At 30.5% G+C, this 128,558-nt stretch overlaps 3 protein-coding genes across 5 annotated transcripts; 1 reads left to right on the top strand and 2 right to left on the bottom strand.

Annotated features, from left to right (window-relative positions):
* Positions 1–17,414: 17,414 nt before the first annotated feature.
* Positions 17,415–80,095, bottom strand: LOC142333833 (phospholipase DDHD1-like). Of its 2 annotated transcripts, none has more exons than XM_075381384.1 (11): positions 79,384–80,095; positions 61,713–61,871; positions 57,449–57,583; positions 50,787–50,931; positions 37,445–37,551; positions 34,794–35,047; positions 27,487–27,564; positions 26,078–26,226; positions 21,359–21,567; positions 19,593–19,682; positions 17,415–17,946 (listed from the first exon to the last, which is right to left on the bottom strand). In XM_075381384.1, the coding sequence occupies exons 1-11, from the start codon at positions 79,958–79,960 to the stop codon at positions 17,597–17,599; spliced, it is 2,253 nt and encodes a 750-aa protein (XP_075237499.1). In that variant the 5' UTR covers positions 79,961–80,095; the 3' UTR covers positions 17,415–17,596. The 2 variants fall into 2 exon arrangements, with proteins under 2 accessions (XP_075237499.1, XP_075237498.1); XM_075381383.1 differs by having other exon boundaries at positions 34,791–35,047.
* Positions 80,096–80,314: 219 nt separating this feature from the next.
* Positions 80,315–86,431, top strand: LOC142333786 (coenzyme Q-binding protein COQ10 homolog B, mitochondrial). Its single transcript, XM_075381300.1, has 3 exons — positions 80,315–80,472; positions 82,578–82,778; positions 85,703–86,431. The coding sequence occupies exons 1-3, from the start codon at positions 80,387–80,389 to the stop codon at positions 86,196–86,198; spliced, it is 783 nt and encodes a 260-aa protein (XP_075237415.1). The 5' UTR covers positions 80,315–80,386; the 3' UTR covers positions 86,199–86,431.
* Positions 86,432–92,979: 6,548 nt separating this feature from the next.
* rswl (tRNA methyltransferase roswell) lies at positions 92,980–118,916 on the bottom strand. 2 transcript variants are annotated; one of them, XR_012758647.1, is made up of 5 exons: positions 117,682–118,916; positions 107,627–107,790; positions 105,418–105,643; positions 99,768–99,860; positions 92,980–93,427 (listed from the first exon to the last, which is right to left on the bottom strand). XR_012758647.1 is itself a non-coding variant. In XM_075380981.1 (4 exons), the coding sequence occupies exons 1-4, from the start codon at positions 118,700–118,702 to the stop codon at positions 99,844–99,846; spliced, it is 1,428 nt and encodes a 475-aa protein (XP_075237096.1). In that variant the 5' UTR covers positions 118,703–118,916; the 3' UTR covers positions 99,634–99,843. The 2 variants fall into 2 exon arrangements, 1 of the variants encoding a protein (XP_075237096.1); XM_075380981.1 differs by lacking the exon at positions 92,980–93,427 and having other exon boundaries at positions 99,634–99,860.
* Positions 118,917–128,558: the final 9,642 nt, after the last annotated feature.

A 128,558-nucleotide genomic window follows, 5' to 3' on the forward strand; every position in this document is an offset into this window, starting at 1 on the left:
CCATGATAAATATACCATAAACAGTATAAAGTTATAAAAAATTACTGTAAACTATTTTTTTTTAATGTATATTTTAATTTATTAATAAAATAAACGGAAATACATTTTTAAGCACCAGAATTTTACACAAGGTGGACCAGAAAAATGGGAAATTTTGAGGCACACAGTGGCAGCACTGTTGAAGCAGGAACAACTTTCCCATTTAGTAACAATGGATCAGTTTAAAACACATTTGCCATGAAGATGTATTACAAAAACAGTGACAGTTTAAATGTTGCTTGCAGGGAATTTCACTGTCACTACAATATACAACATCATGATTACATTCCATCTTGCCATGCGGTCAAAACATGGGTTGAGAATTATGAAGAGATGAATTCTGCTTTAAAGGAGCTCCATGAACTCAGGAAACTTCCAGAGAATAATGAAGCTGTTTGGGCTTCATTCAAAAGAAGTCTTCTATGTTCTGCTTCTAGATCCACATCCGCTTTGCGCATTACCCGAACCACCATTCAATTAATAATCCACCAGGAATTATAATTCCATTCATACAAAATGCAAATTATGCAGAAGTTAAAACCAACGAATCATCTGGTGGAGTGAAAAAAATTATTAAATGCCAATGAATATCCTGGTTTCTTTGAAAACTTTTGGATGTCAGAAGAAGCGCATTTCTATATTAATGGAAATACAGTTAAAGAAAATTAATATGTGAACTTTTAAAGGCATTTAGTATAATTTTAATATTCAATAACTTGTAAAAGTTTTTATCGTTCGTGACAATTATTTCAAAATTTCCATTTTCCTGTTACACCTTACATAAAAAAATTTAAACATGAAGAAATGAAATAGCAAAAATCTGATATACAATATAATTAGATTTGTGGTATATCAACTCATATATAAGTTCATTTTTAAAAAACTAGTTTACATAAATCTAATTTATATTGCGTGCACATCATATTTAGTGGTAAAAATATTACTCTTAAACAAAAATAAAAAATTGTATCATACAATTTGATTCAGGAAGAGCACTGGAAACAGTTTTTTTAAAAAGAAAATACTTTTTTTTTGTTTTTTAAATACAGAAGTTAAACTTTAAGCGTGAAACTTAAAAAAAATAAATTCATTTATGACATTTTTTGACAGAAACTAAAAAATTAATAGTTAATACTGATTTATTGTAAGGAGAAAAATTCCATTTGAAAATAAATAAAACAAAAGTAATTTTAAACATATAAAAGCAAGGTAATAAGTATACATTTATGATAAAATAAATCAGAGTAGAGATAGATCGCCACAGATGGGCAAAATTTACAAATGATCCAAAGTTTTTTATTTTTAATTACTAAAAGTCAGTTTTCAATTAATAACATTAACATATAGTTAGTAAAAAAATTTCCTTAATATTATTTTTGCTACAAGAAAATTTCATTTGACAGCCATACTGTGCATAAAGATTTAAATATTATATTATTCAAACACATTGGTTGCATTTATTACAATTTCAAGTCATTTATTAAAAAATATGCTATACAAGTTAATATCATCTGGTTAATATCTTATGCTAATACAAGTAATTCCAAGTACTTCTACAAACTGTATTAGCAATTGTGGCTTGAAAGAAGGGTTGTTTAAAAAAATGAAGGGATGAGTTAGGAATGATTGCTAGGGAAATGAAGGCGGTGTCTTATTACATTATTCATAAGAAAATATTATTATATACAGGGCGTGTCAGTGAAGTGCAAAATTTAAAAGTTTGGTTGTTCATTTGAAGTAAGAGTGCTGAACTTTATATATTATCAGTCTTTTAATACCATTAGTAAACATGGAACAGTGGTCAGGTGCACATCATGCTTTCTACGTTAAATAATTTGATAAAAAATGGTGATTCTGTAAAAATTGTATAATGGTTATTTCACAATCAGTTCAATATTCCACATTACAGGCAGGTACTGTCTGTTCATATGATTAACTTACGGGTTAAAAAATTTAAGGAGACTGGCACCATATTAAATTTAAAACATAAAAAAGTATTAAAACGCTAAAAAACAATGAGTTTTCAAATTGCCATAACATGCAGTCCAAAATGTTCTATCATTAAACATGCATTAGCAATGAGAATATCTATGAACCATTGTTCCATCAAATCTTACAAAGGATTTAAGTTTTCATCCCTATATAAATCAAATTATTAAAAGATGGCTTGTTTGCATGAATTTTTGTCAAGAAATTTTTCAATGTTTGGATAGCAAAAAAAAACTTAATCCACCATATACTTATGCAAGAAGAAACACATTTTCACCTGAATGGTATGTAAATAAACAGTATAGTAGATATTGGAGTGCTGAAAATCTACTTCAGTTACTTAAAAAATTGTTGTGTAGTCTGAAGGTCACAGTGTGGTGTACACTTTCATCACCATTATTGGACCTCCTTTTTTCAAGACTATCAAAGAAACACTACAACCATTGTTGCAGTGCATTACACAAGCATAGTTCCAATATTTTTGAGGCAAGAATTAATTTGATTTTAAAAAATTACATGGTTTCAGTAAGATGATACTACTCAGTAAGAATCATACTACTGCTTAATGAAATAACTCAGCATCCACTTTTTTTGACAAAATAATTCATCGTTATGAATAGTTTTATTCTGTTTTTTTAAGTTGCTGCAATGTATGCGAGTCTACTTCCATTTTTACTCTAATTTAACAGTGAAGCGCTAGTAGCATATTGGTTCTCTATTATATATATCTTGTTTCGTATCCTTCTGAACAGCTGTAACCACGTATTTGTTTTCATTGTTTTGATCATTCCTTATTTTTTATTATTTCTTTGTGTTGTTTATTGTTTTCTTTAACAGTTTTCATAGTTTTACTACTATTTTTGTGTAATTTTCACTCATATTTTTATTTCCAATTGTTTATCTGTGGATGTGATCGTACGTAAGAAATAAAAGAGAGGTTTACTATAACCTAACTTTAGTAATTTTTTATGTGAGTAAACGATCTTCGTGTTATTATTTGAATTACTTACTAGTGTTTTACAATATTATTGATATGACAATTAGGTATTGTAAATGATATTTATTAGTACAAAATGGCCTGTTCATCACGTGTAAATGATACTGATATAACTGAACTTTTAAATATTTTTTACATTGCGTAATAAGAAACATATATAAATAGGTCCTTAAATTATTTTTTTGTTATATTTCATTGCATAAATCAAAAATATATTTAAAAAAAATGGGCAAAATAACAAAGGTTTAGTGAAAACAAAAGGGCCATAATAATATGATTTTCCGCTAAAATAAACAACCATTAAATGATTAAGAGGACTCTTTCTGAACCACATACAACCAAAAATGGGGATATTGTTTGGCCGGCTAATCTCCTGATTTGTCTGCATGGTACTTTTTCTTTGGGATTTGCTCAAGAGAAAGGTGTACGTCAAGCAACTGGAAAATGAAATTAAAAATTCAAAAAGTTGCACGCATTACACCGGCTAGTTATAGAAAAGTCTATAAGAGTGCATAGATCGTAATTATGGCTACCTGTTACGCGATATTTAAAAAAAAATAAAATGGTATGTCTAATTTAACAAAAAATTATAGAAACATTTATGTTAAAATATAAACTTATTTAAATACAGAAGTTTTAAATTTTCCTGCTTCACTGATGTACCTGTATCTTTATATACAATACATACATACACATATACACAGAAATCAATACAGTAATTTTGTTGTTCATAGAATAAAATACAAAGCAATAATTACTATTAGTATAGAGTTGTACTTTAATATAAAAAATTGCATTTTCAGTTCTTCATATTACTAATTCAATATATAAATATTTTTCCAAGCACTTTGGCATTTTATGATAATTTTATCACACATATTTAAAGTACTTATTAATATTACTAAATAAAAATAAAAAAATTGTATATAGTTAAACTATAAATTTAGATAAAATATTTGAATGATATAGTGAAGAATGGCATCATGACTTATTTTAGTGAAGAATTGCTTCACTGAAATTATGAAATAAATACACAGACTGACTATACTACTTAAATGTAAAGAATATGTTACGCTTAGATGTGATAAACTTATGAACAGAAATATATTCTTCATTATTATAGAATTTTTTTATGATTAACAATTATTATTAAGAAATATCTACCTTTGGCACAATAAATAAAGTAAATGATTAATTAAAAAAACGTGCACCTTTAAAAAACATGAATAGATAGAATATAGTTAATGAACTTTAAATTATTATTCATAAAAGTTTACAGATAGAATATCTTTTTTTTATATTAGGATATTTATATATAGATGTGTTTGTGTGTTAAATTTAATAATAAAATTCATATTAAGGATATCTGTAAACTCAATAAAGATTTTGTTTTCATACAGGAAGAAAATGTCATTAATTTTTTTATTTTTAGACACTACATTGTATATTTTAAAATGTTTTCATATACTAAAGAAGTTTTTTTAAATTCTTTTATACAGTTGATCATTTTAAAAGACATTACGATTTAGATATTTCATACCGTAAGGTTTTATAATTTTAAAAAAATTGAGATTTTCTGCTCAAAAGTAGCATGGTGAAGAATTATTCTATTAAGTACTTTCTTTACTGTTGGGACTTAAGACATGCCAGAGCATATGATATTCCAGTGCCCATGGTGGGACAAGGAATGCTGCGACTGTACTGACATAACTGGGCATCTTGAGGTAGGGACCGTCGTTGGAACAATGTTACAGTCTGGTGGACTTCGACATTGCAATAGGTTTTGTGTCGGAGATACTTCAAATGAAATATTGGAAAGCGAGGAGGTGAGGGATAGCTCCGGATGGAACTGTCATTCGCCCATGTTTGCAAGGGTGGGTGGTGGTAATGTAGTGTGGGGACTTTCGAACCTCTCAGTTAAAAGACTCCCAGCAGGGTTGTCCCTTCGAGGGAGTTTGTATTAGAAGTGAAGCACAAAGGACCAAGTCCCAGTTGCTGGGTGAGGAGGTTGTGAATGACACAGCCAGTCCTGGCATTTCCCTCATCTTGTGGCTAGAGGCGAAGGCACCTCCAAAAACCATAGGCACCTCCAAAAACCGTGTCATGGTTAATTGGGGGGTCTGGTTCTGGGAAAAAAAAGCACTTTCTTTAGTATAACTAAGGAACCATTTACCACTGTTAAGCTTAACTGCATTTATTTGCAATTCACATTTCTGAATTAATATTTGCTGTGTTTTACAACTGTTAACACTGTTAATTTGAAGAAATACAAATTTTTATTAAATTCTGTTTTAAACTCAGGACAAAAGCAATGGAGACAAACTAATATTAAAATAAGCTTGTATTAAGCTGTATTGAATCTTAACTCATATCTCCACGAGTCAAGATTCTAAAACCTGTAATCAGTTTAACCGTTTTAAAAAACAACAAAACATCCATTGAAGAAGATTAACATTTTGGATTCCTTGTAATTAAAATCACTCAATACAGACACTGCCTAACTTCATGGGCAAACATATCATAGTGTTCATAAAGCTGTTTGTTTATCATAAAGTTCTTGCCACCAGATTTTTAAGAATAAAAAAAATTATCAAGTTCAAATAAACATGGCTATCATTCCCCAGTCTCACCTATATATATGACTTACCTAATCTCAGGAGACATTTTCTATACTCAAAAATTAAAATGAAGCTCCATGATTTAAAAACATTAAAGAGTTATTTAAAAAGAAATGAAAAAGAAAGAAGAAGATGATAAACAGGTTAATACGAAATAATTTTTGGCAGATTCCAAGTATTAAAACAATGCTGAGATCTATTATGACATAAAGCAGATGAATGCTTTATAGTTGGTAAAATTAATTTTTTTTTTGTAGGATTATTAAATTTAACAAATATATATATATATTTTTTAAATCTCTTGAATAGACTTCAAAATGATTTTTTTCTAATTAAAAATTTTATCCTGTAATTAAATAAAAACTTCTCTGTGCATGCGTGTATGTGTCTGTAGGTGACAAATTTGCTAAAAAAATAAAACATTCTTATTTAAAAACAGAAAAATTTACTTCCATTTTCTTTCTTCTTCTTTAACTGAATATGTTTTTTTTTTCTAAAACAACTTCCTTTTAAATCATTAATGATGGGATCATCAAAATAATCTATAAAGTATTCTATTAATACAAAATTTTACCATGAGTTTTATATACTTATATAAACAAGATCATTATTATTTAAATTATATATAATTAATTTTTTTCCTAATATAAAAATTTTTTTTCAGACATAAAGATATTACTTTACAGTAATAAATATATATAAAAAAAAACTTTAAAAAAAGGAGAATCCAAAATTAGAAAATTTTAGTTCATAAAAATTTGTTCTTTGGTAAAAAAAAAATGGAGTGACGATTTTATAAAATTTGATAGCTTTAAAAAAAAGCTAACATATATCATTCATAAATTAACTCCCGCATTTAAAAATAAACTGTAGATGTAATTGTTAAGTATTTTTAGTAATAGAAAATGTTTCTCATACTTAAGTGGAAGCTTTTTACAAAACAATTAACAATTAAAAAAAAAACATTAAGTTGCACTAATAATAATAAATTAATATTATACAAATACATCCAGATCTTTTTGAAGTTTTAAAATGTCTACTCGAGTACCAATATAAAAAAAAAAGTTCTTATATAAATATTAAAATATGTATACATAGAAAACGAAAATTCTGAATATTTTTTTTGTGTACAAGATGTGTTTAAAAAAGTAACGAGAATTTTGAAATTTTATGGATTGTATTAGTTCAATTCTAAGGATTTTTTTGTTGTATTGGTAAACATCTCTGAAAAATGTATGTACATTTTTAGCCATATTGGTTGTTTAATGTGTTGTCAGTTGTCAAAAGGGTAACAAGTGTTTTGGTGATCGGCGAGTTTTTATTTGTATAAATAATGGATCCGAGAATTTGTATTAAATTTTGCTATAAGAATGGAATAAAGTGTAGCAATATTTTTAAAAAAATGTTAAATATTGCTTTCAGTGAGTCTGCTATGACTAAAGCAAGGGTTTATGAGTGGTATAAGCGGTTCCAAGAAGGTCATGAAGACAATGAAGATAACAAGCACCCCAGGACACCCCAATGAAAACGTGGAAAAAGTAAAAGAAATGATAATGAATGATTGCTGAATCACAATCAAGTCGCTGATGATGTTGGGATATCAATTGGCTCATGCCATGAAATTTCTTTGGATGTTTGACATGCAAACATGTGACAGCAAAATTTGTTCTAAAATAGTTGAATTTAAAAAAAAACAATTGCAAATGGAAGTTACTTAGGAGTTGCTAAATGAAGTTAACAATGACGCAGAACTACTGAAACGTGTCATAACAGATGATGAAACATGGGTTTACGAATACGATGTTGAAACTAAGGCTCAATTTTCCCAGTGGAGGCATTCTGGATCACCAAGACAAAAAAAAGCTAGACAAGTACAGTCAAATGTGAAGGTTATGCTCACCATGTTCATCGATTTTAACGGCATAATGAATCATTAGTTCTTGCCACAAGGTCAAATGATCAAAAAGGAGTATTACCTACAAGTTCAATGATCAATGATGTTTGCGTGAAGCAATCTGAAAAAAAACGCCTGGATATGTGGCGTAACAATTCATGGCTTTTGCATCACAATAATATGCCTGCTCACATTTCATTGCTTGTTCATCAATTTTTAGTTAAAAACAACACTGTAATGATACCCCAGCCGCGATATTCGCCAGACATGGCCCTGTTTGACTTTTTTCTATTCCTAAAAATAAAGAGAACTTTAAAAGGCCGTTGTTTTATAAGCATAGATGATATTAAAAGCAAATAGCTGAAAGAACTAAACACTATTCCAAAGATCGAGTTCCAGAAGTGTTTCGGAGATTGGAAAAAGGGCTAGCATAGGTGAATAATATCTAATAGGGACTATTTTGAAGGGGATAACATTAATGTAGATGAATAAATAAAATTCTTTCCAAATAACAAAAATTCTTGTTATTTTTTTAACACACCTCGTGTTATTAACAAGTTTCAATGTACAAATATATAAAATTAAAATTTTTAAATATTTAATTACTGTATAAAATTTATATTTTATAAAATAAAATACTGTATTATCATAAAAAAGGCAGTTTGGCTTTTAAAAAATCAATTCAGGAGTTTTAAAAGTAAAAAAAAATATTAACTTATTTACTAAAGCAGCAAACAATCTTATTATTCAGATTGAATTTAATTACGTGTATAAAAATAAAATAATAATGAGTTACAAACAACAAAATATATATTTTGTAACATTTATTAAAAAAATAAAAACAAAAAACGCATAATGGTAACTTTAAAAAAAAAAGAAGAAATATGTATATAAAAAAATATAAATAAACACATAATACTTGCAACACATTAATACTTTCAAGAAAAACAAATAAATCTTCAAGTAAATTCTGCAGCATAATATTTAAACTTTTATTTTAAATTCTACAAATGATTTATTTTTTTTTTAAATTTTATAATTAATTACCTTCCTTCCCCATGTATATACAGAAAATTCACACAAAAACAGATGAAACAAATATGTGCATGGTTCAAAAGTAAGGGTTGATGAGTTATAAATAGTAATTGTCAGCACCGATTGGTTATGCATGAGCTTTAAGTGGTCTGTTGTGCATGTAACTGCAACAATGCTGTCAGTTCACTGTTGTTTGCCTTTGTAAGACAGTATGTTAGAATGAGTGCAGTAATGGCAAATCATGCCAGTTGTAAAGCTTGATCAGCAATTAGATTTCTTAACGCAAGAGGACATAATGCTATTGAAATCCACCAACTGTGTCAAATATATGGGCCTATCACAATAAATGAAGGTAAAATGAGACAATGGTGTCTATGAGTTTAAGGAAGGCCATTCAAATGTTCACAACAAACAGAGAAGTGGCAGGCCTAGTGTCCGAACATGTGAATGCAAAAGCGAAAGAAAATTGTCACTTTACAATTAGTAATCTTCTTCTATAATTTTCAGAAGTTTCAAAGGCAACATTGTTGAGAATCATGACACACTCTAGGATATTGAAATCTGTGTGCATGATGGATGCAGAAAATGTTGACAAGTGATCACAAATATCACACAGAATAACATCTGTATGTGCTTTTCTCGACTGCTTTAACTATGAGGGAGATGATTTTTTTCCTGTATTGTCACTGGTGACCAAACTTGGATTTTGTACGTCAATGCCGAGAAATAACAACAATCCATGCCGTGCCGTCATTCTGGTCGACCAAAAAAATTCAAATAAGCCGTCTCAAATAGCAACCGTATTCTGCGACCAAAATGTTATGTTTTTGATCGATTTAATGGAACCTGAAACATCCATCATATTACAAGTCTACTGTGTAACACCTTCAAAACTGCATTGTGCCATTCCAAAACCAACAATAGGAATGCTGAATCAGAAATTGTTCTTCTTCACGATAATGCATGTCCATACATTGTTGCATTCACAACAGAAAAAATTCAAATAGGAGATTTTTTATCGTCCCTGTTATAATCCTGGTCTTGTGACCAGTGACTACCATCTCTTTCTATACCTCAAAAACTGGCTTGCATCTCAATGATTTGAGGAAAGTGGAGAGTTGAAAATCTTGGTAAAAAAGTGGCTACAATCATCCTAGGTAGTGGAATTTTATGCAGTGGGTTTGAAGAAGCTTGATTCACGATATCAAAAGTGTTTGGAATGAAATGGTCATTATGTAGAAAAATATGTAAATATTTGAAAACATTAATATATTTTTCATTTTTTCAACTGTTCTTATTTTGTTACCCTTACTTCTAAACTGCACCTCATACATACACTCTGACAATTAAACAAATTAAGCGGCATATTTATTAACTAAGATTAAAATTCCATCTATAAAATGTAGCATGCAATCCCTGTACATTAAATGTATTATTTAATCTTTACTTTGGCAGCAGAGCACAACCGTATGCTAAGCATATTAGAAAATATGATTATATATTATGTAGGTAAGAGAAAAACTATGTCATACAGGTGTTAAGAATTATCTTTTAAAGAATGGAAAATTACATCAGAAGCTTGATGAGATAAATTTAAGAGGATACATCTTTAATTTCATGTATAAATATTCAAGTTTTTCATACAGTTAAAAAGTCGTATGAGAACTAAAGACGAAAATATTATACTAAACAATTAATTTGGTGACAGAGATTTAAAAAAAAAAAATATTATGATACAGTGAGAATGATGTTTAGTTATCAGAGACAAAATAGTAAATCTTAAGATTTGCTAAAGAAGATGTTCCCACCTCATTCAGCCACATTAAATGAGAAAAGAGATTATCAGTGTAGAAAGATATCCTTCAAACTACTCTAGTCAGATAGTGGTGCTTTTTTCTAAGATAATACAATATTAAGTTTAAGCTACATTATCATTAATTGAAATAATGTCAAAAAGAGAAAATGCTCAGATCTGAATTAAAAAAAAAGATTACTTTTCTGCTTTTATTAAACTAAACTCAAACTATTGAATATAAATTAATATTATTATTAATGAAATCCAAGAAAAACACTTTTTTTTCACTCAAGACAATTAGATATTTCTATGATAGTAAAGCAGCAATCTCAACTTGTGGTCTGTAATGATGGGACAAATGGTTCACAGACAGACATTAAATTGAAAACTATCCAAAAGAAAAAAACAACAAATAATTAAAATAGTAAGTAAAAACTGAAATAAAATAAATGGATACTGAAAAATAACCAAACTTTCTAATTTCCATGAGTAGACAAAAATCCGATATTTACTGGGTATAAAGGAGGAGTGACTGCATTATCATTAACATCAAAGGATAGGGTTGCACTGGTAATTGATAGTTGATTCTGATTTTCTTAAAAGCATTTGTAACCACCTCAAAACTGTGTAAAACCAATTTAAAACATGTTTTTCAAGTAATTTTTATAATTTTCTATACGTTCACAATCCATTTCAGATTTACAATAGAAAAAACAAACCATCATTAATGAAAAAAGAGTAGTTAACTGTGCTTTCAATGACAGTGGATTTAAAATAAAATTCCATGATCTTGGTTTCGCCCAATTTTGGAATTCATGGTAATGAGAGTTAAATTAATCGAATTATCTGAAGCATCGAAAATCGTTACGCAGTTTTCTACAATCTATCTTTGTTTACGCTCCTTCAAATGAAAACAAAATACAGAAATTATCTTAATGTAACAGCTAATTTTCGATAAAAGTCTATCAATATTGAGCCATATATCCAGGAATTCTACAAGGACCAACAATCTCAACCATTTCATTAAAAGTAACATAATTAAATCATATGATTTATTTGTTTATTAAAGATAAAATCTTTTTTCAATGACAATTCACTTTTAATAGTTTACTTCCAATTTAATTATTTTCATTTGTATGAAAATCATGGTTTTAAATTTATTACATCACTCTCCATAAAAAAAGATGGTGTGTGGGTTTGTTTCTTTATTGTATATGTTCATATTTTAATTTTAGCTTCTATTGGTGCAGAATGACCAATGGTGGTGTACCAGGTGGCTGCGCGCAGCGCACGAACGATTCATTCATTCAAACAATTTATACTTCTCGAACAATTCACTTGTTTGTATTATTTATACTTCTTGATATGAACAATTTATCTAAAATTATATTTGTGTTTTGAGGGTAAAAAAGAAAACACTGCTTAGAGCTGTGGTAAAGAATTACAACTCAAAAAATAGCTAAAAATGTTCAGGATTTTGAAGCCTTCGTTGTAAAGGTTTTGGTTGTTAGTATGTTAAATTCATGAATGTTATTTAGTTCCAATTGTCAAAAGCACATGACAAAATCATGTGTAATAAAACATAAACCACATAACATTTTTGCAGCGAGCTGTAGGTCTGCCTTTTTTCTGGTTATAAATGTCACAATATGTCCCAGTTGGTGATAATAACCACATACGTTAAAAATTGAGGGCTATATAACTTAATGGTCTAAAAGTTTTGAATATTTTACTGGATTTTGGGCTTAAAAAGATTAAGAAACACTGCAATGAAGCATTCATCACTTTTGAAGTGAGCTGTAAAAAATTAATTTTAACTAATATGAAAACATTACATAATGTTGAAATAAAATTTTTTAAATAATATTTAATAACAAATAAAATTTCAGATAAAATATTATAGCTATTAGTAATTCAGAAGGTTGTGTCCAAATCACAATCAGGCTGTAAGTGATTCACACGACATAAAATTAATTTCTTAATACCGTAAAGGAGGTAGAAGAATTTTGTTATTTGGGAAGTAGAATTACTAAAAATGGACGAAGCAGGAGCGATATAAAATGCCGAATAGCACAGGCGAAACAAGTCTTCAGTCAGAAATATAATTTGTTTACATCAAAGATTAATTTAAATGGTGGAAAAGATTTTTGAAAGTATATGTTTGGAGCGTTGCTTTATATGGAAGTGAAACTTGGACGATCGGAGTACCGAAAAAGAAAAGATTAGAAGCTTTTGAAATGTGGTGCTATAGAATGTTAAAAATCAGACGGGTGGATAAAGTGACAAATAAAGAGGTGTTGTGGCAAATCGATGAAGAAAGAAGCATTTGGAAAAATATAGCTAAAAGAAGAGACAGACTTATAGGCCACATATTAAGGCATCCTGGAATAGTCGCTTTAATATTGGAAGGACAGGTAGAAGAAAAATATTCTGTAGGCAGGCAACGTTTGGAATATGTAAAACAAATTGATAGGGATGTAGGATGTAGGGGGTATACCGAAATGAAACGACTAGCACTAGATAGGGAATCTTGGAGAGCTGCATCAAACCAGTCAAATGACTGAAGATAAAAAAAAAATTACCATAAACTGTAATTTCATATCAGTCTGTTGTTATTATAAGAAAAAATTAAACATTTTGTAAACTATCAAAAGAATTATCTTTCTTTGTTATGTATTAACCCACATATTAATTTTCAAACAGTTAATTTGATCTGCATTCTAAACCAAGTGTTGAGATGACACGTTGTTATGGGAAAAACAGCAGCAACGTAATTCCCATTATAATTTAATCTGGTATTTCATTTTAAACAAAAAAAGTAAATAGTACCAACTCTACATTGACAACTTAATTTTGGCGTATTTTCATCTTTTAGAAATTTACAACTGTAGTCTTCTTCATCTTAGGAAAAGTAATGTAAGAGAGTCAGAAACAGTTTCCTCTTCATTTGCTTCCAATTTATTACTACTTAGCAAAATAATATTTAGTTAACATTAAGTTAATGACTAATCAAGCCCCTCTTTTCATAAACAATGCAATTCAAAAATTGGTTTTCCTTTCCGTTAGTATATAAGAAGAGAGATACGAACAATCATTTAGTTTTTTCTGGATAAGAATAATAATTGAGATTCATAACTACCTTACAGCTATTTATGACCTGAACATAAATTACACATGAGTTAAAAAATTAGTATTAGTTGAATTTCAGGAATATAAAGTGAGAAAACTTTCCACATTATCAGATCTTCAGATATACCCAACTGTATAAACAGTAATATTAATAATACTATAGATTGTGCTTGTGGATTTAATATGATCCATTTTATAATACACAAAAAACTGTATTTTTAATGGGATTTATAACTGAGATTTTCTGGATAAAAGGTGATAGTAGTATCACACAACATATAGGATGATAACTCTAAGAAAGTTTAAGATGAACAGACTTATTCTAAGTCATATTATAATTAAAAATTTCCTTGTTCATCTATAAAAATCCATCATGTAGTCTTTTATCAATTTTAATTTTTATAAGTCAATAAAAGTGTAATTGGGACATACATTTATGCAATTAAATTGTATGATCAGATGGTATTTGTGGTCACCTACAAATCATATTACTATAATTGAAGTGAATTAAATCCTCTTAATGTAATGATCAATTTTAATGACTATAAAGAGATTCTTAACACTTTGCACTCTGATGTGTTCTTTATAAAATGTCTTTTGGGGTCGAGTGGCCAGTAGTACTGGAAACCACCATTTCTCTGTCAACTGGGAATTATTTGCACAGGTACGATTCTCCTGGCTCGGATGGCCAGTAGGACTTAACAAAAGAAATGTTTCTCTTTATTCTATTTCAATCAATTTAATTTTTTCTGGATTGTGCTGAATCATATCAGCCAACTCTTGAACTAAGTAGACACATTAGTTTCTTGCCTGTTATGTCTTGTCGAGTCATTACTTGGCTTTACAACCTTTATCGTAGTTCATGTTTGCATTTCGCTGGTCTTATCTAAAGTACTGTAACGTACAAAGAGTGTATGTAATACAACAAACTTTACTTGTTCATTTAATGTTTTATTATTTTTTAATCTGTTGTAATGGGTGATTGTGAGAATTTAGGATCAGATGACATTAGAGAACTGTTGTATGAAGTGGACAAGTATGATACTGAAAGTGACTCAAATCATGAAAGTAATGTAGATTCCAATTTGGGAAAACTTTTTAAAAATATTGTTATTGAAGAAGCTGGCTACGAGGAAAATAATAATGCAAATTTTGAAGAGGAATCAAGTGGTGGGCAAGGAAAGTGTAAATGAGGAAGCAGTAAGTAAAGGTGTCAGGAATGAAAATGGTTGGCAAGAATGGTCGGTAAACAAAATTTTTTTTAAAAATTTAAATGGTTAAATAATAGTGATTATAAACTGCCAGCCAGTCAAAATTGCACAACACCCATTGATTATTTTCAGTTTTTTTTCAAAGATGAACTATTGACAGAAATAATTAAAAAACTAATATATTAGAGAGGAAAAAAAAACACTCCCTTAAGGAAGAAATCTATGTGGTGGATGTGGAAACACATATTACTCCCTGAATCCAAAGATTTTGTGAGAATATTAATTATAATATGGATATGAATGATAAACTCAAGATAAATGACTATTTTTCCATCGACTGGGTAGATTATTGTCCATTTCTTTGTAAAATGTGAAATAATCTATCCCCGTTTTGCATAAGGAAAGATTTCAAAAGATTTTTTGGAATCTACACATAAGTCCTTCCCAATTGGACCAATTGTAGGGACATTATCTTGCTCTGGAAAAGTAAGAAATGTTCTTTTGTACCTTGATAAAAAAAATTTAGACAGTTTTATTTATTTAATAAAAAAGTGAGTGTCGATGAAAGCACAGTGGACTTTAAAGGTAATGTTTTGTTAAAATTATGCAATAAGGACAAGCCAATTAAATTAAGGATAAAAATATTTGTACTTTCTGAAGCTAGCACAGGGTACATTTGTGCCTTAGAATTGTAGTTTGCGAAGGAGATTACAGATCATATGGAACACCAAGACTTAGGTATCACAACCTGTGTACTTTTGCATCTTGTAAATAAATTAAAGCAAACATATGGTGACATAGAGGGACTTCATGCGTTCACTGATCAATGGTACACCAATTTAGATCTGATTACGGTACTTCATGATACGAAAGTACACTTAACTAGAACGATGAGAAATAAAGGGCTTACCAGATCAGGTACGACCAAAGAGGACAAATAATAAAAATGGACAAGGTAAGAAGATAAACGTTAATGTAGTCAAATTATAAAAAGGTGAGATTAACACATTTAGGAAAAAAAACAAATATTCCCTTTTGTTATAGAAAGACTCTAATGACGTCACAATGTTGAGTACGCTTTACAACAACACAACCAAAACACTTAGACGGATGATTAAAAATGGAGTAATACATAATGTAGAAAAACCAACAGTGGTATGTAAATATAACAAATTGATTGGAGGAATTTTCATTTCTGACCATTATATTTCAAGATGCGCATTTATCAGAAAATCACTGAAATGGCAGAGGTAAGATTTTCTGGTTATTAGAAACTGGAATTGTGATGCATTTCTCTTTACAATTTGAATCAAGGCAAAGGAAAAGGGCAACAATGTATATTTAGAAAATAATTAATAAAACAACTGGTTGGTAATTTCAGAAATTTAAACAAACGAAGGCGACCATGGTAATCAGAAGAAGATGAAAGGTTAAATAGGAAACTGCACCTACCATATCCACTGGAAGGAGGAAAAGCAAAAGACTGCATCCATTGACAGGAGCGCTGGTGGAGTGAAAAAACTATGTGAATTTTACTGTAAAACTTACAAAAACAATCCTGGGTTTCATATAGGACAATGTTTTGAAAAGTATCGGTAAAGAAATTTAAACCTAACTAAAATTTAAAGAACTATGTATGTCAAGTTAAAAGTAATGTTTCATTTTTCAGTCTAACAAATATAACTATTATTTTTCAGCTAATCAAAAAAAAAAAATTAATTAAAAAATATCTTTACTTTTTAGTGTGACAATAAATAAGTGTTTGTAAAGTTGTTAATTTCTTTATTTTTTAAAATTAAAACGCTCGATAAAAATATTTCAGGTTATACTGAAAAACAATTGCAAGCTGGTGATACACAGCTATTATAATGGCGGCTAAGGCAGCATAAGAATGTAAATGACCAGCCAGGCTGGCCATCCAAGCTGTGTGTAAGTTCAGTGCGGTTGTAACAAGGAACTAACTGGGAGTGGCGTATGACTGGCAGGACTGGCCATCTGAGTGCAAAGGTGTAAAAATAAAAAATAAAAATAAGCTTTTTATCAGAAAAATTTCATATATTAGCAAAAAGAATGCTGCTGCTGCATTCATTTAAAAGCCGATATTGGGAAATTTTTTAGAACTTGCTTGTATTCATCTTTAAATTTTATTTGTTTCTAGTGGTAAAAAAAAAATCTCTTTCATAGCAAATAATTTTAATCATGAGAAATGCCTACATTAAAAAGATTCAACCTCTAACAGATATGGGTTTTGATTCTTATATTTCCTGAGTAGATAATTATTAAAAGAGATTTGTCAATTATACTGAAAAATAAAAAAAAAAAATTATTATCTATAACCATTTAAAATTTAAAGATTGCACGAATTGGGAACCTTATTTTCCAATTTCTCTAATAGATTCCAGGACTTTTGATAAATGAAACTTACATAACATTACAATAATATTCCAGAATTTTACATTTTTTTTTTTTTTTTTTTTTTTAGTTTGTTTCATTATAGTATATATTTCTAAAATACTGAAGTAATATTTTAATATAATAAATCAATAATTATGATGTTAAAAAATATTCAACAGAGCATAGTTTTTTACAACTGAGAGATGGAAATTAAATGTAAATATTAAAAACAGGCTGTTGAGCTGTTTAGAACAAAGTAATAATCTTTTTCAATATCAACATATATAAATTACACAAAAAAAAATTAAGCAAATTTTACATTACACAAAAACCTATATTATAACAATAACAGTTAAACATCAATATACATACAAATTTTACATACATTTGTTTAAAAAAATATATCATTTAATCTGTATACAATGAAACAGTAATGTTACATTCCTTTTATATGTATATAGATAACAAAATCATCATTGTAATAACAAAATATTATCATGCAGACATATCAATTTTATTAAATTTATCATCATCAGTTGGTGAAATAACATTATTCGAACTTGTATTGGATAGATTAGTAGTACTATTTGTCGGCAAATTATTAACACCAGATATATTAGGTCCACCTGAATTGTTACTATTAGCTGAAACAGAATTATATGTATTAGATGAACAATTAGCACCGCACAATTCAATATTTTCTTCTAAATCTGGAAATATCTGAGTTAATATAAAATAAGCAACATCTGGATTACTCCAATAACCGGTATGACTTGTCATCGCACTCCAATATGATATACCGACTGATGATGACCGTAATACATAATCTAAACGATGTTCCAGGCCTGTAAATAAAAAAATAAATAAACATTATATCAAAGAAATAAATAAACAGTATAAGTGTAAATCATGACAAATATCAAATTATTGACAAAAAAATCAATAGGGAATAAATATGGAAAAATAAATGTCACCAACCACTTTAATTTCCAACGACAGATTATAAGCAAACCAGGAATAAACAAAGCATCAATTAAGAATAGAATATTAAAACAGCAAAAGTTTAGATTTATCACCAAAGATATATACAATAAGAAGAATCTCTACAAGATCATGAAATTAAGACATTATACAACAGCAGAAAGACCAATAATCTCGTATGGCATGGAAATCACCTAACCAATATTGAACAATTGCTGAAGATCAAAAGAAATTTACTAAGGAAAATTCATGATCTAAAGATAACAAAGGAAGGATACAGTATGAAATCTAACAAACCAAAATAAAGGATATCTAGAAACAGTGATAAGGAAAAGAGGTTAAATTTCTTGGAGCATACAAACAGGATGGACTCGAACAGATAAAATAAATAATTCTTTGACAAGTTGTGGAACATGAGAACAGATTAAATTTCCTGAAACAGACGGAAAAGGATCTACAAAGGATAAGCTTGAAAGAAAAGGACTGTTGCGATAGAGATAACTACCGAAGAATAATTTACAATATAAAAACATTCTTGTGGCAGAAATAAGGACAGGAAGAAAATGAACAATTACAAAAAAACGAAGCCGTGATAAAATAATGAGAAAAAATGGAACAAAAGAAGATAAGCTAGAAATTATATTTGCATGGTCCTAAGTTAGCCATTTTGCATAAAAAAATATTTTGATCTTAAACAAGAATCAATTAAGAAAATAGGAAAATGGTTACATTCATTGTTTCTTTAGGTTGAAAGTAGAGATAAATTATAAAAAAGAATAAACAACTGCAATTCATTGTGGTATAAGGGGCAGGTGAAGTGTAATGAGAGAAAAAAAGTTATACAAAGTTACAGGACCTGCCATCTTGTAGTTTTATTACATATTTATCGTATTACTAACATTCCAAAACTCATTCAGTCACCGTCTTTCACTTTCTGCCAGTCACCCGCCATTGAGTTGAGTACTCCCTATGTCAACATGTCTTAAAACATGTAATGACTGAATTTTTAACAGTGAAAAAGTGAACACTATTGACAATCTTCATCACATATGGAGAATAAACTATTGATCCCAAAAAATGTGAATATGTAGTCAATAAAATTTTTGTATCAGATGCGGTAAAACGAATACTGAAGAAGAATCTTATAATAGTCAACCCGTTTCTGTGGCTACTGAGATCCACTGAAAGGAGGTGAAAAAATTTCTTTTGTTGCTTCTAAAACACGTTAAAACATTTTAGGAGATATTTGCGTCATGTTCAACAATCCACAGAGCCGATAATCCTCTAACATGATAATGCATGGCCACACACATTGCGTATAACCACCTAGGCTCTTGTGAAGTTGAAATTTGAATCTATTCCAAATCGTTCATAATCACCATAGTCTGAAAGAATAGATGTAGGTTCAAGAATTGAATATTATAAAATCCATTTTCTCTAACCTCTATATTAGAACATAATCTAAAATAATTCCATTATTTCATGAAACATTCTGTATAATACAACTTACCTTGTGTAGGTGAATCCATTTGCTGTGGAGAACTTGTTCCTTCTTGGTTTTTATGACCACGTACAAGGCTCCATATGCTCCAACCACGTTCTATATTAAAAAAAAAGGAAGAACAAATCAAAATCTGTACTTAAAACAAAAACTTATTATTATAATAATCTGTATAATTTAATATTTGCAACCAAATAATAGGTAATCTAAAAAGTATTGAGTTTTTCGCACACAGGATAGCATTAGCGTATTCTGGAAAAAACTGAGGAAGGTCAATCATGACATTGCTAATGACCTAAACATCTGTCACCAAACACTGTTAAGCTGTTTTGAGAAAGCTGGATACAAAAATAAGCTCAAAGTTTGGGTGCTACATGATCTGATTCAGAAAAATTTACTCGATCGAATTTCTTAGTTGGTCTCGAATGATGAAAAGTGTATAACCTACAACAACAATGTGTGAAAAAGATCACAGTTGAAGTGAGGAGAAGCTCTACAGTCTACGGCAAAGCCCACACTGACACCCAGGAAGGTTACGCTGTACATTTGGTGGGATAGGAAGGGCATTATGCATCACAAGCTGCTACCACCAGGCAAAATGATAAACTCAGACCTATACTGTTGACGATTAGCGTGATTACACCTAACAAAAGAAAAGACCTACACTGGTCAATAGAAAGGGCGTCATATACTGCGCTGACAACACCAAACCGCATAAATCATTATATTTTTTTTTTTAACTTTGGGACCACCGTTATGTATTGCTTCAGAGAATGAGATGAATGAAATGTAGAGTGTGAAAATGGAAAATGTCATGCGTAACCGGGATTTGAACCCAGGACCTCCGGATGAAAGATCGAGACACTACCACTCGTGCCACGGAGTCCGGAAAATCTTTAAAACCTGTCAGAGATTAAAAGAACTTAATCGGGAGGTTTTAATGCATCCACCGTATAGCCCAGACTTAGCATTCTCGGAGTATTATTTGTTTCAGTCTTTGAAGAATTCCTGGAATGGTGTTAAGTAGTTTCAGAAGAGGCCTGTGAAAATCACATGACAATTTTTTGATCGAAAACCACAGTAGTTCTACAATTATGATTTTGCCAGAAAAATGGCAGTCATCGCAAAAAATGGTGCATATGCGGTCTCACAATGTTATTTTCCAATAACCATAAATGTGTTCTCAATTTTGACCTCCAAAGGCTCAATATATTTTTTAGACAATCTAATATTAATAAATTTATTACCACAATCTTATTAATTCAACTATGAAATAGTTCAGGATGTCTAATAAACAACCATCTGGTGTTTTTACATGAGTTTTTGTTATCATCCATCAAGGTGAAAAATGTTAAAACTGAATCAAAACCTAACATTACACTACAATCAATATACATTTTTAAGTATCATGTGACATAAAAATGCATAAATTCACATATGAACAATAAAAACTAAAACCATAATAAAAGTAAATAAATTTTTTAAAAAATTGGTTCTTTTCAGTTACTTATCAAAATTTCATTTTTCATAACAATCACCATAATGAATTTGATAAAAAGTTGCTTAGTTTTATCGATCATTAAAAGTCCAAAAAAAATATACAGCTCAATAACATTTCTTTGTGATGATCATAAGTACTAACCACTTACTGACTGTCCAAAAAAGATAACATCAGAAATCCTAAAAAAAAAAATATATCCATGACAATTATTTTGAAGATCATTGAAAAATGTATAAGAAATTGCTGAATTGTGGACATCTCAACTTAACTTTACCTCTGATAGGCGTATCAGTTGGCGATACAGATGATTCATCTTTTGGTGTTGGAGCTGGAGTTGAACCGGCTGACGTATCTTTCTCCTTATCTTGCTGAACAATTAATTCTAAAGGCATTTCACTGTATGGTGTACGTTGCAGTGCATTATGTGCTCGTATTTGTAGTGGAGCAATTTTACAATATTCTCTTACAACAAGTGGTTCTAACCTAATTTACAACAAAAAAAACTATGGTAAAAGATTATTATTATTATTATTATAAATAATAAATATAGCTCAATTTTTTAAGCACCAATGTATGTAATGGCTGGTTATTATTATTTTTTTTAATATAAACAATGCAACATATCCATGTTAAAAGGTGTATATATATATATACATAAATATGAGTATACAGAATGTCCCTGGACGTATTCCCTGAACTTCAGATACTGATTCAGGACACCAAAATGAGCAAAAAATTTCATATCAGTCCTATTTTGCTGTTTTCCTTCTAGATGCCATTTTGTGATTTTTAACAAAAAAAATTATTTCTCAGGATCAGGTAAACCTATTTTAATTAAATTTGGCAAATTTAATACTAGTGTCTTATTCTACAAAATAAAAAATTGTGAAAACGTCACCAAAAATTTCAAAAAGGCAGTGATCTAAATTTTTTAATTTTCAAGTGTGGTTATTTGTTCGATTAAATTTTTACTTATTAAAAAATGTATTAAGCATTTTATTTGAATAAAATGACACCTCATTTGTAAAAATTTGTTGACAAAGAATGAAATTATTGCAGAAAATGAACCTTTTCTTTCTTTTTCCTGTTTAGCCTCTGGGAATTAGCGTTCAGATAATACTTCAGAGGATGATATGTATGTATGTACTTTAGTAACATCTAGTTGTGCACCTCCTCTTTTGAATGCAATTGACTGAACCAAAAGTGTCCAAAAAAGCCCAAAATTAAAAAAAAATCTATATATATATATATATATATATATACACACACACACACACACGAGTTTTTTTTTTGTCTTCAGTCATTTGACTGGTTTGATGCAGCTCTCCAAGATTCCCTATCTAGTGCTAGTCGTTTCATTTCAGTATACCCTCTACATCCTACATCCCTAACAATTTGTTTTACATATTCCAAACGTGGCCTGCCTACACAATTTTTCCCTTCTACCTGTCCTTCCAATATCAAAGTGACTATTCCAGGATGCCTTAGTATGTGGCCTATAAGTCTGTCTCTTCTTTTAACTATATTTTTCCAAATGCTTCTTTCTTCATCTATTTGCCGCAATACCTCTTCATTTATTACTTTATCCACCCGTCTGATTTTTAACATTCTCTTATATCACCACATTTCAAAAGCTTCTAATCTTTTCTTCTCAGATACTCTGATTGTCCAAGTTTCACTTCCATATAAAGCGACACTCCAAACATACACTTTCAAAAATCTTATCCTGACATTTAAATTAATTTTTGATGTAAACAAATTATATTTCTTACTGAAGGCTCGTTTAGCTTGTGCTATTTGGCATTTTATATCGCTCCTGCTTCGTCCATCTTTAGTAATTCTACCTCCCAAATAACAAAATTCTTCTACCTCCATAATCTTTTCTCCTCCTATTTTCACATTCAGTGGTCCATCTTTGTTATTTCTACTACATTTCATTACTTTTGTTTTGTTCTTGTTTATTTTCATGCTATAGTTCTTGCGTAGGACTTCATCTATGCCGTTCATTGTTTCTTCTAAATCCTTTTTACTCTCAGCTAGAATTACTATATCATCAGCAAATCGTAGCGTCTTTATCTTTTCACCTTGTACTGTTACTCCGAATCTAAACTGTTCTTTAACATCATTAACTGCTAGTTCCATATAAAGATTAAAAAGTAACGGAGATAGGGAACATCCTTGTCGGACTCCCTTTCTTATTACGGCTTCTTTCTTATGTTCTTCAATTGTTACTGTTGCTGTTTGGTTCCTGTACATGTCAGCAATTGTTCTTCTATCTCTGTATTTGAACCCTAATTTTTTTTAAATGCTGAACATTTTATTCCAGTCTACGTTATCGATTGCCTTTTCTAGGTCTATAAACGCCAAGTATGCCGGTTTGTTTTTCTTTAATCTTACTTCTACTATTAATCTGAGGCCTAAAATTGCTTCCCTTGTCCCTATACTTTTCCTGAAACCAAATTGGTCTTCTCCTAACACTTCCTCCACTCTCCTCTCAATTCTTCTGTATAGAATTCTAGTTAAGATTTTTGATGCATGACTAGTTAAACTAATTGTTCTGTATTCTTCACATTTATCTACCCCTGCTTTCTTTGGTATCATTACTATAACACTTTTTTTGAAGTCTGATGGAAATTCCCCTTTTTCATAAATATTACACACCAGTTTGTATAATACGTATATACGAATATAGGTTAAATTTTAATCTTCAATATCTTTGTAATTATTTGCCTAAATTTTATAATCTTTTGCCTGGTTTTATTTCCTCCACTTAGTTTAATAAAAATTATTAATAATAAATAATAATAGTAAATTAATACAAATTATTAGCTTGCATTACGGTGCACAAACATACTGCAGGTTAATTGTCTGTGACCCACCGGGTTGGTCTAGTAGTGAACATGTCTTCCCAAATCAGCTGATTTGGAAGTCGGGAGTTCCAGCATTCAAGCCCTAGTAAAGTCAACTATTTTTAAATGGATTACTAGATTGCAAATACTGGTGTTCTTTGGTGGTTGGGTTTCAATTAGCCACACCTCTCAGGAATGGTCAAACTGAGGTTGTACAAGACTACACTTCATTTATACTCATACATATCATAGCCAAATTAGAGCATCTTATATTTTCAAATTACTTATCTAATTCAGGCACAATCTTTTAATTAGTTACAGTTAATCTTCTATCATTCCAATACATAACGTTCTTCTGGACAGGTAAGAGTCCCAGTGAGAGATGAACAAGAAAGGCAGATGGATGTAAGTTAATAAAAGTGTAATGTTATGGGTCAACAGGGGCTTTGACGATTCATCATTGCAAATCAACTGCTTTGAAGTCGAGAGTTCCAAGGTTCATATCCTAGTAAAGGCAGTTACTTTTATACGGATTTGAAAATACCAGATCATGAATATCAGTGTTCTTTGGTGGTTGGGTTTCAATTAACTACACATCTCAGGAATGGTTGACCTGAGACTGTACAAGACTACACTTCATTTACATTCGTACGTATCATCCATATTCACCCTCTTAAATAATACCTTACAATGGTTCTGGAAGCTAAAGAAAGAAGAGGTTTTGGAGAGGTCAATTATTGGCTGACTGAATTCCTGTTGAGCCATGGTTGTTTCAGATTGTATCTGTACCCCTAGAGGTTAAAGTGATGATGACCTATGTCCTTTGTTGTGGTGTGTGTTAGACAATGCCAAGCAGATCATCTTCCATTGTAAAAGTGGACAGATCAAAGGAAGTGATGTGTATCAGTAACAGGACTGGTTGGACACAGATAACATAATTAGTGTTATGCTGTCAAACACAGTAAAATGGCATGGAGCATCAGAAATGGAGAGAAGCATTAACGGAGGTGGAAGAGTAGGTTAGGTGGACAGCCTGCAGGAGTAGATGCCACACATCTTTGTCTCAGTTCGTAGATGTATATCATCCAATTATGTCTGTGGAGTTTCTTTCTACACTTTCGATAAGGACATTTCTTCAATAGCCACTGGATATTCAGTGTTAAGCTTACAGCAGATCTGGTTATCCATGTGTTACTGACAAGTGATGTCTGAAAGAGATTTCCCCTACTCTGACAAGAAAAAAGCTCTTAATATACAATATAGCACGTCCCTAAAAGAATCATCCAATTTTAAAGTTTCATAACTATTTAGCTTTTAATCCGTTTTGTTCAAGCAAAATATTGTTAGAAAGAGGAAACTCCCAAGTTTGATTTTCCAGCAAGATGAAGCACAACCTTACTGAAGTAAGTTCTTGAACAAATCAAGAACTTTTAAAAGATAGGACTCCTCAACAAGGGCCATATTGGACCAAACGATTCAGTTTTACATCATTGGCCTCCAAGATCGCTAGACTTCACTGTGTGTGTTTTTTACTTGTGGGGTTTTGTAAAAGATTCTGTCTATGAGCCTCCCTTTCTAGCTACAGCGGTCAAACTATGGAACCGCACAACAGCAGCCATGGCAGCAGTGAATAGAGAAACGGTTACTAAGGTGTGAGACAAATTTCACTACTGTGAGGACATGTGCTGTGCATCCCAAAGAGGGCATATTAAGAACCTATGACTTGGTATGTAAGAAAACTTCATGAATAAACCTTTAATACAAAATTAATCTTAAGTTTTTATAATCAATACTTTTCAAAATATATACAATTCATATTGGATAATTCTTTTTGGGACATACCGTACTTGGACCTCTTAATATGTTCATAAATTTATTCCATTAGACATGGCTCAGTAGGACTCATAAATCTTCTAAGTCCCGTAAGTCTTAGAATTACACATTTAAAATAAAAAAAATCTTATGACTGATTTTCCTATTATTTTTTTTTTAAATCTTTCTAAATTAACAATATTTTAACAAAATCATACATTTTTTCTCTATCTATAAAAATATGTAATATTAATTTCTATTATAATTCTCTTCTATTATCTTTATAATTGCCTAATTGCAAAGATAAAATAATAATAATAATGAAAGATTACCTATAAGCAACTGGATCAGAAAGATGGAATATATTATACAAGCGATTACAAAGAGATGGAGGAAACAAATGATAACCATGTTGACCGCGTGGAAACCTCAGCGCTAAAAAAACTGATAAAGGTGAACCGAGACAAAAGAAATTATCAACCTGGAAAAAAAATACAAGTACTTACATGAAAAATGTAATAAGACATCCATTTAAAAACTAACAATAGAATTCTAGATAATTTTAAGTGCTATAATTATTTTCCTGAATTTTTTTTTAATCATCTTAAAATGCTAAATCATAAAAAAACTAGTTTCATTAAGAAAAGGGCTAAATCGTAGATTAAAATTTAAAAACTATATACCCAAAATAAAAAAAAAACCCAAATATAAACTAAATTGCAGGAAATTATCAGCTTTAACAAGTTCAACATTAATATATTGAAGGAAGTATGCTACACGAAAATCAATTTAGTTTAGCAAAAAGATAGGAAAACAAAAATAAATTATAGCCTTCAGATGAATTTAGAAGGCGAGTTGAGTAAAGCAATACCAAATAGATGGCATTAGTAATTGTGGAAATGAATCGAAAACATAAGAGTGGAATAGAATAGAATCTTTAGAGTTTTAAGAAAAACATGTAAGTGATGTGTTTCAAAAATAAAAGCTAGAAAGTGGAAAACAAAAAAAAAAAATATGAGAATAAAAATTTATTAACTTTATATATTTAGATATACATATTTTACCGCTGTTTTCTAAGCATTTCTGATATCTAGAAACAAGCTTTTTCAACACTCATTAGAGTGTTGAAAAAGATAGAAGATTTTCATGAATTATCATGAAAATCTTCTATCTGAGATTTTAATTAGTTCAACCTTTGCTGTTTTTAACTTGTATTTTTTTAAGAATAAGGGGTTATTTGTTAAAAAAAATTTTGCACGTTCATAAATATAAAGACAAGGGTAAGTTAATATTTTTAATTTTCTAATTATCGATCTAAACAAATCATTGTTACGGGCACCAAACAATCTGACATCCAGACCCCCACAGGATCCTAGAAACTAGAAAAAATGCACTGGATTCAACTTTATCATCCTCCCTACAGCCTGGAGCTATTGCCCTACAATTTTCATTTGTTTGGGGTGCTTAAAAAAGCTCTAGGAGGGCAATGATTTGAAGATGACGAGGATATCGAAGGATACGTGCACAGTTGGCTCCTGATGAAACCAACTTCATTCTACGATGCTGTGATAAAAAACCTTCCTTCTTGCTGGGAAAATATATTTCTAAAGCAGGAAACTATGTAGAAAAATAAATTATACTTGCCTTTTTCAATAAATAAATTTAAAAAAAATAAAATCCCGTTTATATCTTATTTACCCTTGTATAATTAATAATAAACCAAAAAACAAAACATGCTTACATTAAATTTTAATCTTGATTTTCCAGAAATTACATCAGTATCTCTTCTTGCAGCAGTATTTTGATCTATATGTGAACCCTGAAAAAAATATATAGGAAGATAAGAACATCCTATTAAAAGTTTATAATACTGTGACAATAAAATTATCATGATTAATATTTCCTTACAATCTATTTTTATAACTTTATGTACATAATACTTTAATTTACACTAAATTAAAGGGCAAATCACAGCTTTTTTTTCTATCCTTCCTGGTAAACTGATGCACCTTCAATTTATTGCTTTGTAGACATCCAAATTACAGACCAGTTCTGACTAAATACAACTAACAATATCACATGTGGATGACTCAACAAATGTATTTCTTGAATTTAAATACTCGATATTGTTTCAATAAACAAGAAATAAAAATTCTGAAGACATGAGATAAAGACCAAAAATGATAACCATGCCTTCCATGCATTATTTATTTAAACCAAAGCTTGTGCTATAAAAATGACAAATCCAGCAAAAGAATTATTATCTTATTCCAATATAGCAGTTTTACCAATAATAAAGGTCACTGCACATAATTTCAATACATACAGACAAAAATACGACATTACAACAGATACTAAAAAAAACTTAGACCTTTATGTAACTTTAGCATATGTGGTGATACACCACATATTCATGGGGACTGTACGTTCATTAGTTCAAATAATGTTAATATACCAATAAACATGTCCATATGTTTAAAACATTGTCCCATCATTAAAAAACCTTGTTTAAAATGGCATTGTTATTTTCTACTTCACTGAATACATTTGTGGCAAAAATATACCTTTGGGATTATTGCCTGAATGAAGTGTATACAACAATTAACTTTGTAACCCATAAAATAATTTTTTTTTTAAGAGGGATGAACAAAAAGTAAACACTCCCTCTATGAAACAAACATATTTATAAGACAATTTCTTTTTTTTTTACTGAATAAAAACTACATATTTTTATCTATTTTTCGACATAATCACCAAGTTTTTCTAAACACTTTTCATACCTTGTGACAAGTTTTTCAATTCCACTCTAATAAAAATTTCATCCAATTTCCTTCAACTATTTAAGGACCGCTTCCTTAAGTACATCATCATTAGCGAAACACTCCCTTTCCAGGTCTCGCTTGAGAGGACCAAACAGGTGGTAGTCACAGGGTTCTAGGTCAGGACTATAAGGAAGATGAGACCACACTTACCACTTGAATTTTTGCAGTAACTCCTTTGTCACATGAGGCTGAATGAGGAGTAACATTGTCATGAAGAAAAACGACCCCATCGCTCAATCATCCGGGTCTTCGATCTTTAATGGCTTTATAGAATTTTTTTAAAGTCTCACAGTAAGATTCGGCATTGATTGTTGCTCCTTAGGGCATAAGTTCATTGTAAACAACTTCCTCAAATCCGAAAGACTGTCAGTATAACCTTTCGAACATGTGGGAATGTTTTCATTTTTTTGGCTGCGGTAAATTTTTATGTCTCCATTCATGTGATGCTCGTTTAGTCTCATGAGTGTAATGAAGCACCCGGCTTTCATCCCATGTGATGATTTGTTTCAAAAACTGTGGACCAGTCCTGAAGTAACGTTGAAGAAAAGAAAGAGCAGACGCAAAACATTGATGTTTGTGGTTGTGTCAACAGATGTGGCACCTATTGTGCACATATGCTTATAGTAATCAAGCTGATTGTGAATAATCGCGAACACACTAACATAACTGATGTTAAGTTCACTTGAGATATCAAGTGAACTTAGGTTTTTTGGCCTAGTTTTTGAATGCAACATCAATTTATTTGTACTCTTTAAAATCCTGCCTTCCAAATACCTTAAATTAAATTATCATTATTACATGGCCTATCAGAAAATTCTGCATCTAACAAACTACCAGGTTCTTTAAACTGATGATAATAGTAAATATTATTTTCAAATGATGGCTCTTCATAAAATACATGATCAAACAACAATCAATTAACAAAATTTGACAACCCAAAGAATGACTGAACTGAAATTAACATGAAGGATACTAAAAAAGGAGCTTTTAATAATCTTTGGTGCCCCCTTTCAGTCTTAGCTGAAGAAGCGTGATTGCATGCAGAATGAGCTGAATGTGTTATAGTTATTTCAGCAGGCATATGAAAGATACTATCTAAAGGTTGTTTGCAGGATAGTGTTTTAAGACCCTGCTCTGGGTTGTTGAACTGATTCTTTGATGTGGATCTACTGGTTACCCAGTAGATGATGCCATGTTATCGCTTATGCAGATGATAATCTTCTTTAAACGGGCTTTTCTCGTTTAAAGAAGATTTGGTGAGATCAAATTCAGGGCAGAACAGGCTTGCAATATATTTCAGTTATGGAGTTTGTAATATAAGACTGAATTTATTCCAGACAAAACAACGATGGCATTGTTTAAGGGCAGACTGGCTATTACACACAATCTGATATCAATGGCATTTCATCAAATTGCATATATCGCACTGCAGGATAGATACATCCTTTCTTTGATGTTCGGAGAGCAGTTCACTGCAATTGGGGGGGTTTAATTTCAGAACCACATGTGTTCTACATAACGACGTTGCAAAGATATAATGTATGCTGCACCTGTGTATGCCCATCAAATGAGATACAAATGTTATAGGAATATTTTACTGAGAGCCGAGCCCAGTGTATCCTATTGTAATCTGTGATTGGTACTTATTGGGCTATCTCTTGAGACGATCCTTGTTATTTCTGGTATTAAGCCCATTGATAACCTTGCAACTGAACACCGATTACTTTACGATGCCACGAAGGTAGGCCAACTTACCTCTGGGCGCATAAAAGAAATAGATGTCCAAGGTTTCCACTTATGCCAGGTCAGGTGGACTGAATCGTTTGATGGTTGCTACACAGATGATATTTTTCCTGATATGAGAAGTATGTAGGTTGTTAAGTGGATTTCCACTAATCGGCATATTACACAGTTTCTTTCTAGACATGGTGCTTTTCGAGATAGGTTGGCCAGATCTGGTATGATTAATTCACATTTGTGTCTGGAGTGAGTGGATTGATGATGTGCATCATGACTTATATGTCTGCCTCAGGTGTGAAGTTTAACATACCAAAGTAGTTAGAGAGCTTGCAAGGATCAATTCTGGTTTTGATCTGCAAGTTAATTAGTAAACCAAAAGAGCATGGAACATAGTTGTATAATGCCTTGTGTTATAATAATTGATTAGGTATAAATAAATCTGAAACCCCGTCAACAATTTCAAAACTCTTCTTCCATTTGCTTTTTAAATGATGTGTATTTCAGGAATCTGAAACCCTGCTACGACTTTACAGGTAAACGTAGAAAGATATGTTTTTAAGTTATGAAGAAAACTGGAAACATCTTTTTAAACATACATGCAACTATCACACGTATTATAAGTAAAGTTAAAAAAAATAGCAAAAATAGATCATAATAATTATTTTTACTAATAATTACTTTATATTTATAAGTAAGTAATTTTTGTTGTAAGTAATTTCTGGTTTTGTTTTAAATTAAAATATTATGGTAAGCTGCAACAATAAGCCATAATATTTTATCAATCCTAAAGTATTTATTGATAAGATAATAAATTATATATATGCTCATACTACATAGAGTGTAACAAAAAAATATATACTTGGCTATTCATTTTCAGACTTTAAGTATTAGAACGAACAAAATATTTTGTACAGAAAGATCGTCTTTTCACTTTTGTTTTCCTTCTGTCCTGAAATCTGAGAACATGTTTACACCATAACTTTCTATTTATTGGAGAAAATTGGTGAAAACATATGTACCAAAATAGTTCCTCAAATTGAACTTCAAATGAAATTTTTCTTTAAAAAGCACAAAAAATAAAAGGAAAATGGGTGCTTTTTCATAGAAAACTTTGTGCTCGTTTTGATACACACATGGACCACGTATCGGATCCATGCATATACAGATACGTACATAAAATTAGAGATAAATGGCAACAGCAGAAAAAGTATTTAATAAAACAAACTGAAACTGTTGAACATTTAAGTTGGCATTTTGACTTTTTTTTTCTTTCTTTAGCCTCTGGAACCACCATCAGGATTACTTCAGAGGATGAATGAGGATGATATGTATGAATATATATGAAGTGTAGTCTTGTACAGTCTCAGGTCGACCATTCCTGAGATGTGTGGTTAATTGAAACTCAACCAACAAAGAACACCGGTATCCATGATCTAATATTCAAATCCGTACAAAAGACTTTACTAGAATTTGAACCTTAGAACTCTCGATTCAAAATCAACTGATTTGTAAAGACATGTTCACCAGCAGACTAACCCAACGGGTTTGGCATCTCTGACTTAGAAAACATCAGCCGTTTGAAAAGAATTTTCATTATTATAACCTCGTGCTTATTTCAAGATTTTTACTACATTATAAATATGTACCACAGAAGTACAACATCCTACAAAAAAAAAAAAAATTATTTTCTAAAGAAGTAAAATTGGCTGAAATTCACTTGCAGAAGTTAAAACAGTATAGTAAAAAGTGCGCAAATTTTTAAAAAAAGGATTGAATAGTTTAAACTGGACAGAACAATTGTAATCAATTTTGCAAGGAAAGATGCATAAAAATTTGGAAAATTGCTGAAATTTATAGTGAGATTATCAGACACTGATCAATCCATTATCCATGATAAGCTGAATTACTTACTGTAAGACATTCTCAAGGTGAGTAGTGAGACAGCCAACTCAAAATCACCAAACCTGAATTTACATTTATATGAAACTTAAACAAACATTTTTAGTAGAAGGTAATACTTTTTAGATTGAACAATAACTCATAATGAAACTCAGATTCATCATGATTGAGCTGGAATCTAAACATCACACAGTAAGGACTAGAAACATTAAAGTTCAACCGCCAGGGAAAAAATTCAAAATCTACAAGCCAGTAAAGTGATGCTAACAGTGATTTAAGAACCAATTTTTCATAATTATTTAGACAAGAAACATACAAACAGTAAGAACTATTGTGACATGTTAGAAAATAAAATGAGTCTTGCAAGGAGGAAACATCTTGGTTTTCTCTCAAGACATACTTCTTCTGTGAAATAACATCTGCCCTCAAACTGCTCAAATGATATGGGATATTCGTCGGAACAGAAGGTAATGTCACATCCATCTTACAGTCTCAATCTTTCACCATCAATTTTTTTTTTGTTCAATCCTTTTAAAGATTATTTTACATGCAACTGAGTTCAGCAACAATGAAAGAATACAAGAATAACTCAGACGAGGCAAACAATTCTTTAATATTGAAATAAGAAAGATCACGAAAAGATGGGACAAGAAACTAATTTTAGCTGTTAATTATATTGAAAAACAGTGTTAATTTTGTTATAAAATTAATAAATTATTATTTATCTATTTAATTATTTGTCATTTATCTATTTAATTATCGATTTAAATAACTGAACACCCCTTGCAAAATCTGAAAATGAATAGACTTGGGACACTTTTTGTTACACTTTGTATAAACGAGGTCTGTTCAAAAAATAACCAAACTTTATTTTTTTAATTTTTATTATTAATTTTACACATTATTGGACCTTGTTCCCTTCAAAATACTCTCCTCCACTACTCACACACTTTTCCCAGCAGTGTTTCCACTTTGCAAAGCAGTCCTGGATAGCTTCATTTGAAACGGCCTTTAAGGACCGTGATGAATTTGCTTTAATGTCATCAACAGTCTCAAAATGGCGTTCTTTCATCACTGATTTTAGTTTTGAAAATAAGAAAAAATCGCAAGGAGTCAAGTCTGGCAAGAAGGGAAGCTGAGGAAGGACAGTCATCTGATTTTTGGCACAACTGACGAATTGACAAAGCTGAGTTCGCAGGCACATTGACATGGTGAAGGAACCATGAGTTGTCTTGTCACAATTCCGGTCTCTTTTTGTAGATTTGTTCACATAACAGTTGTAAAACGCCTTGATAGCATGCAGAGATCACTGTTTCACTTTGAGGCATCAATTTAAAATGCATTTTAAATGCATCATTAAAATAAAAAAAAGAAACAGAGAGCATTACTTTGACATTGGATTGAGACTGACGTGCTTTCTTGGTGCACGAAGATCCTTTGCCAATCCATTGTGATGACTGAACTTTTGTCTCGATGTCGTAACTGTAAACCCAGCTTTCATCTCTCACTACAATCATTTGCACGAATGTTTCAACATCATCTGCTTGATCAAGAAGTTGCCGACAAACGACCAGTCGATGTTCTTTCTGCTGTTTTCACTCATCAAACGAGAAACAAACTTTGATGCAACTTGATGAATGTCCAATTTTTCAGTCAAAATGTCACGGCATGATCCAATCGAGATGCTAACCTCTTCTGTAAGTTCTCTGACAGTCACTAGGTGATTTGCACGCACCAGATCGTTGATTTTCTGTACGTGGGTGTCATCAGTTGAAGTCAAAGACCTTCCTGGTCGTGGGTCATCTTCGATTGACTGACAACCACTTTTAAATCGTGATAACCATTCGTAAGATTGCGCATGACCCGGCGTATCAACTCTGTAAGCTTGTTTCAAAAGTTAAAACATTTCTAGTTTTCCCCAGTTTTATTTAAAATTTTACATTGCATCATTGCTCCTGAGTATCACACATTACAAAAATCGCTACTAACACAAACATGTTGTGCTTAAATAAGAATAACACGAAAACTAAATGAGATATCAACAATCCAAGAACATCTGGTTTCAGAAGAGGTTATGTGGAACATAATCAACCGCACCAACCGCACATCACTAAATATCTACATTGGTGTGTAATTAAAAATGTTCAGTTATTTTCTGAACAAACGTCGTACACAGATTTTTTTAGAATTAATCAGATGCTTATATTAGATTAAACATGGTTAATCTTTTTGCAAATAAAATTAATCACATTTTTTCATAAGAATTTATCAAACTAACATAATACACAAAAACTTTACACTATAGATAACACAAATTTTATTATTATCATCATAAATGGATATAATGTGCTTACAATTATCTACTTGAGAAGCACGATCTAACAGTACATCTGTATTTATAATTAAATAATTACAATACATTCAATAAATCATATTTTGTTGATTGTTAATATAGAATTTTCTATTGCTGTTAAACTTCAAAAAAAATATTACACAAAATTTTAGTTCATAAATCAAATGATATTAATAATTCAAAATAAAATATAACTTGATATAAATAAATAAATAATAATAAAAACACAACTACCTGCGGTAACCATCCAGTTATTATATCATAAACTATAACACACCCTAACGAATGAGCGACAACAGAAACCTTAGTATTAGTATTTGGATTTCTTTCAATAAATAACGAATATAATCTATTCAATTCATTAATAACACCCTGTTGTATTTCTGCACTATATATAGGACTAGTATAGTACATAATATCCATCGCAGACGAGTTTAAAAAGTTACGTAACGGCACTACATTCATTGGCGTTATTGCTTCAACCAAGCCTGAAACAAATACAGATCAAGAATCAACATAAACTTATACACTACATTGATGATCTCACAATAATAATAGATAAAATAAAAATATTACAAAAATAAAATGAGAAATAAGTCAAAAAGCAATGCTAATATGAATAAGTTAATAATAATTATACTTCAAAATCACCCACAGGATACCGACACTCACAGAGCTATTTTAACCAAAGTATTAAAAAGTTGTTCTTCAATAGCAGTGAAACAATTTATCTTTTATAATTATGTTTAACGCACTGGGTTACTATATCAATTTGTTACTATACTCAATTTGTAAGTACAGGAAAAAATATAGGAATGTGCGATGACAATACAGAAGTGAAAAATAGTTCACCGTTACCATGTTGTGAAATTTAATTACATTAATAACAAAAATATGATCCAATGTAATTTAAAAATATAAAAACAAGAAATAATGAAAATCTATAAAAAATTATAATATAACAAATTATAAAAGTAGACTAAAATAACCACTGCATATGATAAGAGAAACCTACAATTACTAACTTATAACCAGTTACTTGAATAAAAAAAAACCAATCACCCCCTCTTGGTATTCATTAGGTAACATTAAGAACCGTGTAAAATACTTTTCTACCAATATGATGGGCAGGCAACCAGCTAAAACTATAATTTTTTTCCTGGCATCACAACTCTAGAGCTATGCTACAAGAAGGAAAGTATGGTGATCAGTTAAAAAATGGTAATGAGTTTTTGTTTTTTGCATTTTTCAACATTTCATGAACCAGGAATCCACCAAAAAAAAGGAGTAATGTTCATACATACATGTTGGCACGTCTGAAGATTAATAACTTTTGATTGGATAAACGGTTTTTTAATGAAATTTTGTACAGCTTGTGTATACGAGGCAATTTGTTGGTAAAATTTTGGAGTCAAATCTACACAGGTTGGATGGTTTTTGAGATCAACTTTCTCAAAAATATGCAAACATAACTCCACTTTATATTAAGCTCATATATGCGTGCACACTTATCTTACCAATCAAAAAAAGATTTTGATGCAAAATTCCGCTTCCATATCTTTTTATTTAATTAATATTTTTCAACTGACCTTTTTTTAAATGACTTCCTAGGCATAATAGTAATGTAAGCAACCCAAAAAAGGAAATACTTTGGGGGCAATATTGGGAGTCGGGGAGCTGATCAAAATTTAAAAATAAAATTTTTTGAATTTTTCTCATTTTTTTGGTTTATTTAAACTTTAGTTTAAATACTTAACTTTTAATAATAATATGACATAATTTCATCATAATTCACCTCCACTCCCAAAAAAGGCATCTTAGGTAATGTTGTACATTTTTTAGAGGAATTTTTTTAGTTTCTTCCATTTAATGTAGTAAACATAGAAAAATCAAAGACTTTTCTCGGAAGGTGATTTTGGAAATGGAAAGCAGAAAAGAACAAATTTTTTGAATTTTTAAAACTTTTTTGTTTTAAGTAATGATAATTTTACATAAAACTTCATCAGACAAATATCATAGTCATTTGGATATACTTCAATTTCTATGTCAGGCTGAGAACTTTCTCATTCTTAGTATACGGTAAGAATGTAGAATATAAAGCATGATGGCATGGCAATTTGCTATCCTCGTGGAAATGTATTAGTTATCTTTTCTACAATTAATAACTGATTTAACCATATTTTCTATTTCTGAATGATTATAAAAGTTTTTAAGGTATAAAAACCTATACTCTTCAACTTACTGTGTCAATACGTTAAGCGCTGTTGATGTCACGTATACAACAGGAATGATTAAGATGCTGTACAGGTTACAGCACATAGAAATATTTTTCTATGCACAAGGTGGTAAGCGTATTGGTATGAAAATGTATATAATAAGTTTCTGAGCAATTAAAACTTGTGCATGATAATGCAATAGTGTAGCAAAACTTAAAAAAAAACTGACTCGGGACAATCAAACTCTTATGATGTTCTCCCAATGAGGCAAGGAAACAAGTAATAAAAAAAAAAATTCTTTTACCAAGAAACTTAGATATAATCAAATTGGATGTCAACAAACCATTCAAGCAAACTGACAAATATTCCACAAAAAGTCTGAGTGCAGTCAACCTTAACTTGTTCCTATCACTTCTCATTATGTCAGTTTATAACAGTAAAAGTACAAAAAGACAAAACATTAAATACTTTACTGCAATTCATACATTTAGTTATACTAGGGAGAATCTCTACCAAATAACTCCATAACATAGAATTAGTCAATGGTGGCAAAAGATGTGCCATAAGAGTCTCTCTCTCTCTCTCTTTCCTAAAGTACGATGACAAGCATCATAAGTAAAATTATTTTACTACAGAACGTTTTATTTATTAATAATGAAAATTACTTACCACCATCTAATGTTAAAGACATCCTCCATTCTACAGGAAAAAATTCAGCCCTTTCGGTCGACATCGGAAAAAATTTCTCTTGTAATGAAGCAACTGTTTGACGGATTCTATAAATATAGAAATAATTACTAAAATGTTTATTTTAAATACAAAACCGAAGAAACAAAGACAAAATTTATAGTTTTAGAAAAAATGGATCAGTAACTATATAGATATTGGGCATGTATTGATCATGAATTTTCATTAACTATTAAAAAAAATTGTTTACATCCTAAATATAGATAAATGTAATCACTGCACTTTGAATTATATTGTAATTTCATATATTCTAAATTTATATCTTCAGATAAAAAGGTTCAAGTACAAAATAAAAAATAAAAAAATTTTAATTTAAACAAGGATGTTGTTATGAATAAATGAAAATAAGAAAATTATATTGCAGTAAAATAAAATTTATTGAAAAATTCATGAAAAGTGTAATTTAAAATAATCTCCAAAAATAAAAAAAATAATATTTTTTTTGCATAATTTAAAACAATTTCTTGTTAGTTTGATATGGACAGTTTCTTTACTAATTTTCTTTCAACAATATTAAATATTGTAGGTAAAATGCATCAATTGCAGAACGTAGTCAAAAAGTTGATAATATCCAATAAGAACAATTTAAATCCGGAGTAACAGCGCCAGGTGAAAAGATAAAGATGCTACAATTTGCTGATAATATAGTAATTCTAACAGAGAGTAAAAAAGATTAAAGAAACAATGAACGGTATGGATGAAATCCTACGCAAGAACTACCGTGTAAAAATAAACAAGAACAAAACAAAATGAAATATAGTAGAAATAAAGTAGATGGACCACTGAATATAAAAATAGGACAAGTAAAGACTATAGAGGTTGAAGAATTTTGTTACTTGGAAAGTAGAATTACTAAAGATGGATGAAGCAGGAGCGATATAAAATGCCGCATAACACAGACGAAACAAGCTTTCAGTCAAGAATATGATTTGCTTATATCAAAAATTAATTTAAATGCCAGGAAAAGATTTTTGAAAGTATATGTTAGGAGCATAGCTTTATATGTAAGATAAACTTGGACAATCGAAGTACCTGAGAAGAAAAGATTAGAAGCTTTTAAAATGCGATGTTATAGGAGAATGTTAAAATTCAGACGGGTGGATAAAGTGACAAATGAAGAGGTGTTGCGGCAAATTGATGACGAAAGAAGCATTTGGAAAAATATAATTAAAAGAAGAGACAGACTTATAGACTACGTATTAAGGTATCCTGGAATATTCGCTTTGATGTTGGAGGGACAGGTTGATGGGAAAAAATTGTGCAGGCAGGCAACATTTGGAATATTTAAAACAAATTGCTAGGAATGTAGGAGGTATACTGAAAATTAAATGACTGGCATTAGATAGGGAATCTTGGAAAGCTGTAACAAACAGTCAAATGACTCCAGACAAAAGAAATTTTGATTCTAAATCATTTACTGTAATCTTAATTTATTAATTTATGCTAAACTTAAATAGTCAATTCATATAATATGGAATTATGTTCAAAATTTTATTTTTTCATCACATGTTAGTAACAGTCCATTGCAATAAAATTATACAGACTAAGCCAGGTTATATGTTACATGGTTTTATCTTATCCGTTTTATGTTGTAATTTTCATATTTTTATTTATAAATTAGTATAATATTAAATTGACGATTCCAGTGATATGCTTAGTGAAATACATTCTGAATAAGATGATGAAAATTGTTTTGCCTTTTGATAGTACTGGTAACTGTACTGAAACATAAATTTAAAAAAAATATGATTTCAGGCAAGGAATGAGTCAATTGTCCCCTAAAAATTTCCTTTTATCGGTAATTCAGTTATGAGATGAAGGTAAAAAATATATTAACAATTCTTACCAACATTTTAAAACCTTCATTAAAAACAGTATACGAAACATATATTTAAAGTAAGTTTTGTTTTGAAAAACTGAAAATTATTAACAAACTACATTATTTACACATAAAGAATACATTTATTAACTAGTTTTCTACATAGCAACCTTCAACTTCAACGCATTTTTCATAGCGTTTCACTAGCTTCTTCATTCCCTCTTCGTGAAATTCTGCTGCCGGTGATTTAAATCACCCAGTAATATCATTTTACAATTTGTTGTCATCATCAAACCTTTGTGATGCAAGCCACTTTTTATGGTAAAGAAAAAGAAAAAATCGGTGGGGACTAAGTCAGGACTATAAGGTGAATGATTAAAGATAATCAAACAAAATTTTTCCAGTCAGCACATCATCTGATTTGCCATATTACCCAGGCATTGTCATGCATGAAAAAAAATCCCATAGTATCCCACATTGTTTTTCTAAGATCTTTAACATTTCACAATATTTATTGGCATTCACAGTAGTTACATGATAACTATTTTATCGCTATTTTACCAAATATTCTTGTTTCAACTTCTTTAATCTAAGAGGTAATGCCGCTTTGTCATGATTGTCTAACAGGAAATCTGTGTCTCATCTCTGGTTAAGAATGTGATCAAACAATTCATCACCTTCATTTTTATAATGCCACAAAAATTCACGTGATGTGGAAGACATTTTTTTTTTGCACGTGTGTATTCACATGTGTGTGTGTCGATTAACATTTTTGCCATACATCAGGCAGACAAATTTTTATAGGTAAATTTTTCAGTCAAAACTTCATACATAAAAAATCATGAAACATCAAAGACGATTGTGACATGGTAAAGTGCTAGTTTTCTCAAATTTTTTCATTAACTTTTCATCAAATCATCTGTTATCACTATCTTTGCTACGTTTATCATGAATGTTTATTCACTCTTCTCAAAATGAACGGCACTACTGCCTTACTTTAACATCATTCATTTTAGTCACCCTGTAAATGTCACACAAATTTACCTCTGAATTTCAGCCGCAGAATGCTTTGTTCCAATCAAAAATCGAATTACTTCTCATAGTTCATACTTGGTGGGATAATAAATTGTAGCACTAAGAGGATGAATGTAAACAACTAACTACAAAATGATAAACTATTTTTGCTAAAGCTGACTATTGATTGAAATAACAGCTATGCAAGCATCATCTATTTGTTCAGCATATATAGGCAGCAAATTCAAAACAGACCTTACTTTAAAAACATGGCTTGTAATTGCTAAAATAATTCTCTCATTTTATATGCTGAATAATATTTAGCATTTACATTTTTTCAAAATTATTTTTGTTTAAAAATAATATAAGCCTATTACAGGCAATGAAATGAAAATTTAATCCTACACTATTACTGAATTAATAAAGAAGTTATTTTAATAGTTTATGAAATTATATAAAATCAATATAACAAAGAAATTAGATCAATGGAAATCAAAGAAATTTTAGGAATTTAAAGACTGCTATTTTAATATTACAACATCTTATGTATTATGAGAACTTTTTCATTTCATAGCAAAAAGTAATAAAATTCATAAAAAATACTAAGAAAAAAAAATAATAAAAGCTGTTTCAAGGAGTCAAAATATTCCAGGACTGGCTACAAAGAACCGTATATTCTTCCTATGATGAATAAAATCTAACTATTGTTCACATGGATGAACATCACCTATACTTTAACATAACATAGATGATATAACATGCTAACATTAAGTTGTTTACAAGTTTATTCAGCACAGTAAAGAAGGCAATAAGAAATTACTTCTCCCTTTTTCTACAAAGCTAGTATGGGATGCTTTGTTTTGAATACGACTGTGTTGTTTAGGACCTACAAGAGTCATTCAAAAAGTCCTTAGCCTGATAAAGAAAATACAAAAGCTATTCAGAGATTAACTTCCAGTCCTCAGTGTTGCATGGTATTGTGCATGGAGGTAATGATTCTATCTTTGCAGAGATAAATATACTGGTTCAGTAAAGTTCTAGTCTTATTACTGAAAATATCGCTAACTTGATTTTTTCCTCTCATTCGAAAAAAACTCTCATTCGAAATGGCTGTTGTCATAGAAAATCCCACCAGTGTGAAGTCTGTGCTGTCATCTGTTCCCTTCACACAAAAAAAACTTATTAGTTCTGAAATATATTATGAACACTGTGCAGTATATAGAGGAAATATCATGACTGACAGTGCGGTAAGACAATAGTGAACTGCATCTTTTGGATAGGTTGAACAAACATTCACGATAATGAAAGAAGTGATTGACCCTCAATTGTCACAGGTGAACTTGTTGCAAGTGTTGATGTGAAAATTCAAGAAAATCATCAATTCATAAGAAAATTGTTGAAAAAATATCCAAATTTTTTCCTCACATTATCACAAACAGTGCTGCATGAAATCGTAACCAATAGGTTAGGCTTCCACAAATTTGAAAATAATGAGGAGTTGAAAAAAGGTGTTATTACCTGGTTTAAATCACAGGCAACAAAGTTTTATGACGAGAGTATTCAAAAACTTGTTCACAGATATGAAAAGTACCTAAATTTGGATGGCAATTATGTAAACAAGTATTTAAAAGATTTAGACCAACAACTTTACAACTTTCTAATATACTCATTATAACGTGATTTACTTAATTCTAAAAAAGAAACGGTTCATTCAGTTTTACTCATCAGATGAAGTAAATTATTGTCCAGCAAGTCATTTTTTTTCAGGTTTGGAAAGAGCAGATAATCACCAGCAGCCAAATCTAGTAAATATGCCACATGTGGAAGCACTTTAAAACATCAATCATGAAGACGTATATGCAGGTGCATTATTATGGTGAAAGAGCAAAATCTTTTTGACCAGTTTAGACCGGATAGCAGCCTTCAATTGGTCCAGTAATGAAGTATAATATTCCCCAGTGATGGCCCAATCTTTTTCCAGGTTGTCTACATGGACAGTAAAATGAGAATAAAAAAAAAAAGGCCAAAACTTTTCCTGCAAGTGAAACCATTTTTGCTTTCACTGACCCAGCATCAACCACTGTTTGGTCCTAGCATGTAATGGTAAACCATGCTTCAACTACTCTTATAAAACATCAAAGAAACACAGAGGAATAGTGTTTAATTAAGTCTGAACAGACCTAAGTAAAAGTGTTCAGTAGAAAGTGTTTTTGGTTGACTGTTAACATGTGCACCTATCAATTCAGGGCATTATGGCAGAAGTTACCAGATCCCCTCATAAATCTTTGCAGAGATTAATCAGGAAAAGAACGTATCACTAGGTTCAGCCCCCAATGTAGTGAGGATAATGCTGAAATATTATCCATATCAAACACAGGTTTTCCACAAGTTAATTAATGCTGATTATGCTAAAAGGGTTCACTGCTGTCAATGGTTCAAGAACTTCATTAGAGGCAACATTTGGCATTTTAGATCAAAGGTCTATTACAGATGAAGCATGGTTTCACCTAGGTTTTACACATTTTCTTTGAATTTCTCATACACCCACAAATAATAGACGTAATGTGTGCTGTTTCAAGGCAACAAAATAATAGGATCATTGTGTTTTGAAAAACTATGGATACTGCCATCGACTAAGAAATGATCCAACAAGTTCTTAGCCTTACTGCAAGAAAATGAGTGACTGCTGGTAGCAACAGGAAGCCACATGCCAAACAGCTGATTTATGGTCAAATAGCTTCTATGGAGATGCTACAAGATTTTTTTTTTGGAAGACTCATTTCTAAAGAATTGTGGTCATCAAGATCCCCTGAACTGTCTAGTCCAGACTTCATTCTGTGGGGCTACATACAAGAAATTTTTTATTGGAGCAATCCACACATCTTGCAGAAATTGAAGAGAAACATTACCAATGCCATCCAGGAAAAAGGGTACAGCTAACAAGAGCAGCCAGGAAGTGGATGGACATAATTTTCAACACTGTCTGTAAATTACTATTTAAGTGTTTGCCAGTAAACTATTATTTATAGACTAAACTAAATGATGGGGCCAATCTAAGTTTAACACCCTGAATAATGATGGTTCAGCTAATTAAAATAAAATTTCATTAAACTTTGAATAGTTGATGTATACAAATATGATAAATAATACAGTACTTCATCATAAAGTAATAATGATTTGGACATGAATCGAATGACTTCATTAACTGCTGTGTTCTAAACAACTAGCATATACATTTCATTTAATAAATAAAAATTATTTAAAGGTAAGATTTGCCCAGATCACCTACAATCATGACAGTTATAATAAATAATAAACAAAATAGTATACGAGGGTTATTTTTTTCAAGGTCCGATCGGTCGTGAAATAAAAACCCGCGCAAAAATCGGATGAACCTTTGTGCATATGTGTCCTAGCATGGATACATCACTTTGTTTAGTTCTGAACACGCAGCTAGCACGTAAACATGTCTACAACAATAGCATCTCCTGCCAAGTGTGAAGTGCATGTGGTAATTCGATTTCTTCAGGCTGAATGCGGCTATGGTGTAATGCGACTGAAATTCATCGACGAATAAGTAATGTGTACGATGAAACTTCAATGAGTGACAGCAAAGTGCGACAATGATGCAAGAACTTTAAAACAGACGTACAGATGTTCATGATGCAGGCGATCAGGGAAGGAAGCGAGTGTCAACCGATGATCTCGTTGAGCGAGTGGATGAAGCAATTCGAGAAAATCGTCAGTTCACAATTTCTGTATTGAGTGATTCATTCCTGAAATTTCAAGATCAGCTCTCTACACCATTGTGAGTGAGAGACTTCAGTACCGCAAACTGCGTGCATAGAAACAGCTGAAAACACAGGCAGCTCCATTCTATGACGAGGGTATTGGAAAGTTGGTACCACGCTACGACAAATGTCTAAATCGGGGTGGCGACTATGTAGAGAAATAGCATAACTATGTAAGTACTTGTTACAAATAACAAATTTTTTACTTTCACTGTGGTTTTAATTTTGTGACCGATCGGATCTTGAGAAAAAAATAACCCTCGTATTTTGATTACCAAAAGCAAAATATCTTAATTATTTTTTTAAAATAATAGCACATATACAGCATTAAAAAAATTCTTTATATATAATTTCATTTTTTATACAGAAAAAAAACCTTAAATCAGAATTTTTATGAGTCAAAAACAAAAATTTTGAGTAATTAATATAAAAAAAACTTTTTATTTTCTGTTGAATTTCAGATAAATGGTAACCCAATTAGAAAAAAATCACTAATATTTTATAATCTAGGTGCCAAAAAGTTGAATAAAATTCAGATCTAACTGTCTCAAGTTATCTGTTAAGGCACAGAAAGCAAAATTCAAGAGATGTTGAAAAAAATTGTAAAAAGAAATTAGATTATTTTACAGCTGTAGAATGTATTAATACATCAGGATAAATAGAGGTACTTAAAAAGTAAACCACAATAACAATCTTTTTATTTAAACAGTCCTGAAACTTTTTCGACTTCATTGATTACAATAAAATTAAAATTTTAATATATATTAATACCTACAACAAGAAGTATGATTACTTTTTCCAAAGATCCAATCACGCACATATTTCCTAATTTCAACATATTTCAACAAACCTATACTGAAACATCATAAAAATGTTTTTTTAACAATAATAATAATACTACTATTTAAAAAACAAAATTATTATAGGAAGATATTTAATATAATTTAATTACACTGGGAAACAAAAAAGAATTTTTTTTGTCTCGGGAAGAAAAACATGCGATTCTAATCGTATTTTTCTCCTGAATTGAAATATGATATCAGTTTTTCCCCATCATGCAAGGTTTCCGAGGGACAGGTATTTATAATTTTAAACATTTAAATACTTTCTGCATCCTAACTACACTATATTCAAACATTTGACTCGCCTAGAAAGTAAGAAATGAAAATTTTCTGCTCTATTTTCCCTGAGAAGCATCCCTCTTGATGATCCAACAATAATCGGCCAGCATATTAGGATTCTATTTGCCTTGATACCTCTTTTCCATAGGTGAAATCTCATGATGAAAGTGTTCCCCATGCTCATCGCACCAAGATTTTCCGAGAAGAAATCTAGATGCAAGTGCACGAAGTGAACTTTTACAGACATATTACAACCCAAATTTTTATAATATATTATAATATTGTTGACAATATCATGGTAATTTTCCACCTTTCAATTTCCCAAAAAAATCTGAGTAACATTTTTGAATGCTTGCCAAACTGCTTTCTCCAGTGGATTCAATTGTTCCTCAAACTTTTCATCAAGCTTTAGTGATTGTATTTGTGGACCTAAATAGTCCTTTAATTTTTGCATCACTAATTTTAGGAAAGTTATGTTTTAAGTACATGAAACGAGGAGTATTGTCCAGGGCCTTGACGAAATTCTTCATTAATTCTAGTTTGATATGTAACAAAGGTAGGTACACATTTTTAGGTTTACAAAATGGGTCATGTTTCACATTTTTCTGTTCAGAAATGAGCGATTCCCATTTAGGCCTTACTTTTATAATGAAATGTTTTTTTTCTGTACCTATTATCCCATTCACACAAAACAGTACTTTGTGTAACCAAGCTGCAGACCAAGAAGAAGTGCAATTGCCTCAAATCGCCACAAATAGTCCATTCATACACTGCATATTGAAGCTTTAAAGTTTTCATATGTTTCTTTCATACTAGCATACTAGCAAAGTGAGCCAAAGGTACTGATGGGAATTTATTGTCATTATGCAGAAGCACAGCTTTTAAACTAACTTTAGAGGAATTGATGAACAAGCACCATTCTGTTGGGTTATGTTCATTACAAAGTGTCTCCATAAGAAAAGAAATGTCATTACAAAACACTCAGCTATTTTCTCCAGAAAAATGTTCTTTAAATTCAGAATGAGATTACAATAAGTATGTATCTTTGTATGCTTTTTAAGAAGATTCGGTGCTTTTAGCAGGGAAGCAAGCATTTCAGACAGTTTTTTGATAACTAAATCTTCATAGATAACTAAAGATTTTCTTGAGTCAGTAAATGAGGCTCAGATATACTTCTTTTTTCAAAAGTTGTATCAACAGAATCTGTTTCTTTTTCTTCCTTACTTCCATCAGACTCTGAGCTCTCTTCATCTAATGTCACATATTCTGGAGGCTTTGGTATGGGCAATTCTTTGTAGTGTGGAACTGGTCTCATTGCAAATTGAAAGTTAAGGTATACCACTGTATGTTTTGATTTTGATGTAAACCCTTTAATGTTTGTTAAGCACAAATAACAGTTGAAGAGTGATCTTTGGGTTCCCTCCAGATCATAGGGATAGCAATTGGCACGTGGCGTGTGCCACTTTTCCATGCAATGAGAAGCCTAGAGCACAATAAACAACGGATATGAGGGGTCCAGGCCCTTGTTAGATCCCCGATTTTGCACCCAAAATAATGTTCATAACACTTTTTTAGTAATGGAGTAAGATTTCACCTTTGGGACTTAAGCGTCACTTCACCACATACATAACAAAAATTGTTAGGATGATTTAAATAAACTCTAGGCATTTTGTAACTAATGACTAATTAAAATAAATAAAGTTGTAAAAATGTAACACAAAATAATTCAGACACACAAAGCACTCACAATGAGTGTTTACTGATTCACTACTATCTCACAACTGGCATTGCTCTGATGAATGTGTGCTACACTAGATTAGGTTTATACATCTCTATACATGTCTCAACCTGCACAACAGTAGCCACGCTACCCTTTGGGTTAGCTCATTTGGTTCCATCATATTTACAATGCTCTAGGAGCTTTTACTTGACAATGGGCAAATGGATGAAAAAAGTTATAAAATATATTAATATAACAAAAAAACTGTGGGTGAAGGAGAAATTCCGAATACATATTTGAAAACAGGATAAAAGACTGCATTAAGTACACCTGTTGGTACTCAAACGAGACAAAAATCATGTTGACCAGTGTTATCACAAATAAATCCGTTAACAAATTAGGGTTAATGAGAGATACTTTAAAAAGCTTCTAAATATTTTTATTTTAAGCAATAAAAAGTTTTACGTTTACTTCTAGCACTGCTGTAGCATTGGGATTGCAACTCTGAGCATGCGCATAACATTCTCTCATTTGTTGGCTTTTGACAGTCACCATTACAAACACAGAAATGTTTGTTTACATTTGATTAAACATTGTTTAAAATATAAGTCAATCAAGAATCTCACTGATTGTGAAATCAGGGCAGTTGTATGATTTTTAAACAGGATAATTTCCCTTTTTAAGTGGGTATGGCAGTTCCATGAGGGATACAGTAATGAGTATGAAGACCAAAGGAGTGCGCATCCGTCCATCTTGAATAATGATTTAATGAGAATGGATGAAAAAATTAAAGAATAAATGGTTTACAATTTCTTCATTATTATTGAGTTCTCTCAAATTTCACAAACAGTTGTAAATAAAATCATAACACAAAACTTAGGCTATCACAAATTCTGCTCTCATTGGGTGCCGAAAATGTTGATGGATGTTCACAAAACCAAGCAATTAGACTTACTTCTTCTTTTTTCTGTTTAGCCTCCAGTAACTACCATTCAGATAATACTTCAGAGGATGATATGTATGAGTGTAAATGAAGTGTAGTCTTGTACAGTCTCAATTCGACCATTCCTGAGATGTGTGGTTAATTGAAACCCAACCACCAAAGAACACCGGTATCCACGATCTAGTATTCAAATCCGTGTAAAAATAACTGGCCTTACTAGGACTTGAAGGCTGGAACTCTCGACTTCCAAATCAGCTGATTTGGGAAGACGCGTTCACCACTAGACCAACCCGGTGGGTTAAGCAATTAGACTTGGGTCAGTCTTTTCTTACCAGATAAGAAAATGAAGGTGACAATTTTTTGGGCCAAATAACTGGTGACAAGATTTGGGTCTCTCACACTATTTCTGAATCCAAACAGCAATCCATAGTATAGCGACTTGTAACATCTCCAAAAAAAGAAAAGTCCAAAACCATCATTTCAACAAAAAAAAATATGTGCACTGTCTTCTGAGATAAGGAAACGGTTTTGTTGGTTGACTTTTTGCAAGAGAAGAGACTATAAATACTTTGTTATGATACTTTCAAGAAACTGTAACGTGCAATCCAAACAAGAAAGCAGGCGTGCTCAGTCATGGGGTTTTTTGCTTGACAATGCTTGTTCGCAAGATACCGATGAAACTCAAATCTGATTGATCCTTATCACCTAGGGCAGACACCAAACCTATACTAGTTGGGACAAGCTCTATCTCCTCGGACCAATTTCACTAAAAACGCCCTCTATCTTGTGTCTTCACAGGCCATACCTGTATTCCCCTGTCATATAGTAGGTGGTCCAGACTGGACAATGCTTCTCTGGTGGTTGCTCATCAATAGACAATAGTATCTCATAGAGTAAATCAACTAGAGCCAAATGACTGCTTAAAAGTAGTACTGACAATAGATGAAATCTACTGTGGACAGTGGAAGCAAAAATCCTTGCTCTCAGCACAACTCAATCAGATCCAGGAAGTTTTAAGTTACAGTCCTTCAGATAGGCATGTTAAATGCATAACATACATTAATCTATTACTTAGAATGCCAATGACTAAATAGCACAAAATCTTGTTCTGCAATGCAATGATTTGTAAGTAACAGTAAGATAACATGTGGCCTACTGAAGTGACATAAGGTACTGCAAACATCGTAATACTTCTATGGAGGAGGGAGCAATGATAGTACATAACTTGGTAGATACAGGTCACTAATTGTTCATATCTCTTAATGATGCAAAATCGAGTACATCACTGATGGTCAAATATTTTATAAAAAGCAATAATTGATGATTATTAATAAATGGCTAAATATGTTAAAAAAATTGTTAATGAGCCATAATTCAACTAAGTATGCAATGGCATAAAAATTAATGTCAACACAGGGAATTTTTTGTTTACATATATTTTTAGTGTGGCTACACTGCTTGGCAATACCTATTCTTTGTGTAATTTGAGGTTATTCTTTGGTTATTTAGCAATTTTCATGTTATAAACAAAATTTTATGAAAGTTTATTTCAGTTTTTATTAAAAAATCATATTTTTGTATTTTTTTTTCTGTGGGTCTTGAATATATAATAACTGACATAACTCCAAGAAAATGTTCAAAAATCATTTCTCTTTTTAAGTATAATAGTATGACACAATGATAAATAACTTTTGAATGTGGTGTTGAACTACGGACGGTAAATGCTATTTCAAAATAATTTAAAAAACTGGTTCCTTTTCACGTCAAAGGAAAGGCAAATGTGGCTGTAAAAGAAAAATTTCTCCTACACAGGATCAAAGTGAGAAAAAGTAAACTTGATTCAAATTTATCTGCTGTGGACTTAAATCGATAATTAGCAGCCAGAGGAACAGATTTACTCATGATACCCTGTTAAGACGCCAACTTTAATAAGCCAACTGTTAAGACGCTGGCTGGATGAAAAGTCATCAGCCAGCTAAAAACTAGCTTTTAACACCAGCAATGTACAAAAAAGCAAGGCTCTTGTGGTTCAAAGCATATGCTAACTGAACCGAAGAAGACTGGAAAAATTTTGTTTTCAGAGTCACATTTCTATTTTCAGCAGCAAAGGGTTCCTGCTGCTGATATGCTAATATGTTAGAAAATACATCATTAGTTCATATCCAACAATCAGTTAAATATCCTCAGAAAAAATTTTTTGTTTCACATTTGAAGGCCTTTGTTCATTACTTCTGGTAGATGCTATGTTGAAAAGTGATTGATATATCAGGATTCTCAAGGAAAGAGTTGTGACAAAACTTCAAAACAAATTCCCACAAGGCAAAGGAATGTTCCAACAAGATTTAGTGCCACGCCATACTGCCAAAGAAGTGGACAAATATTTTGAAGAACAAAACGCTTAAGCACTCCATGGCCAGGCAACTCCCCAGAGTTAAACCCAATTAGAAATCTTTGGGCAAGAGTAAAAAAACAAGTGTAAAAAATTAATTGTATACAAAAACTGAACTTTAAAACAATCCCATTGGCCTGGTTTCATAATGTAGAAATCAAAAAGTGTGTAGTACACTTGCTGAATTGATGGCAAATCATGTACGTGATGTGATTAACAACAAAAACGGACATATTAATTACTAGACATTCACAAATTGTACGAGAATGCTTTTTTTCTAAATAAAGTTCTTTTTATTGAATAACATCTGTGTTGGGATTAATTTGCATGCTGCTGTAAATTGCTGAATGCCATCCAAATGGTAATATATGCAAACACTGAACCACTCCATAGCTGCCCATTGTATAAAATATAAATAAATGTACTTTACACATAAAATTGATAATTTTTGGAACTTAATAACTTACAGTGATGTATTGTGTAATATCCGTCCACCAATATCCATTTTCTGACCGATTCCATGAACAACAAAAACTAAATGTGTAATATCTCTAGGACGGTCTATATCAGTCGCAATCTCTTTATACCCACGTAGTAATTTTGATCCTGTACCTAGTTTAAACAATAAAAAATAAATAAATATTTTGTAACTTGCAAACAAGAATTAATATCTTGCACACAAGATATATTTTGCATTATACAGTGTTACAACACATCTAGACCTATAAGAAAGGTCCCTTACACTTCTATTCTATTGATAACTTTTACTTAATTAAATCTTAAAATTCTCAAAGCAACTTTTAAAAAATTATATCTTAAAATACAACGCAAAGGTTTGCTACATAAATTAATTAAAACCCAGAAGCAGCAACCTTGTGATTCAAGGGAATATGAAAATTTTGTAGAATACAAAAGATGACTGGGATTTGAACCCAGTACCTCCAGATGAAAAGCTGAAACGCTACCACTCCATCATGAAGATCAGTAATCTCTTTTTAAAAAACAATTTTAATTGATGTATTTTTAATTATTACTAAATATGTAAACGTGAAATTGTAGCGAACAACTGTTTATATTACAACAGTTGTTATACAAGGTCTGTTCACAAAATAACCGAACATCTTTAATTGCATGCCAATAGAGATATTCAGTGATATACAGTTGGCAGCAATGTGTTCCACACGACCTCCTCTGTAACCACATTTTCTTGGATTGTTGATATATCATTAAGTTTTTGTGTTATTGTTATTTGAGTAAAACGTTTTTAAGCCCGTTAAGATCCTTTGCATGAATGTTTCATCGTCATCGGCTTGTTTAAGAAGTTGCCAATAAACATCCACTCAAATATTCTTTCTGCCGTTCAGTCATCAAACGAAGAAAAAACTTTGCTGCAACTCGATGCAGGTTCAATTTTTCAATCTATATGTCATGGCATGATTCAATTGAGATGCTAACCTCATCTTCAAGTTCTCTGACAGTTGATCAACTATTTGCATGCACCAGATCGTTAATTTTCTGAACACAGGAGTCATCAGTTGAGTCGAAGGCCTCCCTGATCCAGAGTCATCTTCAATTGACTGACGACCACTTTTAGATCATAAAAACCATTGGTTACATTGCATACAACCCAAACATCATCTCTGTAAGCTGTTTCAAAAGTTGGAATGTTTCTGTGAAAGTTTTCCCCAGTTTCATGCAAAATTTTACGTTGCATTGTTACTTCTGAAAATTGCACATTATAAAAATCGCTACTAATACTTAAACAAGTTGCACTCATATAATAAAACAAAAAATAAACGATATTACAATCCAAGAACATGTGGTTACAGAGGAGGTTATGCAGAACACAATCCTGCCAACTGCATAATACTAAATATCTCCATTGACATGAAATTAAAAATGTTCGGTTATTTTCTGAACAGACCTTATAAATTTATAAGTACTGTTGTTGATTTATAAATTAATATTTTTGTTACTATACATATATATATATATATATATATTTTATATTATTTATTTAATTATACATACTATTCCCCAGTGTTTACTGACAGTAATTGTTTAACAACTAAAATGTGAAACTAGATTTAATTTAAACAATATTATTTTTAAAAATAATATTGTTTCCAATTTACATACACGAATAAAATGGCAGCTATAATTTATTTTTTTTAAAAATTCATCTGTACAAATATTTTATTGGTTATAGTTTATATTAAATCAACCGTACATCATAGCTACTGATAGCACAGAAAATGTTTCTTATCTTTTTACACGTATTTGGATTAGTAGAATAAGAATTAAAAATTAGTGCACTTTTTTCTCTTTTTTAATTACGTTAAATGAATGTTTTTTTACTTGAATGATGTTTTTTAGCAAATCAGAAATCTATGACACATCTTTTTTATTGATGATTGTTTAATTTATGTTCTAGAATATCATTGTTATAAGTTATAAAACGAGGTCATGAATGCAAAATGAAATTGATTTATCAACTTAATTATTATTTATAGAACCCATAAAATTATAATTAACAGGCATTTAATTAGAATGAGTAATAATTTTTAAAAAATATACACTATTATTATTTTTATTGTTCACTAAAAAATTATTTTTAATATTCACGTTCACAATTTTTTTTAATTCATTAGTTATTTTGCAAAAAAAATTTTTGTTGTATTAGTTAATTATAGAATTAATTTCAAAATTTTTTTTTTTTACAGTGTATTAGCAATAAATATGTTAACAACAACTTCAAAAAAATTCCCTTAACATTATGAACTATCAAAAAAAAAATCCTTTTTTATTAATATTTTACAGCACGTTACATTTGGTTAATTAAGCAAAATTATCAACTATTTTCATTCACTTCTCATGAAAAAAAAAGCTTCCTACTAACTGCTATGACAAAAATAAATAAATACATAAAATACCATATTTTTAGCCTAAAATAAAAATTAGAAATTTTTCTTAAATTTATTCCAATAAAAGATAAAAAAATACTGTATGTTTCTAAAGGTATTAGATGTTATTTATTACTTGGCACTCTCAATCAAAGTTCAAAAATACATTACACACAAAAAACTGCAATCATACATACCAAAGTTTAAAAACCTACTGTATATATGAATCCACAACTAAACTAATACATAATATATTATAATCACAAATGAAAGTGAGAGAAAAGCATGATTAACTTTTAACTAATAAAAAAAATTTTAAAAAGGAGGTTCTAGTAAAGTTATCAATGATGTAGTACATGACCAAATTCTGAACACATTATAAATCAAGACAACCATGCTTCCCTTTCTGATAATTCATTTATATTTTGATAAAATGTACTGTGTATAAAAAAATATTGGGATTTTAATTTGTTATATTATTTTTGGATGAAGTATGTAGTATTGATTTAAAGCTAAAATCTAAGACCAATAAAGAGTTTTAGTTCTCGTGGGCATGGCCACGGAAGATTGGTTTCCTATCTTCTGATTGACAGCGCCACTAGCAAATATGACGACTTCTGAACAGAAATCTTCTGTGTTTTGCAGTTTAGTAAATGTGTCTGTAGTTATGGTTTAACAAATATTCCTTAGAAAGTCAAGTGTGAACCTCCAACTGAATTTTATTTAGGAATAAGATAGTGCACCTTCTCACTGGCATAACTCTATACAGGATCAGTTGAATAATATTTTCTACAACCACTAGATTGATTGGCACAAAAACTGCAAGAATTACTTTTTCATTTTATTTATGATTCATTAATGAAAGCCAAAGTTAAAAGATATTAAACAGCTTTAAAACCCCGATAGTCTATACATCCTCTACTTTATGATCAAATTGAATGGAAAAGTTATTTCAACATAAATAAGAAATCAAAATAATAGCTCTTGAATAAAATAACAGTAAAAAACATTGTCCAAGAAGCAAGTCAAGAGCTGCCATTAAATAACACTGATAGACAAAAAAATATTTTTTTAATGTTTCTCTAAATATGATACCATTTCTTCAATTGCTTTTTTGTGTACATTTCAGATCTGTAGATACAATTTTTCTATCACCCTTAGTTTTAAATAAATTACGCTTCAAAAAAATTAAGGGAAAATATAGTTCAAATCTGTAAAATTTATAATTTTGTGTGGCCATACCTGTGTTAGAGTGACTTCACTGATGCTTTTCTTTTATAAATAGTCTCAGGCACATCCTGAATTAATATCCAATAGTAATCAGCTAGCATGTTAGTATTCCATTTCCCTTAATAGCGGCTTTCCATCACCTAAATGTCTTGGTGGAAACGTGTCACTTACATCTCCAAGGTTGTCCGGGAAAAAATCAAGATGCGAGTGGAGGAAATGTATTTTCAAAGACAAATTACATCCCACAGCTCTGTATGACGTAAGAAGCTGATTAACAATATTGTGGTAATTGTTGGATTTTATTTGCCAAAAAAATTTTTGCAAACATCTTTAAATGAAGCCCAAGCTGCAATTTCTACATTATTTAACATTGTGTTAAATACATCATCTTTGACCAACTCTCTTATTTGACGACCATCAAATATTCTTCTTTAATTTTTCCTTCACTTACATTCGGATATTTCTGCCTGATGTACAAAACTCCGGGGCTATCCTTCTTCATTGCTTTTATAAAACTTTTCATTAGTCCTAGTGTTTACGCCAATGCGTAAAGTAGCTTTAATTCATTCCATCAACATATATAAATATATGCTCAGCTGATTTTCATTTATGCTTTCTGTATTGTGATTGATTACTTTTATGTAACTTTATATTATTTCATGTGTTTACATCTTAAATAATTAAGAATAATAGAAACTTATAATTGTTAAAAAAACATTTGATTCATAATTTTACTAGTTGTTGTTAAGCAGCCATTGTGTAAACATCGGTTAGTGATCATTTCGTTTTGTTTATCCATGTAACTTTGTAGCTTTTCTCAACACCTAGGTTGATATTGAGAGCGGGTAAAAGTATTTTTTTGGATTCAACTAAGGGCTCATGAATAATATTTTTCCCATTTAGAGTTAAGTTGTCTCGTTTCTTCCACTCTTTGGTAACATAATGTTTATCCCTAGCTCGGCTGTCCCATTTGCAAAGAAAACACATGTACTTAACATGCCTAACAAAACAGCTATAACATTCAAATCACCACATATGTTCCAGCTATGTTTTTCATAATTTATTTTTTCAAGAACATCTTTCATCACATCATATGTCTCTTTCAAATTAACACCATAAGCGATTGGTATCAGAGGATATGTGTTACCGTTGTGTAGTAGAACCACCTTTAAAATATACTTGGATGAATCTATAAAAAGGAGCCAGTCTTCAAATTTATGAACTTGTTCTTTGTGCAACATAAACTCATCAATATTTGTGCAATAAATCAAATTATTTTCATCAATAAAGTACTAAGAAAGTTCTTTTTGTCGGCTTAAAAAGCCCTAAATTTTTATATATTTTTTGAAGTAAATTTCAACCTTGCAGTCTTGATCCTAACAGTTCAGCCTGATTTTTTGATAAATTTAATTCCCAAACAAAGTCACTTAATTCACCTTGTGATACAAGATGTGGTTTATTGGGCGATAATTCAAAATAAAAATCATTGTTATATTCTTCAGTACTGCCTGATTCTTTGTCTAATATTGTTTACTTATAGCTTACAAATTACGTTAACAAAGTTAAACAATAAAAAATGAGCTAAAAAAAATACAATATAGGAGCTTAACTGTATGTTGAAAAATAAAAAAAATCCGTTAATTAAAATTTAAAATTTTTTCAAAAATGGTGGATAATAGAAAAATTCTAAGTTCATATTCGTTTTCAGCATCAAAAATCATGTACCACAAGTTAGAAAACAAAAATCATGTTTATCAATGTATTAATGCTTTTATGAGATCTTCCAATTTCATTGGTCCTGTATAGATAAGTTAATTAATGATTTCAGATTTAACCTCAAATATAATACACGTAAAAAAAATTTTTTATAGTGACCAGGACCATAATAATAATAATAATACATTATGTAAATCACATCAGGAATGGGTAGATGTGACACCTATATGGAAAAAAAGAAACTGTCCTGGTATTTGCCTGGATGGATATGTGATGAAACCTTGATTAAAGCATCATTATATAGTAACCAATTAGTTATAAAATAAAAAAATTAAATATGATTAAATCCATTTAAATTATAATACACAAAACATTTAACCTTGCTTTCTGCTTCCTTTATGAAATTGAACCATGTTAAAATTCTTGGGGTACAAATCGAGGAGTAAATTTGGTGCTTCCTTATGGTTTTTGATCTAAGAAATTGAATAAAAGTGGTCCCAGATCTCCATTTTACTTAGGTTTTAAGAACAGGGTAAAACACGAAAAACTTTTTGTTGGAAAATATACTTTTTTAGATTTGGAATAGATTTGTTAATTTACCAATAAACAAATAAAAATTTCTAGTTAACTTTGTAGAGAATTTAATTCTGAGAAAATTGATTTAAATAACATTATTAGAATTAAACAAAAATTTGAGAAGTTTTAGCACTCGATACAAAAAAGTAGTTTTGATAATGGAGGTATTCCAAAATGCATCATCTAAAATGTTAAGAGTGACAATGTAAGGAATAACAGAAAATAACATTTAAATCAATCATGATAATCCTAGCAGAAGGAAATAAAAATATTGTAAAAAAAGAAAGTAGTTAATCTCCTCATAAGATTAAATGTTGCTACCTTACAAAGAAATTCCCAAAGTGCATCCTACTAAATAGAACATTGATTAAAATAGAACAAACTAAATAATAATATAATTTACAAAAAAAAAAACCATGTAAGAAATAAAATACTAGTTTGTTGATTCAAGTGGGTCACAAGTTTACAAAGCTAAAATTTAGATCATAAACAGTTTAGTAAAATCAACAACTGTTCTGGCTGCCATATAATTATTACATATGGTCAAACTCAAGGACGGTTGATAACCAAATAGTAACTTACTATTGTCTATTACTGGTTATCTGATAACTTCAGATAAACAGTTATCTGATAACTTCACTTTTATATGTCCCTTTTAAATGAGAAACAGTGCATAAGAAAATATATTTTATTTTTTTACTTACTCTTTTGAAAATAACCACCAAGCTTTTGCGTAAAAGATCTAACAATTTTTGTTGGTGTTGCTTTACTATACAGATAAACTTCATGCGGTGCATACCAATCAACATTGTAATCAACAAACATTTCAGTATGTAATGCTGAAACATAAAAAACAGTTACAGAACAATAAGATACTAATTATGTAATATCACAATACGAAGAAATTTCATCTAACTTTGTATTGTTTAGGTATAATCTTGTTATAAAATTGTATATAAACTGTAGTAAAAAATTTGAAACTAAAAATAGGTCAAATTCTTTTGACTAACAGCATTTGATTGGTTTGATACCTTCTACGTTACCTTATTCTTACATTGTACTTCATTCATACTATACTTCTATTTCTAATTCCACATTTCTTTTTTCTCATTATAGAACAGATAAATTACCACCACATAAACACACAGTTTGTCATTACTGAGTGTACATTTTCAGAAATGCATGAAAAATGTCAAACCTAGATAGATTCAAACAAACGAGTTTCCAAATGTGAGGTTGAGATTCTACTACTCCACCATAGAAGTATGCGTTTTAAAATGGATTAAGAGATCCAGATTTCCCTAATATAGAAGTTATGTATAAAACTAATAATTGGACATATAAACAAACAAGTTCTGATTTTACTGATATACGAACATTCTGATGTACCGGACAAGTAGTATTACATCCAGAACCCCTCCGCCCCATTTACCTGGTAGAAAATATTGACAATACAATGCTCTATAGATCTCAGCACTGGATCTTAACCGAGAACAAACCATTCCTATAGAATTCAAAATGTGGATATGGGATTAAGAAAATAAAAAAGAGAAAAAATGATAACGGATGATTTAACAACTGAAATACAAAACAACTACTCAAGAGATAAGATTCAAGGGTATCCTCCATTGTATGGACCTATCCTGTTCTAAACTACTCAACTGATTGAAATTATTTTAACCCAGAATGAAAGCAGAAAATTTATTGACGAACAAAGAGAATCTGATCATAAAATTCCCACCAAATCCTTCCCACTTTAGCTCAGGAAAAACAAAAATAAAATTAAAGGAAGTTCAAAGAAACCAAAATATTTATATTATTGTATTAACTACAGGAATATAGGAAAAGAAATTGGCTGGGACATTGTATGAGAAAAAGGCGTTTATTAGTGGATGCAATAGAAGGTTTTGTGAATGGAAGAAAAGAAATAGGAAGAAAGAGAATTTAAATGACGGATAGGATTATGGAAATTGTAAAATATATGGAAATAAAGAGGTTAGCAAAAGGTAGAACATGTTGGAGAGCAGCAGTTGTAACAGAACCTGCTCTATGGCAGAACACTATAAATGAATGAATTAATGAACATTAACTATTAGGAGAAGGGATTAGAAGCCCAATCTTTACGTAACTGTCATCTCAGTCATTAGACTTATTATGCAGCCATCAGACAGGAAACAGAAACAGAAAAATGTAGGGTTTGATCTGTGTACTCAAAGAATCAATAATGGAAAAAAACTCTTGTCCTTATCAAGGATACGGAAAAGGAGTGGATGATAAAAAAGAATGATCTACCCTGATGGTTAGATCAAGGTAATTTATTTTGTCTTGTCCAGGACGAGTAGCTGATAAGTACCTTATCAGTTACAAATTACTACAGTTGTTCACTGTTTACTGAACTTCAGTTTAACTGTATGTTTAATTTATTTTAATAAAAAAATAAATTATTCATTTATTTGATTGATAACATTATTTTTTTAACAATTTTTAAATAATATATTTACTTTAAGACGATTATAAATTAATAATTATACAACTATTTACACTGAACAAATTTTGTATTATATAAACATACATTTGTCAGGCCAAACAAAAATAATAAAAATATATTAAATAATCAAAAAATAAATTACACAACAAAATATTAACAAATAAGTTCATTAGGAAATAATGAAATATATATAATAATAATGTTTATACTGTGATATCTAATAAATAAATGTGTGGAAAAGTTTTTTCACACACAGAAAATAATCATATTTTAACATAGTTTAAACTTGCCTCCAACTTCCTATTATTCATAAATCATAATTTTTTTTTAAAAATTAAAGCAGAATTTTAAAACATCTAAAATTAAAAGCAATATTTTCTCAAATTTTAAAGTATATGTTAAATTGTAAATAACTAACAAACTCTTCAATAACCTTTAACTTGTTAACTTTTTTAACTTGTTTAGCTTCAACAAAAGTCTATATTTACTAGATATGAATACTTATTTTGTTATGAAATCAGAACGGAGAGTAAGAAGAAATTATTTAACAAGCGTATTATACAAAGTGGACACACAGGTGACAATATAATATTATAAAACTTGGAGATTTTTAAAAGCGAGCAAAAAATAAAGCATAAAATGATAAAAAAAAAAGAAGATTAATTGACAAATCAGTATGATATCTTATTCAGTTAGCTTATAGAGTTCAAGTAAACAAACTGCAATTACGAGAATTCAGACAACTGATTCACAGTCATCTCCTGTAAATCCTGATGAATATAAAAGAAATTATATGACGTTAATATTCAGTAACCACGAGCTATTCAATTTTTAATTATTACATACGTATATTTTAAATCTAAATAAATTAAGGCAGTTTTTTAAGTTATGAAATTGTCCATAAACAGCAAAAGTTCACTAATATTTTAGATTAAATTTCTATGATAATAAACAAATAATAAATTCAATTCAATTTTCGTCATCTGATTGCAAGAGATCTGTGGTGCTGTCAGTATTAAGAGATACAATCGGAGGCTCAATTTTGTTTTCTATTATATTATCGAATTCCCAATAGTTTGGTTCAATAGTATCTGTTATATGTTTTATACAGTTTTTCGATTCCTACTGGCCTGTTTGATAGATTTTTTTTAAATATAAATTTTCAACATCAAATATTTTAAAAGCAGTAATGCTATGTAACTTTTGATTTGTCCCCAAATTAACTCAATCAGTTAGAGTACAAAGCAACAGGGAATTAATCGAAACACAGTTTTGCACTTTATCTTGTTAACTCATCAATTTTATACACATTAAAATTACTTTAATATGCGAAAACCTTTGCAATAACTGGACCTTAAATTTAGTTTATCTTCTTCAAAAATCATTCCTTTTGAACTCGGCCACATTTTTATATCATTCTTTTTCCAGGACGTAGCTCTTTCTGTTTTACATGAATGATAAGGGGTGTTGTCTAAGACAATAATTGAATTATCTTCCATAGGAGATAACACATCACTAAACCATTTCACAATAAATAAAATTTATGTACATTTTTCAAATCATAATTTTATTGGAATCGTCACTTTTTTTCTATTGACCTGCACGGTTTTTTTTTTTTAGAAAACTGTAATTCATTAGTAGATTTATACTCAAGAATCACATAGTATACTGAAGCAGCACAACTTCCATTTATGTTAACAGTTATTAATCTCAACCGAAATCAACTCCGTTGGATTACTCTGTAATTTGCTTTTGCAAGCAGTTAAAATGATGTGTTTTCTGTATGAACAGTGTAATTCAAGTCGTACAGACACAAATCTTGTAATATGCTACACTCACATTCCAGTACACGTAAAAAAAAATTTCATTATATTAACTTTATATAACATTAGAGTAAATAAATAAGTAACTGAAACACAAAAATTGAACACACGAACAAAAGCGTGATCGTATGAAAAGATCGTGGGTTTTAATAAAATTGAGAAGACATAACGTTTTATAAATTTTTGATTACATTCACTACTGCATTACAAATTAATTATACAGTGACTATAATTATTACTAAGAGTAATAATTATAGTGCTGTGTATAGATATAGCTGCATTGTTAATCAGCACTGATGTAAGGGATGTGACTCAGCAGAATCATGATGAACTCACACAAAAGCAACATTTATTTATTCTTCACCCTATAAGCTAACTGAATACAGTATAGGAATTCACGTTAGGATGAAGATTACATACACACACATAAATATATATACACATCATTACCATCATTATTTATTTACACAACAACAGGCTGTAAACCAGTTATAGTTAGTTACTGATGGATGATAATGATATTTGTAGTACGTGAAAAACACCACACCTGACTGGGATTCAAACCCAGGATGAAAGGCCGAGATGCTACCACTCTGCCACGGAGATTAGCATTATGTTAATAACAGCTTCATAAAAGTAATAAATAATAATAATTACCATTCTTTGGTGATTTTGTATCGACCACATATTCAGAATTTCTTTTGCCACGAAACAAAGTCATATGAGCTCGATCAAGTGTTTCACACGTCTCCAAATCGAGCGGTTGCCAATTTGTTTCGTAAAACCATGTACCTCTAGTTATGACACTCTCTTCTCCTGCAAAGACAATACAATAAAATTCATTAATAATATCGCTAAAAAATTTTATAGTCCTAATAAAAATGATAAAACTGCCATTTTTTACTAAAATATTCTCTGCAATTTGATATTAAGCTCTCAGGTTTTTTTGTTAATTTTAATAATCTACCCGTTTAGATTATTGCGGCAAATAGATGAAGAAAGAAGCATTTGGAAAAATATAGTTAAAAGAAGAGACAGACTTATAGGCCACATACTAAGGCATCCTGGAATAGTCGCTTTAATATTGGAAGGACAGGTAGAAGGAAAAAATTGTGTAGGCAGGCCACGTTTGGAATATGTAAAACAAATTGTTAGGGATGTAGGATGTAGAGGGTATACTGAAATGACGACTAGCACTAGATAGGGAATCTTGGAGAGCTGCATCAAACCAGTCAAATGACTGAAGACACAAAAAAACCAGTTTAGAATTTTTTGACCAAAATTTAAATTTATGGGTAAGTTTTGTAAAATCAATATAATAAAGGAAACCTTCCATGATTGAAAACTGATAAAATAAAAAAAAGCTTAAAAAAAAATAAAACAGACTTCAAAATAAAAGATACACTAGAAAATAATACTTTTTCAATTCTTTAAATTTTCATTCTGATTTTGGCATCAAATTAAAAACTACTAACATCGTATTATAATATGGACAATGAAAGGAAACATTTAAGTTTCAACCGTTAAAAGAAAATATAAATTTTTAATTATAATTTACAGGTGAATAATATAAAAGGCGGAATATCTATTATAAGAAAACCAATTCGGTATCAGAAACAGCATAGTTACATTCTGGATTACGAAAACTATTCTGGCTATCAGACTAATTTTAAAGGACAGACTTAAGAAAGAAAAAAGCTATTTAAACATCATCTATATATCTGAAGACAGCTTTTGATAATGTAAAATGAAATAAAATATTTAAAATTTAAAGTGTTGCACAGAAATATTGGGAAAGAATAGTTATTTCCTAAATTGTAGAAAAATTAGTTATATGAGCAAAAGATCAAGAAAGCTGAAGTCCAATTCAGAAACCAGTGAAACAAGCATGTAATAGACTACTATTATTTTTTCTACTTGCACTCGGGAAAGGTAATATAGTAACTGAAGAACAAATCTGATAACGGAGTAACTATCTAAAGAAAAAGATGTTAAAGATTCACTGATGAAATTTTTTTGAGAAATACATGCTGTCATGTATGTGTAAGAAATATTAAACGGCCTTGATTTATAACTAGGAAAAAAATTCGGTTTGAAATAAATAGACTAAAACAAATAATTAAATATAGCGATACAGAACACAATAATACACTAATAATAATAAAGTAATGACTAAACATAAAGTATTTCATCTTGCATATATTTAAACCGGTTGAATAAAAATATCAAACTTGAATGAAATAATATTTGATGTGAAATGTACTGCACATCCAAAATAGTAAAGTAGTTACTCAGAGATTAGGTATTAGCTTGTTTTAGCTTTTCCCTGATCAAGTGGTTCTCACCAGACAAACTCTCATTTAATATTCTCATCGCATCGGTTAAATTCTGTTCTGAACAGTTCATGTTAAGAAGTCAAGCGAAGATGTCAGAATCAAAGAAAGTTTGACAGGGATTTATTTTTTAAAGATTATTGTATACATAGAGTTGTTTAAAAGTCTAAAATATCTTTTAAATGCTAAAAAGCAAGCTTAGAAAAGAATTACAGAGTATTATTTTGATGTCTTTGAGAAAACAGTCACCGTTCTTCAATTAACAAAATGCTGAATGATATAAGAAGAGTACTGTAAAGAAGAAATATTATTGTAATTTTTAACAGGAAATAGATATGTTAATTTGAAAGGTCGGGAAAAAAATATTTTCTAAAGCTATTAAAAACAAAAAAAAATTAGTTTTTTGAAAGTCTTTTGACAGTGCATCGAAAATTCACTGAGTAACAAAGCAATAATGTATGACTAACAAAATGTATGAGTAACAAAGTAATAATATTCTGACAGAGGGGGACCGATATGGTCATAACAGAAATTAATGCTGAGAAGTAAAAATTATAAAAAAATTTCATATTTTGAAAGTGATGAAAATGTAAAAAGATTTAAAGATTTTTCAGTTTCAAAGAATGTTTGTATTATAGCAGATTGAGTTAAATAAATTACAATTTAAAAAAGAAATAATCTATTGGATCTTTGAATGGAGTGAAATAACATACCCTGAATCTCCCAGTAAACATGTTGCCCTGTCGTGAATTATCTACAAATTCTGGCATTTTAGACCATTCAGTAGAGATGCTAATAAACAAAATAATCGGAAACTATTTATTCTTTTTCACAGCTAATTTCAAAATTGTCTACAATAACTCTTAAATCACTTCTCAATAATGAAACACTAATAAAAAAAATTTAGTAAATGCTCTGACTAAAAAATTATCTATTTTTTAACTATGAGCCCATTAAAAGTGGGGGGTATTCCACCCACTTCTAATGGGGGCACAGCTTTTGAAACTACCAATGAAAAACATTAAATGGCCGCCATTTTGGTTTCTGTTATTATTGGCTAATCTTTGTTACATCAAAATTTTTGTTTCCAAATATCTTTTAATATGATATATCAAAACCCTACTCTTTCCAATAAAATACATTACTTACTCCCCAGGAGTAATTCTAATTCAATAAATGATCAGTGCATCACTATTTTCGATTTTATAATATCTGATATAACTACCTACCTTAAAATAAAATAAAAAAATTTTTTTTTTTAATTTTTCTTGGGTAATAGACTATTTTCCAACTTGCCAACAGGTAAAAACAGCCATTTTCATCGCTTTTTCCATGACCTGAAGTATTCTTATTGTACATCGTACAGAGCAAAAAGGGCTTTTTGGAAAGATTAAAGATGGAACTTATTGTACTCAAAATTCATTTTGTTACATAACCAAATGTTGTAATGTTTACCTAAGTTAAATTTACAAATTGTAGGTTTTTCAAATTTTGGGCCCAAAGTAAATAATGAAGGGTTTCGAATAACATAACTGTTTTTTACCTTTTAGGTACTAGTAGTACTTATAACAAAAAAACTAGACTGTTACTGAGTGTCCATTAAAAAAAATTGTCGCCAAATCATAAGATTTTGAAAATGCTTCATTTTTGGGACTCAAAAACCACATGTGGGACAGGTGGCAAACATTTGAAATGTTTACAGCAGTAAGTTCTTTTATGTACTTTAAAACCATATAAAATTTATTTTGTTACTCAAAGTGGTTGATGAATAACGAGACCAACATAACCGCTAAAAACACTGTTCCATCTAACCGTAAACAACATATCAAAAAATACTGATGTTATATATTTTTTTCAGATTATAAACATTACAACTAAACTCATTATAATGAATAAATAGATAATTAATAAATAGTCAATTACAAAATGATAAATAATAATTACCAAATGATAAACAATTCAAATACATTAACAAGTTGTTCAATTCACTTTTACCTTATTTTACTCCTGCTAATGGAAGTTATGAATAAATCTTGCACTTTTTGATAACAAACTTAACTAACATAACTTAGTGCTGCTGCCATTTTTTTATTGAGTAGAACTGATAAGTCCTCATTCATCTTTGGTGTAATATTGTGTCCTCTTTCAGTAGATGGTAGAAAAAGCTCTTAAGCTGCGAGAATCTTTAAAAATATTTTCCAGTTAAACCCATCTTTGATTATATCTCAATGATTTCTTGAATGAAGTACGTACCAGGACCCTGTGGATAGGAAAAATGTATTCGATATTTCTCTTCATTTTCATGTATTATGACTTCAATGACTTCACCTAACCACCACATGCTATCATATACGCAGCAGACATAATTTTTACATTTTGGCTTCGGTAAACCTATAAAGCAATCAGAAACACTTATGTCCTTGTGTAATGATACTAACGTAAATGTTTCTGATTCAGAGGTCGCCTGGACTTTCAGAATACATTTCTGACTTGTTGGAACATAACTGTGAAAGGTTCTTATTTCTGGGACTGTTGTGATTACCTGATGACAAGAAATGAGGTATTTTTCAGTCTCTTGAACATCTTTATTACAGTAGAAAATAAATGTTATATTTTTAATATTATGTTTGTAATAATTGTACATTTCAGAAGGTGTAATAATTTGACAGTTGACTGTCCTTTGAAGGCTTGCTTTAGTCACAATCCTTTTTACAGTTCCACCAATAAAATCACATGGTCCTTTTCCACGGTATGAGGCAAAATAATGTCATTCAGCTGAGATTTCAAAATCTTCTTGATGGTAGCACAAATTTATGAAGTTTTTTTTGTTTTTATACTGGACTGAGGAGCTATCAGAAAAATAAAAAAATTGTTTAACTCGTGGTAACAGTGTTTTTCCTTTATTTATAACTTGCTTTTGGAAGCAGAAGAACGATGTAGCAATGTGCTTCAAGTACTCACTAATCACACAGTAGCTTTGGCTTTGTAATTTTTCTTCTTTTTTAAAATGCATGAAAAACAGATGTACTTTGACATTTAAGTTTTTGACCAGAGATATGACGGGGCTTCATCCTGTATCACAAAAGGAAAATTTTGAGAGAAGTCTCCCATTACAATACATTCACCCACCCACAAGTTTTCCATTTTAATGAAATTAGCTTGTTTCTGTGAAACAAAATGATGCCTTTTCAGATTAAATTTTTGCTAAGTTTATCTAACTACTCTTGAAATGGAAGAATTTGAATAGTTAGTTCACAACCACCAACAGAAACCCAGTGTTTGAAGATAATTTCAGAATCAAAATCATACCAGCTCTCTTGCAGTAATCTGAGCACTTCATTAGTGCCTGGACTTTTTCACACTGTGACAGATGCACGTTTCATTTTCTATATCACATACAATGGTTGAAGGGAGAATTTTATAATCAAATTTCATTTTTAGGACAGGTGACACACACAAACAGAATGAGTACCTAACCCACCAGCCAGAACAAAAAATTTAGGTCTTAAATCAGCAAATTTTGAAAAGCCAATTTTTAAATTATGTTTTTCTTTGAAGGCTGTGTACAATTCTTTTAAGTTACAAAAATATATCTTGATATTTCGGTTCGCTTTCCGTATCAACTTTTGTGGTTTTTGTATTTCTTTTAGGCATTTCGTACACAGTGCTCTGCCTGGAATTAATTTTAAACTTGAATTGCTTGTTGAAAGTGTCGAAGATATTTCTCGAAGAGATTTCTTATCCAGTGTGACAGCTAAATGGGTCAGATCAACTTTTCCCATTAATATGAAAATATTTATCTAAATATTCAGTTTTATGAAAAGTATAGACATTTTTTGTTTCAGTACATCCACTTCTTAAAGATATCAATGTTATCTGCTGTTCAGTAAACTCTAGAATATTGTGTAATACTCAAGATCTATTCTAAGTCAATTTGTGATATACTGTTTCAGTGTGAATGCCAACTGAACACTCCATTATCCATTTTTATAAAATGCAAGGGTTCTTACAATAACAACAGTTAGTATAAACTACAAAACTACCAAATGCACCTCACTTTGTCTTATCCCAGTTTCTCTAGAGATAAAATAAAAATTTCTCTAATTAATAAAATTAAAAATAAAAGATATCGCATAAAAGAGAAGTTCACTGCTAATAAAATTACTTTATAAACAAGTGTACATTACCTAACTACAGTATTAACACTAGCAACAACATAATATATCACACAGAAATAAAAACAGTGACTAAGCCTTCTATAATGTTTACATTCAGGATTACACAAACATTCATGTCCATGCATATGTATTCACTTTCGTGTTTAAACATGAGTTTGTGTATATGAGTCATACTTTAAGTAGCAAACTATGTAGAATATAAGCTACCTCATTATAGACATATCAAAATATTTTGTACAGTGGACCTACATTATCAAAAAAAAATACATGCTGTGAATTTTTTGGATACATTTCATGGTTAGAAGGAATAGTGTTTTTAGCAGTTTTCATGGCTTCATTACTCATCAACCCCTTTGAGTAACAAAATAAATTTTATATGGTTTTAAAGTACATAAAAAGTACCTATTGCCATAAAAATTTCAGATTTTTGCCACCTATCCCACATTTGGGTTTTGGTCCCCAAAAATGAGACATTTTCAAAATCGTACGATTTAGCAGCCATTTTTTTTTAATGAACAACACTCAGTAACAATCTAATTTTTTTTATAAATACTGCTAGTACCCGAGTTAAAAAGTAAAAAAACAGGCCTGTTACCCTAAGCCCTTCATTATTTATTTTGGATCCAAAATTAAAAAAAACTACAATTTGTAAACGTATGTAACTCGGTAAACATTACAAGATTTGGTTATGTAACAAAATGAATTTTGAGTACCCTAAGATGAAGTTTCATCTTTACTCTTTCCAAAAAGCCCTTTTTGTCCTCTGTATGATGTAAAATAAGAATGTTACACTCGTGGAAAAAGTGACAAAAATGGCTGTTTTTACCTGTTGGCAAGTTATTCATAGTCTATTACTCAAGAAAATTTTTTTTTTTTTAAATATAATAAAATATTTTTTAGCCACTACAAGGTGGGTAGTTATCCCATTTACCAAATATCTTCAAAATCAAAAATAGAGATGCAATAAAATTTTTGAAAATTTGTTGAATTAAAATGGAATACCTCCCCCATGGATACTTGGAGATGTGGTTGTTCCATACCAAAAAGTAGATTATTTTGAAACTGGAGCATCTGCTAAATTTCATTATTCTATGTTTAATCATCAGAAGTTATTTAAGGGTTCCTAGCCACTTTATGAATATCTATATATTTGCATATATAAAATCAGAAAATTTTTTTTTGTATAATAATTATCAAAAAATAAAACAACAAATCAATATATGAGTTATTAATATGCAATTACAAGCTCATTAACCAGGATTATATAACTAATTGATGTAAAAATAACAACTTGTACCTGATTTATCATTTTCAGCATTTAAATAAATACGAGATTATTGAGTTTCTTTTCATAGTAAAACACTTTCATTTGTATTGAGTTGCTTTAACTTACTTATTATTTAAATAATAACGTTTTTAATAATAAGTATTCAATAGAACATTATTGTTACTTTTTTTTAAAGTTTGAATATCTCAAGAATAACCAAAAATAAATAAAAAATGGTTCATTATATACGCCGTACGTGTGAGAATGATCATCAAAGCACAACATTAATAAAAAACAAAAGTAATTTATATTCGAATATGCTACATTTTTTTAATTTAATTATTCTTCAAACAACTGCAGATACTATACCAAATTACAGTTATCTATTGTCAGTGATAAATTTTCTAGCATGTGAAAAAAGTCAAGCCCTACTGGAATTTGAACCCAGAACCTTCTGTATTTAAGACTTAGATGCCACCACTCCACCACAGAAGTCACCTTCTTCATTCTATGAATGAATTTATAAATAATATTAATTAAAAACAAAAAAAAGCATGATTCATTTGCATCCTGTTCAAAATAATTTTCAATACTGGCATCTGAACTGTGAATTATTTCATAGTAATTTTTTATATTTAATTTGTATTTAAGTACGGTTAATATGAACCATAAATATTTTTTTAATCCAATTATTAGTTTTTATATTTATAACTACCCAGTCAGGACTCCATCCCTTTGACCCCTATCGTGTTCATTATCCTCATGCTTGTGAGAATGCTAATATAATTAGTGCTTGTTCAATTTATAAAAGCTATCAGTATATTGTAATTTCTTCAGAGCAACAGTTTGGTCAGTAAATGAACTTAAACTTCGAGTGATCTGAAGAACGCTGGTTTCAAAATAGTTGGTCTACATCTTAAAAATAGTAGTTACCCATTCCCTTTGCATGATAAAAATGTATTTTGCACTGTTCTTAGCATTATCCAACAAACAAACAGAAATGGATTACATCGTACTTCAATTCACTAGTTTTTTTTATTTGATTTTTTTAACTTTAACACTGTGAACAGTTTGTGAACAACATATTTTAAGGAACGGACTTTTATATATCAACAGCTTTTCTCTTCGCAATGTATATGTACAGATTTTTCCCACAGGAAATTTGAGCAAGCCACACATACAATTGCCCATGTGAATGCATTGAGCTACTTCAAGCATCTGCCCTTGTGACATTTATTGTTATCAAAAAAGCAACTTTAAATGGAACTTGAGGCATTTGAAATTAAAGGGTGAGCTAAAAGAATACATGTTGTACATAATCATACATTTTTACTTTTCTTGAAAACCAAAAGAGCTAACAAAAAAAGAAACAACTTTTTGTAAAAATTTAATTTAAAATACTATAAGTGGTTTCTGAATTCAATTTCACCAGTTGTTTGTGCACAGTAAAGTTGGATATCAGCAAGGAACATAACCCAGGTATTACTACAAGTCACTAAAATGGCCACCATTTTGAAACAGTGAAACATTTCACAACATCAATAGTCCTACGTTCTTCCCAGGTATAAAAACTATATTCATGCAAAACTTCAACTCAATTGGTCGAGTAGTTTTTGCGTGAAAGAGTAACAGACTTACAGAAACTACTAGATGTTTCATATGTATAATACGTAACTTATTTTATATTGGCATTATCTATATAATGAATTTTTATGTAATGATCAGAATAGAGATTTATTTATTGATAAAGACAATGTAATTTTTTTATACAAGGTTTAAAAAAATATTCCTGTGATGTTATTAGAAGAAATCTTATAATGGAAGCACCAGAAGAATTTAAAAAAAAAATAATAATAATAAAGTAATTAAAACTGATCCATTTAATGAAAAAGAAAACTAAAACACCCACGTTGAATTGATTACAATAATTTTTTTTACTGAAATTGGTTAAAAACAATACACTTGTATTAAAGTGATAAATACAATACGCATTATAACACTACTAAAATGAATTCATTTTAGAAAATCATAAAAGAAACAATTATAATAAATAATAGAATAATAATATAAAAATATAAGAAAAAATTGAAAATAAAAAACCACAGTATAAGAAAATATATAATAGAATAGGCAACTGGTTAAACATAATTATTACAGAATAATGAATACACAGCCGTGTAGTGTATAAAATTATTTTACTGCGTTATTATAATGATTACTAGAAGTAGACAAATTAATTAAATGTATAACTAAACAATAAAAATTCCATTAAATAAAAACATAATCACACATGAATGATGACATAATTGTCCTATAATGTTATGTCATCAACAGTCAATAATTGTAAAGGTTATTATTAAATTATACTATGAATTATATTAATGATATATAAAAAAAACCAATAAGTATAAAATAAACAAATTTTTAACAACCCATTACTACTAATCTTTGTTTATTCATAGTATTTCATACGATAGGAAATTCTATTATCAGCACAAACACATTAATCTGAACTGTAGTACGCAAACTTTAATTAGCATTGTGTTATACACACCGATATTTTAACATTCGATAACGTAGACTGGAATAAAATGTTCAGCATTTTAAAAAAGTTAGGGTTCAAATACAGAGATAGTAGAACAATTGCTAACATGTACAGGAATCAAACAGCAACAGTAATAATTGAAGAATATAAGAAAGAAGCCATAATAAGAAAGGGAGTCCAACAAGGATGTTCCCTATCTCCGTTACTTTTTAATCTTTACATGGATCTAGCAGTTAATGATGTTAAAGAACAATTTAGATTCGGAGTAACAGTACAAGGTGAAAAGATAAAGATGCTACGATTTGCTGATGATATAGTAATTCTAGCCGAGAATAAAAAGGATTTAGAAGAAACTATGAACGGCATAGATGAAGTCCTACGCAAGAACTATCGCATGAAAATAAACAAGAACAAAACAAAAGTAATGAAATGTAGTAGAAATAACAAAGATGGACCACTGAATGTGAAAGTAGGAGGAGAAAAGATTGTGGAGGTAGAAAAATTTTGTTATTTGGGAAGTAGAATTACTAAAGATGGATGAAGCAGGAGCGATATAAAATGCCGAATAGCACAAGCGAAACGAGCCTTCAGTAAGAAATATAATTTGTTTACATCAAAAATTAATTTAAATGTCAGGAAAAGATTTTTGAAAGTATATGTTTGAACCGTCGCTTTATATGGAAGTGAAATTTGTACGATCGGAGTATCTGAGAAGAAAAGATTAGAAGCTTTTGAAATGCGATGCTATAGGAGAATGTTAAAAAGTAGATGAGTGAATAAAGTGACAAATGAAGAGGTGTTGCGGAAAATAGATGAAGAAAGAAGCATTTGGAAAAATATAGTTAAAAGAAGAGACAGACTTATAGGCCACATAATAAGACATCCTGGAATAGTCGCTTTAATATTGGAAGGACAGGTAGAAGGGAAAACTTGTGTAGGCAGGCCACGTTTGGAATATGTAAAACAAATTGTTAGGGATGTAGGATGTAGAGGGTATACTGAAATGAAACGACTAGCATTAGATAGGGAATTTTGGAGAGCTGCATCAAACCAGTCAAATGACTGAAGACAAAAAAAAAAATTTTAACATTCCATGAGAAAAAATGACAAAGACTAGAGATGACTTAACATACAACATTTAAAAATATCTATCAGAATTTGAGATAAGAAACACAAAGAAATAAAGAAAGAACAAGAATAATTAAATTTGCATACAAACTGTCGTGATATATACAGCAGAAATCCATTTTAATAAATGTCAAAATAAGACACTATACTACAGTGATTGAACCAGAGAGCATGTATGCAGTAGAATGCCCCTGAATAATAAACTCAGAATTGGAAAAAAGGAAAGGAAATCCTTAGAACGATCCTACGCCCAAAAAGAAATCGGATTCTTTTTGGGCCTAGGATCGTTCTATGATCACATCAAGAAAAGACTAGCTAAAAGAATCCTAGAATTTATAGAAAATAAAAAGACAAAACAAACTAAAGTGCTGATCTCTGTGGCACAGTGGTAGCCATCTTGGCCTTTCATCTGGAGGTCTAGATTCAAATTCCGGTCAGGCATGGAGCTTTTAACATGTTACAAAATTTCCATTTTCATATTCCCACAAACAAGCTTCAGCTATGCGCTGTATTTATCAAGTCACCCTGATACAAGGAGGTAGTATAGTATATGAAAGAAGATAACACACAATAGGAAGTGATCAACAAAAAACAAGAATATAAGGGAATAGTCCAGAACATCAAGAAGTTCAAAAACAACACAAACAGAAAAAATTTCAGATTGAGCTGTCTAGGACTCCCTGAGCTAGTCTGAAGTCCCGAGGTGAGTGCAACATGCCCCTGAGTAATGCCAAAAGCAATGCTGAGTAATGGTGGGTATCAAGCATGCTGTAATAAAGGACGGGTTTTAGTCAGGGAGAACCTGACACTACCGTCTGTACAGGTGAGCAGTGGCTGGCAGAGCTTACCCATCTCCAACAAAAAAAAAAAAGAAGAGCAATTTTAACTACATCCTGAAGAATGATCATGAATCAGACAATTGTAATTTGGGTTTACAAATCTTCAAACATATTATAGCCACAATGTTCAAGAATCAACTAAAAGGATACCCTACTTCAGTAAACTGTTTAGAGGAAATTAGATTAATTGTATTTCATAGCAATGAAACCACACATATTTTTTTCCTTTTTTCAATAAATCTATCCACATCTGCATATATTTCCAATAAACGCATATTTTATCAATGTTAATTAAGAAATAAATTAAATATTCACTTTCCTCTGATATTTAATTAGGATATACTTCAGAAGATGAAATGTCTGCATTTGGATTTCGATCTACTATTTTAACATCGGTTGTATAATCTGATTTATATTATAAATTAGTCAAATTACACTTTCACGATAAAGAATGCAGCCATAATTTCATCCCACTAACGAAGGATTAATGAAATATTAACAATACAGAAATAGTTTCCCGGTTGAATGTTTGACAGATGTACAAGCTGATTAATTATGTTTGGTAGTTAATCCACTCTCTTAAAATTTGTTTCTACTTCCAATATAATACAAGCTGTTATTCTTTTTCATAGTATTGATGCAAAACTTCTTTTTCCTACTACAATGTTTCTTACATCAAACAGTATATCACTTAAAATTAAACTCGATAATTTACATTTTTCAATTTTTCATTTAGATTCACATCATGATTTTCCTAATTTCAAAAAAGTTTTATTTTTCCTCTAAAGTTCCCTTTTAAAATTCTGAGGAAACCTTGGATTTAATTGCCTTTTCTTTTTTTTATCTTAAAATTAATAAACCTTAATGGTGGCTATAGATATTTATTAATTACAATTAATCTTGGCTGAATAATTTATTTAAAGATAGTAAATAATTATTACAAAAATAAAGTAAAGATAGTTTCACAATATACAATAAAACAAAACTCATTATGTAAAAATGTTAGGTCATAAAGATAATATTAAAATTAATATTGCTAAAACAATAATACCTATAATTAGAGAGTGGAGGCAGAAGGTTATTAATTGCTGTTCTATCTGTTTATAAAACAAGTTGTTAAATAATAAAGCTATAGATAATTACGTAAACTATTTCATATTCCCAACTACTTTATAGAAATTAACTAGTCTCCTTGAAACTTCGACCATGCTATATGGTTACTTGCATTTCCCATGAGGTCAATCTTTTTATTTTATGTTTTTTAGTCAAGTAACTGGAGCCATGGACAGCCAATCACACATACAGTAATGCTGGCAGTGGCTGTGTTGGTTGAGCCGCAGCACCCTATACCTTCACACCCCTTAAAAAAAAAATCGGAATTAAAAAACCCGAAAATGGTTTTAAAATATTGCAAACCCAAATCTACTGAATATCTCGTTTAGTATAGTTGGGACTGGGAAAATTTACAATCATTATTCAACCTTTTCAAGGCTGAATTTCAAAAATCAAGAAATCAGTTTATTCACATGAAGATTACACTCATCAAAAATCAGGTTGATTTCTTTATTTTTTACCAAAAACTAAAAAAGTAGAAGGGTTTCAGAAAAATTCATAATCCATTTTAACCGTTGAAACTTGCAATTTCAAAAATCTAGAAATTGGTTTTTAGATATTTACACAAAAAAAAAACAAGCTATCCTCATTTGTTACTGAGAAATTAAAAAAAAAAAAAACAGTAAATTTCATTGTTACTCCATTTTACCGCTTTAAACTCGGAATTTCAAAGAATTCTTTCTTAGTGTGCAGTTACAACATAAGAAGAACATGTATACAAATTTTCATAAATTTATCTTCAGTAGTTTTTGCTTGGCATAAATTATGAATCACTCACGATATGTTGTCTTAATTTCAACAAAACTTCTATTGAAAATTATTTTGGGAGCAGCTCCCTGTAAGGAAAGAGCATGACAATTTACCGACTCGCCACCTAGCAGCCCAAATGAGAAGTGCAGCACCGTAATGAATTATTTATTATTTACACATTTTAATAAATAATGTTTCATTTTTAGATAACATTTCCGAATAAACACGATCTGTTAGATCAAGAGTCTACCTGATGCATGCAAAAGTTAGCCGTCAACCTACTAACAATTAGCTTGTAGAATATTAAAAATTGGAAGATTGCTTGCAGATATATTATAAGAGCATCCTATTGCATCTCCCAAAACAGCGCCCCAGGGGTACCCCGTTAGTTACCAGTTGATAGAGATGATCGGTCTAGCTTTCCATGAGGTGTTCACATACCTCACCACTCTAGCCTCACAAGCAGTCCCCAAGGGCAGCCCATTATTGTTTACAACAATTTTTAATTTATTTAATATTATTTTATTTAATGTAAATTTAATTCTATTATTTCTGTAATATTATTCATTCGACTGATTCAAATAATAAAGTTCAAATCCAGCTCATACAGTGAGAGACTCACAGTTCACAGTTCATTAAAGTTTGTGCTTCAACCGACAAATCTCCACTACTGGAGATATATATAGTGTTTTTCTTTTAGAGATTTTTTGAGATTAAATATATTTAAAAACCTTCTCCGTTGTGCTAAGAAACATCGGTAAAAATTTGGTTGCGACAAAATTGAGTAGTTATTTGTTTATCCCAAACAAACAAAAACCCTCTTCCTCTTTATATAATTGTATAGAATAGAATATAGATGAATTGGACGATCAACAAATCATTCAAAAATTAACATAATTTCCTTAATCGATAAACTAGAATATAGTAAAGTTATAATAAAACTGAAACAAACCTAATCAATTTATAAAATCATATTTTTTAGAACTAAATAATTTAATTTTCAATGCAGAAAAATAGTATTTGCAGTTGCTTATTATATAATTTGAATAGACAAAATACTTAATGATAAGATAGATAATTTATTCCATAAATAATAAGTTGTAAGAGATTAAACCATGAAATAAGGAGAGAATCACAAAAGGCCAAGGAAGAATGCATGAATTGACTATGTGAAGAGATAAAATTATTGGAAAATCAAGGAAAAACTGAAGAAATGTATAATAGAGTAGGAAAATTGAGTAAAATACAAATAAAGAAAATAAATAAGAAAGAAATATTGAATAAGCAAGGAGAAATAGTATCAGAATAAAAATTATTTAGAAGGAGTACAAAGGAGCATTGCATGTTAAGTCAAATAACCATGAAAACCTACATATCAGCGATGAAGAAGAATGTCATGAAGAAACAAAGAGCCCGACTATTTTAAAAGCACAGTAAAAAATTCAATCAAAAGTTTGGATGTAATAAAACTACAGGTTGTGATGTGTTACCAGCAGAGGTGATAAAGGTCTTAGTAGAAGATGCAATAGATATTAATAAAACTTTGAAATAAAATCAATAAGACTGGTCAATGGCCAGACGATTTCCTTAAAATACTTGTGATACCTGTACCAAAGAGAACAATGACTAAATAGTATAAGGATTATAAGACTGTAAGTCTAATATCCCATGCCGCAAAAGCATTAACAAGAATAATACTGAACAGAATAGAGAGAAAGGTAGAGTGAATGTAGGACGGTAAACAAATTGGCTTTACAAAAGGAACTATGGACGCAATAGGTTTTGAGAGTTTTGGTTGAGAGAATAATACATTTAAACACAGTTTTGTATATATGTTTCATTGACTGGGAGAAAGCATTCAATGGGATAAACCAAAGAAAATTATAGGACAGAGGGTACAGATTCAAATAGAAGAATAAACAGAAGCAGTAACAATAGATGGAAAAAGGAGTAAGTCAGGGATGCTTTGAGGGGAATATGGTGTAACAAAGATTACTGTACAGGAGAAACAATTAAAACTGGTTGGTAGTTTAAAAAGAAAAACTCAAACTCAATCTCTGGAAAGTTTTGAAATGTGGCTATGGAGGAAAATGCTAAGTATGAACTGGTGAGAGAGTAACTAACGATCAGATCTTGACAAATATAAATGAGAGTAGGAGTATGATTAAGACAATAAAGAGAAGAAAAGTTAATTGGATAGGCCACATACTATGACATAGCTGTATTCAAAAAGTAATAATTGAAGGAAAGACTGCAGGTGTGTGGGGAAGAGAAAGGTGGAGAGGAATGTCTGATAATATGAAAGGGAGACAAGGATATTATAAATTGAAAAAAAACTGCTCACAGCAGAACATCATGACAAATGCTGTTTCTTGATACTTTTTTTTTGCTTTGGAGAACAAGATGACATGACAATTTTGTAGCATGTGAAAATACAATGCCTGATCGGAATTTGAATTCGAGACCTCTGAATGAAAGGCCAAGACAATGCCAATCATGCCAAGAAGAGGAAAACTGTTTCTTGATACCTGTCAATGGGCAGTTCCACTAAATAAGAAAAGTTGCATTTAATTCCCTGATTTTTATATTTTAAAAAGAAAATATGTTTAGATGTCATTAGTTTATCGATAATTAACTTTATTTTTAAGCTTATTAAACACAAGCTTCATAAATAGAAGGAGCTTATTTTGTTTGAGAAAAGGTCTTCCCAAATTTATGAAGATTAATTCACCTTCAAAAAAATACAAATAAAGAACTCTACTAAACTATAGAAACAATATTATGTTCAACATTTTTTTTTTATTATGTTTTAAAAAAACAATTTAAATTTTATTTAAATTTTTAAAATAGACAGCCATTTTGAAAACCATCAAATTAATATTTTTAAAAGCGTTTTTAGAACGGTAAAAAAAGTAAAAGAAGAAATTGGCCCAAAAATTTCAAAACCAATGAAACTTCACGGCAGAATGTCACCATGACCTAATGTAAGCCTCTTGTATAGGATGAATAAACAGAATTTTATCTCAAAACAAAGACAGCATGCATAAACCATTCAAAGAGATATCCTGACCCATGAACAACATTTTTTAACTAAAAACACATGTTAAATGCCAAATTTAATTGACTGCATTTACACAAGTGCTAATTTCTAAAAATCAAGTATTGATTGTTTAACAATTAAAGTGGCCAACTAGGTTTAAATGTTAAATAATTATTTTTGTAAATGACTTTTGAGGGTTTTCTTGTTTTCATATTTATTATTTTAGATAAAATTAGTTAGTGCCCTAATCAATTTTAAAATAGTCACATCTTTTATCATTATTGAAAACATTACAGAAACTAAGATATTTCTGCATTAAAATCCTTGATTTATCCTATCTAATAAGTTAAAAATTAGATTTTACTTATAGATGAAAACTTTACCTCATTTGATGTAAATAGCTTCATTATATCCTGGTATTCCAACCAAAACAATAAACATTTTTGAAGGAATGATTGCTTAATCAATCGAATTCAAGTAAAATAAATGGGTGTGTAATAAAATTGATTTATAAATAAAATAATATTCTTTCCAGTTTATTAAAGGATCTGACAAAAGAACAGCTGTTATAAAATAGCTAACCACATTCTAGAACCCTAGCTAATAATTTTTAAGGAAGTTTAGAAAGAAAACTAAAAGTGATAGTATATTTACTGCAAGTTTGGTAGAGATGGTGTATTTGATGTTTTTAACATTCCTCATCATTTTAACATTTTGGTTAAAATGTAAATCAAATAAAACTTTATCAGATGTTACGATACATGATGAACCAATTACCAATCTTATATTAGCAACAATACTAAATGTTAATGTTTTTTTTAAATCTTGTTAGTTTTGATTAAGGATCAAATGTATTACACAACAATTCGGCTAAATTTGTTCATTATTTTTAGTTTTATTTAAAAAAGAGGAGTACTGTACAACTTAATTGATCCATAATATATTAGGGTTCATTACTGCAATTAAATTTTGGAATTTGCTAAAGTTATAAAATTAATTTGAGGTTAAATGAAAATATTGGTAATCAAACCACCTTGAAATTTGAATTGTAAACATGGAGATGCACTAACAACAAACAAAAACTGTAAGCTTCGCTAGTTTTATAATGAAATTTTTAAAAACTTAAAAATCATACCTGGCCAAAAAATTGATGCACAAGTACGTTGAAGAACATCTACTTCATACAGTCCACCACGAACTACAACTCTTTCTTCAACATCTGAACACGGAGATAACTCTGGGCCCTGAATTGATCTATATGTTGATTCTAACTTAACAGATTTTTTTGGTGAATCAAAAGGTACTGGACTTGAATTTGCCGAACGATCATTGTTTGGTTTTAGATTTCTAACGCAATTACTAAAAATTTTTAATTCTATATCCGTTAATTTTCTGTACTTTTCTTCGATACGTAAAGAATCGTACCCGTTAAATTCTGTCCATTGTTTATCCGAGAAGTTTTTATAAAACCATCTAACACTTTCCGGGTTTAATTCATCGACAGGATCGTCCGAACTTTTAGAATCTGTATGCTGATCACTCCATTCTGGATTAATAAGTCTTGATTTTGAAAACGATGAGGCACTTTGTTCAATATCATCAGAACTTAAATCTATACCATTAGAATCATCAATAACACCGCTGTCATTTTTAACTTCATCATTAGAATTCGTAGCAGTTTTACCGCTAAAACTTGAACTTAATTTAAACATTTACACTTAATTAAATATCACACAAAATATTAAACCTTGATTTTATACAAATAACAAAAATTTATACAACCAAAACACTATCACTACAGTAAAATTGCACAACAAAAATATTATCACATGTACAACACTCGACTAACTACAAATTCTAATCATTCTAATTCCTAGTAAACATATGATTCAGTTTGGATAATTTGCATAACAGGTTAGTAAACGTAATCGAAAATATTTTCAAAAACAACCAAATTCTTCTAACAATGAACTAATATTAAAAAACGAAAAATTACGAGAAAATAAATTAAAATTAATGTATATTTAGTATAAAATTCATCATTAATCGTAAATATTTACATAAATATGTAGCTAGTTTAGAAAAGAATAATGTACTTGAGCAAGCGATTTCGTCATGCTTATAGTTAGCTTCGACCAATGGCTCTATTTGAAAAGCACATTAACAATTTATCAATTTTATTCAAACGATTATTTAGAAAATATAAGTTGCTTCATACGTGTAGGTACGTTAGTATCATTAGTTCAATAAAATTTCTAGGTTTATTTTTTTAAATCTATCTATATTAATGATTATATCATAAGAATAACATTGTAACATAACCTTGAAAATTAACTGAGAACGTACTTTGCCCTTATTTTGTATTCATTACTCGTATTTATTTCAAATTTACTTAATATAAAATTTCACAAAGAAAAATTTACGTAAATTAATATATTAATAATCTGGAATTGTAAAGTAACAGTTTGACAAGAGATAACAAAAGGAAGTTTACAAGTATCAGCATATTTATGCCAAAATTTTATTTTTAGTATATGTTATTGAGTAATTGTGTTGAAAAAAAATGTTAAGAAATTCCTGTTTAATTACTATAATTTTATATAAATTATAATTTGCATTGTATTTGTTAAAATTAATAATAAAAATATTTATTATTTTTTGATTGTCTTAAAAATTGTGTTATAGTACACTTTTTTAGTATTTAATGCTGTTATTTTTGCCAAATTCTATATTTTATTTTTTTGTTTATGTATCATACTTTTTAGTTCCATGTTTATCATTAGTTGCAAATATCCTGTACCACAGATTACAGAGTTGTGTACAGAAATTTCGAGTAATATTTTTAATGTTTAATATTTTGCTAGTATACTGTGCCCCATTATGATTAAAACTATGTATAGATAACTGCAATTGACAATCATTTTTAGTAACTTTGCTGAGTTACTTGTAAGTGGTGTAAAAAAATATGTTTTATTTAAGAAATTACTAATATCAGTTAAGAGGGATTTTTGTCCTTGAGGTAACATAACTGAAATATATATGTATACATTAAATTTTGTAATTTGTACTTTCTACTGTTACCAATAAAAAATAAGTTGAAATATTTATTAAAGTTAATTAAAAATATAAATACAAGAAAAAACTAATTAACTGGAATTTGTGGTAAGGAACTTTGAAATCTCTACATGATTTTGATGAAGTTGATTAAATTTATCATTTACAAATAGAAAGGATTGTTCCAAGGATAGTTACAGAGGTTATTCTTTGATATTAAACAACCCATTAAATGAAATTAAATCTACATTTTGTGATTTTTATATATTTTTTCATTACACACAGCTTCTCAAAATGAAAACATAATATCAATGAGCTTGAAAATGTAGTTCTGGTTTTGCCAATGGCAGTATAATGGAAACAATATAAAGATATACTACTGATATACTTAAACAAGAACATGTATTTTACTCTCACATTTTGTAGAGTAATATTTTAAATTGCAAAAATTTATTTTATTTATCAAGCTTGGGTCATGAATGTAATGAAGGTGAAAATGATATTATTTTAAGTCTTTTAAGGTTTATGTATTTTTTTTCAATGAATTGTAGTTACTTTTTAATAGGAATCTTATTCCCAGCTGTATACTTTTCTTGGAATTTAAAATTCAGACTTGTTCTGGATTGAGCATCAAAAATTAATGAAAGAAAATGATATTCACTCTTTGATGGGTAATAAGTTACAATGTAAAAAGTCAGACCAACTTTTTTTTTCAGAATTTAAAAATTTTGACTTTGGATTTTTAAAGATCATTCAAAAGTAGGGGTTACATATTATTTTTTTTTGTCTTTTCTTCCAAATCAATGGCCATTTGGAGTTATTTGCAGAGAAGTTATAAATATACTCTAACCAAACTTAACTTATGCTTTTTAACTTTGACTAGCGAGCAAAGCAAGTGTGGGTTAAATTTAACTATATTATATTTATAATTTCTCTGCAAATACCTCCAAAAAATGTAATGCGTAACGTAAAAAAAAAAAAACCATTGTGGAGGTAAAAACAGAAAAGATCCAAAAGATTAGTGACGTCTGAAGAAATAACCTCCTGTCTCATCAGGAATTGAATATAAAATATAATATCAGGAACCTCCTACCTCAAAATAAGTAAAAGTGTTAACTAGGGCCAAAAAAAAAATAAAAAATTGATAAATAAATTTAAAAATAAATAAATAAAAGTGTCAAAATCAGGAAGGTTCCAAAATAAGTATAAATATATTCTACTAAAACGTGTTCTGGTAATGTAAGCTTATTCATTCTCAACCATTTTTTTTTTCAGGATGTTACCATGGATAGATTCTGGAGTGGAAGTGCAAATATATCATTGTGCTCCAGGGTTTAAATCTTATAATTTTAATAATAATAGTTATAATAAATCTGCATTAGCAGTTACGAATTGGAATACTTGTTCTAGAAAAAATTTTTTTTCATTTTCACAAGGTAGTAGAAAAAAAGAGTTCAGTGGTCGAAAACTAGTTGGGTGTGTATACAAACATTATTTATATATTTTTTTTTAATAAAATAGGGTAAATTTAAGTTTTCTGAGATGTAATAGAATAGTCCTAAAAGAGTTTCTTATGTTACATCCACTAAATAATATAAATATATAAATCAGATAGGAAGAGACTGTAACACCAGTTCACCAATTTTATTAACAAATATGCTGATTCATATAAAATACAAGTTTGTGCTTGACAAATTTTAAAAATCACTAAATTTAAAAATGGATAAAAGACTAAAAATCACTTTACTACCAATAAAAAAGCTTCCCTTTAAAACTCAAACTTCTCTAAAAAACTTTTTCTCAAAAAAACTGATAATGTACATTAAACTACTGTGTTCTTCCATACCATACTTATTTTCTGTTATTTTTCTTTTCTAAGTCTCTATACCCGTTATCGTTTATTTTAATTATATTATATTTGAAAAAAATTTGAGATATCAGAAAAAGAATTAATCTTTCGTTCTGATTAATGATTACTATGTTCATCAGCTATCAATTACTTAAGTTATAAAAAGGAACTGGTTTATTTTATATAATATAACTGTTGTCATTTTACTATTACTGCATTCCTTTTAGTTTTAAGTAGTTTTTTTATTCCTTTTAGTTTTAAGTACATCCTGAGATATGAAACCATCAATTTATAAGTTATGCAGTCTTAAATAGCGCCAAAAAGAAAATGTGAAATTAAATATCACATAATTTTATAAAAAAAATTGAGATTTAACTAAATAAAACACGGGATCGTAACATGTCCGATTTGAGTAGTTAACAATCAAGTGTGCAGGTTTTCGATTTCTCTTCAGTCCCATGAAAAAATTGTTGTTTTACTATAGCTATTTCAAAAGAGGATGTAACCTTTAGAATGAAAATGTAACTAACATAAGGATAAATTTTATAATACACCATATTTCAGATGCAGCACTGTATGTTCAGAAGGTCAGTTGTATATTGAAATAACATTTTCTGCTCCAAAATGTAACTCCAGTAGCTTTAAGATATCTGACTTAACCCTTCAGGCAGGGAGCACGTGAATTTCACGCACATGTTAAGTTGTATGTATCGGCAGATGGACGTGACAGTCTCGCAGGCAGCGCGCAGTGCTTGCTTCAAAACTTCATAACACTGCCATCTAATAATGTTTATTTGAACAACTGGCTTTGTGTTATCACGAGGATTCGTTCTTCCCCTCCGTGTTTTTATAACTGCATAGGATTGCATACCGGTGATGAAATATGATTTTGTTCTATGAAGTTGAATGGTCTTCTCTCAGTCAGTTGCGAGTAAATGAAAATGGCTGGGTCAAGCACTTCGCGTTATCTTACATCGGAACAAATTATTGAATGTTTAGATGAGATGTGTGACAGTAACATTAGAATATTTGATAGTGACGAAAGTGATGAAGATTTTGTGCCAGAAAATCGTAATGAAAATAAAGAAGATTCTGAACAGAGTAGTGGCGATAGTGATGACGATATTGATATACAAGTGAAGCGTACAAGAAAAGACAGATTGGAGATGGGAAAAAGTGGATGATTCTTCTGATGAAAATTTGATTTAAATTGGTGTAATAGTTTTAAAGCTATAATTTTTTTACTTTTAGTACTGTAATACAGCTGCTGGTTGGGCATTTAAATTACCGGCAGTAGGGTACAGCTTTAAAAATTTAAATACCGGTTTGAAGGGTTGAAATACAAAATTTGGTGTCGAAAAACTAGATTTTTCACTCTCATTTTTAAACGTTTTTATTGGTTACATTTACATTAATCTTAGCAGAATTAAATTCACTACAAGTTTTTTTTACTAAATCTTCCGCATTTATTAGTCATTTAACAAAGTTATTCTATTACAAACCTAAAAAAAAAAAACTTTTTTTTTGACATCAGATTTTGTTTTTTGTCTGATATCTTAAAAGCTATTATTTCCCAGTTCAAATTACATAAGAAACCCATCAACTGTAATCTTTAATTTGGGTCCAAAAAATTACAGTAGTTATTTTTTTTAGAAGAACTGAAATCCGGGTGAAATCTTTCGCTAGTTGTAACTCGAAAACAAAGCATTTCCAGACCTATTTTTATATGCACTTTATTCATTATTTTCACAAGTAGTACATGCTCTGCAAGTTTCTCAGTTTCTTCATGGGACAATAAAAAATAAATATCCATCAGTTAAATAGAAAGATCCAGCAGCAGGGACGAGTGTCCAAGCTCTGCAGTCAGAGCTACTCATCGACACATTTCTATTCTGAATCCGAATAACAACTGCAAATTATAGGAAAATCTTTGGCCCTCAATACAAATATTCATTACATACTCATAAAAATGAGTGTTTTGGTATGCAGTTTTCTTTTTTAAATTTTTTTTAACTGTTGTGTCCTTTAATTTATTATAAGACAGTACATGGTTTTATTTGCAATGATTTGTTTAGTTTATTATATTGTTGATAGGAAGTTATCATTAACATTTTTTCTAATAAAGTAGAAGAATTATCAAGAATGTTAATTTCAGAAAGACGACGCCATCTGTCTTAATTAAATATGATGCTACGCTGATGAAATAGCTATGTTAAAAGAATTTTTCTGTAAGTTACTTGTTCTCAAAGGACTTGTAACAATCAAGAATCTATCTGATATCTTTATACAATCAAAAGTTTTCCTTTGTTGATGTTTAAATTTTTTTTCTGACATCTGCATTCAATTGGATTATGATATTTCTTCAATAAATGGGATTTCACATTATTGGAAATCACTTTTAAAGATGTAGTGGGAAATTTCAGATATGTGTAATAAAAATATTATGAAAATTCAAGTTACATCCTTTATGTAGTAACAATTTGTATATAACCAAATAATCCTGTAACGGTATTGAATAATTTTTAATACCAATAATATTTATTTTTTACAGGTTTTCAATGGAAGAAATGTTTAACGTAGTATCAGATGTTAATAGTTACAAAGATTTTTTACCGTTTTGTAAAAAATCTATTATTAAATTACATCAAGGTGACAGAATGAAAGCCGACTTAGTTATTGGATTTCCACCAGTCGTCGAGAAATATACGTCTCATATAAGATACTTGAAACCTACTTACATAATGGCAGAATCAAGAGATGCGATTTTATTCGATCATTTAGTTACAAACTGGAAATTTAGTCCAGGGTTAAGTAAAAATCCTAGATCATGTGTAATTTATTTTTACGTTTCGTTTGAATTTAAATCAATATTTCATTCACAGTTAGCCAACATGTTTTTTAATGAATTAGTTAAACAAATGGAAAGCGCGTTCTACACCGAAGCGATTAGACGATACGGTAAACCGACGATACCAACGATTAAATTAAATGTATTAAATAATACTCATACTTCGAATTCATCATCGTCACCATCATCCACATCATGATGTCATGAAATTTTAGTGAAATTTGTGTGTAAAGATTAATGTATATTTTTATTTATAAAATTATTATTGAACAAAAAAAATATGTTTACCATTTTTTTCTGTTCTTTTAATTAATTTTAATGATTGTTATATATTGTTTTTATATTTTTTATGTTATATTAAGTTTTGTTGTTTATTTATTTATAAAATAGATTAATTTATTAAGTATTAAAAAATGGTTTTAAAAAGCATGACTACTGTAGAATTCTATTGTAATATATTTTACTAAATTGGACTGCATTTATTTGCAGTAGTTGGTAATGCAGTTTAAAATATAGTACGATCCTGCTGTAAGGTGGCTATTCAGAAATAACCGCTATACTCACCTTATACACTAACTGCATTATTTTGAACAATGCCAGTTAAGTTAATGTTGTAACAATTAAAATTTTACCAAATGTTACAATTAAAAATGAGAATTATTGTAAGAATAAAATAAAAATACAGTACCGAGTGTGTATTGTATTTTAATTTTTGTTGCTGGATTTCATTTCCACTGTTTTTTTTTGGGGGGGGGGGGGGTGAAACAGTAAATTAAAGTAATTGTACTGTTAAGTAAGTAATTTGTCGTTTAAGCAATTTCCTTTATAGCCTAGTTTTGAAGACAGTATTGTAATAACTGATTTGAATTCAAAATAGTCTAAAGTAATACACAGTACAACTTTATTACAACACACAACACATCTGAATATAATAACAGGTGTTTCAAAAAGGATGCAATCCCGTTGTTTGATGCTGTGAATTTATTACAAAAATATTAATAAAGTACTTATACAACAATATTCAAGTTACCTTTAATAACTTTACAATAGATGTTCAAAATGATTTCCTGTGATCCCGATGCAGGTTCGTACACATTTCATAACATTTGCAGCCACTTTTCATAATGTTTAAAATCTCACTTCAATTTATCAAATGTATGAGGATTGTTTTTAAAAACTATACTTTTTAACTGCTTTCAAAGGAAAAAGTCTGCTGATGTAAGATCTGGGGATTTTGGAGGCCACAACCCTTTTGATATCAAACGATGGCCAAAAAATTCCTGTAACATATCCTGCGTTTCATTAACAGTATCACACGTTACATTATTCTACTGGAACCAACATTCTCATTCACATAAATCTAACATGGCGATAAACTGTTCGATTAAGTTGCGATAAACCATACCATCTACAGATTTGTCAAAAAATAAAGGCCGTGTTACACAACACTGGGAGATTGCACACCAAACACCAATTTTACGTGTGTGTAATGGTCGTTGATGATGTGTATGAGAATTTTCAGCATTCCGTATTCAGCAGTTTTGGCTGTTAATGTACCCATCCAAGTCAAACCAAGCCTCATCGCTGAATTAAACACAATCAAAAATTTCAGTACCGTTTTCATCAACAAGAGAACAAAACCAATGACAATACTGTAAACATTTTCCACGGTCTACTTATTGAATGACACCGATGCGATTGTAATTTTTCAGTAGCTCTGAAAGCTATAGATACTGAAAGCGCAGCCTGTGAAGATAACGTTTTGAGCGATTTTCTGGGTGAGCAAGTCAAACATTCTTTCACATCCTCCAGAACTTCTACTGTAATGATGGTCGACCTGTGCTTTTCTGATCATGTACACTCCCAGTCTCATGAAATTTATTAGTCGAATGCGATATTATTGACTTATTAGGAACTGAAGAACTGGAAAATTTTATCCGAAACTCGTCTTTCACTCGTTCATAAAAAACGACTTAAAAATAAGTCTCAATAATACACGTGTTTGTACTTGGAAAACGATATAGTTAACACAATAGAAATGAATTTATACTGGTACAGCAGTAGTGCATAAGGACATTTCAACTGTAACAAGCTGCTAACCTTGAGTACAGTGTTGCCAAATGAGACTTGTAGCGAGAAATAAAATTTACTTATGCATGACTTCTACCTTCTTTAGGGTTGCATTCTTTTTGAAATACCAGTTACATATAATTAACACATAGATTTAAGACAAATATTTGAAAAAGTAGGAAATCATTTTTGTTTTATTTGGAATTCATTTTTTTCTTTTTTTTACAATTACATATAATTTCAGAGCTAAACTCATTAGTATATTTATCTATTCTGTTCAATGTATTATTAAAATACATATACATAGTTAACATTTTTTTCTATAAACCTACTTAAAAGTAGAAAACGTTTTTGTTATATCTTATAACAGTTTTTTTTTAAAGTACAACCTTCTACCCATGTTATAGTGAAATTGTATTGTATATGTTTAATACAATAAAACTTCTCACATTGATATTCTCTTGTAACAAAAAATTAAAAGAATTATAAACATTTTTTTGTCATATATTTTGCAGTAAAACGAATATAAATATGTAAACATTTCATAATTTCATTTTGTTGTATAAACAAACTGTCATTTAGTAGGTCAATACAGGTTTTACTATTGTTATGATTTCTGAGAAAATCCCATATTAAATATTATTATAAAAGCATTGTATAGGCATCAAACTAACTAGTATTGAATTGTGTCAATATATGAATATATAGAAAAAAGTAACCTTTTACAGATTATTGGTCTTTGCCTCGTTCCCTCCCTTACACATTTTTCCCAGTGGTGTTTCCACTTCGTGAAGCAATCCTGGATAGCTTCATTTGAAATGGCCTTTAAGGTCCGTGACGAATTTGCTTTAATGACATCAATAGTCGCAAAATGGCATCCTTTCATCACTGATTTTAATTTTGTAAATAGAAAAGGTCACAAGGAGCCAGGTCTAGCGATAGGGAGGCATGGAGATCCTTTGCCAATCCATTGTGATGATTAAACTTTGTTTCGATGTTGTAGCTATAAACCCAGCTTTCGTCTCCCATTATGATCCTTTGCATGAATGTTTAATTAATGTTGGCTTATTCAAGAAGTTGGCAACAAACATCCACTCGTAGTTCTTTCTACGTTCAGTCATCAAATGAGCAACAAACTTTGCTGCAACTCAATGCATGTTTAATTTTTCAGGCAAAATGTCATGTCACGATCCAATTGAGATTCTAACCTCTTCTGCAAGTTCTCCGACAGTCAATCAGCGATTTGGACGCACCAGATCATTGATTTTCTGAACATAAGTGTCATAGTTGAAGTCAAAGGCCTTCCTGGTCAAGAATCATCTTCAAACAACTGATGACCACTCTTAAATCATGAAATCCATTTGTAACATTGCATACAACCCAGAGCATCATCTCCGTAAGCTTGTTTCAAGTTGTAATGTTTAATTTTTACCAGTTTCATGCAAAATTTTATATTTTATCATTGCTCCTGAAAATCACATATTAAAAAAATTGTTAAAAACACTTTGCACTAAAATATCAGTAACATGAAAACTAAACAAGATATTAACAATCCAGGAACATGTGGTTACTAGAAGAGGTTATGTGGAACATAATGCTGCCAACCGCACATCACTAAATATCTCTGTTGCATCTATTTAAAAATGTTTGGTTATTTTCTGAATATACCTTGTATATGTCCAGTTCCTTTATGAATAATGACTCTTCATTATCATCAGCCGATGATCATTTGTTAGAAATTATTTGAGCGGGTAAAAAAGATTTTAACTATATTTTTGCAATATTTAAAAAAATAGATGGTCAAACAGTTAAAAACCTTCATATATAAAATTATATTCCTTTTGCTTTGAAACACGTTAATAAATGCTAAACTTTTCATTATTACTAAATATTTATTATGTCTAAGTGCATTTCAATATAAAGTATTACATTGTCTCTTGGAGCTCTACAAAAAAAAAAGAAAAAATTTTCAAGATTCAAAAGTTGGCATTCAGAAATATGAACTTGTTTCCTTGGGTTTCAAATCCAAAATGTTTAAATTTATTTATTTAAACAATAAAACTCCTAACAAAAAATGCTGGATATATTCTTTATACAGAAAATTTTCAGATAAAGAATATAAATTATAAATATTATTTTCATAAATAAAAATTTTCAGATATAAAATTATTATATGAAAATTTAAACAATTGAAACATCATGGATTTGAAACCCAACAACAAAAAGTAAATCTGAATTGGAAAAAGATTTTACATTAATGTAACTAAATAATGATTATGATTTGTTATGGAACTGTAATTAAATAATTAATAATGTTTGCCTTCCCTAACATTTAATAATTATGTTATGGAAAGAGATTTTTTTACTTGCAAATTTACACATTAATTTCTTTTTGGGAACTTTTTATACTTGAATTGGGCAAACTCTTGGTGAGAGTTGATATTTCCTCACCTTTTACAGGTTTCATCGGTTCCTCTAGAGTTTTGTCATCAGCAATATCCGCTGCTCTTAATTTAGTAGTAAAAATTCTTTAACCATTACAAAATAAAGATCGTGAGTTCATTTTTGGGGGGGGGAAATTATTTGCTTACCATATTATGTAACAATATTTCACTACATTCTTTCACATTTTGAAACTGATTTTCTTAAAAACTGTTATTAATAATGTCATTTTTAATATCACTATTTTTTTTAAAAATCACCTTGTCTATATCTAAAAAATAAAAAACTTGCAATCAGTCATTTTGCTAAAATTGCTTCTTAATACCGTCTTAGATTAAATTTTAATACTAGATCGTGGATACCGGTGTTCTTTGATTGGGTTTCAATTAACCACACATCTCAGGAATGATCGAACTAATACTGTACAAGACTACACTCATACATATCATCCTCTGAAGTATTATCTGAAAGGTAATTACCGGAGGCTAAACAGGAAAAAGAAAGATTAAATTTTATTAGGAATAAGAACTTAGCTTTTACCAGTAGGCACTTAAGTGAATAGTTTGGGTTTTTCTGCAACTTCAAGTCCTTTGATTTTTCTACAGATGCAGATGGTTATTACTATACTGTTCTCAATAAAGAAATATGGCAACCTTGCTGTTTATTATAATATAGATTTATCCAAGGAGAGACATAAAGGATACGAAAATGCAAACAACTATCAAGCGACAAAGGAATTGCGAATGATCAGGGTAGTTTACAAACTCCCTAGAACCCTTATTGGTTGTTAGTATATGTACTTTTTTCATTTCTCAATTTTGGGTGCTGGACCTGCTTTAATATCAACACAACCCCAAGAGAGATTAAAGGGGAGTTATTCACCCTTGCACTTCTTCCACCACCCTGGACGGATAATCATGGCTCATTCACTCTGCAGCAGAGTCCCCATGCTGGTGTCTGGAATAAGCACACCAAATTCTCTCTGGTATGCTTTCCTATTATGCAGAAACCGATTGTGCACAACACAGTTGTTCTGCGGTATAACACTCCCTGCAATAATCACATACTTGGTCAACTCTTATCCCAGTTCCCCATGTTTGCAGTATAGCCATCCCTGAAAGTAAGGGATCAATCTTTAGGTCCATTTGCCATTCATTACCTGATCTCATATTAGTATGTATATTTAATAAAAAATAGGTTACTGAGATTTACAATACAAAGTATTTAAAACCATTACTCATGATAATAAAAAATAAGTTTTAAAACGTCGTCTGTGAGTAATCTCTGAAGTTTATATAGTAGATCCAGCATAACCTGTTAAATTTATTTCCATCAATCAGCCGTATTTAATCTCTCCCTCCAAAATGTTTTTTCATAATTTTTTGAAACCTAAACAATATTACTATTATTATTTATAGACAAATTTCCTACAAAACTACTATAAATTTTTTTTTCATATATGTATATTAGGCCTCATAACAGAAAACAATTTTCGACAACTTGATATTAAATACATGTCACTCCTGAAATTAGACTGGCAATTCCAGTTCCTTAGCGAGTTGTGGCAGGCTTATTACAAAGCATGAAGCAATCTCCTGTTGCCTTCTTCACTGAGCCAATCATAGTACTACCACACATCAGAATATCAAGCGTATTGAAATGCACAACATGTTCAGCTCTGCAAGTGACATCTGCCCTCTTATACACTGTACTAACTCTATTACTTATGTTGAGAAATGATGAATTTTATTAAGAATGCGTTTTATTTTATATTACTATATAAATTAATGAATTCATATAATGATTTTTAGAAAGATGTTTTTACCTCAATGATACAATCGCTTTATATTGAATGTATAAAAAAAAATTAAATAGTTTAAAATTTAAAGTAGCCGCATTATTTTTTTCAAAAGTTTACAAGTAATTCAATTAAATTATCTATTTTATATTTATAGCCAGAGTAATAAATCTTATTATTTATCACTCTGCTAACAAAGGATGACCTGGGAAGTAGGTATTGGTCAAATTTAAGGGCTGATTCAAGGACATCAAAATAAACAAAAATGTTCTTGTGAAAAAATGCCCTATCTTGCTTCATTTTCGCTCTGTTTTTCAAATAAAAAACTGATTAAGATATTTTAATGAAAGTGGGTATACATGCACCCAATATTTAGTTCAAAACAAATAAGTGTTAAAATTTTACCTATGAAAGTTATAAAATGCCAATCATAAAAATTATGCAGTCTGACAATTATCTACCTATTTACAATTTTTCTATTCTTAGAAATATTTGAACTGGCTCAAAATTGTTAGATTACATCATTTTTTCATTACTGTGATTTTTTATGAAAGTAATAATATGTTTAGTTCTTTATAAAAATAAAAAAATTATAAATAGGTTGATTAAATTCAATGAACATACATACGTTATGTACATATAAACAGAAGAGCTAGACAAACCACCACCAGCATAATAAAAAATATTTATTTTTAAACTATTTAATAAAATTACATCTCACAGTCACTTTCCTATACTATTTTAATTATTTTCTCTTGGTATAACCGTCTTAAAAATGTTCATTTTCCATTTATAAATTATATTTTTCCTTAATGCAATTTATTAAAACTTTTTATTTCTTTTTTCCTGTTTAGCCTCCAGGAATTACCGTTCAGGTATTACTTCATAGGATAAATGAGTGTAAATGAATTATAGTCTTGTATAGTCACAGTTTGACCATTCCTGAAATTTAAACCCGATCACCAAAGAACACCAGTATCCACAATCTAGTATTCAAATCCATATAAAAGTAACTGCATTTACTAGGACTTGAACGCTGGAACTCTCAACTTCCAAATCGGCTGATTTGGGAAGACATGTTCACCACTAGACCAACCTGATGGATACTTTATTAAAACCTAAAACAATTGAATAGAATATTTGAAAATTTTTTTAAACCAATTGCAGTTAATATTTCTTTGGTAAATAACAAAAAAAAAAAAAAAAAAAAAAATTTTCTTAAAGCAATCAGAAAAATTTGCTTTTCAAATATCATCTAAAGAACTAAACTATATAATATGCATTCAGTTATTCTCATTATAAAATATAAAGACATTTCAGAATAATTTGGTTCATGAATTACAATGATATACATAACAGTCAAATTGTCAATTTGTTCTATTAAAATTATTAATAATTAATTGTACCCGTTTTTTTTTTCCATAAAAATTTTCTTTACAATTTTAGGCTCTTACATAATGTGTATAACTTTTTAAATTTACTTCAAATTGCAATGTTCAATCATATAATACAATAAAAACTAAAGTTTTAAATGACAATGAATCTTAGTTTACATTAAATTATACAACAAAAAATAATTCAAAAGTATCCCAATAACCAAATAAATATGAAAAATATAAGAAAACACATCCATACTACATAGAATAAACGAAAAACCCAAACAACTGTCGATTCATTGAAATGTAGAGATTTTCAAAAGATCTGTTTGTAAAAAAAAATTTTTTCCTTGAATTAATTCAGCTTTGAAAGCTTGTACATGAGAATATGGAAATGGAATTTTGTACTTTTAAAACATGCCATGCCTGATCAGGATTCGAACCTGCAACCCCCAGATGAAAGGCTGAATTACTACCACTCTACCACAAAGATCAACATGTTATGTTATGAAATAATAATATATAAAACTATCATTATTATATAATATTAATTTCCGTCCAGATAATTTTAGTTTAGAGCATGACCACAAGGGAAATGCATAGTTAGTGCAACAACAAAACAAATTAAGGATTAAAATACTTTCAGTAGAGTTAGATAACTCAAATTTGGTATGACTGCTACCTTGGCCAAACCTATGAAAAAATGTAGAAAAAAAACTTAAAGTCTCTTTATCGATTGCTTACAAAGTTTTGGCTTTATTCAGAAGGCAACATAATATGATCTTTCTTGCAACTGCTCAAGGTAGGAGAGTAGAGTCCTCTAATTGTTCCACAGTCATATAATGTATAATGTGTGATAATCATTAATTCCTCAACTGATTACTTGCTCAGCAACAAAAAAAAAAATCCTACCTTTACCCAGAAGCTGTAATTTGGTATTTTATACAATTGCCCAAGATAAAAGTAGAAAACTTAGGATTTTTCCACATTCATACAAAAGGTAGTTACCATGCAAAACTGGAAGAAAGAAATGGCTGCCATGCCATACTCTGGTTCCAAAGTGACTAAACCTTACTGCCGTGGTAAAAAATGAGGAAGGGATCAATCAATCCATAAAATGTTTCTGATAAGAGTAATGTACAATCTCGAAGTCTCCTGTAGTAAAGAAAAACCTTGTTTCTGTACATTTTGGCTAGTAACATTCAGACAGTAATAAAAAAACGCAGAACTTGTTTTTTTTTTTAATTAACAAGACTCCATTTAATAATTATTTATATTATTCATTAACAGCGTGATAATTAATTACTGTAAAAATTAACATAATTTTTTTTTAATAAGTGTTAATTTTTACATCATGGATGATGTGGTGGTAATACTCTATTAAATTTAGTTAAGTTTAAATAATTTAATCTTTTACGTGCAAGCTAAAAAATAGTATAAAGACTCTCTCATTTGATGAATAATTGTCTTACATGTTGTGAATCATATTATGCGTGTGAAAATAATAAATAAATTGTAATATATTTAGTAATTTATATATAATTGTATTGAATGAAAAGCTTTTTACATTTACGACAGTTACATTTTTTATGGCATCCTTGTCATCAGATATTTATATTTAATGTAAAGACAAAATAATTAATTTTCTATGTGTAAAGACTGAAAGAATAAAGGATAAAATTGAAAAAATATACGAAAGAAATCACAAATGATACTGCCATTCATTTGCCCATTCATCCATGGTCATATAGAGTAAAAACCACATTCCAGCATGACAATAAGAACAGCTGTAGCTTACATCCAGTATAATTAATAATATTTACAGTAAAGATAAAAATAAAAGTTGAACAGAATTTAAAATAAATTATTAAACGTTTATAAAGTAGGTACTTATTTGTGTGATAACAAACAAGCATCTTACTAAGAATATTCTACGGCAAGAAATTTTATTCTCAGGCGCGATAAAATCGCTTCATTGTCAAAAATAACAATTAACCCAAGTAAAACTTACTATGGAAAATAAGGAATGAACTAGTTTCCTATTGCCTTTCTTACAGAGTTGAATATATTGTTAATCTGCATACCAAACTCGCCAACCAATTTAGATAAAATTTAAACCAATATATAAATATAATATATTAAAGAGAATGGATGTATTTTATTTTAAGAATCATTACTTTTAGAAAAAGTAACTTGTTTATTAATTAATGCCATTAATGTGTCATAGCTTTAAGAAATTTTAAGATTTATAGTAAATAAGCAAATTAATCTAGTCTTTCCTGGAGGGTAAATAATGAATTATATTCACTGTTGTCATTATTCAGTAGGGAAAATACTTTATGGTACTTGTTTGTTATCGCTCCACCACTTTTTTCGATGCAACATTTTCAGATTTAATGAAAACGTCAATAATAATGTTTATTTAAAATGGAAAAAGTACATTTTTTAATGAAAAATAAAAATTACAAAACACCTCGTAAATAAAATTCATAAACATAATACATCACACTTTCGAAGGATAAAACTCGTAAATGCTATTGAGAATAGAATTAAAGATATTTTCGTCATTTCCAATATTTTTACACCTCAAATTCACCTAAATAACTTTCCAAATAATGGCGAGAAGTGCCACAATGTGTTCCTCCATTTGCAATCTTTCAATATTTTGAATGTGGACTCCTGTCTCCGGATCTACAAAATTATATTTGATTCACTTTTGTATGATGAAAGCCTTTCTTTTTCTAGGATGAAAGTTTGATATGCTTTTCAGCTGACAGAATATATACTAAAACCATCTTTAATTCTTCTTTTTGACATTAAACAGTGTTACAGCAGATCAATCAGGCACTATTTCTATAAAACATTCCTTTATCTTATGATAAATCTCATCAAAAAGGCACTGCTGTGGTAATATTCTGCCAGCATTGTTTTTTTCTTTTTGTCAATAAACTTTCACAAATTTCTACTGTCACTCTTTGTCCTTACCCTCCAATTTTTGACACATAACACAATTCCAGTCGATTGTAGTGTTTTGTCCCATTTCTAACTCACATTCGCACCATTTTACACTTGTCAATTCATACCACCAACAGAATATAAATCTAACAATTTTTTTAAATGGTAACAGATTTCCTTCAAACCAATTATCTTTACGTAAATATATATCCTATCTACAATCTCTTTACATGCAGCGAAAACGTTGATGTTTAAAATTAAAAGTCATAGTGTGCTTTTTTACATTTACGGAATATTAGAAAAAGACTTTTTCTTGTAAAAATGGAATTGCATTTTTTTCGGTATTTGGTAATCCCATATTTTAATGATTTCTTTGCTGTGTAGCTTATATCTGTCTATTTTCACCAATAATGATTCAAACATACTAACAAGTTTTCCAAACCAAACGTTTACATTTCTAGCTTAAAATTATTATAATAGTATTTCTTGCAAGGTGAACACAAGGAAATCATGTATTTCCTAGGAAATATTTGAAAAATATATTTTTACTCATTTTATAACTGTTACCAAAAAAACTTGGCAATGCGATAACAAAACGGTTATGTTATTGATAAGTTGTATATAATATGCATATTAACATTAATTAGATGAGGTTAGCAGGCGAAGCAAGTATACATTATGTTGATCTACGTATAATTTGTCAGTATACAGTCAACATAATGTTCGCTTGCTGACAAACATATTTTTTGTTTAATACATTGTTTTTTGACAAAGAAGTTGCATCAAAAAAATGGCAGTGTGATAACCAACAACTACCCTTAACAATAAATATTATATTAATTGTACTTTTAAGTATAGATTAAATAATGATGATAAAATCAAAGGCGCTATTGCGTTAAATGAAATAACTTACTTTTCTTTCTGTTTTAATTTTTAATATTATTCTTTTTATAAAAAAAATTATACAGCAGAATAAAATTACTGCTTTTTTTAAATATTTGTTTATAGTTACCAATATTTATTTATTATAAATAATATTAATAATATTTATTTTTTTATTTTATTTATTTATTGTAATTAATTATGTAACTTCATGGATTGTTTTTTTATTTATTTCAGTATTACTTAAAAAAAAATCAGGCTCATCGAAGTTTATAAAACTCAGGATGGGAACAGATACATTAAATGATAAACTACGAAGTTTCTATTCTTCAAAATATGTACATCAATACAGCTTTTTAGTAGTAACAACCATGACAAAGCATTACCAAAATATGTTATACCTAATTATAGTTTAATATCCTTTTTATGTCGAACAAGCACAAAATTCCTGCATCTTACTAATGTTCTTCAACAACTTAAGAGATTATTTTCAGTAAGAACATTATTATTTTATAATTGAAAAGCTTATTTGTTTACAACTTTTATTAAAAAAATCAATACGATTATTTCTTTTTTCATGGAAAAAGGCCTAGAAATATCATTTAACCTTACGATAATGCTTAATTTTGTATATTACGATAGACAAACAGCTTTTCTTTTAAAATCATCCCTTGTATGTCTACTTTATGCTAAAAATATTGAACAAAAAATATGTTCATATAATAAATATAAATATGTTAACTGTTGTTATATGTATATGTTCAATTAAAATAAAGTAATATTGTTGTTTAATTCTTGTTACATCTTTACTTTTATCCAGTCTCAACTTTTCCATAATGCATTAGTGGTGTAAGGTTATTAGGTGAAAATGACATGAAGAAGACTATCTTAAAATTAATTACTATTTAGTCATTTAAAGGTTAGGAAATTGTATGCTAGTTTTGAAATTCTCAAACGATTAACACAGTTAAATTATTTTGAAAGCTAAATTTAGAAAGAGAGATAGTTCAATCTTCAAAATATAATACCAGCTGATAATATTAACGTAATAAATAATAGAAATATATGATAATGGTATAAAATGTATCAGAACAGTACCAGGTGAATATCTTAAAAAAGAAACAAGCTGGCTCAAACTGCAGTTATTTGAATTTTTAATGCTGTTACTACTCTATCTATCACTGGTTTATATGTTACTGCTCTATATTGTTGTAAGTTGTAAACTGTTCATGCTTCAGTACAGTATAGTATTTTCTAAGGAGTTGTGTTTTTCTAAAATGCCTCTATGAATCTGAGACCTTGCCGTGGGTGAGGGGACTTGAGTGCTCAGTGATACAGAATAGCTGGATCGAAGCTGCACCCATATCGGAGAGGTATCTATTGAGAGCCAGACGAAGGAATGATTCCTGAAGGAGGGCAGCAGCTCTTTCAGTAGTTGTTAAAAACTAGGTCAGAACGACTTAAACGGCCATATCACCACTCAATTCTCAGCTGAAAGCAATGGAAAACTACAGCTGCTTTTTTTCCAAGAAAATGTAGCTCTCTGCATTTTCATATAAAAATGATGGAGGCGCCTTCCTTGGTAAAATATTCTGGAGGTAAACTAGTCCCGCATTCAGATCTCAAGGTGGGGACTACTATGGAAGGGGTCAGGCCAGAAAATTAAAAAATAACATTCCAAAAACTTTTGCACTGGGTCTATCCTATACCAACAAAACTACAAAATAAGAAGAGGAACAAGTATAAGTGATAGATAATAAAAACAATTCACCTGTAGAATTACACTATTAAAAAGATAACACCGTATAGCAAAAACCACAAGAACCAATTCCAGGTCATTATACTACTTTTAGTTCCTCAGGAAATGAGAAAAGCATATTATGGTTCAATGAGCTTGCTTAAATAATTTATTAAAACAAATTTTGCTTTACTTTCACAAATTAGTCATCTGAAAATAAGTGCACTGTGCCTGAAGAAACAACATCTTTACCCATTCCAAGGACTGCATGACATGTAGAAGTAACCGATTAGACTGTAAACTGATTGAGGAGACGTCTAATGCAACATCCTTTCAGTGAAAAATAACTTTATACTAAAAAATTAATACAGAATAACCTTACTATGTAATTCATTTAATAAAAAATAACTTTTAATCATTTAAATATAAGTATTACAGCTATGTATTTAATTTTTAATCATATAACACTACTCTTAACAGTATCTACGTAATAATAATTTTACATACAAAAGCCAGTTTTTAATTTCATAATGAAAAAAAATTTCAGCTCCATTGGTTACACCAAGATAACACAAGATAACATTTATTCAGTTGCTGCTTCTGAAAAAGATAAATTTAAAAAAGTTTTTAAATTACATAAAAAAATAAAAATACTTATTAATAGTAATATATCATAAACCCTATTCTATTTATTATGTAAAATTAAGAGGAAACCAGAAATTGAACGTAGTCTACATAGTGGTTATGTGATAGAAGTTTTTTTTTTATATAAAAACATGCTTTTCTGTTATCATCCACAAAAAAAATGTTTTAATCTCATAAAATGACACTAAAAAACAAAATCTTACAACTAATATCACAGCAACAGCTCAAAAACAAAAAAAAATTATTTAAAACTAATATCAAAGGACTTAAAAAATAATTTAAATATTTAGAAAATAACAGCAAACAGAGAATATATAAAATTTAAATAAACATAAATACATTTTAACAAAGTCCAAGGGGAGGGTAAAGGGCCCTTTCTCGAATAACAATAAAATTAAAAACTATCTAAAAAAACATGTACATAAACAGTATAAAAACAAAATAATGCGTAAATGATAAAACTAGAAATAACAAAAACAAATATAATAAAAGTATTACAACTGATCATATATTCCTAAGTGAGAAACAAAATCAATTACTTTATCGATCGTGCTAGCATTGTCACCCAGAACACACTGTCCATATTACTTTAAACCAGGTACTTTACACATGTGATATAAAGTCGCGTAATGTACACAGTCCACAAGAATATGGTGAACAGATAGACGACAGTTACATTGAGAACACATAAGAATATCATCCGACAACATAAAATATCCAATATATCTATCCACGGAGACATAAAATGTCCAATATATCAACAAAGAACAACTTTATCTATCCTGTTTGCTTTAAGGGGGGAAAACCAAGGACGTACCGTGTTCTCAACAAATCGTAGCTTGTTATCTACCATCACATCCCACTCCACTCACAGTCAGTTTTATAAAATTGGAGACAAGAATACAAAACACATAAAACAATGTGAATGTAGGTTGAGTAAATGCTTCCTTAGCAGCAACGTTAACATGCTCATTCCCTAGGATTCTGTCATAAATTGGAATCTAGCAGAAGCTGAAATATGTATTTTGATGGGTTAGGATAGAGAGTGCTTGTGTATTTCCAAAACAAGCGGATGTCTCAAATACATGTCACCTATCACTTGTAATGCACTCAACGAATCACAGAGACAAGAATAGATGACGTCTAGAATTCGTGAAGGTCAGTGCTTTATTAATACCATAAAGCTCAGTGGCAATGACACTTGTAACAGACAGGAATCAAATGAGATATGTTCGATCATTCACAAAAAAAAGCGCAGTCGCCAGTTCTCTCAAATCCTGTGGATTTGAGAGAACTCTTGACAAAGCATAGAAGGGTTGATTTTAATTTGTCATACTGAGTAAAAGTCTACTTTTATTTTCTCTGGTGATAAGGATTAGGTTCCTCCATCCTGCACTGATATTTCATTATTAGTTTCACCTCTACAACACTTTACTGATGAAACTCATTGGCAATTTCGGTAATGTGGATCTTCAGAAGGTCCTGGCAAAAAATTACATTTACTCTGGTATTCAAAATTTATGGCACACATCACTTAGACCACACATATTAGCGAGACATAAAAGAAATCGGCTCTGCTCATCACTAAACGTTTTGATCAGTATCGATCCACCTCTTAATTTCCTGATATTTTACAGGGAACCACTTAAACTTATTACTACTTTATTGATCAGGAAAGATGAGACCTTATGAAGGTCATTATTTTGAAAAACTACAAATCTTATGTTTTTTATATTGTAGACGGGATGTATCACCATTTAAACTAAATCTAAACAGCTGATACAACTTTAATGCTGTAAGAAGCTTAGAGTAAAACACAAGTCTAGAAGCAGTATTCTACATTGCAAAAAATTCATTTAGACTTGTCCAGAATTAAAAAAAAAAATTTGTAAAATGTTTCCTATATCATCAGTGATGGTTGTCATTAGATCACAGATAAGACTTCTAATATTTTGAGTTCATAACGGTGAATATTAAAGAGATTTGAATATTAAATACGTTACCAAAAAATTTGTTGATAGAAGAAAAAAAAATAATAAAACACTTATTTGACTTTTGTCACAATTTGAGAAAATGAATTTGAAATATCTCATAGTCTTCTTCCAAGAAACAAAATAAACATCAAGCGGATGAAAAATGTTAAATGATAAAACACAATAAAGAGTTGGACAGGTCTAATTCAACATTAAAACCATTTGATTTGTCTTTTTGATGTTAATGTAATCATTTACAAAGAAACTGTTCCACCATGGACAACTGAAAAGAAAAACTTGATTCAGTGATGATTAAAAAATGTTTATTTTGCTATGGGATTATTTTTTTTTACATTATCTCTACCTTACAAAAACAATATAAAAACAGAGAAGACAACTATAACAGAGTATAGCAACTATAGAATCCATTATAATAACTGTAATGGTATAAAGTAAATTTTATGTTCTTCAGTAAATCTGAGGAAGCTTAGAGAATTCTAAGTGAAATGTAGTGTATTTAATTTATAAGTTTGTATAGTTGGTTGGTTAACGCAAGAGATTAATAAAAATAATTTATTAAGTAAAATATATATATCGAGAGAGAGAGAGAGTGGGTGTGTGTATAAGAAGTTCTCCCAGGACTTTCATACTCATAAAAATAATGGAAAAGTTCATATAAATATTTATCCTAAAATGCAAGTTACGGCTAGTGAGTTATTTCGCTCGGATTTCAGCTACTCCAGTGAAATGAGGTCATACTGAAATTTTTAGGACATTGATTAAGAGCCAGAATTAGAAATTTAAGGTTTTGACCTTAAGAATCGAATAAAATAGGTCCAAGAACTGTATCTGCAATAGTTTTTGATAAATCTGGGATAAAAACCAATAAATTGAGGTAAAAAAAGCCCTTTTTTTATGTTTAACATACAATAACTTTGTTAAATAGGTAATAAATACATAAAACTCTTACACAAAACCTGTACAGAATTTAATTCTGAACAAAATTATATAAGATAAAACAAAGAAAAGTTAGAAAAATTTGAATCTTATTTCGAAGAAACAGTACATTACTACATATATCAGAAAAATACTTATTTAATGTAAACAAAAACTAAATTCTTTTTTGATAATGTGAAACATTTGTAAAACATAATTTACTGTTAAAAAATTTGTAAAAAACTGGAAATTATGCAATAATTGTAAAATAAAATAAATAAATAAAAATCTGATGTGGACATCACATTACTTCCTTGTATACCCTAAATTACATATTAAATTGGATATAAACATTTTTTTTAAATGAAAAGTACATAAAATTTTATTTCAATAATAACTTCCGATATTTTTTCATATTTTTTTTATTGTTATATTGAATTATTATTTATCGTACTTTTTTGTTTTTACAGAGGTTAATAGATAATTAATAGATCAATATATTTAAATGAAAAAAAACATGAGATGAAGTCTGATTCGAATCAATGTGCCTTCCAAATAGTTTGTTAATTAAAATTTTATTTGGCTAAAACTCTGGAATCAATGAAAATAAGTAACACTTATGATACATTATTAAAAAATGTTCAATGAGAGCTTATTACTGCAATTACAAAAAACTCCAAAATTCAATTTTTTTGGATTCTGGGATTTTTGAGTTGATTGCAATCAGAAGGGGGATGTGCATAACTAGATGTTACAACAGTCCTAAATCTGAAAATTTCAACATCCTACAGCTAATAGTTTTTGAGTTATGCAAGATACATACATATATACATATGTACGTACAGACGTCACATTGAAACTAGTCAAAATGGATTCAGGGATGGTCAAAATTGATCTTTCCACTGAAATCTGAAATTTTTCACCATCACAATACTTCCTTTATTTCGTACAAGGAAGTAAAAATTAGATAATTTTTTTATTAATGACAGAAATACAATAAATTATATGAAAAATTATTATTTCAAAGTTGGTAATAATTAACTAAAGCAGATCAACAATACACAATACTGTATTAATGTTTAAATCATTTTGTAAGGAATATTAAGTACATTGGGCACTGTGAACTGTGTAGTCATTAGTGAAGGTTTTGTATCAATTTTAGTTAAAACATGATCTGTTTGCCATTGAAGTAATAACATACTTATTTACAACAGAGGAATACACTAACATGGTATTCATTTTTGGTGGGTGTAATGGTAATGCTACAGCTGCTGCAATAGAATATGATGTACATTTTCCAAATTGCAGGATTCCAAATCCCAAAACAATTAGAGCAACATTTTGCGCTGATTGCTTGGGAAACAGGTTCACTACCTTGTATTTTACCAACTACAAATAATCTGTCCAACATGAAGCTGTTATTGATGAAATTATTATCAATGCAGTCCAGGCATCAGTACATGACATCTTTCTAAGCGAATCAGAGTTTCTCATTCGATGGTTTGGAGGACACTTAAACAAAATAAAAGTTTCATACTTATCATAAACAGCCTGTTCAACATCTGCACAAAGGAGACAGTCTGCTTCGATTGGAATTCTGCAACTGGTGGAATACAAATCAAATCTACAAGTATGTTTTGTTTATAGACGAGACAAATTTTACTCAATGATTTAGCATTAATGCATGGTGCAGCCTTCTTCACAATCAGCTGTTTGGTTGTTCATATTAACTGGTGGCTTAAATGCTGAGGTCTACTTGCACTTTCTTCAAGAAGAATTGCCGCATCTGCTTGAAGATGTTTCTCTAGCATTGAAACGCAAAGAATACTTCCAAGACAATGGCGCTCTTGTGCCATTTCCACTCACTTAAATCATAATTTCCCTGAAGAATGATCATGAAGGCTCACATTCCTGGCCACCAAGATCACCTGATCTAACACCTTTAGATTTCTGCATCTGGGATAGAAGAAAAATACTAAATACGAAACAATAATACATTTTGGTGAGAAATGTACAGCTCTGGAGAACTAAAAAGAGCAACAAAAGCAGTACAGAATGTGCCAAGAAATGCGTAGAAAATGGCTGGTTCATTTTTCAAAGTTTGTTATAAACTGGTGTTTATAATGCACTTTGGTTTAGTATAATGTTTTTAATAAAAATTTGAATTTTTCTGACTTTTATTTGTTTTATTCAAGTTATCTTACACCATTTTGTTCAGAATTAAATTCTTTACAAGTTTTGTCCAAAAGTTTTGTGTTTATTACCCATTTAACAATGTTATTTTACGTTAATCATAAAAAACATGATTTTTTAGCCCAATTTATTGGTTTTGACCCCAGATTTCTCAAAAACTACAATTCTGGGACCTATTTTTCAGGTCAAAAAGCATATGAAATCGCTAAGTCTGCCCGTTAATTAAAATCCTAAAGATTTCAGTTCGACCTCATTTACTAGTCATAACTCACAAAAGAAGCACTTTAGGACATTTGTTTAAATTAACTTTTTCCATTATTTTCATGAGTAAAATAGGTTAAAATGTACTGGGAGAACTTTGTGATACACTCTGTATAAATATTGTATTTATAAACAAATAAGATATTTACTTTTTTTTTCTTTCCGAAGTGAATGTAAATCAAAATCGTATGCCCGATTTTTTAATTTTCCTTTATTTTTCACACCCCATTCATGCATTTTAATGTATGATTGGCCAAAATGAGTAGATTTATCCATAAGTTCATCTATTTTTTCTTGTTCTTTTACATTTTTTTCATCAGTCATTAATTTTCTTTTAGGTACATGTTCTAAAGCTTTTTCCCAATCTCCAGATTTCTGAAAAAAATTTATTAAATTTATTTTTTTCTTTTTAATTCAACTTATAACAAAATGATCTTAATTATAATTTATTAATTGACCTATACAATCTCTGACTAACCAGAACTGAGATTAGCAGGTACTAATGCTGTTATATAAATTAAAAAGGTCAGCCAAATATAAACCAGACTTGAATTTTAACATTTACTAATTTAGAATAAAAATAGAAAACATATTTTTGCTTGTGAATCCCTTTATCATAAAAAGTTTGAGAATGTGACACGACCCAATTGTGCATGAACTCCTCTACTTTGTTTCGCTCTGGAATCGATGCCCTCCCTGTGCCTCTTTCAACAGCCTAAAAAAGAGATTGTAAGGCAATAAATCTGGATTTTCAGGATGTTCTAAGGTATCCAAGTAAATTTTGTCCTATTTATCCCGAGTACTAACACCCTGTGTAACGTCTGAGTTGTAAAGGATAATCACACCTCTGATCCACCAGTCCCTTTTGTTTTTATAGGTGGCATTCACTTTATCCAAGAGCTGGCAGTAACACATAACATTTTCATGGAAAAAATTAGCAAGCTTTTGGGGTCTTTCAAGACCCAAAAATACAGTTAAGAGGAATTTCCAAGCTGATGCATTTTCGCCTTTGCAGAGAAATGGTCATCTACAACATACTCATCGATTTCAACTCAGGAGGGTAAATGGACCTATGTCTCATCACATATGACTACTCTTGTACTCTCCCTCTTGTCAATCAATTCAGGAGCCTTGGGAAAATTTTCTGTTAAACCGGATTCTGATTTCGGGATTAGTCTTGGAATCCACCTCACACAAATATATTGAAATCCCAAGTGCTACGTGATAACAGAATGTCATTTCTACGACTGATACCCACTTTTAAAGCAATTTTATCAACCATAAAGTGCTCATCTTCTTCAATGAAGTCACAGATCAATCAAACTTGTCATTCAAGAACATTTGTGTATATTGTGATTGTATTTTTCTACATCTTCATGCAATCCTTTAAATCTGTTGATCCAGTCGTAGACTCGGGTACATGACATATTCTCAACGTGCCCATGCGTAAAGTCAAAATTTTGTAAGGTTGGATATCTTCAATCGTAAGAAACACCAAGATAGTAGTACATTGCATAACTAACAATGGGACCTACTGCTCTATCATGATGCTACTGACAATGGCTCATGAATACTAACTGGGTTGATGGGGATCCATCACCCCCACCATTAATATCCGTTCACTTCAGTCTGCTCATATTTGGATGTGAACTATTAAGACAAAGCACCAGTTTACATTTGACTGACCCGTGTTTAATGCCTGAAGTACACAGATAAAACACAAATTTATATCAGGTTATAAATATCTAAAAAGTATCATTAACTATCCTAAACCTTAACTATCTTATTTGTGAGACATATATTTTCATAATTATCTTCTTATATTTCATCATTAATTTCACAACTTTGCGATAAAGCATTTGCTAAATATCATTTTACGTCTTTCATTTCATTTCATTCATAGGGTTCTGCCATTATGGAAGGTCTTGTCACAACTACTGCTCTCCACCGTGTTCTATTCTTTGCTAACTTCTAAGTTTCAGAAAAAGATCATATGTTTAACTTTTGAAAAATTATTTAAGTTTCCATATTTAAGTTTAACATCTTTTACATTTCAAATTATAAATATCTGTTAAATGGTTGAAGAGTAGTTAATGAATCAGAGCACCTGATAGCAACAAACAATAACATTTTTCAGTCTACAAAATGAGAAAAAATAAATTGTAAACATGATTCTTTTCCTGTTGTAGCACAAGTCTCGCCATATTTTCCATTAGGTATCATGCAGTAGAGAAGTATATAGACTTCACCTAGGTTATTATATAAAATAAATTGTTTTATCCAGTTTTTTTTTTAAAGAAAAATTCTAATTACAGAAATATTTGTATAATAATAATAATATTAATATTAATGACCTACCTTTAGTTCAAGTAATATTTCAGTACACTGATCAAGAGTTAATGATTTTGAACCTGATCCCCACATAAGATACCTTTCAAGGGGAAATTTTGCCATTTTAAGTCCTTCTTTTTTTGCTTTTGCAAGAGACAATGGCTCACAATTCAATTTGTCAACAATACCACCTGGAAATCACATTGAAATAAAAAAATCTTAAAATATATTTGATATTAAAAAAAAGAAGAAAATATATGAACAAAATTCAAAATTAATACTAGGATAAATAAATGTTTAATTCTAATCAGTATACAATATTCATTATATAAATCTCAACAGAATTAATTATATAAATTATAATTATATATTCCCAATATATACATTACAACAGATCAAAGACCAACTGGAACAAGAACTAGGGGAATACCAAGGGGGTTTTAGACCATGGAGTGGCTGCCCACAACAAATTCTAAATTTAAAATTAATTATAAGGTATCATAAACTAAGGAATAAACGACTGGTAGTGACTTTTATTGATTTCAAGAAAGCATATGATTGTGTACATCAAGAATCTCTGCTAAAAATCCTGAGAAATTTAGGGCTTCACCCAAAACTAGTCAAAATCATCGGACTAACACTAACGGATACCAAATCCAAGGTTAAATTCAGGGGAGAAATATCTGATCCATCCGACATCAAAACAGGACTGAGACAAGGAGATGGGACTGTCACCGCTTTTATTCAACTGTGCCCTTGAATTTATAATATGGAATTGGAAAAAATTAAATAAAGATAACATTAAAATAGGAAAAGGTATCTGAGTAAATTGCCTAGGCTTTGCAGATAATTTAGCACTACTATCCCAAAATATAGAAGAGGCCAGATACCAACTGTCAACACTGGAAGAGATTGCAGGAAAAATTGGTCTAAAAATTTCATACAAAAAAACCAATGTTATGGTGAGAGACCCGCTATGCATAAGCGAAGTAAAAATAAACAATAATGACATAGAACTAGTAGAAAACTTTAAATATTTGGGGGAAAACATCACACATAACCTCCAAGAAAATCCAAACTGGAATGAAAGAATAAATAAACTCATCAAAGCCACAATAAAAACACAAAACATCTATAACAAAAAATTCATGTCCATAAACACAAAAATAAGACATTATAACTCAGTTATCCGACCGGAAATACTTTATGGATGCGAAACCATATTTGGACCGTACCAGACAAGATTTACCGACAAACTGGAAAAGTATGAAAGGCAGATTCTACAACGATGCATCAGGGAAAAGATTAAAAAAGACGGGATTTGGAAAATTATTCCAAACGAAGAGATTTACAAAAGATCATCCCGATAACTAATAAATTTAGAAAGAAGAAAATTTCCTTTCTAGTACATATTTTCAGAACAAAAGAGACCAGACTTATCAGACGGATAATCAAACTTTTCTGGAACAAGAAAAGCAGACCGAACTGGTTATACGAAGTACAGAAAGACGTGGAGGAATTAGACGTAACCCATGAAAACCTAAAAACGAAAACTATGAGAAATTAAAAAATAAAGAAACAAGATTCCTATCAAAACCCAAGAAAACAATAAGCCGGGTGTACTCTGAACAAGAAAGGGCAAGATCTGAAACTCTTAGAAATTACTGGTGAAAAAAAAAAAAAAAAAATCCCAACAGAATGAATATATGCATATGCTACTACACAGATAAAAAAAGGAATAGATCTAGCATTTGTCTGAATAGTTCAAGGGAAACCGTAACAAAATCTAAATCAGCAGCATTAAAAAATGCACAATTGAATATAAAATGTAATTAAAAATCCATACTTACAAAATTATTTAAATTTTAAACACATAAAAGTTAAGGTAAATACATGAATATAATAAATATAAAAAATAACTACAAAATGAATCACATTAAGAAGACACAATTAAAATTATTTGAGCACATATTTATGAATTCATTAAATGGAATACAAAAAAAAATTGATTTTTAACAAAAATTTTAGTTAATATACTTTAAAAATTCAACATTAATATTGTTTCTATAAAAAAAAAAAACCTTTAATTGTACGAGGAATGTTCAATAATTAACAAGACAAACTGACGTACAGAAAAACAGTTCATTCAATGACAATGAAACCTTTTGAGGGTTAAGCTGGCAACCTTGGAAACTCATTTAACCAGCTGTTCAATCATAATTAATCTAAACACAACCTCTTTTGTTGATTTCAGAATGTCAGCTCCGCTTGAAACGTGTTCACTGGAAGAACAACGTTCAGTGATCAGATTTTTGTAGAAGGTGTGAAACCAGTGAAAATTTACTCAATAATGTTAATACAGTATGGTGAAAACTGTTTAAACATCAGTAACATGTATAAGTGGGTTTAATTCGGGCAGAACAAGTAGAACTGATCTCAATCGCACTTGAAGATCAATTAAAGTTTCGACTACTGCGCTGCAAAATCGTATAAAATAGCTTTATTTGTGATGACACTACTCAAAATTTCCCAAATTGCTAGTTTGTGTAATATTGGTGTTGGAACCGCGCATTCAATCATTATGATGTACTGAATCATCACAAAATGTGTTCGGCATGGATTCAAAGACAGTTGACACAAGCCCATAAATCACCTGGATTTGCATTTGTTCTGAGCTTAAAGAACAGTTTGAAGTGGAAGATTTCTAGATCATACAGTAATCTGTGTTGATACATGGTTCAAGCCTGATTCCAGACAGCAAAATCTTGAGTGGAAACATCTGACAACAAAAAAAAAAATTTATAATTCACACATACCTGGTAAAGTGATGTTGACGGTTTTTTGAGACTTACAAGGCCCAATTTTTAGTTACTAAAAATTCATAGAACAATGTACTATGTACAGCGAGTACTATTAAATAATGCTCAAACAGAGAGTGAGTCCTGCGATAAGGCAAAAACATCAGAGTGCTCTTTCAAAATGTGCGATTCTCTTGCATGACAACACGTGCCTCCACATCGTTCAAAGAACCAGAGAAACACTCGAGAAGTTGGGTTGGAAGGTGTTCTCCTCACATCCCAGATCTCGCCTCATCTGATTTTCATTTGTTTGGCCCATTCACCTCCTCTATGAATCATGAGACCTTGCCGTTGGTGAGGGGGCTTGAGTGCTCAGGGATACAGAGTAGCTGGACCGAAGGTGCAACCGTATCGGAGAGGTATCTGTTGAGAGCCAGACTAAGGAATGATTCCTGAAAGAGGGCAGCAGCTCTTTCAGTAGTTGTTAGGGGCGTGAGTCACAATGACTTAAACGGCCATATCAACATCACTCAGTCCTCTGAGTACTGCGCAGCTGAAAGCAATGGAAAACTACAGCTGTTTTTTTTTTTCCAAGAAAATGTGGCTCTCTGCATTTTCAAAAGCAATAATGGAGGCGCCTTCCTTGGTAAAATATTCCGGAGGTAAAATAGTCCCCCGTTCGGATCTCCGGGTGGGGACTACTAAGGAAGGGGTCACCAGAAAAGTAAAAAATAACATTTTACGAGTCGGAGCGTGGAATGTTAGAAGCTTAAAAAAGGTTGGTAGGCTAGAGAATTTAAAAAGGGAAATGGATAGAGTAAACGTGGATATAGTAGGAATTAGTGAGGTTCGGTGGGAAGAGGAAGGCGACTTTTGGTCAGGTGATTTTAGAGTAATTAACTCAGCGTCAAATAATGGGCAGGCAGGAGTAGGTTTTGTGATGAACAAGAAAATAGGGAGGAGAGTGGAGTATTTCAAGACGCATAGCGATAGAGTCATTGTAATAAGGATAAATTCAAAACCTAAACCGACAACGATTGTTAACGTCTATATGCCTACAAGCGCCCATGATGATGATGAGATAGAATGTGTATACGAAGAGATTGATGAAGCAATTAAACACGTAAAAGGAGATGAAAATTTAATAATAGTTGGAGATTGGAATGCAAGCATTGGAAAAGGCAAGGAAGGAAATATAGTGGGTGAATACGGGCTGGGCAAAAGGAATGAAAGAGGGGACCGACTTATAGAGTTTTGCACGAAGTATAATTTAGTAATTGCCAACACCCAATTTAAAAATCATAATAGAAGAATATACACTTGGAAAAAGCCAGGCGATACTGCAAGGTATCAGATAGATTATGTCATGGTTAAGCAAAGATTTAGAAATCAACTCGTGGACTGCAAAACTTACCCTGGAGCAGACATTGATAGCGACCATAATTTGGTGATAATGAAATGTAGATTGGGGTTTAAAAACCTGAAGAAAAGGTGTCAGATGAATCGGTGGAATTTAGAGAAGCTCGAGGAAGAGGAGGTAAAGAAGATTTTTGAGGAGGACATCGCAAGAGGTCTGAGTAAAAAAGATAAGGTAGAAAATGTAGAAGAAGAATGGGAGAATGTTAAAAAGGAAATTCTTAAATCAGCAGAAGCAAACTTAGGCGGAATAAAGAGAACTGGTAGAAAACCTTGGGTTTCAGACGATATATTGCAGCTGATGGATGAACGTAGAAAATATAAGAATGCTAGTGATGAAGAAAGTAAAAGGAACTATCGGCAATTAAGAAATGCTATAAACAGGAAGTGCAAACTGGCGAAAGAAGAGTGGATTAAAGAAAAGTGTTCAGAAGTGGAAAGAGAAATGAACATTGGTAAAATAGACGGAGCATACAGGAAAGTTAAGGAAAATTTTGGGGTACATAAATTAAAATCTAATAATGTGTTAAACAAAGATGGTACACCTATATATAATACGAAAGGTAAAGTCGATAGATGGGTGGAATATATTGAAGAGTTATACGGAGGAAATGAATTAGAAAATGGTTTTATAGAGGAAGAAGAGGAAGTTGAGGAGGATGAAATGGGAGAAACAATACTGAGATCTGAATTTAAGAGAGCATTAAAAGATTTAAATGGCAGAAAGGCTCCTGGAATAGACGGAATACCTGTAGAATTACTGCGCAGTGCAGGGGAGGAGGCGATTGATAGATTATACAAACTGGTGTGTAATATTTATGAAAAAGGGGAATTTCCGTCAGACTTCAAAAAAAGTGTTATAGTAATGATACCAAAGAAATCAGGGGCAGATAAATGTGAAGAATACAGAACAATTAGTTTAACTAGTCATGCATCAAAAATCTTAACTAGAATTCTATACAGAAGAATTGAGAGGAGAGTGGAGGAAGTGTTAGGAGAAGACCAATTTGGTTTCAGGAAAAGTATAGGGACAAGGGAAGCAATTTTAGGCCTCAGATTAATAGTAGAAGGAAGATTAAAGAAAAACAAACCAACATACTTGGCGTTTATAGACTTAGAAAAGGCATTCGATAACGTAGACTGGAATAAAATGTTCAGCATTTTAAAAAAATTAGGGTTCAAATACAGAGATAGAAGAACAATTGCTAACATGTACAGGAACCAAACAGCAACAGTAGCAATTGAAGAACATAAGAAAGAAGCCATAATAAGAAAGGGAGTCCGACAAGGATGTTCCCTATCTCTGTTACTTTTTAATCTTTACATGGAACTAGCAGTTAATGATGTTAAAGAACAATTTAGATTCGGAGTAACAGTACAAGGTGAAAAGATAAAGATGCTACGATTTGCTGATGATATAGTAATTCTAGCCGAGAATAAAAAGGATTTAGAAGAAACAATGAACGGCATAGATGAAGTCCTACGCAAGAACTATCGCATGAAAATAAACAAGAACAAAACAAAAGTAATGAAATGTAGTAGAAATAACAAAGATGGACCACTGAATGTGAAAATAGGAGGAGAAAAGATTATGGAGGTAGAAGAATTTTGTTATTTGGGAAGTAGAATTACTAAAGATGGACGAAGCAGGAGCGATATAAAATGCCGAATAGCACACGCTAAACGAGCCTTCAGTAAGAAATATAAGTTGTTTACATCAAAAATTAATTTAAATGTCAGGAAAAGATTTTTGAAAGTGTATGTTTGGAGTGTCGCTTTATATGGAAGTGAAACTTGGACAATCGGAGTATCTGAGAAGAAAAGGTTAGAAGCTTTTGAAATGTGGTGCTATAGGAGAATGTTAAAAATCAGATGGGTGGATAAAGTGACAAATGAGGAGGTATTGCGGCAAATAGATGAAGAAAGAAGCATTTGGAAAAATATACTTAAAAGAAGAGACAGACTTATAGGCCACATACTAAGGCATCCTGGAATAGTCGCTTTAATTTTGGAAGGACAGGTAGAAGGGAAAAATTGTGTAGGCAGGCCACGTTTGGAATATGTAAAACAAATTGTTAGGGATGTAGGATGTAGAGGGTATACTGAAATGAAACGACTAGCACTAGATAGGGAATCTTGGAGAGCTGCATCAAACCAGTCAAATGACTGAAGACAAGAAAAAAAAAAAAAAAGGCCCATTCAAAGACGATTTATGCGGCAAGAAGTTCGATGATAATAAAGCGGTCAAAACAGCAGTATATGAATGGTTCAAATAGCAAAGTAAAGACGTCTACGCTGCAGGAATCAGCAAGCTCACAAAACTGTGGTAAAAGGGTCTAAAATTTCTGGAGAATATGTTGTTAAGTAGTGTAAGTTTCATTGTCATTGTATAAATCGTTTTTTTCTTTACATCAATTTGTCTGGTTAATTATTCAATGTTCCTTGTATTTAAATAAATTGGTGGAAAAACTTTTTAAATGGTTCGATAATGGAAGCATAATAAGTTCCTTTCTCATAACCTAAAGGATTGTGCCGATTTACATAAAAACATTTTTCTTTTTAGAAACTTACACGTTCTAAACACAAATACAAGTATAAGTAAACATTTTTAATTTTCTAAATTTGGTAGACACGATTCATACTTACGGATGCCAAACAATGACCTGAAAGCACATTTTTATATTTTAAACACTCAGTTTGACTTTTTGAGAGAAACTGAAGAGACGATATTATAATTCAGGCAGGAATATACATGTTTTTTTTTTGTCTTCAGTCATTTGACTGGTTTGATGCAGCTCTCCAAGATTCCCTATCTAGTGCTAGTCGTTTCATTTTGGTATATCCCCTACATCCTACATCCCTAACAATTTGTTTTACATATTCCAAACATTGCCTGCTTGAATAATTGTTTCCTTCTACCTGTCCATCCAATATTAAAGCGACTATTCCAGGATGCCTTAGTATGTGGCCCATAAGTCTCTCTCTTCTTTTAACTATATTTTTCCAAACGCTTCTTTCTTCATCTATTTGCCGTAACACCTCTTCATTTGTCACTTTATCCACCCGTCTGATTTTTAACATTCTCCTGTAGCACCACGTTACAAAAGCTTCTAATCTTTTCTTCTCAGCTACTCCCATCGTCCAAGTATCAATTTCATCTAAAGCTACACTCCAAACATATACTTTCAAAAATCCTTTCCTGATGTTTAAATTAATTTTTGATGTAAGAAAATTATATTATTATAAATTTAGTTTTGCCTGTGCTATTCAGCATTTTACATCGCTCCTGCTTCGCCCATCTTAAGTAATTCTACTTTCTAAATAAGAGAAGTGGAAAGCAATTTTTAAGGTGTTTCAAAAGACTGATATTTTATGCACCAATATTTCTAAAATGGTTGAGTTTGCGATGTCTTTGCCTGGGAGATCTGCTCCAGCTGAGAGATTTTTCAATTACGGGGAACAATTGGTCTGCAGAAAGGGATAGACTTTCAGTATCTACTGTTAAACATCTGCTAAATGTTAAAATTAATTCAGAACTTTCTTGTTGTGAATTTTGTGATGTAATTAAAACAAACAAACCATTTCTGAAAAAAGTCATGTCTAGTGAAAAATACAACTGAATAAATAAAGTTCAATGTTTCGTCAATTTCTACTATCATTCTTGGTCTACCAATTTTTTTGGGATTCTTCAATAAATCATCGGCACATACTTCACATAAATAGTTTTTCCAATCTGTAATTGCCTCTGATGCCATTCCCAATTCATGTTTACAAAATTTTGTAGTTGCATAATCCTCTGACGAGCCGTAAATAAACATAATAATAGTATCAAACGATAATTGCGCATCTTGTAATTTCTGATCAACAAGTTCTTTCTCTGCAAGGCTACCTATGACGTCCATTTAGATTCAATGTCATTAGATATTTGTTTTTACACTAACGAATCCTATGTAATATATCTTTATCTTGTAAGAATTTTACGACACTTTCTTTGCTACTAATTTCTCAAGCGATTGAAAATAAGGTGTAAGGTGTATTAGTCAATTAACTACTTAACGTATTTACTCAAATCATATAGAATTTTCTGTTATTATTCTACGTACTGAGATTCTAGCAATATGAATAGGTGAAACACATAAGTTTTATCACCAAATGAAGTTGTAAACATGTTAGGAGTTCATTTTGAGTTTTGAGAGTAAAATTATAGGAATGCAAAATTATAATTTTACATTTATGAATCATATACTGTAACAATCGGGGGGCTCCGCCCCCCAAACCCCCCTGTACAATCATTTTATTTCCTTGATTTTGGGCATAAAATAATTTTAAAATAAAAAAAAATTGAAAAAGATTTTTTTTTTAAATTGAAAAATATTTTTTAGAAATTGAAAAATCATTTTTCCTAGTCAAATCAAGTTGTGAACATGTTAGGAACTCATTCAATACAACCATTTACATTTATTTATTTTATAAATATAAATCAACCATAACGCTACAAATCGTTCATCTCATCCTCTGAAGTAATATCTAACGGTGGTCCCATAGGTTAAAAAAAAATTCAGTAATTATTGCAATTATTTATTAGTTAAATAATCAAAACATTACTGTTAATTTGTTGAGGTTAGCAAGTGTTGGTTAGGTTTTGTTAATTTATAACTATAATTACAAGCAATAATGCTTATTGTATTTTTTGTCAAAAAAAATTTTCAGAAATTGAAAAAAAATTAAACTTTTTTTGCCTTTTTTCTTGCCTACAAATTATTTTTTTCAACATAATAGTTATTTTTGAGTTGATTTAGGCAAAAACGTTTGGGTGACATAAAACGAAAAAGTACCAAAATGTTTTGTTCATTTTGATATCCTGTATCAGTTCCTTAAGTTTGACCAATATATCCTGCAATACTCTGAACATAAAACATAAAAGGTTTATTATTATAAAACATAAAAAAAATAAAGATTTTATCAACAGAAAAAGAATCTACATTTTCAGTTGCTGTGGTCAACCTCAAATTCAAATTTTTCCGCTCACATTATTAAACAAAGTTTATAAACACATTGTAGTTTTTCAATTTTATTTTTTCAGAAACTAACAAAAATGAAAATGAAGTCCTTACTGACTAATTCATCACAGATTCTCCTAATTATTAAATAGCTAAAAAAGTGATGTTAAATTAGCTTTGTAACAGTCATCCTGCAGGAAAAATTAGCAAAAACTGTTTTCATTAATAACTCAAATCAAATTAAATTAAAAGGAGTTTAAAAGGGCTGAGACTGGTACAAACTGCCGGTTGTAGCAAATAGTTCATTTTGTCTTCACTTTATAACAAATAGTGCATTATTTTTTAAACAACCCTCATATATAATGAATTATTTCTCAACATAAATTTAATTTGTTGTTCTACACAATTTATCTCAATCTTTCTCTTAAAGTAATTATGTTCATCATACTGCCAGGCCCTAAGATAAACTGTGTAAAGGTGTCACTTATAGAGATAAAGATCTCCTGCATTTCGTGAAACAATGATGCAACAGTTTATTTGCTAAGAGGGCAGAGATATTTGTTATCTACAGACTGGTCGTACCAATTTCAGGAGTAACTCATATTACATGTAAATCAATTTAAACTTTTCTCAATATGGCAACTAACATACAAACACATAACACAAATTATGAAACATTTTTAAGTTCTAAATAGTAAAATAAAAAAAAGATTGGGCACATTCACAACTGCAATTTTAAGAACAAGTACTTAGGCTAATAATTAATGTACAGTATAAAAACTTTATTTCCATGCAGAGAGAACAGGAGGGATGCTTGCCAACCACAGAGTTAAAATAATAATTATAAAAGTAAATTAATTTAACTTACCTACGATGTAAATATCATCATGATTAAAAGTAGTTAAATTTTCACGACAATGAGGAGTCAAGTAAACAAGTTTCTCTTTTGGAAATAAATCAAGATAACTTTTTTCTGTAACATTAATAGGGAAATCCCATTCGTACAAAGTTGGTATAAATTTCTTTAATTGTTTGATTAAGTAACTATCAGGGTTTGCATTACAAAAATGTACATTAAAGGGTTCATTATTGTTCCGATTTCCAGCAAATACTAACATTAATTGTTTAGCACAATAATTCATTTCTTTTTTAGACATATATTCATCATATCCGCAATCAACAATTAAATCTTGTCCAAACTGCATCGCTGATATCAGTCTACTATTACCTAAGTTATTCATAGTCACATCGGATATTCTAAGAAATATTGTACAACCACCGAGTCCATATCTAATATGATTAGAATTTACAAGCTCTTTAAATCCCTCTTCACGTTTTTGACGTTTCCTTTCTTTTCTTATTTTATCATTCCTTCTTTTGACTTCATTTAAGAAAAGAAATTTTAAATATTTTAATTTTGCAGAACGAGTCTTAAGGTTAATTAATTCTTTCCATTCATCTGTTTTTAATTTTGATGGTACCAGCAAACCTTCTTGACGTATAACTTCAACTTCTAACATAGAAAGTTTTAATTTCTTTAAAAGATCAGGATTCCCATTGGTTACTGCTTCTTCATCTACTTTATAAAATTCGTTTAACGAATCCATATTTTCATCATTTTCACCAGAACTTTTGTTATTATTATTATTTTTTTTTGCATTTGAACAGGACGTAAAACACCTTAATGAAGGTTTACAATTAAATATTTTATTATTATTAGAAATTGAGATATTAAAATAATTAACGTCTTTCCAAATTGCCTTTTTCGGTAAGATTACATGGTTTACATTTGATAATATATGAAAACATGCATTTGAAACGTAGTACTTATTACATAAATTTTTTATACAACAATTTTTAAGTAAGGTTGTACACGAGAATGAAAACATTATTGCAAACTGTTCTAATTACTGTAAATCCCACTAATTACCAATATCACAATAACACTCTTAAAGAAGTAATTATTTGTTTACAAAATCTAGTAAATACACATCTCAAGCATACCGCACTAAACAAAATTCGTTTTTATAGTAACTAAAGCGTCAAATTACCTCCTACAACATAACCTGCAAATCAGTCCATTTTTCCACTGTGATACCGTGGGATTTGATCGATATATATCAACAATTTTGTCACAAAATATCGATAGCCAAGATATTATTTTCGATATGTGGAGTACTAATTTCAACATTATGAAAAATACAATAAGTAAAAAAAATTAGCATTTAAAAGTGTTATTTTTTGTTTTAATTATTTAATATACTTATTACCGAACAGTTTTACAGGAACCAAACAACAACAGTAATAATTGAAGAACATAAGAAAGAACCCGTAATAAGAAAGGGAGTCCAACAAGGATGTTCCCTATCCCCGTTACTTTTTAATCTTTACATGGAACTAGCAGTTAATGATGTTAAAGAACAATTTCGATTCGGAGTAACAGTACAAGGTGAAAAGATAAAGATGCTACGATTTGGTGATGATATAGTAATTCTAGCTGAGAGTAAAAAAGATTTATAAGAAACAATGAACGGCATGGATGAAGTCCTACGCATGAAAATAAACAAGAACAAAATGAAAGTAATGAAATGTAGTAGAAATAACAAAGATGGACCACTGAATGTGAAAATAGGAGAAAAGATTATGGAGGTAGATGAATTTTGTTATCTGGGAAGTAGAATTACTAATTTTGGATTTTATATCCGAAATTACTAATTTCGGATATAAAATGCCGAATAGCACAGGCGAAAGAAGCCTTCAGTCAGAAATATAATTTGTTTACATCAAAAATTAATTTAAATGTCAGGAAAAGATTTTTGAAAGTATATGTTTGGAGTGCCACTTTATATGGAAGTGAAACTTGGACGATCAGAGTATCTGAGAAGAAAAGATTAGAAGCTTGAAATGCAGTGCTATAGAAGAATGTTAAAAATCAGACAGGTTGATAAAGTGACAAATGAAGAGGTGTTGCGGCAAGTAGATGAAGAAAGAAGCATTTGGAAAATATAGCTAAAAAGAAGAAACAGACTTATAGGCCACATATTAAGGCATCCTGGAATAGTCGCTTTAATATTAGAGGGACAGGTAGAAGGAAAAAATTGTATAGGCAGGCAACGTTTGGAATATGTAAAACAAACTGTTAGGGATGTAGCATGTAGGGGGTATACCGAAATGAAACAACTAGCACTAGATAGGGAATCTTGGAGAACTGCATCAAACCAGTCAAATGAATGAAGAAAAAAAAATTACCGAATAAATTAGTACACATTTAAATTATGATGGTTAATTATTATTTATAAGATATTTTAACTTAAATTTGGTAAATCACTAAGAGCACAAATACAATACGTATAGACTTTTTTCAGCTTGGATTATTTTTTTTTTTATTTTTTTATTTTTTTTTTTTTTAGGGCGAAAAACGGTTGAACGTTATCATCGCCCGAAAAATAAATAAATAGATAAATAAATAAAAATAATTTAAGGTTTTTAGATAAAATTAAAACTTAAAACTACTATCACAGAAACAAAATCCGGAATGGGTGTAAAAGGCCCATTCTCGGATAACAAAAACACTAATATGTAACTTAAAACTAAAAAAGGAGATAAAACTTAAAACTATTACGTTTACAGTCTTACAACTAATATCACAAAAATCTTACAACTAATATCACAAAAATCTTACAACTAATATCACAGACGAATTTAAAAAAAAATATGAATATATATATATATATATATAGAAAAAAAAAAAAAAAAAAAAAAATCCGATAGGGAGTGTAAAAGGCTCCCTTCTCGGATAACAAAAACAATGCATAGGACAATACATACAATTACGAAAGAATACATACTTATTAAATTTTTTGCATTAACCCTATACTACGTAAAAATATAAACATCCGGTTTAAAACCTCCTTATCGTCACGCAAGATACCACGGATGTTACTAGGTAGTTTAAATTTACGACGCAATGCCGCATAACATATGCAGTCCACGAGTATGTGGCGCACAGTCACGCGGCAGTTGCATCTTGCGCATAGAGGTGATTGTCCTCTTGTAAACAGGTACTCGTGTGTGACTCTCGTGTGTCCTATCCGCAATCGACAGAGAACTACTTCCTCACGCCGGGGTTTTCTGTATGAGGAGTTCCATGGTAACACAGAATCTTTAATCTGACGGAGTTTATTATCAACGGTAGCTGTCCAATCACCTTGCCACCTTGTTCTTAATAATTGTTTTACATAGTTAATGAAATCAGAAGTAGCAACTCGGGTGGTGAAAGGAGGCTGGTTACATGCTTCTTTGGCAGCGGAATCTGCATGTTCATTACCTGGAATCCCTACGTGGCTAGGGACCCAGCAAAAACTTAATTCTGTGTTGCGATTATTCAACTCAGCGATTGCGTTGTAAATTTCAATGACGATAGGATGTTTGGAATAAAAGTTTTTTAAGGCTTGGAGAGCACTACACGAGTCACTGCAAATAAGAATTGTTCTATATTTAGGGTTAATGATGTTTAGAGCCTTATTTATAGCGTATAGTTCAGCGGTAAACACACTCGTAATACCGGGTAGACCAAACATATAAGTTCTCTCATTAACAACAAATGCACACCCAACTGTATCATTTTGTTTCGATCCATCAGTGTATACAACCGCCTCTGGTTTCATCTTGGAGAGAACACACTGAAACATTTGCTGAAAGACAATAGATGGTGTTGATTGTTTATTGTATGTGGTCAGGTCAAAATTAAAATTTATAAGGTTTATTCTCCACGGAGGATATGAGCAAGGATATATAGGAAAGAATGACGGTTTGTCAACATTTATATGCTGCAGCAGACGCCAGGTACGGATACCTACCGGTGCAGTACGACGTGGATTGTCCTCATACTTTCCTAGATTAGGATTTCTAAAGACTGACTCAAGAGCCGGGTGATTTGGTTGTCCTCTGAGACGAGCAAAATACGATAATAAAAGCTGGTCTCGTCTATCCCAAAGTGATGGTTCACCACAGTCTACCAGTAAGCTTGCGACAGGACTAGATCTAAACGCGCCTGTGGCAAGCCGAAGGAAAGCATGATGTACACTATCCGGCATTTTAAGCACGGTTTGACGAGCTGATGAGTAGGCCACACAACCGTAATCTAAACGGGAGCGAACAAAGGAATAGTAAAAACGTATCATACATGATCTATCGGCTCCCCAGTTGGTGTTAGTAAGGACTCGCATCATATCTAGAATTTTGGAACATTTTGTTTTCAATTCTTTTAAATGTTTGACCCAAGTAAGACGGCTATCAAAAATTAAACCTAAAAACTTAACGTAAGTAGAGATAGTAATAGTCTCACCGTTCAGAAAAATTTGCGGAATAGAAGGGTTTCGTAGCCGAGAAAAAACTACACATTTTGTTTTTTCGGATGAAAATGTGAAACCAGTAATCCTGGACCAAGCTTCAAGGTGATATATAGTGTTCTGCAGTAGTCTCTCTGCTGTAGGTACCTAACGGCTTGCAATGTAGATAGCAAAGTCGTCAGCAAATAGAGAGCATGAGACAGGAGCCTGAACACATTTGGTAATATCATTTATGGCTACAGAAAATAAGGTGGCACTTAATACACTACCTTGGGGCACTCCATTCTCCAAGATGACACTATCTGAGAGCGAATCATCCACACGAACACGAGCCGTTTGGTGATTTAAGAATCCCCGGATAAAAGCAAGCATATTGCCCTTGATTCCCCATTTTTTGAGAGTGTTAAGAATACCACGTCGCCAGGCTGTGTCATACGCCTTTTTTATATCGAAGAAGATAGCGACGAGGTGCTGCCGATTTAGGAAAGCGTTTTGTATGGCTGTTTCCAGTGACACTAAATGGTCAATAGAAGATCGTCCTTGTCGAAAACCACACTGTTCTGGAGATAGAAAGCCATGTTTCTCCAAGTACCATGTAAGTCTGCGGTTTACCATTCTCTCCATTGTTTTACACAAAACGCTTGTTAATGAAATAGGGCGATAGCTTGAGGGGTTCGTCTGGTCTTTACCAGGTTTTAGTACTGGTATAATAAATGCTTCTGACCAGCCGGGTGGGAAGACTTGTTCGGAGAATAAACCGTTGAAAATATTCAAAAGTTGTTGTAGTGCCGAATTAGGAAGGTGTGAAAGCATGGAAAGGCGAATGTTGTCCGGTCCAGGGGAAGTGTCCCGTGAATTTTTAAGTGCATGTAACAATTCTTTAAATACGAATGGAGTGTTTAATTCACCAGCCGAATCACCAATGTTTAACGATAATACTTCTATTTGTATCTTGTACCGTTGAAAATCGTTATTTTATGATGAGGTGAGAGACACCGAGCGGAAAGATTTTGCTAGACTATTTGCCACTTCCGAGGATGATGAAAGGAGTTCTCCTTCATCAATAAGACCAAGAATAGATTGTTTCGGTGATCCGAAGATTGCACGAATTTTCTTCCATACAGTAGACGTGGAAGTAGTGCGTGAGATAGTGCTCACGTATTTCGTCCATGAATTCCTCTTAGCGTCCAAGAATACTCGACGGCACACCGCTCTAGCCCTGTGGTATAAATTTAGATGTTCTGTTGTAGGCCTACGATTAAATCGACGGCAGTGCCTGCCGTCGATTCCTAATAGCATTTTTGCATTCATCGTTCCACCATGGAACGAAAGGACGTCTAGGATTACCCGATGTTTGTGGGATATATCTGTTGGCATTCTTAAGTATCATGGACGTAAAAGAAGAATATTGGTCGAGGATGTTCGCTCCATCGTCATACTGAGATTGGAATGCTTTACGGTATCCGTTCCAATCTGCCTTTTCAACAATCCATCTCCGTGGCCTTCTTTTAATCTCGCAGTCTACACCGAAACTAATAATAATTGGTCTATGATCACTGCCGTGAAAGTCATCACAAATCGACCAATTAAAATGAGGGAGTACATTCGGTGAGCATATGGAAAGATCAAGGTTAGATACAGTACCAGTTGATAAGGACATAAATGTGTGTGATCCATTATTCAGTAGGCAAAGGTCAAAATCTTGTCTCAATCTGTTTATCATATTTCCTCGAGTGGAGCAGAAGGTTGAGCCCCAGGAAATATGATGGGCATTGAAGTCTCCTACTATTAACGATGGAGATGGTATTTGTGTGAGGAGATTTGAGACATCTAAAGCACTGAACTCAGTGTTCGGTGAGAGATACAGATTGCAGATATGCAATTTGAAGGGAATAGAGACCTTTACTGCAATAGCAGGAATGACAGTGGTTAGTTGAATTCTTGTAGCTGACATCCCATTCTTCATGAAAATCGCTACTCCACCACTCTCCCTACTGTCTACTAGGCAGTCGTATCTCTCGCAGAAGTATCCTCTAAGTGTAATTCGGTCATGTTGTAGAAGGTGAGTTTCTTGGAAACACATGATTAGTGGATTATGTGTGTGCGCCAGTACTCTAATATCTTCAATGCGGGACCGAATACCTCAAACATTCCACTGAATAATGTTCATAAGTGTAAAAAACAAATAAAAAAATAAATTTCGGAAACTATATAAAAATTAGTTGTACGTGATTCGGTTTTTCTTTTTTGCATTTTTTATTTTAAAGAACTCCGATGCCCTAGGGTCGGCTGGTTCTTCAACCATATCCTCCAGTATATGAGGTGATGGTGGAGGAGATTTATTTGAATGGGATGCTGTAGTTGACATCCCAGAAGAGATAGTTATGTGGGTTCCCTTTATGGGGAGCTTATTAGGTGGCTTACTGCCAGCTGTGATAGTCGCTATTCGTGGCGGTACGACTTTGGGAATAGGAACTTTCGTGTGTATCATACTGTTTGATTCACTAGCTGCGACGGAGGACTTTTTATTCATTTTTGTCAGCTCTGAGATAGTGGCTGTAAGTGAAGCTACTTGATCAGATAGCATCTGAACAAGTTTTTTAAGCTTATTGCAGGATCCGCACTGCTGATTATTAGCATTTGTAGGAATTTGTTTAGTTGTAGCGGTGGCAAAAGATACGTCTGGTTTAACCAGGTTCCGTGAGTTGTTTATCTTTTTATATTCTCTACGTGCAGCCGGAAAAGATAGTTTTTGCTCCATACAGATTTTGAGAATTGCCTTTTCTTCTTTAAAAGTTGGGCAATCTCGGGAGCGGGTTGTATGTGGACCACTGCAGTTTGCGCATTTTTCACTTTCTTCGCAGTTAGTGTCATTGTGTCCTTCTTTAGAACATCGAGCACAGATCTCCGTTTTTGTACAAGATGTTGTAGTATGACCAAAACCTTGGCATCTGAAACATCGCCGTGGGTTGGGTATGAATGGTCGTACCCGAACCGAGAGGTAACCCACTTTAATCTTTTCTGGTGGAACAGGGAGATTGAATGCTAATATAAGAGACGGTGTCGGTTCTTCTGTTCCGTTCTGCCGTTTCATTATACGTTTCACTTCAACAACATCTTGGTGGCAAAGCTTGTCAACTATTTCATTGATATGTATATCTAAGAGGTCTCGACAAAAAATTACACCCCTGCTCGTATTTAAAGTTTTGTGGCTTTCAGCACTTATATTTATACCACCCATATTACGGAGACGTAAGATTGATCGACTCTGTTCGTCGTTGAATGTTTCAACCAGAATCGATCCGTCGCGTAATTTCCTGATGTTCTTTGGGGAGCCACTTGCACCTGTTAGAGTTTTATTTATAAGGAAAGGTGAAACCTTTTGGAGGGAGCCACCTTCCTGACTATTTCGGAGAACAATGAATCGAATATTTTTAGTGTTCAAGTCTAAAGATTTGTAGTTCTCTTCCATAGGACTTTTATCCTCGTCAGACAAAGCTGACCGAGGCCTCTTCGCAAGACATAATTTGGTGGTTTTTTCAGATGGATCACCAACCATCATTGTGTTTATTGTTGGAACTGAAATTTTGGTCCCACGAGTACCGGCGAAAAATGGACCACTCCAGCAGAGCGCACGCGTACTGGAGCTAGAGCTAAGTACAACTGGGTTCGCCCTGGTGCCCAGAGGACATCGTTCAAGACTCACTACGTAGAGCCATTCACCCATCGGCACGATTTGTTCCCACCTTGGGTTACAGTTGCGTTTCGTAAGATGTCGCAACACCACCGAGTGTTAATGTAAGAAATATCAGTGTAGGATGTTGTTGTGTAATTGTGTAAGTGTGTATGTTGTAATTTATGTAGTGTTCTTGGTGTAGTATATGTGTATAATGTAAAGTGTTCTGCAGCTCACTGTATAGTGGGAAGAATAGCTGCAGAGGCTAGGCCCGTGGGGACGCCAACCCCCAAAGTCTTAAAGAATAAGACTTCCCGTCGGGGTTTTTTTTTTTTAAATAAAAATAATGGTTTTCATTTGAAAAGTACATTTATCACTTCTAATAGAAAATAAGCATTTAGTTGGTGATATTTTTAATTAATAATTATTTACAATTAATTAATAATTATAAATACATAAAAAAATTTGTTAAATATATAATCAGACAATACATTCAATTTCTTTATATATGTAACAACTTTTTATTCTCCTTTTGATCACATTTTATTCTCAAACTGAATTTTTTTTCCAGCAATAAATCTACAATATTCTGCATTATTTTTTAATTACTTCTTTGCCTCGATGAATTAAACCTGAATTAAAAATGACATATTTCTCGATAGCTCTATATATACAGTATAAACCATCAAGAATTTTTGAAAAATATCTAAACTGAAGCGTGGTACAAAGAAATAAATGTCTCAATTTTAAGAAGTGGGGTTGATTTTTTAAAAAGATTTTTTTTTTATTATTTATATGTGCATTGTAGGTAACAAATTTGCTTTAACAAACTTTTTTTAAAAGATGCCTCTAAACCCTGGAGTAGTCGCACGGTTAACAGTTACATGAATGGTCGCATGGTTGATCAGTGTCACCCACAGAATGATTTTGTTTTTGGTATCCTATAATTTAATTACTTACTTAATTATTAATCTTTATGCCTTACTTTAATGTTATAAAGGGTTTATAAATAAAAAAAAAATCATGAAATAACGTGTAAAATATATTGTAAAAGCAAACAAAAGCATTTTTAAGTACAAGTAAAAGTCACAAATTTACTGTAAGTAGATTCTATTATAAAAGCAAACACATTTTTAACTGTTATGAATATCATAAATTTAATACAAAATACAAATTTTTTAAAAACAATTTTGGCAAACACTTTTTAAATGATCATTGCACATCCACTTTTCACATTTATCACACAATTTCCTTGTGGTTTTATCTCTTTGTCGCCCACAGTCATGGCAACGTCCTCTAGCACCTTCTCTTCCTTTTGTTGATGCTGGCTCTTGCATTGAAGTACCAAGAAGGATACATGCCCGGCGCCTTAATTCAATAGGTAGTTGCAATATTGTAGACCTATATTGAATTTGTAAATACAAAGTCCATTGATCGCTGAAATATTTAAGAGATTAAAAAACACAACCATTGGCCATCGACGAGTATTTCTTTGCATATTGTACCTCGCTATTAGTTGGTCAAGTAAATCAACCCCAATTTTAGTGTGGTTATAAAATGTTACGATTTCAGGCTTAGACAACTCACCTGTTTCCTCATCGATATAATGTTGAAATTAGAAGAACTGCCCGATTCCTTTTTGGACAGTAAGAAACTAGTGTGCAGTCTTCTTGAAAACCCTTTCTTCCTCTTCATCAGATAATTCCTCGAGCCACTGCTGCCAAATTTTGGGATCTGATGAGTACTCAACTTTTCTTTTGTTAGTTTGTGACATGATCTATGTAAAAATAAAATAGGGTTTAGGTATTATTTCTATTGGAAGGAAAAAACTAAATAGATGAAAAATAACAAATTCTATCTATCTCATAAAACAAATTATTAAAGAAAAAATTACTTACCGGTAAAATAACTTAAAAGGTCGTGTGGGGGACACTTGTCAACTAAACTAGTTTGAGGTGAAATACCTTTCTTAGTTGAAGGGTAAACTGAACGACGACACTGTAGATTCCAACAATAGGGTCTTCTTGAAAGATACTGGAAGGGACAGAATGGTGGGGGTTATGGAAAGGGAATAACCCTTAAATAATGGCAGGTGGGTGACAACTGTCAACCACGCGACTACTCCAGGGTTAAGAAAATGAATTAAACTGTTTTTTTATATTCTCCACTCTTTAATGAATTTTGAAAAAAATTAATATCATTAATGCCTCATATGTAAAATATTTCAGCCATTTTTGAAGAAAATTGGTTAGGTCAATCCTGAGATGTAAGGCCAAAAGTAGTGAACACACATACGTATGTACAGAGAGATTCAAAGAAACGGGAAATTAAAAAAATTAAATAACGTTAATGAAATTTTTTTTAGAAAATGAATTTTTTTTCTTGTTATTGTACAAATGTTGCCATTTTAGGATACACACATTGTAGTTTATTTTTTAAAGATGACATCTTCCAGGTGACCTCTTCTACGTAAACACTCACGAATTCTCTTCGTTAAATTGTTCATGGTTTTACGTAACATCTCAACCGGAATTTCCGCAATTGCTTCTCGGATCTTTGCCTTCGGTTCTTCCGTTGTAGCAGGTCTACTGTGGAATCCTTTGCTTTTAAGGTGATCCCGCAAAAAGTAATCGCAAGCTGAGAGATCAGGCGATCTGGGAGGCCATCTAATGTCACAGTTTCGTGAAACGACACGTTGTCCAAACAATCGGCGTACAG

This window comes from Lycorma delicatula, chromosome 13 (genome assembly GCF_047948215.1).
Source record: "Lycorma delicatula isolate Av1 chromosome 13, ASM4794821v1, whole genome shotgun sequence".
In the NCBI taxonomy this organism is placed as follows: Eukaryota; Metazoa; Arthropoda; class Insecta; order Hemiptera; family Fulgoridae; genus Lycorma; species Lycorma delicatula.

Excerpts from the sequence above, each read along its gene's own strand:
- LOC142333833 (XM_075381383.1), bottom strand. The coding sequence starts at position 79,960 with ATGTTTAAATTAAGTTCAAGTTTTAGCGGTAAAACTGCTACGAATTCT. Across the intron at positions 50,932-57,448 it reads TGGTGGTTATTTTCAAAAGA|GTACAGGATCAAAATTACTA; the intron begins GTAAGTAAAAAA and ends TGTTTAAACTAG. Across the intron at positions 19,683-21,358 it reads AACTGATACGCCTATCAGAG|AACGTGGTTGGAGCATATGG; the intron begins GTAAAGTTAAGT and ends TTTTTAATATAG.
- LOC142333786 (XM_075381300.1), top strand. The coding sequence starts at position 80,387 with ATGGCTCTATTTGAAAAGCACATTAACAATTTATCAATTTTATTCAAA. Across the intron at positions 80,473-82,577 it reads AAGTTGCTTCATACGTGTAG|GATGTTACCATGGATAGATT; the intron begins GTACGTTAGTAT and ends TTTTTTTTTCAG. Across the intron at positions 82,779-85,702 it reads AGTGGTCGAAAACTAGTTGG|GTTTTCAATGGAAGAAATGT; the intron begins GTGTGTATACAA and ends TATTTTTTACAG.
- rswl (XM_075380981.1), bottom strand. The coding sequence starts at position 118,702 with ATGTTTTCATTCTCGTGTACAACCTTACTTAAAAATTGTTGTATAAAA. Across the intron at positions 107,791-117,681 it reads TGATGATATTTACATCGTAG|GTGGTATTGTTGACAAATTG; the intron begins GTAAGTTAAATT and ends TGTGATTTCCAG. Across the intron at positions 105,644-107,626 it reads AAATATTACTTGAACTAAAG|AAATCTGGAGATTGGGAAAA; the intron begins GTAGGTCATTAA and ends AATTTTTTTCAG.